This window comes from Acartia tonsa, chromosome 13 (genome assembly GCF_053477335.1).
Source record: "Acartia tonsa isolate MP-2025a chromosome 13, ASM5347733v1, whole genome shotgun sequence".
Taxonomy (NCBI): Eukaryota; Metazoa; Arthropoda; class Copepoda; order Calanoida; family Acartiidae; genus Acartia; species Acartia tonsa.
The window spans coordinates 20,203,292-20,347,470 of record NC_137272.1 but is presented as its reverse complement, the minus strand read 5'-3'; the positions used below and the strand labels follow the sequence as shown (position 1 = coordinate 20,347,470).

Sequence of the window (144,179 nt, the reverse complement as noted above, 5' to 3'; positions counted from 1 at the left end):
TAAAGAATTGGTTTTTCATAATCTTAGATTAAATTTTCATCCAGGTTATATTTTGATATACATTTTCTTGCAGATTTTCTTTTCATTTCATAATATCCAAAACATTTACATATCTAAATAAGTTTTGTAAGGATTTTTTGCAAATCAAATATTTCCATTTTCTTGACTGTAGGGCGTAGGCTTAAATATTAATTTTCTATGCATTTAGCTATTCTGAAAAAGACCGTTTGTCCATTTATATCTCAGCTACTGCCAAAACAACTGTTAGTATCTTAAGATAAGCTTTGTAATTGTCTTTTTTCAGGTTTCAGGCAGGTTTCAGGCTATTAATTATACTCTTACATACCTACAGGTGAATTGTTGAAATTAGAATGAGAAAAAGATAAAAATTAAAGAAATATTTTTGGAAGGGATTATCTCAACCTTTTTAAAAATAGTTTAAAACCATCATACGACACACGTGCGGGAAGCACGTATGTCGTATGGTGGTTTTCATTGGAAGCACAGCCTATTTCATTCTGCTTTGTATTGCAGACATTAGTAAAAAAGTTCACATTAATCAACCATTTCATATTCCAACACATTTCTTTTATGAATATATATAATGCTTATTTTTTAGATATTTTTTTTCGCTTTTCGCACATAATTGTTCTGTTTGACCCTAAAACTTGTTATATTTGAAAATATTGTATAGAGGCATGCCATAATCCCAGTTTTATATTCCTTAAACATCAGTTTTTAAACTTACCATATCTTTTTTGGAAGCACAGCTACTCTAAAACAAACATTTTTCATATGTTCCTTAGTTACCCCGTCACTGAAAGATTGTGAACTAAAATAAAGGAAACTTTTTGGAGGATTTGAAATTTATTGGATTTAATTGCTAAAAAATAAGATAGTCCATCCAAAAATGGAAATAAAGAAATAGTCTTTTTTTCATCCACAAAATATCTGAGGCCGTGATTCAGCAAATTAATTCAATTTGAAATTGCAGAATATTTGGATATATTTGTAGGATAATTTTGACGTAAAACAAGTTTTGTGTTGTAACTAAAGGCATGTGGTTAAGACGGTAGGGGGGGGGGGGGGTTGTGAGGAAATTTTTTTGAAAGAATCCTTGTCCATTATAGGTTTATTTTTCATGTTACAATATAAATCTACTAAAATTGTCTCAATATATGAAATGGGTAATTTGAATTGTCTTTCATATATTCCATGCCATTATAGCTGTTTACTGATTGAGTAGGAGGTTTATTTGAATATTAATATTTTAAAAACTGAGATTTGCCAAGTCAGCACGAGCTTGTAGAAAATGAGGGCCTTCAGATTAACATAACCATACATTTATTTTAAAAAAGATAGATAGATAGAAATAAAACTAAGTAGATGTCTGTCTGTTTGTCCGTCTGAAGCTTAAGATACCGCTATTTTCTTCAAAGACTATAGTTAATGGTCCTGCCATTCTATCAAGCAATACATATAGTAATCCATCTATCAATCTATTAATTAATTATCTATTAATCTATTTTTTATTTGTCAATCCATCTTACAATCCATATATAAATCAGTCTATCAATCCATTATCAATCCATATATCAATCCATCTATCAATCTATATATTAACTCATCTACCAATCGATCTATCAATCCATCTTATCAATCTATATATCAATCCATCTTATCAATCTATATATCAATCCATCTATTAATCCATCTTATCAATCAATCTATCAGTCCATCTATCAATCAATATAAATATATGCATTGATTAGTCAATCTTTACCCATATATTCATTCATCTATCAACCAATCTATTAATCAATCTTTTGATAATTCAATTTTACTCACATATCATTCTATCAACCCATCTATCAATTCATCTATTTTGTAATATTGAATAATTAAAGTTATATTACTTTAAAGTTGAAGTATACTCTATAACCAAAGTTAGAACTTATACAATTTACATTATTACAAAAAGGATCATGAAAAAATCAGAAAATAAAAATCCTAAAACGAATGTTTGCGTCCTATTATATAATAATTAGTTTTTTATAGAAGTTGATAGGAAGATTTAAGGAATTAAACCAATTTTGCAGATATTTGTGCGTAGATTTGTACATTTGAAGCTATTTTACATCTTACATCTGTACATCATTCTGTTTGTAGGTCCATTTCTTTCCATTCGCCCCTCTGTCTGTCAGTAAGTCCGTCTGTACGTCCATCAGTCCAAAATACTAAAACGGAAACTTATTTTTTTCTGTTTCCCCTAATCCCTCTCTGGCTGTGTATAAGTATGAGTATGTAGGAACTATCCATTATTCATCAAAGTTAACCGATAATCATTCAAATATTAACTTTTCAATACTTTGATTGAAGGCATACTTGATACTGTATATCCAAGTGTATATCTATCCATCTATCAAGGACGTCCAAGCTTTTTAGTTTTTTGCAGGGAAATTCTGGAATGTATGCGAACTTTTTTTTACCCACCCGTATAGGTAGTAAGATAGGGGTAGTATTTATCCCATAAAATTTTTTGAGGAGGGGAGGGGTAAACATTTTTTGGTAGTGAATGCAAAAAAATACCCGGTTTTCCTAAAAATAAGACATTAAATCGTGGGGCATTCAAGTTCCTCGTAGCATTACGAACGAACGGACAGACAAATGAAGTTCACTATTGAAATATTAGATTTAAGTATGGGGGCATAAATTAACCACTGCACATAGGGGCAACAAAGGGCAACAATTCACCACCCCCAAATCAAGTTTTAAACATTCTATGAGTATTATCATACCCAATGTACATCAGATTTCAAAGGAATCGTAAAAATACGCTTTTTAAGTAAGCATTCTAATGCGTGGAAGTCAAGAAATGCAAAAATTTTCTGAAAGAAAAAGGCATACTTTTTGTGTTTCACCAACAATTTTAAAAGTATTATAAAATCTCTTAGAATTAATGTAATTAGACAAAATAACTTCTGATGAGTCATGCATTACATATATTTTGACAGTATAAAAGAAAAAAACACAAATTGAAGAAATTAGTCCTAAATAATTCTAGTTGAAGTCAAGATTTTAGTTTTTATTTGTTTGTTTTTTAATCAACATTTAAGAAGACAGTAAGAGGAAACATGTTTTCGCAGGGTGTCGCAGGCTAAAAAAACGATATTTGATTACCCAAAGACATATTTTAATCGCCAGTACTAGTTTCATTTACCCCCCCGCGTCCCTGTAGGGGTTTTTAGCCTGTTTTCTGAACGTGGGTGCACGAAAGCTTGTTAGAAAAGGCGTTTAAATGCGCTTTTAAAGTCAAAACTTAAGATATGATTCAAATAAATAAAAGACACAAAAACATAGACATATTGGGAAATATTTATTCTGACTTAGAATTAAGTTAATAATAAATATTTTCAAGTTCTATTGCACTAAATGATGGGGAGGAGAGGGGGGGGGGGCTAAACCTAAATCTAAACCTCTTTATGTTTGATGTTTTAATGTAACTAAATAATCGTTTCTATAGATTATTACAAATATCAGGGATCTAAAGGGATAAGACAAAGGTCAATAAATTGTTGTACATCCCCAATGATAATACACAAAATTACCCCTTGTGTAGATTAAAGTTAGTAGTTAAAACGTTTGAACACACAACTGTAAAACTTTGGGGACTAGTGTTATAAACAGCCCAATGTCCCCTACCTCACTGCGGAAAGTTAAAGTTATTATGCAAATAACGTGAGGTTCTTATAATCATTCTAAATTGGAATTAGCAAGTAGTCTATCTGTCTGTCTATTGGTAATGCTTTGTTTTTAAATTATGTAGTTACAGGGTATTCATGTTTAAAGTCAGCAGTTTTATTTAGAAAGGGAGGGGACTGTTAATTACACTAGTCCCCAAACTTCAAAGTTTTATAATAACGTTTTTATATTCGTTAGCATAAGAACTTCAGGAAATCTAATTGATTTTTATTGGTTGGTTCATTAAGATGAGTGTCAAAACTTTTTAACCACTAATTGTCACCTACAGACAAATAATTTTGTAATATAATTTATTAAATATGTATTTATTAAATATGTATCAATATTGAGGATGTACATATTAATCGGTTATTGTTTTGTTCCTTAGATCCCTAGGTGTTAATATATAATACAAAGTAGCTTGATGTCTGTTTGTCTGTCCGCCCATCCCTTAAGATCTCGCTAACAACTAAACCGATTGAATTCTACTCTTCAGGGAATATATCTACTGGTCCTGTGGTTGTTTAAAGATCTTTTTCAAAAAAAAAAAATCCCCCTCAATTTTTTCATATTTCTATAATTAGGGTCGGTCCGTCCGTACGTCTGGTACAGTTTGCTCTTTTACTTAACTTAAACAGGCTAGAATTGTCCTATCCATCTCAAACTTTTCATGCTGATTTCTACAACAGTTAGGTACGACTTAGAAAGCACAGCAACTCTATAATCGTTACCAGAAAGTCCGTACATCCATTTATAACAAGCTGATTTTTACTTTTTTGACAATAAATAATGGTTTTGAATGTTAAAAATATCCTATTCATCTGATTTTTTGAATACTGATTCCTATTTCAATAACGTCTATTGTTATAAGCAAAGCATCTCTATAATCAAGTCCTAAAAACGTCAGTATGTCCTTAAACAGTAACATGTATTTAATCAGTTTTAATTACAATTTTGTATAGACATGCATTAATATTCAGTTCTGACACTTCACAAGTGTTAATGTTCGTTTGTCCTTCCATTTCAGAGCTTTGCCTCTTTCATGGATGTTGTCATCTTTGTTTAATTACCTCTTGGGGCAAATCCCCTAGAGGCTAGGGGCGAAGCCGCTAGTATACATATAAACAGTAAACAAGAATCATAATATCATTATAAATATAAATATTAGTTAATAAAAATTTATGTTAATCATGTCCACATTTATAATGGATTTATTAAACATAAAAATAAAGTGAAACTTGTAGCTTGCTAAAATAAGGATCCCCATCCACCACCATTTACACCATCCCCTCCCCTTCTACTGAAATGAATTCCATGACCCCAAATTTGACACTTTGAACACTAAAATCGGACTACAATTAACCTAGTTACACTTTAAAGGGTCCAAAAAAGCTAGTGATAGGGTAGCTGCGCTACTAAAAAATTCTCATATTGCTCTGATAACCAAAACCCCTAATTAGACATTCTAAACATGAAATTCAAGATAGTTGATGGATAGAAAGATGGATAGATAGATGGATAGGTAAATGAATAGATATATGGATAGATAGATGGATAGGTAAATGAATAGATATATGGATAGATAGATGGATAAGTAAATGGATAGACAGATGGATAGATGGATGGATAGATAGAGGGATAGATTGATGGATGGATAAATTGATAGTTGATGGATAAAGAGATGAATAGTTGATGGATAGATAGATGGATCGATATATAGATGGATAGAGAGATGGATAGATAGATGGATAGATAGATGGATAGATAGATGGATAGATAGATGGATAGATAGATGGATAGATAGATGGATAGATAGATGGATAGATAGATGGATATATAATGGATAGATAGATGGATAGATAGATGGATAGACAGATGGATAGATATATGGATAGATAGATGGATAGATAGATGGATAGATAGACGGATAGATAGATGGATAGATAGATGGATAGATAGATGGATAGATAGATGGATAGATAGATGGATAGATAGATGGATAGATAGATGGATAGATAGATGGATAGATAGATGGATAGATAGATGGATAGATAGATGGATAGATAGATGGATAGATAGATGGATAGATAGATGGATAGATAGATGGATAGATAGATGGATAGATAGATGGATAGGTAGATGGATAGATAGATGGATAGATAGATGGATAGATTGATGGATAGATAGATGGATAGGGTAAGGGGGGATGAATTTTAAGGGTACTAAATAATTAAATCCCCTTTTTGGTTGATTTGCCCCAATGTGCACTGTCTAAACAAAAGACTTAGTATAGGTAACAATAATAAATGTCCATGAATTTTTTATGAGATATATAATTAGATTTACAAACAAAGTTTTATGTTATGCTTATATATACTGGCTAAAAACAAACTATAGAAAAAAATATTAAACCATTCCTAAGGTAATTTTTTCTATTTAGAAATAAAAGGCGAGCAATATTCTGGGAACTTAATGAAGCTTCCCTAAAATCGAGAACTCAATTGGTTCTTTGATTAGTGGCATTTAACGGACTAACAAAATGTTTATATTTCAATAAATATAAATAAAAGAATGGTTCATCATAGAAAAACATTATGATTTTCTTGCCATTAGAATGTTATTTTAAATGTTAATTTGCTAAATAATTTCGACTCCAATTTTTCTTATTTTTTATCTACGTTACCTATTTCTATTTATTTATCTTTCTTTCTTTCCCTTTGTATATATGTACATATATAACGATTTTTTAGTTTTTTTTTAACGTATCAATATACGTATCCACCATTCTATGTATCTATAAATTTATCTAACAATCTATATATTTTAATATCCATCCGTTTTTATTTTTAACGCTATATAATTCCTTGAAATTTTGAGGAGAAAGGAAAATTATAGAGTAAATGAGAAAAGTATTTTTATGATTTTTTATTATATCATGTTTGTAATTTTGTATTTCATATTTGTTAAGAATAACATTGGTGATAAAGGGTGGTCAATGTTAGTTACATATTACCAACCTAAGTGAAACCTCCCTCTCCCTTTCCTCCCTCTTACCTTCACTTTTGGAGAGAAGGTCAAAAAATGTAAAGCCATTTTACCTCCCCCCCACCCCCCGGGTATTTTTTCAGTTTAATACTTTAAACTACATCTAAAGGACACATATTTGAAAGAATTTTATTTTTTTACCAGGTAGTATAAAAAATATCAAGACTTGAAATTCATATTTTTCATGCAACATTAATGGCTATCTTGTTTTCACAAAAACAGCATGATGACTATTTTGGTGGTGCCAAATCAATTGTTATTTATTGTATTACAAAATTATGTATGTAAACGCACTTCATGCAACTATCCTTTTAGATTGTTTTTTTTATGATTTTTCTGTTCCTTTTACTCATGAAATTTTTGTCCAAAAATCTTCCCAGCAATATAAATTGGTCAAGGTATTACAGATATACTTTATCTAGGATGTTATTTGGTCTGAAATTACACAATTTTAACTATTTTACACAACTTACATCACTCATAAGAATTATATCATATTATAAACAGTTTTCCGCAGATATAAATTTTTTAGCCCTGGCTGAAAAAAACTGGTTTTAATTTAATGATTGTACATTTTTATATTTGCAGTATGGCTGAGAACCTGTTCTAATCCAATGGATATTAATTGGTTTCAAAGCAAACTGGAAATCATTAAGATATTTATTAGAATACTATTAAGGTATAAACTAAAAACCATCTTTCTAAATAAAATATGACTTTAGCACTCTATACTAAATTTCTCTCTTAGTACTGTGATAAAAAAAAACATTACTACTCTGACGTTATAACAGTAACACTACACACTAGAGTCTTGGGGTTAGCTATAGGAGTATTACAATAGCTGGTCTATAGGCTCCGACCTTATATTGTGCAGAAAAGGAAGGTGTGAGATTTGAGAAAGAATAAGAAGGAAATAGAAATGTGGCAGATATTTGGCTTTTTAAATGCCAAAGACAACATCCATACAAAGCAAAGGAATATTTTATGAAATTATGAAAATTGGAACAAAGAGACAAGTACAAATCATTAATTGGAGAAATTAGTAGCTGATCAATTACTATTGCCCTACAGCAATCAAATATGGAATTATAGAGGAATAAAGGAATACATGTATAACACGTAAAATATATAAGAATATATGCTGAAACTCAGAAAAATTTTCACATATGTACAAAAGTTCAGTTTATTTTTCTTTAAAAGAAGTAGAGTGAATACTATTTCTACAGTTAAATATACTATCTATCAGAGCATTTCTGACATTCCATTGAATAAAAATAATACAAAACTTTTTGGTTATATCACAAAAAATGGTGTCATTATCTTAAATAATATGTGAAGATACATTTTAACAGATATCCCCTCATAACACCATACCAACCCTATTTTAAAAGCCTGGCTTTGAAAATGAAAACTGCATTCTTTATAAGAGGCAGTTTCTGAGATTTTAATTATCAAATCGTAACAGTACAAGTTATAACTAGTCTATAATTAAATTCTCATGTGATATCTGTGTAAAAGAAATGGTATGGAAACCTGTTCTAGAAACTCACATGTTGACCAGAAATAGAATACAACTTTCATGCATTTTTTATCTCACTAGATTCTATCTGACTATCTTTCTTATCTACATCTCATTCTTTCCATCTATTTGTGTATCTATCACTCTCTCTCTTTCTCTCTAGAATAAATAATATAAGAGATAGTTAGATAGATACATTGAATGTAGTATTTGTCATGGCTAGATATATCAATAGTTAGAAAGTTTGATCCTTAGATTAGTTTTGTTTTTTACCTGGATGACCCTGCCAGTTTTGCTGGCATCCTGTGCCCGCCAGGGTGGAGATATTCGAAAATTCCAATTATCTGTTATGTGTCATACATATATTTAAGAAGTCACTCAGTCATGGCCCTCTATGAGATAAAAAAAAACCGGAGGGAAGGGCGTTTAATGACCCCCCCCCCCCCAACTGGGTTAGAAGAATAGATTGTTGGATATAAATATATGGATCGATTAATTAATGGATGGATAGATGAATGGATAGATAAGTCGATAGATCAATAAATGGATAGATAGATAGATAGGTTGATGGATAGATAGAAAGAAAGAAAATGGCTTGGATGATAATAGATTGATGTAGAAAGATAGATAGATAGATAATATCAAAGAAGTGAGAAAAATAATGATTCAAGGTAGAAGAAGAATTAATAATGGTCCATAGAATATAATCAGATTCTTTTAATGCCCCTAAGGTAAAAAAAGAATTAATTACCTACAAAAACAGACAAAAAAATAGGTAAAAACGTGGAGGGGGATTTTTTGGACTGGGGATGTCCTTCCCCCAAGAAAATAGCGTATAAAACATTACAGGACCAGTAGGTATATTCATATCCCCGGAGAGTAGAATCCAATCGATTCAGTGGTTACAGAAATCATAAGATTCAGATCTACGGACAGACAGACACACGTATGATGGACAGACGGACGGACAGACAGAAGGACAGACATAATTCTATTTTGTATTATAGATGATGTATAAAAAGGACTAGATCCTACAGGTTGAAGAATTTAAGTCTTGCCAAAGGGCGGAATCTAATTTTCTGGAATATTAAACATTTTCCAGGGTAATAGGCCATTAAGGATCAAATTAGAATTCATACCTCAAGTAAACTCGATTGAATTTTCTCAAAAACTGCTCCAAATTAGAAAGCTGCAATAAAGGATAGTTGTTGCTCTAAAAAAACGACACTTCATTATAAGTATAAACATAATTATCATTTAAAATCAAATTAGTATCTATATTTATTAGTAGCGAAGCTACTCTATAATTCACTTTGTCCGTCAGTCCGTCAGTCCGTAACGCTATGGGGGAAATGGGATTTACTCAGCTCCTATAAAAGATAGAATGCTGAAATTTTTTGGCAACATTCCCATCATTAAGGAGCACAATTTAGTATTAAACATCGATGGCGGTAGGACCGCTTTTTAGCAGGTTTTAGGCTATTTTTGTATTTTTCACATTTTTCTCCATATCTTCAGTGTTTATGGTGCGATTTTCAAAAATTTTTCAGTTATAGATATCTAAATTAAATTTCCAGTCGTTTCAAGAAAACAACTATGACGGTCAGACTGCCTTTAAGCAGGTTTTAGGCTATTTTTGTATTTTTCCCATTTTTCTCCATATCTTTGGTGATTATGGTCCGATTTTCAAAATTTTTTTAGTTATACATATCAAAATTAAATTTCCCATTGTTATGAGTATCTTTTATGTAATTTACTTTGAACGTCAACATTATACAAATAAAACAGGGTTGTGTGTTTATTTTCTCCAATAAATCAATTAATAAATACACTTCAAAATGATTTTATTTTTTATGCTTTGCTACTTATGGATGTTGTCATCCTTGTTATAGTATGTTTGTCTATTTGTCTATTTGTCTGTTTTTCTGTCTGTATGTCTGTCTGTTTGTCTGTCTGTCTGTCTGTCTTTCTGTCTGTCTGTTTGTCTGTTTGTCTGTTTGTCTGTTTGTCTGTTTGTCTGTTTGTCTGTTTGTCTGTTTGTCTGTTTGTCTGTTTGTCTGTTTGTCTGTTTGTCTGTTTGTCTGTTTGTCTGTTTGTCTGTTTGTCTGTTTGTCTGTTTGTCTGTTTGTCTGTTTGTCTGTCTGTCTGTCTGTTTGTACTGAAGGATCTTGTTGCGCTGAACCTATATGGTTCTCCATTACAGGGTAGCTACTCATAGGTCCCGGAAAGGAGTATAACTATTTTGGAGGGGAGGGTACCACTACCCTACCAAAAGAAATCGCCCCTAGAAAAAAAATAACACCACCCTCCAATTTTTTGGTTATAATTCACTAGATATTAATAGATTTCGAAGCCATACTGGAATCATTTCTCATATTATTGAAGTAGCGAAAGAAGGAAAAGAGTGAGTCAGTTAGTCACTTTTTCAGTAAGTGAGGGAAGAGGATGCTTTTAACGATTCTATGCATGTAATATTAAAAGTTGCCATTATTTTAGATCGCAAATACTAAACACTACCAGAGGATTCAGTGTTGGAACAAATTCCTTACAATCAATTATTTTCAAGTTGTTGGATACAATAAATGTACAATGTATTGATGAACAATTGAACCAATTGTAACTCAGCAAAAAAAAAATCTGATTACATTATTGGTAAGACGTTGTACTAAAACATTATTGTTCGACAGGGCATTATTTTTACTCCATGTATGTAATAATTTTTCACCTTAGTATATTTGAAAACAACTTTGCTTGGAGTTATCAATTGTCGGACGGATCCTTTTAGTCTAATTGATTATCTAGAGTGATAAATCTATTTTAGATACCTTTCTTCTTTTATACAATTAATTTAATATTTCCAGACAAAATACATAATAAATTAAAAGAACATACGTACAATCGTGGAAATTAGAAAAAAAGGCGGAAAATAAAACCTTGTGAATTACCTTGTATGTACGATAAAAAAAAGGTTTCTTTTCTTGCTTTGTAAGGTGCGTGACATAATAGTTAGAACTGGGAGAATGCACAGTTAGAACTTCTCAGACAAGGGTCGTGCAATCAAAGGGTTGGCTGTAGCAAGATTTTGTGCAGAGATAAACCAAAATAACACCTAATGGTGTATCCCGTCATATAGAGGTTATCCAGGTTATGGCAGAGACTGCTGAACTTGATACTATGGCGTCAGATCCAACAACCAAGGATAAATAAGGAGAGCAAGGTTTCATTTTTTGTCCACCAAAGTGTTTAGTAAAGAAGCAAAAAAAGACAATCAACCTTTTAATTGCGCAAACATTATCAAGATAATGATTTTCGCCTGTATTTGCCAAGGCATTTCCTTAATTTTCCTATTTATGTCACATGCCTGACAAAGCAACAGTACAAAGTTAAAGGTCTTTAGTGTGATTCGATGGAGTCCATTTTCGACCCCGACACTTGTTTGCAGAAAAAGTCAATGCCTACAAATAAATAAAAAAAGCCAAAGCCAATAAAAATAAGACAAGAGTAAATAGTTTTAATAATGGCAATTTTGTTAATAAATAGTATGACATTTGTAATAATTTGTCATTTTCATTGGAAGAGTGGAGATACCCTCCCAAAAAATAGTTAAAAACCCTACCTGGACCTTTAAGAAGCCTCGCTGTAAAAGAAAAACCATATCGGTTCAGCGTTCAGCGAGATCCTTCGCTACAGACAAAAAAGCTTACTACTTTATATTATTGGATAGATATTGAAACTGAAGAAATATCCTGATAGAGATAGGTAGGTAGATTGATTTAATTTATGTTTTCAGCTTATAAGTAAATGTAAGAAATATTTTTTTGGGGTAAAGTATAAAATTATAATTTTGTTTCTGCCCACACAGAAATGCCAGATATTCAACTCAACATGTTTTCAAAATGTTTTGTAGCCCCTGAGGGGGCTCTAACCCTGTGGGGCCAATCGCCTAACCATGCGGGGCAATCATCTTACCTAATTTAACCTAACATAACGTAACCTATTAAAAGCTACTTTGAAAATACGACGAAACGCCCCTTAAAAGGCGTTGCCACGAAAGGGACTATACCCAAAACTTTTAATTTATTTAGAAAATAGGATTATTACAAATTGCTCAAGTACAATATGATATATTTTACTGAATTTTTACTTAATTTGAAAATTTAATTGACATACCAATATAAAAAAACTAGCGGGTTCGCCCCTGGCCTCTAGGGGCTTTGTCCAAAGAGGTAGATTCCAATCGTTTCAGCAGTTAATGAGGTCTAAAGCTCCAGAGAGACGGACATACATCACTCTACATACATATGTATCATACATATCTAAAAACAATTTTTTACTTCAATCAAAATTAAACTTCAATACAATTTTAGAAATTTTTTTACAAAATTTATGTTAGGTTAAATAGTTAGGAGAAAAACACTTTTTATTTAATCAAAATATGTGAAGAAAGGGACAGTATTTTGGTTATACTTTTAAAAGCGAAGCTTGTCTATAATTAGGGTCTTTCCGTTCGTCCACAACGCTTAGATGTTTTTGTTAATTTAGAAATGTTAGAATTATCCTATCAATTTCAAATTTTGCACGAGGATCCCTGTAACAGTAAGGTACGATTTTTATGTGTTATAATTATCTTATCAATCTGATTTTTGGAATAAAGATTCATGTTACATCATGGTATAATGTTATAAGCGAAGCATTCTATAATTGAGTCAACAAAATTTAAGTATGTCCTTAAACAATGTCCTGTTTTAAAAATATACTTACAATTTTGTTTCGACTCCTATGTTTTTATTCTGCTTATTCAGTTCTGACACTTTCAAGTATTAATGTTTCTCCTACCGTTCCAGAACTTCGCTTGTATTGATGTTATCATATTTGTATTAATGGATTGATCAGAATATTTGCAGCAAGCCTATGAATGTAAATATAAGATCTTACCCTGTACTCTTCTCTTATATCTAAGAGAAGGGCCTTCGGTTGAATCAAAGCAAAGATCTAGGGATGGGATAATGGATGAGAAATTATCAAATGAAAATAGATTAAAGAGGGTACTTTTTCCCGTATTTTCCGAAAAGTTGTGTGTTAACGTGTCAAATGCGCTTATTAAGTCCTACTGTTCTTAATCAGAAAAATGTTTCTATATTTATTAAATGTCCATAATTAAGAACAGTTTGACTTGATAAGCATATATTTGAATAAAAGCTAACACACAACTTTTTGAAAAATATGCGATTTTTGGACACTTTTAAATTGGACAACCCAATTAAGGTCCAAAACAATTTCTCTCTAAGTTTTAAAGCAATTTACAGAATGAGTTAATAATATACTTTATGTAAAGGGGTGACAATATAAATTACAAGCCTTTTTGTAAATGTTTCTAATTAGCAATTTCTGTGTAGTAAAAGTTGTCGCAAATATAGGTATTAACTGCTACAGTTCTCTTGCTCGCTGATAAAAAGAGAACACATGAAAGGATGTTATAACACTATGAGAATATAAAAACAAGAATGACAATATGTATATGCTGTAAAGCTTTTTAAAAGCTTTAACATTATTCCTTCATTTTTTAACGTCCATGGTTCATTCAATAAATGCCCAATTGCTCAAAGATCTAAATGGATAATACAATGATCAATATATTGATGTACATCTTCAATGATGACATACAAAATTACCCCCTTTTTAGATTAAAATAAGTGGTTGAAAAGTTTGAATACTCAACTTAATAATCAACCAATAAAAATTCACTAAAGTCCCCAAAGTTGTTAAGCCAACGAATAAGAAAACGTTATTTAAAAAAATTTAGGGACAAGTGTAATAAACGACCATTGTCCCCTCTCTCTCTCTGTCATTTGCTGCTTCGTTGTATTAGTTATAAAGTTCAATGGTCAGGGAGGGAATGTATACTGAGCTGGATCTTTTAATCATTTTAGTGGTGAGCCAGATCGGGGTGAGCCGAATTTCAGCCAATCAGAGCGCGGCATTTCATAAAATGCTGTGCTCTCATTGGTGGAAAGTTGGCTCACCCCGATCTGGCTCACCACTAAAATGATTTAAAGATCTAGCTCTGGTCATCAAAATTTTAATAAACTCAATCTCTAATTCGTTGGCCTAAAAGCTTGGGTTCTTTGTGTTAAATCTAGATTTAGTTCTTCAAACCTTTAGTGTCTGAACCTATACTCAGAATTTCACAGAAGATTGATTTTGTTTACCATAATTTGGGATGTACGTGTACTTATCCCTTTAAATCCCTGATCATTGTTCTTATTTCTGTGTCTGTACTAAAGAGGACGATATTTGAATTATCTTAAACAGTGTGTTTTTTTATGAGAACTTTTTTAAAAGCAATTTTACCCCACTTATAGTTATCAGAATTTAATGATTAATGGCGTATTTTCTTCGTTTTTTAATGAAATTAATAGAACACCAAAAAAAATATTTCAGTTTCTATTAAAAAAAAGTACAGTAAAATATAAAATTCAAATCTTAGGTGTCAACATCTAAAAATTGTTTTAGCGCATTTTTCTTATATTTAAATATTCAACCTTTTTGCAAGAATGGCTGCTAAACACTTCAAAGTTGAGATATAGAGCTAAAAATGTATACAGTTACTATTAGGGACATGCACTAGAACATATTAAAGTTTGAAGGTCATATCTCAACCAGGGAGAGAGTACTGGCCCCCCAAAGTCGACTACAGAAAATCCATTTTTTTTGCAAAGGGTAGAAGATTTAGGCATAAGAAAAATGCGCTAAAACAATTTTTAGATGTTGAGACCTAAGTTTAAATTTTAGATTTTACTGTAGTTTTTAAATAAAAACTAAAGTAATTTTTTTGGTGTTCTATTAATTGCATTAAAAAACGAAGAAAATAAGCCATTAATCATTAAATTCTGATAACTATAAGTGTGGTAAAATTGGTTTCAAAAAAGTTCTCATAAAAAAAAAACATACTGTATTAGTAAAAAAAGACAATCCTTTTATATAAAATAGTAAGATTTTTTATTTAAGATCTTGCTAACCACCGAACCAAATAAGTTCTTCATTTAAGACATGCTTCACATATGTAACGGTTTGTTTTTGGACCCACGGACTGTATTCATGGTGATATTCTCTAGAATTAGGGCCCTAAAACTAAAGATTCTAATACAGAAACTTATTAGAGCTTTATCCTTATTAAAGTAACATGATGTCTGTCCCTGTATCCGTGTGTGTTTACTGTGTGTAGCAAACAAATCTTGCTGTTGGTTCAGGGAAGGAATAAGGTATAACCAACAAGCAAAATAAATATAAAAATAATAATTGGGGGGCACATGGATATGTCGTAAATTCTAATATATGTTGCACCCCCCCCCCTCCCCCCAACGACAGATGAAATACACGTATAGGTTTCGTGATTTTTTACAGAATTAATTTCGTTATTGGTAAAAGCTGGGTTCAGAGTAGGTTAATAATTACCGGGGTATGGTACCTTTACCTTTTTTAAAGCTGAAATTTGAAGTGGGGTGTCGACTTAACCCCTCCCCTCCCTCAAGTACCCCAAGAGGCATGCAGCTTGTATGAAAAAAATAAGAATTTCGCCAAAACACCTTTTACGTAGAACAATAAACTATTTAAAAAACAGATGTACATATTATAAATTTTAAAATTTCTTAAACAGTAATTTAAAGTACTGTTTTGTTTTAGTTAAACCTTATTATATTATAATTATACATTGAACTAAATAATAAAAAGGTTGTTTTAGAAAATGAATTTTATAGTAAATGTTTTTGTGATATTCTTTTTAAAATTAGTGAATTCTGGAACAATCTATTCTCATGTATATAGGTAAGTTGGTGTGAATTATCTCCTCTCCCCCCCCCCCCCCCAAGACTTCTTCATCACCCCTTTCCCTTCCAAAAAAAGTCCAAATGTATGTATGAATAATCAACTTTCTCGTATTCATTCGAAACCGATCAATATCCGGTGGATTAGAACCGGTTCTCATCCATACGAAAAAAATTGTCTAGCATTGTATTATATCCAGCGAATATAAAAGTATACAATTATAAGATTAAATCGTTTTTTAGCCCTGAGATGCCGAAAGCACGAACATTATATAAACGCTGAAAGCTGTTTATAATACGATGCGATAAATAACTATCAATAATCTTTAAAATTTTCGCTTTTAGCTTTAATTAAGTTTGAACAACCGCCCTTTCTTTTACTAACAAAAATTATTAGCCTTCATATAGAAAGTATTTACATAAAAAAAAATTTTGCCTAGATGTATCCAAATTATAAAAGCCATGATTTTTTATAACAATGAATATTATAATATGGTCACAAGTGGTCATGTGGTCCTGAACACTCCTCGACTTTTTCTTTGTACAAAAATATCCTTTATCTCAAACTAGCGGCTTCGCCCCTAAAGGCCTCTAGAGGCACTTGAGGAGGGGGAAGTTGAATCCCAAAACCCATTTTTTTTGGAAGGGGGAGAGTAATATTTTTCTACGGGTGATTCCTCTTAAGAGGGTGGTTATACCCCCCCCCACCCAAAAAAAAAATAATAAACCTATACTTATACAAAGCTATCCTGTTAAGGAGAACCCGATCGGTTCAGCGGTTAGCAAGATCCTTCGGTAAAAACAAACAAACAGACAGACAGACAGACATACATCGTTCTACTTTGTATTATGGATATATAAACAGCATTCTCTATAAACTTGTAATACTAGTTCGTTTTTTAGACTACATGATCTGTTCATAGCTGAAGAAAATATAATAAAAACATTTCAAAACATTGAAGAAAATGAGCAAGTTTCAAAATATCTAAAAAGGTAACTTTGACTCTGAAATATATTTGGTTCAAATCTTTGTAAAAGAGACACCATGGACCTGCAGGGATAAGTCAATAGGTGATAAATTTATTAGTTAAGTTTGGACACTACTAGATTAAGGCTTCAAAGTTGCAAACAAATAAAGTAGTGATTAAAAACTTTGGGTACTAATGGCCCATTGTACAGAACTCATAAAAATAAATTCTTAAAAATTTTAAATTTTAGTTGTCAAAGCTGTATTGATGAGGAAGAGTATCATAAAACTAACACAAAGGTAAATTCTTAAGCGAAGCTTTTCTATAATTAGCGTCGGTCCGTCCGTACGTCCATCCGGAACAGTTGTTTTTTTCGTTAATTTAGACATGTTAGAACATGTCAAACGATGCATGATTCCTTTAACAGTTAAAACATGTTGCTTTATTACCATTTTGCAACATTGCTTTATGTGATATAATTATCCCATTCATATGATTTTTGGAATACTGATTCCTATTACAATAAAGTAAATGTTTAATTGTACCTGTTTTGTGTATTTTTTTTATGTTGCTAGTATTTATTTACAATATTATCCTAAGTTATCATCATGCAAAGTTTTAAATCGATAGGAAAATTCTGACCTGTTAAAATTAACGAAAAGATAACTGTCCCGGATGGACGAATGAACACCCTAATTATTGAACAGCTTCGCTTTTAAAAATTATAACGACTGAAATACTGGGTTATTTATCCTAAAAAACATGTTTTATAACTTTTGTAATTTTTATTGATTTTCTTAGTTGAACCATAAAGAAATTGTGATGGAGAAATTGGTTGGCAATCCTATCCATGTTTACTCTATGCTTTTCAGGTTTGGACAGGGAGTTTAAGGGATAAGGCAATGGTTGATAGATTGATGTGCATCCCCAATTAAGATAAACAAAATTATCACTTTTCTAGCTTTTAGATGAAAAGTGTGGCACTTCTAGTTTAAACCCAACTATTGAATGTGTTCGTAAAACTTTGGGTACCAGTATAATATAGTTTTTTGAATAACTTCAATTGAAAATCATTCTTTTTATACATTTATGGAAATTTAAATAAATCATTAGATAAATATTTAGGTTTACGCTAAAGCTTCCCAAGGTTCTAAACACCATAAGCAAAGACGACATTGAAAAGATTAAAATAATTTTAGAAGACACCCAGGTTGTGAATTTTTATTTATTTTTAAAATCGAAGCTTTTCTATAATTAGGGTCGGTCCGTACGTCCGTGACGTTTACCTTTTTTATTTAATTAAGGCACGTTATACTTGTCCTATAGATTTTAAACTTTGTATGGTGATTGCTGTAGTAGTAAGGTACGATTTAGAAAGCGTAACAACTCTATAATCGTTACCAGAATTTGCGTACGCCCATTTTAAACATGTTGATTTTTAACTTTTATAACAAATTTTTTTGTGTTATAATAATCTGATTGATCTTATTTTTTAGTACTGATTCCTAGGGACAACAATGTACTCTGGTAAGCCGAGCGTACTCGGCCCACGGGGTAACGAGTTCGGATTCAACGGGCCCTAGCCTTTAAGTATTCTACCAAACAAACAAGCAGGATTCAATCATACAGAATTATATATTTAAACTGAATAATATTTACAAGTTATGTTTACTATATATATACAACAAAGATATGACAATAGTTAGGTTTGAAGGGGGTGTGGGGCGCTAGGGCTTAGCGCCCGACGGTAGACAGGCTGTGGGGGCAGCGGTGGTAAAAGGGGAGGCAGTGCCTCCCGATTATATAAGTGCCTGATGGACTCGTGATAGTTGCATGTTCAAGTCCCCTCCCCACATTTAGGCAGGCTTAGTTTGACCGCCGGGTGCGGGGTTAACAGCGGTCATGAGATGGATAGTGATATAATAGGATTAGTGCGGTGGGTTTGTTATCATAAGTCACAGCGAAGCAACTCTGTATTCGGCCTGTCCGTATGGGTGTCGTATTACCACAACCTCCCCTTCAAGGGTTGCGTGGCTCCTGAGCCACCAGGCCTTGAACCTGGGGATACGACAGCCGGCTCCTGCGCCGGACAGGCAGTTCCTGGGGCACAGCTCGATGGAGGACAGCTCGGGCTACACAGGCTCCTTGGGACACTCGTTGCTCGGTCTGACTGTGGTTGGTGATCAGCATTGTCAGCTCCTGGTTGGCTTCTAGGCGTGGGTTGGCCACGGCCAGGCCTCGCCGCTGGAAATTTTGCCTCGTCTGCAGGATTAGTTCTGTCGCGGCTGGTAACTGGACACGGAGGCCTAGGCAGATTCTGGTGGTTCCTAAGGGTGGAATGGTGATGGCAAAGGGCGCATAGAATTCCATGGGGGCGCCTGCTTGGTTCAGGTTGCTTGGCCTTCTAGCTCCTACCCGGATGGGGATGGCTGTCATCAGCAGGGGGCACATGGCTTCTTCTTCTTCTTCTGGGGCGGCTTCTTCCATCGCAGTGGCTGGCTCTTCTCCTACAGGTCCGCTGCTGGCTGGCAGGTTCTCCATGTCTGCGTCAGGGTTCCAGATGGCATCTCTGAGTGGCTCTGGAGCGGGCGGCGGCGGCGGTGGTTCGTTGGGTTGCTCCTGCAGGTTTTCCTCCACTGGGTCACGATCTTGGCCGCTAGGCTGTGGGGCGGCTGCGGCTGGCTGGTGCACTGGGAACTCTCCTGGGTTGCTAGCTGCGGGCGCCGCCGCTCCAACTGGCAGCTCGGTGGCATCCTCGTCGCCGTCCACATCCACTTGGATGTCTTCTGGGATCTGGTGGGCAGTCACATCTCCAGTGTATTTGCGCAGTCGGCCTACATGCGCGGTAACTTCTGAGATCCTGGCTACTGGAGAGGCAGGTTTGATGACATAATGGACTTCTGTAGCTTTCCTCACTACTTTCCAGGGGCCAGTCCATCTCTTGGTAATCTTGGCTGCTTTTCCTGGCACCAGGCGAGGGGCCAGGTACCAGACCAAGTCTCCAACCTCATACTTGGCCGTGCCTTCGTAAGCTGCCGCGCTCCTCCTGATGGCTCCCTCCTCCTTCTGCTGGATGGCATCATAAACTGCATAGTAGCGCTGCAACAGAGCTTGGACGTTGGCTGGAACTGAAGCATATTCGGTCTCTGGCAGCCGTAGCACCATGTCCACCGGAAGTTTGGCCTCTCTCCCAAAGAAGGCCAGGAACGGGGTCACACCAGTGGATCTACAGGCCTTGGTGTTGTAGGCAAAGGCGATGGCAGGCAGGTGGGGCTCCCAGTTGTTATCGTCTCTATCTAGGAACAGGCGCATGCCTGTGTTGAGCGTCCTATGAAACCTCTCCACTCGGTTGGACTGCGGATTGTAGGGTGGTGGATGTGTCAGGCCAATCTCGAGCCGGGAGGCCAGTTCCTGGAATACCTGGCCGGTAAATTCCATTCCATTGTCGGAGTGGATCTTCAGGGGGCATCCGAACGTGGCCAGGTGGCGGTGCAACAGGGCTTCAGCCACCGTGAGGGTGCGCTTGTTGGGGATGGCGTAGAGGCTGACAAACCGGCTAAATCCATCTTGGCAGGTGAGGATGTAGCGGTTCCCAGCTGGGGTCTCTGGCAGTGGCCCCACCAGGTCGATGAATAGGACTTGCTGTGGATACCCCTGGCGGGAGGGCACGTGGATCCCCTGCTTCAGCCTCTCCTTGGTAACTTTCTGGACACACTCAGGGCAGGTTTGTACCATCAGGCGGACGTCACGGGCCAGGTTGGGCCACCAGAAGTGCATGGCAACGCGGGCGATAGTTGCGTCCATCCCAAAGTGCCCAGCCATGGGGGTCCCATGGGCTAGAAAGAACGCATCCTGCTGGAGGGCCGAAGGCAGCAGGTATCTTGTCCTCTCTCCTGTCAGAGTCTGGTCAGTGGTGGTGAGGCAGCCATGCTCGTCGAGCCCCAGGGCTGAGAAGCGGCTGGCGTACTGCTGCTCGTCTCGTTCCTTGCCTCGCAGCTCAGCCTTGGTTGGGGCCTTGCCATCAGCCACCCATTGGCGGACACGGAGCAGGAGGGGGTCCTGTGTCTGGGCTTCCAATACTCTAGCTGAATCCAGTCGGGCGGCAGGAGGCCGGCTAGCTGCGGGCTCCCCTAGCTGGGCCAGGTTGTGGATATACTCAGCCTGCTCTGCTAATTCTTCGGCGCTAGCCGTTGGCATGTTGGCATCTTCCCGGCGGCTGAGGGCGTCGGCGTTGGTGTTCTGGGTGCCAGGCCTGTGGCAGACGGTAAAGTCTAAGGCCGCTAGCTCCTCCTGCCAGCGGGCCACCATCCCTGTGGATGTGTTCAGTGATTTCATCTGTAGCAGGGCAGAGGAATCAGTGTTGATCTGGAAGCTGCGGTAGGACAAGATGCCGTGGAATTTTCGGATCCCATAGATAATGGCGGCCATCTCTCCCTTCCAGGACGGGTAGCGCGTCTCAGGGTCGGTTGTCTTGCGCCCCACGGCGGCAATCAGCCTCTCCTTGCCCTCCTGGCACTGACTCAGTATGGCAGAGATGGCGCGGCTGCTGAAATCTGTGGTGAGCTGGAACACTGCTGGTAAATCAAACCTGGGCGGCGCTCGGATGGGGGCCTGTCGGAACTTGTCCTTGAGTTGCAGCAGCTGGGCTTCCATCTCAGGCGTCCAGGTTAGGGCCTTGGCCGTCTTCTGCCGATTCATCTCGTAGGTGAGGTCTGCATACTCTGGGATGAACAGGCGGTAGTATCCAAAGAAGCCCAGCAACGCCAGCAAATCCTTGGGGGTGCTAGGGGCTGGCCAGTCCAAGATGCGGTCAATATAGTCCTCTTGCATGGCTATCCCCTCTCGGCTGAGGGTGTGACCCAGATAATCCACCTTGGACCGGAACAGCTTGGTCTTGGCTGGCTTGAGGCGGATCCCTCCCCTGCGGTGGGCTTCCAAGACCTCTCGGAGCCTGGCCAGGTGGGCCCAGGTATCCTGGTGGAAGGTCAGGACGTCGTCAAGGTATGACTGGAGGTTGGCGGTGCCTAGTGGGTTTAGGACCCCTGCAATAAACCTGGAATAGACAGACGGTGCCGTAGCCAGGCCAAAGGGCATCCTTTTCCATTGATACAAGCCCCTGGGGGTGGTGAAGGCGGTGCAGGGCCGGCTATCTTCAGACACACGGATGGTGTAGTATGCGGCCACCGCGTCTAGAGCACTGTAGACACGGTGCCCGCCAGCTCGTTCCACCAATTGCTGGATCCTAGGCAGGGGGTAGCTGTCCAGCTCCAGACACTTGTTGAGGGCCCTGTAGTCGACGGCCCAGCGGGTGCTCCCGTCCTTCTTCTTGATGGGCACCAGGGGGCTGCTCCAGGCGGAGTCCGACGGCTCTATGACTCCTTCCTGCAGCCAAGTGTCCAGTTGTTTCTCCAGTTCAGCCTCTTGCCGCGGGTTCAGATCCCTAAATCTCTGGCGGATCGGCTGGGTCCCTGGCTTGAGGCGCAGCTGCAATTCAACCACATCTGTGCAGCCGGGGGTAGAATTGGAGAAGACGTCCCTGTACTCTGACAACGTAGTCCAGACCTCCTTCTTGAGCAAGGGGTCCTTGCGTAGGAACTCATTGTCTTCCATCTCCAAGGCCTCCCACAACTCTTGCATGTCTATAGGCTCAGCAGGTTCTTGGACCGAGTGAAGACGCGGGGGAGGCGTATCAGAGACCTCCAGAATGTCAGGTTTGACCAGCTCCCCTGCCACTGGGAGGCCAGCATCCAGCAAGAGGGGCACCTCCCCCTCATTGACCACCAGTACTCTAAACACAGTGGCAGAGCCAGGCCTGTGGGCATACAGGCCCTCTGGAATAACAAGGTCCTCCCCAAACCTCTGTTCTGGGGCAGCTAGTTGAATGGCATCCTTGGTGCGATGGCCTACTAGCTCAACAGGGACTGCCATAACCCCGCGGCCAGGCAGGACCACCCGCTTGGCTGTGCGGAGCTGGGGTGGTTGACCGTCAGTTGGAGTGACAGCGCTCAGCCTATACGTGGCTGGTGAGGGGTCAGCCTTGGCTCCGGGACCCACCGGCCGCGACTTGACGGGCTCGGCTTCTGGAGAGGCTGACGGGTCGGAGCCAGGCTTGGCTCCGGGGGCGTCCGGCCACGATTTGACGGGCTCGGCGCTGGGAGAGGCCAAAATGCTGGGTCCAGCTTTGGCTCCGTGGGCGTCCGGCCGCGACTTGACGGGCACGGCGCCGGGAGAGGCTGGGGCCTGAGAGTTGAGTGTGGCTCCGGGTACATCAGACCGCGACTTGACGGGTCTGGACTCGGGCTTGGCTGGTGGACTGGCTGGAGGTCCCAGGTAGAGGGGGCCAGGTGGACACGGCTGGCCGTTGATAAAAATGTCGGAGGAGAAGATTGGTTCTGGAGGGCTGGCAATCTCAGGAAACGTTGTTGGCAGGCTCTCCCTTGGCACCTTGGGCACTGGGGGCAACCCCATGGCTAGCAGGTTAGCGCCCTTGTGTGCGTTGAGCTCAGCGTCCACCCAGTGTGTGCCTTTCTCAACCACACGCGGCTGCTCAGGCAGGGGGCCTGGCAGAGGCCCCTCATAGCTTAGCTCTCTCTCGGCTGTCTCCCGGTCAATGGGGACGCCACGGAGTGGGATAAACTCCCCACGCGCCCACAAGCAAGGTGGTTGCATGTCGAAACAGAGCCTAGTTCCGAACTCCTTGAGAAAGTACCCTCCTAAGTTCAGAGGGTGGGAGAGATTTCGGACCACAGTCACGTGGTATAGATGGAGTATAAGAGTGTGTGAAACTGCCATATATAACTCTTTTAATTTTCCAATTACCTGGAGGGGCTGGCCTTCCTCATTAGCAGTCAGGATCTGGGTGTTGTCCGGAATCAACATGCGTTGCACGCCCATCGCGTGCATGAGGTGCTCAGAAATTACAGCAGACCCTGGTACACGGTTGCCAGAATCAACCATGGCATCAACCTGTACATGCTGGGCAGGGTCAGGAGTAGGAAACCTCACCCTGATATGGCAGGGGAAGTGGAGGTCCTGCCCTTGAGACAAGGGGGCCTCTCGTTCGGCTGGGGTTGGCAGAAACTTTGGTGGTGGTCGCACCGCAGCTATGGTGGTATCGCTTACCATGGTGGCTTAGACTGTAGCTTCGAATCACTAGAGCTTATTAATTATCACTTGGTCAACAATTTTATATTTATTTTTTATCACTTGGTTGACTTTTTATACACAATGATGTGTTGTTATCACTAGGAGCTCTAGGTGTGATTCTGGAAGCACTGGCAGCAGGGAATGTCCGTCCTGCAAGGTTCAGAGGGGTGACGGCGGTAGGGAATGACCCGTCCTACAGCGCCGCTGGTTCGAATCCCGACAAATGGCGGCAGGGAATGGCCCGTCCTACAGCGCCTCGGGTTCGAATCCTGGGGGGCAGCGGCAGGGAATGTCCCGTCCTGCCGTGCCTGTGGCTCAAAATCTGCTATCCGTCGCAGTGGTAGGGCTTACTTGTGTGCTGAAGCTTCGCAGCCACACATTGCCTTCTTAGGGAGACCAGCACACAGCTGTCTGTCTCGTAGGTTTGGCCTGGGTGTCCTGGGGCTTGTCCCAGCTACACTTGCCAATTTAGACTCAGTTTTGTAGCCGTCTGAGCTAAATTATCCGGTTGCCGTGGCTGCGCACCTAGCGCTACTCCTACACGACACGGAAAAAGCGTCTTAACTGGCGCTTTTAGCAGGCTAAATCTGCTTGCCGTAGGCCAGAGGCCCACATATTGCGTTCAAATTGATGGAAATTCGACCTAAAAAGGCCGTCTCACGGGTCAGTTGGCGGCTGATTGTCCCCTTACTTGCCAAAGGGTCCAATCAGAGGTAGAATAGGCTAGTTTCTGTAAGGCTCGATCTCACAGCTGACACCAAGTTCTGGTAAGCCGAGCGTACTCGGCCCACGGGGTAACGAGTTCGGATTCAACGGGCCCTAGCCTTTAAGTATTCTACCAAACAAACAAGCAGGATTCAATCATACAGAATTATATATTTAAACTGAATAATATTTACAAGTTATGTTTACTATATATATACAACAAAGATATGACAATAGTTAGGTTTGAAGGGGGTGTGGGGCGCTAGGGCTTAGCGCCCGACGGTAGACAGGCTGTGGGGGCAGCGGTGGTAAAAGGGGAGGCAGTGCCTCCCGATTATATAAGTGCCTGATGGACTCGTGATAGTTGCATGTTCAAGTCCCCTCCCCACATTTAGGCAGGCTTAGTTTGACCGCCGGGTGCGGGGTTAACAGCGGTCATGAGATGGATAGTGATATAATAGGATTAGTGCGGTGGGTTTGTTATCATAAGTCACAGCGAAGCAACTCTGTATTCGGCCTGTCCGTATGGGTGTCGTATTACCACAGTACAATGTTATAAGCGAATCATCTCTATAATCAATCCATAAAAATATAAGTATGTCCTTAAACATTATCCTGTATGTAAGTATTTTTCAAAAAATTGACTAACAATTTTGTTTCAAATTCTCTACATTTATTTTCTGATTATTCAGTTTTACAAGTGTTAATTTTCGTTTGTCCTACCATTTCAGAGCTTTGCTTTTATGGATGTTGTCATCCTTGTTTTATTGCAAATAGGCCAAATTAGCTTCATGAAGTTTTTTTGATGGTTTACCTCGATAATTGTAGAAGTAAAATCTGTAATAAACAATGGTCGACAGCTGCGTTTTAGCTAGAGTTTTGCTAGAGTTTAATAAAATTTTTCGACATTTTCTAAAATACTTCAAGGCTAAGGGTTGCTGCGGCAGTGGCTTATTGACGCGCGACTGGCGGATAGCTGTTTCAGTGAAATTTTTAGCCCTGAAATAATCCTTTAAAAATATTCTAGTTACCAGATGAGGGGGACCTTGAGGGTGCAGCTTATTCACTTGCAAGGATAGTTTATTACAATGTGATCAACAAGAAATTTTAAAATCCAACTTTTTTGACACATACAAGAATTATTATTACTAATATAATCCTTAGAAAAGTAACAAGATGTGTGTTTGTCTGACAGTTTGTCTGTCAATCTGTGTTTTTTCTGAGTGTACCAAAGGATCTCACTAACCGCTGAACTAATACGGTTCTTTTCCACAGTGTATCTCCTCATAGGTCCTGGAAAGGTTTATAATTATTTTAGTGGTTGGTGGGTAATACCATCCTCACAAGAAGAATCGTCCATAGAACAAAAAGACCCACGAACGGGGGGTTTGGTTGACTCCCCCACCCCATACCTCAAGTCCCCTAGAGGTCTCCAGGGGCGTAGGTCTAATTGATAAACTATAAACAAATATAGAGTACAGTATGTTTACAGATTAGATCCATTACACTTAGCAAGTGGTAAGTTTTTTTCCCTCCAACATTTTAAAAGTTATTTCTCGCACAGTATTATAAACAGCTTTCCGTGGATATAAAATGTACAATTATAAGATAAAGAAACAACTGGTTTTAATCTTAGTATATTAGTTATTAATTGAATCATATTATAGACAGCATTCTGAGGATAGTAAAAGTAATAGTATTTTATTATCCGTAGAAAGTTATCTAAATTACGATGCAATATATGAGCTATCAGTATGGCTGAGCACCGGTTATAATCCTGCAGATATTAAGCTGTTTTAAAGCCATACTGGAAGACATTTTAAACAGATATTAATTTTGTACACAACCAAATCCTGCAACTAGCGGCTCTAAATTCAAATTTAAATAAGATGGCCTAAATCCATCAAAGGTCTTATTTAAAGCTTTCATGAAGTGAGAAACTTAATTGAATCAATGGTTAGTAAGATCTTAAGAGACAAGCATAAAAAAAACATTCTACTTTCTATAATATCAGAGTGTTTCCCTCTTTTAGGGCTCATCAGTATGGCTCAATAATTCATCAGAGTTGATTTTGATTTGTTTTCTATTAAGGTGTAATCATTGATACATATACGCATGCAAAATTAGATGCTGAACAGCTGTTTGATATTGCTAAAAGACGTGCATCCGGTAATCTTTCTAATAAAACAAGGATGACAACATCAACAAGTAGCGAACGGACAAAGTGAGTACTAAAGCAGACTACCTGTTATCATAACAAAGAAAAGAAAGAGAGATAATATGCACAAAAAAATTTAAATCACGAAACCCCAAAAATCAGGTTTATGTTTTTGAAAGTTGTAAAATGAAAAGCAACTAGAAGCTGATTAAAAGCAGTCAGACTACCATAGATTTCTTATTCCTAATTATGGTGTAGAAGTTTAACCCGTGTATCTTTTGTAAGAGCAGAAAAAATTATGTTGTAAAATGTAAAAGAGGCTAAAAGCTCCTGTGAAGTAGAACTATATTGGTTCAGCGGTGAGCGAGTTTTTTTTTGGACAGACAGGCACACTGACAGGAATCCTGCTATATTCATATAAGGGTAGTAAAATAACTCAAACTTTCTTGGTAAAAATGTTATTGTTGTCAAGTATTAGTTTTTATCATCTATATTAAATAGTAAATAAACTCTAAAACTATTCATAAGTTAATATTTCTGAGAAAACAAATCAAATATAAAATGCATAATTTTAATGTTAATTGAAAATTAAAAATATCATAATTTAATAATTTCACAAAATTAAAAAATTCGCATAATCCACACTATCTTCATATTCTTGACTCTGGTTTCATCTGCCAGTCTTCCCTCCTCTATTCCTCCCAGGTTGGATGTGCTGGTCTCAATGTTGGCTGAATCAGTAGACAATTGGGAGTAACCTATTGGAGTTTCATATGTAGCTTTCATATGATAAGGCCTTTGACAATCACCTTCGCAATCAATTTCAATTGAACTAGCCGAATCATGTAATGGAAACCATTCATCACCAAAGTCATGTGAATGACCCTTATCCTTGTGAGTGTGACCAAGATCTGAGTGTCTGTGGCCTTCATCCCTGTGTATGTGGTCTTGTATGGCATCTTCCTCGAACTCACCAGATTGGCCATCTGCACCACCACGCAGGAACCGACCAGAATTCAGATTTGGAGTATGTTGTCCAGCTAGAGGTCCGATTTCAATCAAAGTTCCATCACATCGTTGCCAACCACTGGGTATTAATTTTTCCGTAAAAAATCCTGCATGCCAGGCAAGGATTGTTCCAACTGGAGATAGGGTTTCTTTTAAACTTGTATTCAGATTTTCTACATCATGGTTCACCTGATAGATTCTAAAATCCTGTTGGATAACCTCCAATTTAAGTTCAAGGATATCTTCAGCATTACGTTGAACATCTTCTTCAATGGAACCCAACTCAGACTTGACTGTATCAGGAGGAGGTTGCTTCACCATGTGCCTCATCTTTTCCATTTCATCTTTTAGCTCGTTGATCTGAGCTTGGAGATGGTCAATAGATTCTTTACAATTTCCATTAACTTCTCCCTGGCTACAAGAAATGAAGAGGAGAACTATTGTTATCCACCCTACTCTCCGCATTTTGTAATAGAAACTAGTTGAAACTATCAATTTTTCGCCATTTTATTAAAGATTTTGCACACAAAAGATAAGACTAGAAAAAGCATTTTACTCTTAAAAATATCGCAATCCTAATTGGAGGGACAATTCTATAATGGAAGTATTAATTTTCAGCCAAATAGACAATTCAAAGCAGCCATTGATTATGGTCCCCACATATGCTAAGCAACGCATCTTCACAAAATTTTTATAAAATGTCATTTTATTTAAAATTCTAGACGCATGTGCCAGTGGCGTGCGAAGCACTTTGTCTTTATGGGTGCGTGGGGGGGGGGGCATTTTGAACATTTTGCAAAATTTATTTTAGATAAAGGCGTTTTAAGGGGGTGGGATTACTTGATTATGGGTCTTTACAACCACCCCCCCCCCCCCCACCCATGGAATTAAAACCTTTTTTATGGGAGGGAGAATGATACAAAAGGATTATTAACCCACCTTAATAAAATTAAGTGGAGTTGAGATAACAACTCTCATTTTGGAAATAATTTGGAAAATCACATTTCCCCCAATAGCATTACGGACTGACAGACATAGTGAATTATAGAATTATAGCTAAAAAGTTATATCACCATCTGTCACTTTTTTTTTAAAGTGATGCCTGTAAGGATTTGCTAGGGCGGTGCCCGAAGCGCACCTAGAAAATTTTACACCCCCTTTAAATTAAAATCATCGGTATTATCCTCTTAGAAATTTTTTTTTCAATATTGTAAATTTGAGTCCCCCCCCCCCCCCCGACAGCGAAGCGCTCGGCCCCCTTGCCTGCCTAGCCGCAGCGCTCGGCTCCCTAGCCTAAAACCTAACCTAACCTAAAATAGTTGTTCGTCGGTAGTCGCGGGGGGGGGGGGGGGGGTACAAAATTGAATAAAATTGTAAAAAAAATTTCTAAGAGGATAATGCCAAATCATCAGACAACAAGAGTGGTGTTATTTTTCAATTCAGGAATATAGAGTGTTGTGGTCTTTAATTAGGGTTTTTAATGAAAAGTGCAAGGAAAAAAATGTCTTTAAGGGAATATACACAAAAAATGTTAAACTTATTCTGAACATTATATGATATACTTATACATTGTTATTCATTTAGACAGACATGCAGTTTTGAGAAAAAGCAGTTTGAAATATACTTGTAAATTCTCGCTTGAAGCGCGCGAATTTTTTTCACGTAAAGTATCATTTGAAAAGGCGCAAAGCGCAAATTGTTTTCAAATATGCAGGGAAAGTGGACTTTGGGTCCCCAAAGTTTCATAAAAACATTTTTTATCTATTGGCACAACAACATTGGGGACTTTAATTAAATTTTGATTAGTTGGTCAATTATGTTGAGTTTCCATACGTTCCATCATCTAATTTTAATCTACATAAGGATTAATTCTGTGTATCGTCATTGGGGATGTACATAAACTAATCGGCCATTGTCTTATCCCTACAGTTCATATGTGTATTTTCTTTTCGGTAAAGTTTATATTTTAAACAAGGATGACAACATCCAAAGCACAAAAAAATCGTGGATGATTATTTTAGATTTATTTTGTTTTGTATGATGACTGTTAGACCGACAGAAGAAGTAAACTAAATACTGGATGCTCAGAACAAAGGAAAACATTATTTTGATACTGTCATCTAAAAAAAGTTAGAAAATCATGCCAAAAACACCAAAGATAAGGGTAAATGTATAAAATGTAAAATTAGGCAAAAACCTGCTGTTTCGGTATGTTTTTCTTGTATTCCCTGGCAAGTTCGAACCCATTAATCCCTGTTTCCTTACACCAAATTTCCTAGAGAATGAGTGTGTTACGCGGCATTCCTAACTATCTCCGCGCGGCGCGTGGCTTGTAAACGGACAAAAGAAACGCGCACTTTTCCTTTGATTAGTCCCACGTGAGGAGCTAAGTGAATAAAAATAATGTATTGCTTTAATATACATGTGCTCTGATGTGTGGAATATCTCAAATAAGCCTTCCTGCTTAGTTTGACATCATATGTGGTAAGAATTTATCTTTAATTCTTGAAATTAAGTGTAAAATGGTATGATTTTATGAAGAAATTTTAAAACATTAATTTTTCAATAAATAGACCATTTAACTGCTAAGTTTTGACATACGAATATTTTCCTTTATATTATTGATCATTTTATTCTAAAATTATCAATTTCTGATGCTATTTAATATGATTCGTGCCAATTTAAAGTTTTTTATAAATTTCATATTTTTCATTAAATTGAAATCACACAACCTCGATGTTACAAAAATAATAACCATTAATTTTATGATATTAATTCTTATATTTTTGTTTTAGACTCACTGTTTTCATGGTAATAAATACACATTTGTAAACTTCACATGTTGGTCATTCGGAGGGCTTGAGATTAAGATTTCGAGAACGGCTAGGATTGCGTTCCGAAACAATGAAAACAAGACAGAACAGATGTTGCTAAGAAGAATCTGTGAAGTTTTGAATGTGTTGGTTGTGATACCTTAACACACATTATTATAGTCGTAATCAGTACAGTTAACTTTAGTGACAATCATGGGTCCTAAAAAGAATAAAGGTGAACAATTGAGTAAGCGGCTGCGTCCAGCCGTTGATGCCCTAACCAGTGAGCTAAATAGAGTGATGAAGTTGGTCAGTGATACTTCAGAACTTAATGTTAGACATCTCACTAAGGAGTCAATCCTTGTCCACGACAAGTTCGAAACGTTCGACAGCATCATGGGCGGTTTTAGCAAGCTTGGTTTGAGAATCCAAGAGCTTGATGAGTTTAGTGACATTTATTCTGATATAGTTACTGTACAAAAAGACTATAGTTCCTTGAAAGATGCTCTTGATGCTATAGAAGAGCTTAGTGACATTCAAAGTGTTGTTGATGTTGTTGGTGATAATTTGCCTAACCATCAGGCTGAACTTTATGATCGATGTTTGAAGATTGTGAAAGTTATTAAAGGGCCATATTTTCCCTTACCTGATGCAATTATAAACACTTTGTCTGCATTGATGAAAAAATTGGCTGAGGTTAAGCTTGAACCTGTGAAGCCACCCACAACGACGGCGGGTGCCTCGACAGCATCGCCATTTGTGTCACCGTTTGGCACACCACAGTTCGCCGCCGGTTCTATGTTCACGCCAGGATATATGAATCGTGTCGACGAACGTCTTCTTCCATCTTTCGACGGCCTGGAAGCATCCTACGTAAGTTTTAAAGACACTTTTAAAAAGCTTACTGTAGGACAAGACCCGTCGTATTTACAGTTATTGTTAAGCAGTGAAAAGGTCTGTAAAAATAAAGAGCTGAGACTCCAGTTAATTCAGATTCAATCGCATGAATCTCAGTGGGCCTACCTTGACGCACGTTTTAAGTCCAAAACACGTCAGATGCTCTGCCTTTTCAACCAATGGGAGAAGAAGTCTAAACCGTCGGACTCCAACCAGATTGTGACAGTCTTAGCAGAGTTTGGTGGTGCAGTTAGCCAGCTGGAGCAGTTGACTAAAGATGATGAAGATGATGAGGTCACCACCAGTCAGTGGTTGACCGTGATACTTCTTGAGATGTTATCCAAGAAGTTGCCACGTGATTTTCAAGATAAGCTCAATTTATCATTGGGCTCGATGGATGTCCCAAACGTCCCAAAGCTGTTAAAGATTATTGAAGAACAGCGTGGCGCCATTTTAATGAGGTGTTCGACTGATATGGACACCCCCTCTAAGAAGAAAGGTAACCCTGCGACAGCCGCTACCGCCGTAGGTAAACCTGGTAAATCTAAGATGAAGCAGTCATGTTTTGTTAATGGCTGTAGTGAGATGCACTTACTTTACAAGTGCCCAAAATTTCATGACCTGTCAGTGTCAGACAGGAAGAGTATTGTGGAGAGTGCTGGATGCTGTTGGATTTGTTTGCAAAAAGGGCATAAATCTGTGGATTGCCCGAAGGCAGATGTAATAGGCGGCTGCAAAGTGGACAATTGTGGTCAGGCCCATAACAACCTTTTGCATGAGAGTGTTGATATGGCTGCCGCCGTCTATGAAGTACATACTTCCCCTGAGGCGAATCTAATGTTAATGTTACAACAATTAGACGTCGTTGACATTAATCGCCAGAAGGTCCCAGTGAACGCCATGTGGGACACTGGTTTAACTACCACAATGGTAACCCAGTCACTTGTTAATAAACTTCAGTTACCTTTTACTGGACGTTCAGCAAGAATTTCTCTAGCTGACGGTGAAGTTAAATGTTTCCCGACGGTCAAGCTATGTTTAGTTGATCGACACAAGAATTATCACATGTTAGAACCTGTGGTAGTGCCTCTCATTGGTCCTGAGGAGGCGATCTGCTCCATAAATCCTGTGGAGGCAGCTGTTTTGTTTGATATGAAACCTGAAGATTTTACTTTGGTTAATGGGCAGGTTGATTTGCTCGTAGGGCACCTGCACCCATCGATGTTTCCCTACTCTGAACGTTCAGTAGGAGAAACCATGCTTTACTCCAGCCTGTTTGGATCTGGATATTTTGCTGTTAGTGCTAATGGTTTAGCAAAGAGTAGGTATGTTGTCTGCTCAGATTTCGAGTTGGAAAGTGAAGCTATAGGGTTTTTAAAACCAGAAAGCTCAGATATTCAGCCGCAGCCGACTGTTGGTGCTGCTTGTGATGCTATTATTGAACCTGTTGGTTCTGCTTGTAACGCTGCTGATGCACCTTTTGGTTCTGCTAGTGCTGCAGCCGTTGACAACCTGGCTACGGCGGGTGTTGCCGTGGTTATTACTGATAATGATGTTAGTTGTGCTGCAGTTATTCCTGATGATATTGGTAACGATACTGTAGTCGTTGATAACTTTGTTACGGCGGGTGTTGAGCCGCTGAATGATTCGGTTCCAGCCGGACAAGAGCCGACGGGAGTTTCGGTTCCGGCTGGACAAGAGCCGATCAGAGTTTTGGTTCCAGCTGGACAAGAGCCGACGGGAGTTTCGGTTCCAGCTGGGCAAGAGCCGATAAGAAATTCGGTCTCGGCCGGACAAGAGCCGACGGGAGTTTCGGTTCCGGCCGGACAAAAGCCAGTAGATGATTCTAAGTTTTATGACAGCCACACTTTTATTACGTGCCCTGGTGGTGTTATGAATCAAGAATCGACTTGGTTGCTGCCAAGCTGGCCGCCCGACGCAGGGTAAGAGGCCTGCCAATGGCGGTTGGAAATATGGCGGGTGTTGCCGCCAGAAAGTCATTGAAAATATTCAAACCACACATATCTAATCTACAACATAAACTATTTATGTGAAAATGATCTTTAAAGAAAAAATATTACAAGTTATATATTAGGCTTGTGAAGGGAACCAAAATGGGTTCTGTAAAGAATAAGTATTCATTATTCAACTGATTTTATTGTTCATACCTAAGCGCAAAAATTCTACAAAACTGTTTAGACTTTTAAAGCAGATTTTAAAAAAGATTTTGTTTCTTTAAGTATGATTTTGAAAAGCAAAAGTTCGTGTATATTAACTACCAAATGATTTTTGCAGAATTTAAAATACCTCGAAAAGTGTATTTTTTATGGTTCACGTTTATTTAAAAAATGTTATTTCTCAGATTCTCATATGAAATAATGCATTAAAGTAAAGAACACAACATGTAATATTATTATGATAATGTTTAAAAATATTCCTCATTATTATTTTAAAAGATTATCGCAAAAAATCAAGATATTTGTTTAAATTTGTAAGCAAATCAAAGATTTTCTTTCAATCCGGAGGCAGAGATTCTTAACAATTCATGTACAAAAGTTTTCTTTCACTCCGGGAGCTGGGATTCCTATTAATCCACGCGTTAAGATTTTTTTCTTCATTCCGAGAGCAGAGATTCTTAGTAATATACGTACCTAGCGATTTCGGATAATTTTAAACCTTGAGAAAATACTTTTAGCAATTATTTTCCTAGGTATGTATATTTTCGTTCATGTTTAAGCATTTATAATAATGAACACGATGTATGATATTATTAAAATATTGATTAATATTTTATCTGAATGTCACAGAATTAATTTAAGATAAACTATGCATATTTTAAATTAACTCTACCTTCATTTTTATCGCATATATTAAAATACTGCTTCAATGTATTTATTTTTGTAAAAAGAAATTAACCATTTCTTAAGATTTGAAGTAACGCAAAATTTGATACAATTTTCGTTTAAACTTTCAAATCGATGCAAGATTTTTTCATTTGAAATGCAAACTTAAGTTTTTTATACGTTTTCGCAAGTTTTTTCAATGATTTAAGTCTTTCCGGGACCAGGGATTTTTTCGCGGAAAATGTCCTAGGTACCTACGCAGATACAAACATTTTTATCCTTGTTGATTGAAATTTGATATGATAAGAAATTAACACAATGAGATTTTTTACATCATATAAATATTTCTTTATGATTTATTATAATCACATAAATAATTTAATATCACATGTATATTAAAATTATTACTATTTACCTTTGAACTGATGTATCTAAAGAAAAAATGCAGATTTTTTCGCCGATGAATTAAGTAGATTCTTTGATATTGATATTCGTAGAATTAAGCTTAATAAGACCGCTCTATGGTGTATCTTAGCTCTGTTTCCTCGGCCAGACATACCACAGAACGGCAAAACTAAAGCATAAGATAATTTGATTTAATTTCGATTACTTTGATTGATGATTTTGAAAAGTTTCTTGAATTATTCATGATTCTTTTAATTTTTGATTTGATTTAAACATCACTAATTATGTTTATTTTCAGTTGATGCAGCCCTGCGCCAGAAATCCTGTCGGAAATTATGCAGTATCAAAAATTGTGATGGAAAGACATAACGTCCGTCAGGATAGCTGGAACATGGCATTATTAATATTTGAAAGATTGGTTAGTTTGTATCTTGAGGGGTTCATTCTAACTGAGGCCCCAAATTGCCTTAATTTTGACTGTATGAATATGTACAAGTTGCTTTCTTCTTAAAACAGAGAGAAATTGCAAATTCAGCATTTAGAGAAGTTCTTTTCTTATATTGAACTTTTGTTTTATTTGGTAATTTTAATTTGCATATTAATTGCATTTTTAATTTTACGCAAAAATTGATTCACGAAGATTTAAAATTATGAAATTTTAATTTTCCGATGTTTGATGATTTTTACAGTCATATTTTATTTAGATTTAAGTATCTATTTTATTAAAACATGTTAGATTTAAGGATCTTACCTATCTTATCTTAAAAATGTTTAGATGTAAGCCCGAGTATTTTTCCGCTGGAAAAATTGCTAATTATTGAGAAGTTTTTTATGAAATTTTACTTTTCTTTTCTAGCAAAAAGATTTAGTAGAAAAAAATGTCATTATTTAATCTTTCTTTCTTTTGATTTAAAAGTTTGAGTTGATTATTTAATTATTGATGCGATTTTTAATATAAAAATCATTTGCCTATTATTATGTAGATACCTAATCAAAGTTTAGGTACTATTGATTATTAATTCATGTATTCGCAATTACATGGTCTGTAATTCTAATTTTAATTGAGATTATGAGGCCATGATATAATGAGATGTGTGAGTGGTAAATGTGCAATTCATGAATGTTGAATGCTTTTCCCATTCCTTATTCCTATCCTTATGTGGTAGTGGACTCGGTTTGAGTTATTGTGGTATTCGCGAGTTACCATAATTAATTTTAGGCCTTATGGCCATAACATTTTAAACTCTTGTGGTTTATGTGTTGTGAGATTGTGATTTCGTGGACACTGTCTGCACGCATATTGCAAAGATGAGGTATTGTGTTCGATTCCCAGTGAATAGACGGGTGTGTTTCGGTATGTTTTTCTTGTATTCCCTGGCAAGTTCGAACCCATTAATCCCTGTTTCCTTACACCAAATTTCCTAGAGAATGAGTGTGTTACGCGGCATTCCTAACTATCTCCGCGCGGCGCGTGGCTTGTAAACGGACAAAAGAAACGCGCACTTTTCCTTTGATTAGTCCCACGTGAGGAGCTAAGTGAATAAAAATAATGTATTGCTTTAATATACATGTGCTCTGATGTGTGGAATATCTCAAATAAGCCTTCCTGCTTAGTTTGACATCATATGTGGTAAGAATTTATCTTTAATTCTTGAAATTAAGTGTAAAATGGTATGATTTTATGAAGAAATTTTAAAACATTAATTTTTCAATAAATAGACCATTTAACTGCTAAGTTTTGACATACGAATATTTTCCTTTATATTATTGATCATTTTATTCTAAAATTATCAATTTCTGATGCTATTTAATATGATTCGTGCCAATTTAAAGTTTTTTATAAATTTCATATTTTTCATTAAATTGAAATCACGCAACCTCGATGTTACAAAAATAATAACCATTAATTTTATGATATTAATTCTTATATTTTTGTTTTAGACTCACTGTTTTCATGGTAATAAATACACATTTGTAAACTTCACATGTTGGTCATTCGGAGGGCTTGAGATTAAGATTTCGAGAACGGCTAGGATTGCGTTCCGAAACACCTGCTAAAAGACAGTCCGACCGCCATATATATTTTAGAGATGATTATGCTCCTTTCTCTACACTAGTTAAAAAAATTATTGGTTATAATTGGCAATTATCAAATATGGTAAGATCAATTGAGTTTGTAATTGGCGTGAAGCGCCAAAAAAATTGGATTTTTCTTGATCTTTTAGAAACATTGAAACAGTTTTGTTTTTTGGAGAGGGGAGAGGGCAAAATGGGGCATTCTATCACCAGGGGGGCGGACAAAAAGGGGCATTTTTCAACATTTAGGTGGGGGGGGGGGGCAGGCGGACATTGGCTAGAAAAGGAGCAGGAATCGTCCTAAATGCCCCCTTCGGTTCTGGAATATCAATAAGATGATATTAAAGCAATACAAATAAAACAGAAAATAAAACATAGAAAGTTGGAAGCACCCCCTCCCCCCCCCCCCCCATTATAGGGTTAAGAATATGTTGCCATGATTATTTTTTTAAAATTTTAAGTTCTAACTGAAATTGTATGATTGTTTGTTTTTAAAGATAAGAAATATAACTATGTATAAACATTAAAACTACAAAAAATTGCATATTAAAATTTTCAAGTTTTTAGTTAATAATAATAATCTATAATTCCCATAATTTTAAGAAAGCTATCTAACTTTATCCTTTTACTTATCATATGTTCAGGGAAGGGTTTTTAGAAATTGTTCGAGAGGGTATCCCCACCCTCCCAATAAAAATTGCCCCCCCACACATAAAAAAAAGACTATTTTTTTTACTTTTTCAGTTTTCTTTATAAAACTAAAATTGAAAATTGGGAGTGGGTCAACTTTCACACTCCCTTAAGATCCTTAGAGGCCTCTAAGGACATAGCCGCTAGTACCTTATATATCGTTTATCTATATTTTTCAATATCTATCTTTTTACCTGCCTACCTATCTTATTCACCTATCATTTACCAACTTAACTATCTGTATAATATCCAGGTGTATTAATATCTCCAGCAAGAAAAGATTGATTTAGTATATTCATCTATTCTTCTAGTATATCAACATATTAACCTATCATGGTGTATTAATATCCCCAGTAAGAAAGGATGGATTCAGTATTCATCTATTCTTCTAGTATATCAACATATAAATCTATCTAGGTGTATTAATATCTCCAGTAAGAAAAGATGGATTCAGTATTTATCTATTCTTCTAGTATATCAACATATAAATCTATCCAGGTGTATTGATATCTCCAGCAAGAAAAGATGGATTCAGTATTTATCTATTCTTCTATTATATCGACATATTAATCTATCTAGGTGTATTAATATCTCCAGTAAGAAAAAATTGATTCAGTATTCATCTATTCTTCTAGTATATCAACATATTAACCTATCAAGGTGTATTGATATATCCAGTAAGAAAAGATGGATTCAGTATTCATCTATTCTTCTAGTATATCAACATATTAATCTATCTAGGTGTATTAATATCTCCAGTTAGAAAGGATGGATTGCCCGATTACAGCGTTGCCATAGAATTTGCTGAAGCTGCTCAAATAATTCTCAAATTTAATGGAAATCGCTACAAGGACAATAAAGAGTTTAACAAACAAATTGTTGATGATTTTATAATAAAGGTTTGTATAATAAGCTTTTTACCAAAAATTAGGTTGAGCATGGAACCCTCCCACTTATTTTTAAACAAAATTCAAAATACAAGAAGGGTAGTTTTTTGTTTGTTCATTTAATACTTTAGGTTAGGATAGGATAGATTGTATAGGATACTGCTTAGCCCCGCAGTGTTAGGCCTTCTAAATAAATTAGACAAAAATACATCCAATATCTTAGTCAATATAGAGTTGGATTCAGTGGTCGAAGGTACTTTTTGGGAATAATACCGAATTAATTGAAAAGTGTGGCTACTTTATAATTGGGTAAATTAACCAATCATAAAATACTAGTGGCTTTGCCCCTAGCCCCTAGAGGCTATGCCCCAAGAGGTAATTAAAAAAATTAAGTACCTCTGGTGCTGCAACCACCTATTTAAAATTAACTGCCTAAAAAAATGTTTTTTTATTTTTAAGAAAATCGACAAAAACCACCACAGGACCAGTTGGCATATTCCCTGAAGAGTAGAATCCAATCTGTTTAGTGGTTACCGAGATCTTAAGGGACGGAAAGACAGACAAACGGACGGACAGACATCAAGCTACTTTGTATTACAGAAGGTGTTAATAAAAATTAAATACTTTTTAAACAAAATAGCTCCTTTTTAACTCAAATTTACTTTCATAATGTTAATATTGCTGCGCTGTTTTATTCTCAGCTTTTCTTAATTTATAGTTTGTCAGTCATCCATGTTAGAATTGTCATATTGATTTCAAACTTGGCGATTCCTGTAAAAGTTAGGTGCAATTTAAGCAGTGTAGCAACTGCAATCACGTTACGAAAAAAGGCCAGTATATTCATTGTACATATAATATAATGATTTGTGTTATCAGTATTTAATTCTTTATTTGTCATTTATATAAGCATTTAAAATATAAGAGTTATGATAACAATATTAGGTCAAAATGTACGTACTTTTCTTAAATAATGTCAAATGAATGTTTTGTTATCTTTTTGTATAAATTTGATTTTATGCTGAATTTGAGTTTTGGAATATTTATTTATCGCATCGTGTTATAAACAGCTTTCTGCCTATAAAAAAAGTACAAGTATAAGATTAAAACCAGATTTTTTAGACACGAGATACCAAAGGCACGGGAATAATAATACGATGCTATACATTTTTCAGTATGGCTTAGAACCAATTTTAATCCACCGGATATTGATAGGTTTCGAATCGATACTGGAAAATTAATTCTTATGGCATTTACACATGATGTCATGAGCTAAGCATCTCTATAATTATGTATCTAATCTTAATAATATCTATATAGATAATCCTGTTTTAATGTGCTAGATATTTATGTTATTCAATGCATTTTTACTATATATTTGTCAAGCTTTTGTTGATGTTGTAATAATTGTTTTAGACCAAAATTGCACATGACAAACACTGGACTGTCCTGCAACCTGCCAGGTCATCTGAAGCATTTTTCTCATACCCTGTCAACAATGAAGCTGATAATACACAGAGAAGAGTGGCAAAGGTTTGTCTAGAATAGTTATTTATCGCAGTTTATTATAGACAGCTTTCCGTGGATAATGAAATAAAAAAAATATAAAATTAAAACCAGTTTTCATAGCATTGGCCGGCCTTCTGACCCTCAATTTTATGATTCTTCTTCTAATATTCGTGGAAAATTTTATGTAATATTATTCAGTATGGCTGAGAATTGGTTCTAATCCATCGGATATTAATCGGTTTCGAAGCAATGGTGGATAACATATTACATAATTTTTAGATAAGTTTGCTAAAAATTTTAACCAGTCAAAATAATTAATTAAGGTGCTTTTACTCATAACTATAAATAGACCGAAGAAACACCTCTTACATTTTCAATGTTGTAAGGAAATAAGTTGTTTTTAGTTTATACGATTGGTTCTGAACCCTTAGAATAATCATATCAAGTAAAAAAGTTAGTATCAAAATAGCCAAAGAAGGTGTATCAACTTTTTTTTTATAGCTAGCCGGTTCTTTTAGTAAGTAGTAGATGTAAAATTTTTCATAGAATTCAGATATGCAATCGGTTTTTTTGTAGACCTCTTATTTTTAAAGTAATTTAATTTTTTTTTAAAAATGATTAAGTCGGTTTTAAGGTACTAAAACGCAACAAAATAAAAGAAGAAAATGGCCAGTAAGAACAAAAATAGTAAGATCTTTAATTTGACACCTTACTTTTAAAATTCTGTTGAGTAATTATTGAAAAAATCTATTTTTTTAACCTCGGTTTAATAAAAACTTTAGACCTAAATATTTTCTCAAACAGACATAAAAAACATGGGTTCATATATACCTTTAGAATCAGAAAAATATTACGAATCCATTGTAAGCAAAATTGAAAAAAAGTAAAAAAATAAAAAAATTAAAAAATGGCCAATTGTATTTTTTGTTCTGGCAACACTATCGTCTTCCCTTTTTTACCCCCTCTTTACCCCCTCTATACCTTCCCATTTTTATACTCAATTCAAAAGTTAAGACAAGTTAAGTAAGTTGCCTGTACAATATAATATGATATTTTCATATAATTCCTTTTATTGTAGTTTATATACTATATTGTAAACTTTTTTTTTCAATTTTGCTTACAATGGATTCGTAATATTTTTCTGATTCTAAAGGTATATATGAACCCATATTTTTTTACTTGTGAAATGATAAAATTGAGTTCAAAGTTTTTATTCTCGTGGGTTTAAAAAAAATCGATTTTTTCAATAATTACCTGACAGAATTGAAAAAGTAAGGTGTCAAATTAAAGATCTTACTATTTTTGTTCATAATGGCCATTTTCTTTCTTTTTTTTGTTGCGTTTTAGTACCTTAAAATCGACTTAATTTTTTTTTTTTTAAACTTAAATTACTTTAAAAATAAGAGGTCTACAAAAAAACCGATTGCATATCTGAATTCTATGAAAAATTTTACATCTACTACTTACTAAAAGGACCGGCTAGCTATAAAAAAAAAGTTGATACAACTTCTTTTAACATGTTTAAATGGACATACTTACTATGTACCCTGCCTTTCATGTAATAATTATTAGTTCCATGCTTTCATTGTACCCAACTGTTACAGAAATCATCATCAAAACGAATATTCGGGAATAGTCCCTTTTGTAACATCGGCGATTCGTTGTATTTTTAGAATGGCTTTTTATAGGTTATTTAGGTAAGGTTAGATTATATTGGGTTAGGTGATTGCCCCACAGGGTTAGGTAATTGGCCCCGCAGGGTTAGAGCCTCCCGCACGGGCTAGAAATAGGAGAAAACCTATTGTGAAAAATTTGAAGGTGCGATGTTACGAAAGGGACTATACCTGAATCAGTGAATATTCTAACATGCCTAAATGAGTTATCAATATATATTGCTGAAAAACAGACATACGGGTCAATCTTAAATGTTAAAAAAACATTAATTTAAAAATTTTAATTAATTTAATTTTAATTCATATTTTAAGGCTTTACACAAGAATGGAGAACGAGACGAAAATGAAGATTTTAATTCTCTGTGTAGGGGAGAGAAAATTAGTGTTGGTGTTGATCATCAGGCAAACTAAATATTTTTGAAATTGTACAGCTATTGATGTAGAATTAGGGCATACTATACTATTAATACGTTGATATAATGTGAGTAAGCAGCTTATAGTGCCTAATAAACGATGACGTCATACAATGCAAATGACCAATGTGATATATTTTCCATAGGTCAATTACAATTATATTAGCCTATCATTGGGCATTTGTATTATATTACGTCATTTTTTATTGGGCACTATACGCTGCTTCTGATGCCTGCATTAACCACTTTTTTTTAAAGTCATATAGTCGAAGAAAATTTATCAAAAAATTTCTTTTAAACATAGCATGTCGATAGTATATTAGCCAAGACCAGCTTCTCCCAAAGTATCTAGGGACTCTCCTGTGAAAAGGGGATTAAAAAATAGCCAAAAACCATCCCTGGAGCAATGTGAAGATTCATATACAGTTAGAACTCAATTGGTTCAATAGCATTCGAGATCTTAAAGAACAAACTAAGACATTACTATTTAAATAGTAGGATTTTAAATATTTTTGCTACTCAATATTTTTGTATATAACTTAATATTTGTACCTTTAAAATCTTTTAATATTTTTTTATAAGGATCAAAAATGTTACCAGAAAATTCTCTTTGATTCGCCCATCGAATCTCCTTTGATTTTAAAACAGGAGGTAAATTTTCTTTTTAATTGAATGCCATAGATAGGTAATGGATTTATTCGTGTTCTTGGGAATTTTAGTAAGACATTCCAGTTAAAATTTAAAGGTAAAGGTTGTGCAATTAAAGGTCCTCGGAAAAATATAAATTTTGTTACAAACAGGTCTCGGCAGCCGTGCGTCAGCCGCGACTAAATCTCAAAATTGAACCCGTTTCTAAGCTGTAAAATTAATTTGTAAATGAGGAATTGCCATATTTGGGTCAGGTTTAGACTTTCAGTTGTAAAAGGTTGATTTCCCTGAGGCTTACACGCGGCTGACGTGCAGCTGCCGAGCTCTGTTATATAGCCTAAGCACAATATGTAATTGTAATAATATTAAAAATAATTTTTGTAGGTATTGTCATCAAATCCCGCAGTTTATGTGTACCACGACGTGTTATCTGCTTTTGATATCAGGAAAAGTTCATAGTCCAAAAACATCAAAGCTAAGAAGTAGGGACAATGTAGAAAAATATGATGGCAAAAGAAACGAGAAAAATGGGCGGAAACGCACCAACTCCCTTGATCGAATAAAGTTAAAGAAATATTAGCCATTTTAACACTTCTAAGTTGATCAATTCCAATTTTGGCCCCTTGGGCCAGCTGGTCCTGGCCAGTAAAATAGGGCTTAAGTTTATGATTTTTATTTTGTTATTCGTGAAAAATTCTCTATAATACGATACGATAATTAACTATTATATACCTAATTACATATATATATTATATACCTAAAATCGAAAGCATACTGGTAAGTTTTTTTTCTTTTTACAAACACCTGTTTATACGTTTATGAGATCTAAGGGGGCAAACAAATAGCTTATACCTCAATTAATTGAGGTAATTGAGTTGAAAAAATGAACATTTTCTAGAAGGATAAAAGAAATATCAGAAGCCAGACTAACAGTTGCGGCTATTCAAGTTAATAAGGAAATATTCAAATAAATATAGTCTTTTTAAAAGCCTGGTGGAAATATCCAATTAATTTGAAACTGCGTATGGTGATTCATGGAACAGTTGAACCATTAAAAAGCGTTTCAAGTATGTACGTCCAAACATGTTGGTATTTTATTTAAACATTTAGAATTTTTTTTTACGTATTCATTCGAAACCAATTAATATAAAGGTGGATAAGAACCGGTTCTCATCCATACGAAAAAACTATGTCTAGCATCCAGTTTTTTATAAATATGAAAAAGTACAATCATAAGATTAAAACCATTTTTTAGCCCGTGCCTTCAGCATCTCGGGTCTAAAAAAACTGGTTATCTTATAATCATTTTACACCCGCGGAAAGCTGTTTATAATACGATGCGAGAAATAACTTAATCTTGATTTGTTGGTTTAAACTAGCAGTGTCCAAATTAAACAACAAATAATTTTGACTTACAGAAATAATAGTTTTGTTTATCATCAATAGGATGTACATCGATTTATCGTCCATTAAGATCCTTGAAATTAATATATTTATTTTGAATAAAAAGGATGGTGTAATCAAAAGTGAAGTTTCATCTTATAGAGTTCAGGTTAAATTTCTTATTATTAAGTTGTTTTTAAGCCAGGGACGTCCAAGCTCTTTTTATGGGGGGATAGTAAAATGACTGGTTTCAATAGTTTAAGGGTAGGGGTAGAGGGTAATCTAATGTGCAACCAAAGATAATTTTTGGGGTTGGGTTAACACCCCTTTACCAATACTTTTATGAATAGAAGTAGTGAGGGAATATACCACAATTTATCCTCCATTGTCTTATCCCTGAGAATCCTTTATTGTAAACTTGAACCATACACCCCAAAAACTGCAATCAAGAACATTAAAACATTTCCAGATCTCTGTAGAATGGAAAAGTCCGATTCTAACCTTGTCTACATGGCTCAACACGTAGCGCATCCGCTCCTCGTCGGGGAGGTGATAGGTTCGAATCTAGGCCCAACACTGCGTCATAACTAAAGACATTAAAATGGTTACTACTGTTACTATGTCAGGTGCGCGACATTAATAGTTAGAATAGGGGGAATGCCTTTGCTCAAAACAGGTGCTACTCATTACCATGCGCAGTTAGTACTTCTCAGACAAAGGTCGCCCAATCAAAGACTTGGTTGTCTGATGGGTGTTACTTAACCTAATACCCTGGGTGTTTGAACAGAAAAGAAGACATTTGGCTTCACTTAGTTATTCTGGGTTGTAGGACCTAACGTTTGAGGACAGCATATCCGCCCATGTGAGATTATTTGTGAAAAAATTGATTGCAAGGTCAATAAGACAACAAGAAAAACTTTTCTGCCACCAAGATATTTCAGGCTACAGGATGGATTAGAGAATACGAAGAAGACTTTCTTTACAGACTGTCTCACAAAATTGAATTGATCACAAATCTCAAGGTAAATTAATTGTTCTTTAGACAAAAAAGACTGTCAAATTTTAAAAAATTCTATGATCACTTTTTAAAACAGTTTCCAGTGAATTCATAAATTGACAGTTGTTTGAGAAGAAGTTGTAAAGAAATAGAGATACTAATCAAAGTAATAAATTTAGGTAAGAAGACCAGATAACAAAGGTCCGTCTGAACCAGTAGAATCAGAAGCGTGGCAGGTATACTACATAATTTTCAGCTATTAGTTAAAGTGACAGGATGTATGCCAATGAAAAGTGTCTGTTTGATTATATTGTTAGATTTATATGAAAGTTGTAACATTTTTATCATAAAAATAACAGGACAAATACATTATGAAAAAAAAAAATATGTAAAATATTTTGTAAATTCATTAATATAAATACGGGTAGTAGTTTAAGTGACATTCAACTAACCACCAAATCTTTAATTGTACGACCATTGTCTGGAAAACCTTACTGTGCATGGCTATAAGTTGCGCCTATTTTGGACCAAGTCAACCCTACTCTTACTATAAATGCTGTGCATCTAACATAGCAGCAGTAAAACTTATTCTTAATATCTTTGGCTGAAAACGATGTTGAGATGAGAGTCAAACCCACGATGAGTGGATTCGCTACATGCTAGGGTCGCGGGAAAAATTGGAACAATAGTTAACGATTGTTTAGGTTGGTGTATATTCAGCAGGAGGACTATACCTGCCTCATTATGATAATCTACAGAATGAATTCATCAATGCTGATGGAGTTCATATAGGCAAGATATCTAACATTGTTCTTCCTTTTTAAGCGAATCTTAACAAACTTTGACAATTATTATAATTTAATAACGCATTCATTTTCAAATCTAAAGGTCTGTATAAAGCTATCCCAAAATTACTCGAACACAGAACACTTATTATCAACCTAAACATTCCAAAAATCATTCTTTAAAAATCAGATGAATATGATGATTATAACATTTAAAAACGTTGTCAATTAAAAATTAAAAATCAACCTGTAAAAATTGGACATTCCTGTTCGTGATTATAAAGTTGCTACGCTATCTCAATTGTAGTTTTACAAGAATTTTTGTATATAGTTTGAAATAATCAATTTACTAAATTGACGACAAAGGCTCCGTCACTTACGGACGGACAGGCCAAAGTTAATTATAGAAAAGCTTTGCTTTAAAAAACAATAAATTATGTGAAAAAAAAACTAATTTTCTCCACGATTGAAAAAGTAAGAATCCTTAGTTCTAATTTTGAAGATCTTTCTTAGGAAATAGAATAGCCACAGCCATGTTTTATTTGAGTGATCCTGTAGGTGGTGCTACAGCTTTTCCTAAGGTGGGTAGATAGATAGATAGATAAATGGATAGATAAATAGATAGATAAATAGATAGATAGATAGATAGGTGAATAGCCGCAGCTATGTTTTATTTGAGTGATCCTGTAGGTGGTGCTACAGCTTTTCCTAAGGTGAGTAGATAGATATATAGATACATAGATAGATAGATAGATAGGTGAATAGCCACAGTCATGTTTTATTTGAGTGATCCTGTAGGTGGGGCTACAGCTTTTCCTAAGGTGGGTTGATAGATAGATAGATATATACATAGAAAAATAAAAAATAGTGAAATACAAAGATACATATATAGATAGATAGATAGATAGATAAACAGATAGATGAATGATAGATAGATAAATGAGTAGATAGATAGATAGATATATGAATAGAAGAATGGATAGATAGATAATTGGATAGATATATGGATCGATAGATAGATAGATAAATATGTAGATATATATATAGATAGATAGATAGATAAATAGATAGATAGATAGATAGATAGATAGATAGATAGATAGATAGATAGATAGATAGACAGATAGATAGATATTTTAAAAATAATTGTTTAGCTTGGGATAGCCGCCACTCCAAAAGCAGGTTCTATGGTGTTCTGGCATAATCTTAAACTATCAGGTAGTCTTTAGTAACTACAATAGTGGAATGTTTTCTGTATGTAATGAAAGATATCGGTAACCGCTAAAAATAACATGGCCACTACGCATGCACCGAGCCTGTCTATTTGCAAAGGGAACAAAATTATGTGTCTATCTATCTATTTATCTATCTATCTAACTACCTATAAATAGGATATATACTACGGAACATGTCCAATGGCAAGTTGGATAAAGCAGGAGTTTATCTATATATCTATTTATCTACTCATACATCTATAAATCTATTTATCCATCTATCTATCTATCTATCTATCCATCTATCTATCCATCTATCTATCCATCTATCTATCCATCTATCTATCCATCTATATATCCATCTATCTATCCATCTATCTATCCATCTATCTATCCATCTATCTATCCATCTATCTATCCATCTATCTATCCATCTATCTATCCATCTATCTATCCATCTATCTATCAATCTATCTATCCATCTATCTATCCATCTATCTATCTATATATCTATCCATCTATCTATCCATCTATCTATCCATCTATCTATCCATTTATCTATCCATCTATCTATCCATCTATCTATCCATCTATCTATCCATTTATCTATCCATCTTTCTATCCATCTTTCTATCCATCTATCTATCCATCTATCCATCTATCTATCCATCTATCTATCCATCCATCTATCTGTCTATCTAGGAACTAGAAAAGACTTGTTATGCCACGGGGCGTATCCAGTGGCAAGGGAGATAATATGCGTGACTATTTATCTATCTATCTATCCATCTATCTATCTATCCATATATCTATCCAGTCATCTATCTATCTGCTAGATCAGAGATGACCTGCTACGTCATGGGGCGTGTCTAATGGCAAGGGGGATAAAATAGGTATTCATCTATCTATCCAGCTATCTATCTATCTAGGAGCTAGACATGACATGCTACGTCATGGGGCGTGTCCAATGGCAAGGGGGATAAAATGGGTATCTATCTATCTATCTTTCTATAAATCTATCTATCTATCTAGGAGCTAGAGATGACCTACTACGTCACGGGGCGTGTCCTGTAGCAAGAGGGATAAAATGGGTATCGAACAAATGGATTAGGAATTATATCATAAACAGTATAAATTCAACCAAACGCCAAAACTAATACTCTTTCCTTTTTAAATGGCCTTTCTGACATTATGGTTTTATTAAATTTCCCGCCCGAATATGAAAGGGAAGAACGAACCAACAGATCTATAGTACAGATATATATATATACAGATAACTACCTTCCCCACTTTTCCAAGGACCTTTTTCGTCTGCTAGCAAATTGTTTTCTGCTACTTGGCTGTGTTAATATTCCCGATACTATTGGTTTATTTTTAAAGACCCAATTGCGAGTCGGCACAAGGTCCTTGTGATTGGGACATAGAGTTATTTAACCCCTTTCCACCTCTAGTATTTTACTCAAATGACGAACCAACTAGTTTAGCCTTTGGGTTTCAATTGGAACAAGCTACTCTACTACATATTTTTATGATATCGAGAATAATGTTATCCATAGAGAGACAGCCCAGATGTTTACTAGAAAGTGTGGTCTTACACCAGATCTTTAATATATTATAGCATACCTACTACTAAAGTTGTATTGACGCAATTATACACATGTTTAAGAACAATTACACATCCATTGAGAAAACAAATTAAAACAAAATTTTAATATCTTTTAAAGTTAATTTCTATTTGATTATGCTTTTAATACTTGACAAACTGAGGAACCTTCATATAATGTTTGAAATGTGAATTCGGGTTTAATTGATGTAATTTATATATATATGTATATATATGTACATTGTACATTATATATCTGTGACTAAATAAATTCATATTTTAACGTTGTATTTTCTTAATTTTGTAAATATACTAGCGCCTTCGTCCCTAGAAGCCTCTAGGGGTAATAAGGGGAATGTTAGGTAGGGGAAGTTGACCATTCAATCTCAATTTTAGTTTTAAAAAGGAAAAGTAAAGATTATGTTTTCGTTGTTTTTTTTATGGGGGGGGGTGCATTTTTATTCTGGGGCGATTTCTCTTTGGAGGGAGAATATAACCTTCCCAAAAATAGTTATAAATCTTCCATGGAGCTATAAGAGGCTTCTCTGTAAAGGAGAACCATATCAGTTTAGCAGCTAGATCTTTCGCTACAGACAAAAAAAAGCATACTACTTTATATATTAGGATAAAAACTTAATGTCTGATATTATTTTTTTAGAATTTGCTTACGAAAACGTAAGTAAAAGGGATATATATACCTATTGATTAATACAAATATGATGGTATATCCAAACTGTTCATTCTTTACATTCCACATAGGGGCAACAAGGGGATTCAATTCACCACCCCCAAATCAAGTTTTAATCATTCTATGAGTATTATCATACCCAATGTACATCAGATTTCAAAGGAATCGTAAAAATACGCTTTTTAAGTAAGCTTTCTAAAGTCTGAAAGTCAAGATATGCAAAAAATTTCTTACAGAAAAAGGCATATATTTTGTGTTTCACCAACAATTTTAAAAGTATTATGAAATCTCTTAGAATTAACGTAATTAGACAAAATAACTTCAGGTGAGTCATGCACTACATGTATTTTGACAATATAAAAGAAAAAAACACAGATTAAAGATATTAGTCCTAAATACTTCTAGTTGAAGTTAAGATTTTAGTTTATTTTTGTTTGTTTTATAATCAACATTTAAGTAGACAGTAAGAGGATATATGTTTTCACTGGTTGCCACCGACTAAAAATACGATATTTGATTACCCAAAGACATATTATAATCGCCTGTACTGGTCTCATTTACCCCCCCGCGCCCCCGTAGGGGTTTTCAGCGCGTTTTCTGAGGTTGGGTGCAGGAAAAGTTTGTTAGGAAAATCTTTTAAATGCGCTTTTAAAGTCAAAATGTGAGATGTAATACATATAAATAAAAGATGCAAAAACATAGTTATGAGAAATATTTATTTGATCAGACTTTGAATTAAAGTTGATAATGAATTTTTTCAAGTTCTATTGCACTAAATGATTGAGAGGGGAGGAAGAGGGGGCTAAACCTAAATCTAAACCTCTTTATATTTGATGTTTTAATGTAACTGAATAATAGTTTCTATGGATTATTACAAATATCAGGGATCTAAAGGGATAAGACAAAGGTCAATGAATTTATGTACATCCCCAATGGTAATACACAAAATTACCCCTTGTGTAGATTAAAGTTAGTAGTTAAAACGTTTGAACACACAACTGTAAAACTTTGGGAACTAGTTTTATAAACAGCCCAATGTCCCCTCTCTCACTGCGGAAAGGTAAAGATAATATTCAAATAACGAAGTGTTCTAATAATCATTCTAAATTGGAATTAGCAAGTAGTCTATCTGTCTGTCTATTGGTAATGCTTTGTTTTTAAATTATGTGGTCTTCATGTTTAGCATCAGCAGTTTTATTTAGAAAGGGAGAGGACATTACACTAGTCCCCAAACTTCAAAGTTTTATAATAACGTTTTTATATTCGTTGGCATAACAACTTTAGGAAATTTGATTGATGTTTTATTGGTTGGTTCATTAAGATGAGTATCAAAACTTTTCAACCACTAATTGTCATCTACAGACAATCAATTTTGTAATATAATTTATTATATTATGTATAAATATTGGGGATGTACATACATTAATCGGTTATTGTTTTGTTCCTTAGATCCCTGGGCGTTAATCTATAATAAAAAGTAGCTTAATGTCTGTTTGTCTGTCCGTCCGTCCCTTAAGATCTCGGTAACCACTAAACCGATTATATTCTACTCTTCAGGGAATATATCTACTGGTCCTGTGGTGGTTTAAAGCTATTTTACAAAAAATAATCCTCTAAATTTTTTCATATTTCTATAATTAGGATCGGTCCGTCCATACGTCTGTTACAGTTAGCTCTTTTAGTTAATTTAAACAGGCTAGAATTGTCCTATCGATTTCAAACTTTTCATGCCGTTTTCTACAACAGTTAGGTACGACTTAGAAAGCACAGCAACTCTATAATCGTTACCAGAAAGTCCATACATCCATTTATATCAAGCTGATTTTTTAATTTTATGACAACAAATAATGGTTTTGAATGTTAGAAATATCCTATTCATCTGATTTTTGAATACTGATTCCTAGTACAATAAGGTATAGTGTTATAAGCAAAGCATTCTATAAAAAGTCCTAAAAACGTCAGTATGTCCTTAAACAGTAACATGTATTTAATCAGTTTTAATTACAATTTGGTATAGACATGCATTAATATTTAGTTCTGACACTTCACAAGTGTTAGTGTTCGTTTGTCAATCATGCTCACATTTATAATGGATTTATTATTAAGTGAAACTTGTAGCTTGCTAAAATAAGAATACCCATCCACCCCTTTACACCATCCTCTCCCCTTCTACTGAAATGAATTAAATGACCCCAAATTTGACATTTTGAATACTTTGATGGATAGATAGATGGATAGGTAGATGAATAGATATATGGATAGATACATGGATGAGTAAATGGACAGACAGATGGATAGACAGATTGGTAGACAGATGGATAGAGGGATGGATAGATGGATGGATAGATAGATGGATAGATAGATGGATGAGTAAATTGATAGACAGATGGATAGACAGATGGATAGACAGATGGATAGACAGATGGATAGACAGATAGATAGACGGATGTATAGATGGATGAATGGAAAGATAAATGGATAGATAAATGGATAGATAGATGAAAAGATAGATGGATGGATAGATGGATAGTTGATGGATAGATAGATAAATAGTTGATGGATAGATAGATGGATCGATAGATGGATAGATAGATGGATAGACAGATGGATAGATGGATAGATAGATAGATGGATAGATAGATAGATGGATAGATAGATAGATGGATAGATAGATGGATAGATAGATGAATAGATGTATGGATAGATACATGGATGAGTAAATGGACAGACAGATGGATAGACAGATTGGTAGACAGATGGATAGAGGGATGGATAGATGGATGGATAGATAGATGGATAGATAGATGGATGAGTAAATTGATAGACAGATGGATAGACAGATGGATAGACAGATAGATAGACGGATGTATAGATGGATGAATGGAGAGATAAATGGATAGATAAATGGATAGATAGATGAATAGATAGATGGATAGTTGATGGATAGATAGATAAATAGTTGATGGATAGATAGATGGATCGATAGATGGATCGATAGATGGATAGATAGATGGATAGATAGATGGATAGATGGATAGATAGATAGATGGATAGATAGATAGATGGATAGATAGATGGATAGATAGATGGATAGATAGATGGATAGATAGATGGATAGATAGATGGATAGATAGATGGATAGATAGATGGATATATAGATGGATAGATAGATGTACAGATAGATGAATAGATAGATGAATAAATAGATGGATAGATAGATGGTAAGATAGATGGATAGATAGATGGATAATTAGATGGATAGATAGATAGATGGATAGATAGATGGATATATATATGAATAGATAGATGGATAGATAGATGGATAAATAGATAGATGGATAGATAGATAGATAGATAAATGGATAGATAGATAGATACATGGTTAGATAGATTGATGGATAAATAGATAGATGGATAGATAGATAGATGGATATATAAATAGATGGATAGATAGACGGATGGATAGATAGACGGATGGATAGATAGATTAATAGATAGATGGATAGGTTAAGGGGGCGCTATTTTTGGGGAGGGGTTAATCTGGTAATTTTCCATCTACCTTCATTAAATGACCTTTATCTCCATGTTTCTTTCAAATGATAGAAAAAAACATAAAAGCAAATTTGTTCGTTGTTAAATTGCCTACAAAAAAGTATAAAATGAAATTTTTGTGGAATGAATTTTAAGGGTACTAAATAATTAAATCCCCTTTTTGATTGATTTGCCCCAATGTGCATTCTTTAAAAATTAGAAAACGTTTAAATTAAGACGACATTTATACACAAAACATGAAAAAAAATCCTCGAAATCAACAAGTGTCCGCTTTTGTTCCAAAAGTCTATGCAATTATGTAGGGAGGCAGGGATAAGAAAACGGAGGATAAATTAATCTTTCTCCAATTAATTTCAAAGGGGAATATACAATATAATACTGTATTTGAAGTTGAATATTTTTTAGGTAAATCAATTTATCCATTATTGTCATATCCCTGTATTCTTGATGTAATATAAGTTGAGTAAAGGGAAAGCCCTAAACCTCCTTTTTTTTCTCTCATTATCTTGTCTCTGATATTAAAAGCTCCCCTGCTCTCTCCCTCTATCTCTCTCTCTATCTCTCTCACTCTCTCTTAATCTCTCTCGCTCTCTCTCTCTCTTGGTTTCTGTTAGCTAAAATATCTCTCTAGTTTCTCTTTCTCTCTCCTCTCTCTTTCTATCTCTCACTCTATCCCTCTCTCTTTCTCTCTCTCTCGCTCTCTCTCTCTCTCTCTCTCTCTCTCTCTCTCTCTCTCTCTCTCTCTCTCTCTCTCTCTCTCTCTCCTTCTTTGGTTTGTGTTAGTCAAAACATATATAAATGTATATAACATATAATATCGATTAATATCCTACATTCATGTTATGTCTGCTAGCAGAGATTGTTTAGAAATATTGTCAGGCTTTCCATATGGTGAAAATTTCAAATCAGTGATATAATTTAGAAATTAGAACATAACATAATAGATTATGTAAAAATCTACATTTTTTTCAGTTTGCATATTTAAATACCTAAAGTGTTTTAACAAAAAATAATTTACATATGTTTTATACAATATGCATAATAATATGAAATTTATTAGTAAATGTGTAAGTAAAGCTTAAAGTAAAGTAATGTCTCTCCGTCCGTCCGTATGAAGCAAAATGTAATGCAAGCCGTTGGAAGAATATATCATCATAGTTCAATGGTCATGTTTTGGTTTTAGGCTTCTAATTTATTTCATTACTAAGATTTTAATATAATTTATTTGAAATATTTTTTTGTTTTGTTTTATTTCACACCATGGGCCTCAAAACACTTAGTGAGGCCTTTTCAGATATCTTTTGTTTAAGACAAAAATACCTTACTACTTAATTTAATACTATTGCCTCTAGGAACAATTGGAGGAGAGGGGGAGAGTCGACACTTCACTTATATTTTAGTTTTAAAAAGGAAAAGTAAAGAAAAACATAGTTTTAAACCTTTACTGTAAAGAAGGCGGGTAGACATCCTTGTTAATTTTATATATACTAGCGGCTGCGCCCCTAGCATCTGGGGGCTCCGTATTTCAAGGGAAAAAAGCATAATACATAAAAAAAATTATATAAAGCCATAACAAGACTTTAATTTTGAAAGTAAAAAACTTTAAAACCAACCCGGGACCATTGCGAAGCTTCCCCAAAATGGAGAGCTCCAATTGGATTAAAACCAATATAATCATTTCTTATTTTTGGTCTTGCAAGTGAGGGACCAAATTTATTGTTATATACAAAAATCTTCCAAAATATTTGTAAAAATGCTTTAAATTTAATTTCATTTTTTTATTTGAGTTTTAAATCAACATTTTCCATTTAAGAGAGAGCAAACATGCTCGAAACAATTTTTAATGCCCGAATAAATATGTAAAATTCGTGGTTAACCTTTTCAATTATTTTCATTTGATTTATCATGATTTTAAAAATACAAAAGATATGCTTTGATGAGATTAGTGAACTTCTTTGGTAGGTTATTCAATAAATCATAAAAATAAGTCATTCAAGTTTAAATTTTTAAATCTATTCATAAACAAGTCAGTAATTTTAGATAACGTAGTGACGCACAGACTGATTTTTTAATAGACCCCAATCATAGAGTAGCCTGAACAAATTTTACTTTTAATCCTTAAATAAATCTTTAATAATTTTCAATATTATAGAACAGATGTTTTATTCAATTTTACTTCACCTTATGAAATATTAATTTAAAAATTTCATGCTGATTGTAAGTGTAAGATCTCTTTAATACCCATTGGTGCTTAACTAAACACTCCCCATTCCGTAACACTATATGATAAATGTTGTTTTCTCGGCTGCTATTGAAGATTTACAGTTGAATTTTTAAGAGAAGATCATATGACATATGAGCATCTGTCTGTACATTGTTTAGTCCGTTTGTGTGTCCGTCATGCTTCAGAATATTTAAATGTTTCGTAGTTTTCTTTTAGTGTTGCATATTCTCTCACTCTCTCTTTCATTTAGACAACTGAACATCTGCTTTATAGCTCACTTTGTCCGCTTGTCCATTCTATGTTTTTTGTGCTCGCATCTTATGGATGTCATCCTTGTTTAAATACATGTGTTTTAATGTTTTTCTCTGAAATACAGGGTTTAAATACTGGACGATATAGTAATCTCCATCCAAGTTCATATTCTATTAGTTAAAGCTTTTTTTCTGTTTTGAAAGATCTCGCTGACCGCTGAACTAATATGGCTCTCCTTTACAGTGAAGCTTCTTATAGGTCTAAGGAAGGTTTTTAACTATTTTGGGCTAGGGTATCTCCATACTCCTATCATAAAATGACCTTTTCACAAAAAAAAATATTTTTTTAAAATTTTTATTTATAAAATTGGGGAGGTGGTGGTCGACTTTTTCCCCTCCCTCCTGAAGTGCCCCTAGGGGATTCTAGGGGCTTAGCCACTAGTGTTTAATAATTTTGGTACTTTTATCCCTTCCCCCTTACAGGGTTTTGTCTTTTATAGCTGATGTCATCTTTTTTACATTCAAAGAGCAGCTTTTCTATATATATATATTTTGCATATATTATTATTTATTAAAATCTTATTAAATTTCGTCATTGGTATTTTAGGCTGAATAAAGGTAAACATGTGTATGTAGATAGAATTTATGATTATATTTCAAAGAAATTCAAGATATAAACTTTTCCAAGTATTGTTTATTTCATCCAACATAAAGCGTGTCGCCATCAAGCGAAGGCATAGTACCTATTTTGCACCATATTTTATATAAAAGTTGGTCTTTTTTATCAATTTCAATGTTAGGTGTATAATTGGCAATACTTTTTTCTCTTTAAAGATTACGTCTTTACCATTGCATTGACATAAATACAGTTTTATTGGCATTTTTAAACCTATGAAATTCAGTTAGACTGTCAAATTTTAAGTGACTATAATTTTTCTAATTGTAAAAGTTCATGGACCTCACAATAAATAACCGTAAACCAAAATAAACATACAGGGTAGTGTACCCTAAAAATCTTTGGGAAGGGGTAATTTTGGATTAAATGTTAAGAACCAATGGTTTTAAACATTAAGAAAATAGAATTCAGGGATAAAGTTTTTATGGGGGAGTGATTTTACCCCTCCCCCCCCCCCACCACCCTCAAGGACGTCCCTTGTAGTGCACAAAATTGTTCTTGTTGTAAAATCAAATATTTAGTTAAAGTCTAACATCTGTATTGTAACTATGTAAAGTGATATATGTACAAAAAAGTTAATACAACGGATATATAATACGTGGATATTATGACAAGATATTTAGGTTGCTAATAATGTGTTTATTTATTGGTCAGTAGTTTTCTCTAGTAGGAGGGTAGGGGATGGTTGGGGAGTATCGTTAAATAAGACAGCTGAAAGTTGCATATTATAGGGTGACAAAAATCTGGTGCAATGTTCAAGTAAATATTATTTGTTAAAACGTTGTTTGCATAACAAAATAAGGATGATAACATCCATAAAAAGCAATGACAATGGCCGATAAATTGACATAGGTCCACAATGAAAATAAAAACAAAATTACCCTTTTTGTACTAAAATTGATAATGGTAAAGTTGAACTGCTAGTTTGAACCAAGCAATCGATATTTGATGATAGTACCCAAAGATTTAAAAGTTTGTATAATCTACATTAAAATTTAGTACTTTTTGATAGAATTAGTTTCTCCCTTTTTGCATGCTGTAATTGGCTTTGATCCTATCCTCTTAGAGTATTTTGCCAAGGCTACATCATAATCTTATTATCCATTAATGCTATATTTGTATATAACGTTTGTAAATAACAAATTAAAGCAAAGCTGAATAACAACGAGCAAATTCTTAATTTTCTAAAGTCTAACAATTCCTGACTTAAGCCAAAACCAAAGTTTTTTAAAAAATCATATCTTTGTACATTTTTATCCTTGTTTTAGATAAAAAAAATGATTATTATAATAAAATGACAATCTAGGATATTTAAATATATGTAGGTAGAAAGTTACGCTAAGAAACGTAAGGTAAGTTTTAATAAGCGTAGTTTTTTTTATAGCTTAGCTACATTAAAACATGATTTATCGGTATGTTCATTTACCTAACCGCTGATGATGATAACTTTTAGTTTAATACTAATTTTAAAATGTATAATTTTTTTATAGTAAATGTATTTTCAGGTTAAGAGGGAACACTAGACACCAGTACTCAAAATAAACACGTTGTCCTATTCGTTGACTTTAAAACTTTGAGTACTTTTATTAAATCTTGAATGAAAAGTTTAAAATAGCGGTGATATATTTAGATGGAGCAGGTATTAGAGACACTGGTAGCTGAAACTATCAACTCAAGCAAGCATGTCTTATCCACTAATATCCCTGATATATTTAGATGGAGCAGGTATTAGAGACACTGGTAGCTGAAACTATCAACTCTAGCAAGCATGTCTTATCCCCTAATATCCCTAATATATTTAGATGGAGCAGGTATTAGAGACACTGGTAGCTGAAACTATCAACTCTAGCAAGCATGTCTTATCCACTAATATCCCTAATATATTTAGATGGAGCAGGTATTAGAGACACTGGTAGCTGAAACTATCAACTCTAGCAAGCATGTCTTATCCACTAATATCCCTAATATATTTAGATGGAGCAGGTATTAGAGACACTGGTAGCTGAAACTGTCAACTCTAGCAAGCACAAACTTATCCATGACACAGCTGCCAGAGCTTTAGGTTTGCAAAATATTTTAGAAAGAGTGTAATTTTTTCGTGTAATTCTGTAAAGTTGGGTGTTAGGTTATAATCAAAAGTCATAGTGATCTTAATTCTTAATTAAAATCAAATAAAAATATATCAAATGGTCCATAATTAAGAACAGTTTGACTCAATAAGATAGCATTTGACTACAACCCAACAAAACTTTATAGATTTAAGCAAAAAGATGACCCTCTTAATTAACTTTTTGGAGAGAGGAATTTACCTTTCCCATATATGTCATCTAAATTAAAAAAAAAAAAGAGAATAGTTGGTGCATTCCCTCAAGTGTCTATCGATCACTGAAACTCCTACGTTATTTTTAATATATTAAGAATGAAAAGAGTGTAGTTTTTTTTTCCTTTGCTTAAACCTAGCAAGGCCACCCTGTGAATAAGACATTTTTATATATGAATCTCTGAAAAAAAGCGCCAAGATAAAATGCAATAAATATTTTTTTTTTGTTCCAAAAAAGATACTTGAATGCCCTTTAGATTTTAAAGTAATACCAAAAAGATATAACCTCATATTTTTTCTGTAGAAACTTTTCTCCATAAGTCAAAGGTGTAAAAATTGTTCGTCGCTTTGCGCTTTGTTTCGATTAACTTTTATAATTTTACAAGAAATATCACTAAAATCTTTCAAGGTTTTCTGAACTCGTATTCTCGAGCTCCTGCCTATGAGTACAGGAAGAAGGTTTTGCCTGTTGTTACTGCCTGCTTGAGTTCTGGTACTAGCAGGTATACATATATATGGATAGATAGATATGTACTCTCCCCCCCCCCCCCCACTTACGCACACAACTCTATATACAGGGTGCGTCACATAAATCGGGACATTTTTTAAACGGCCATAGCGCGAAAACTACTTGACCAATCAGGACGTTTGACCCCACTATAGAAAGCTTAGGTAGTGACTTTTTAGCACAAAAAAATCTTTGGACGAAGATGGACGTGTACACCGAGCTGGACGCGTATATGTTCAACAAGGCAGATTCCAAATGCGCCGGTGGTTAAGTGCGCAAAATCACAAAACGTAGGGTCCGACAGGGAAGGAGTTGGAATCTTGACCCCAAATTTTGTGGGTGTCTTAGGCTCATTGAGACACACATTTTGCCGTGTTTAAATCAATTTTAGCTCAATCCTAGCCGAAATGAGGTCGATTTTTCAAGATTTTGAGCCTTAAGAAATCACAAACAGTAGGGCCCGACAGGGAAGGAGTTGGAAATTGGACCCAAAATTTTATGTGTGTCTTAAGCTCATCGATACATGCATTTTGAGTACTTAAAGTCCACTGTAGCTAAATCCTAGCCCAAATGAGAGCAAAAACATGGATTTTGTCAATTTGGCGGTTACTCGTGATCCTAAGGAAATGTGGCCTCCCAATAGCCCAATTTTAATTCAATGGACTTTTGGGCCTAGGGCTACTTTGAAGCATGCACCAATAGACGTGCCCATACCACAAACACCTCCCTCATTGCCACTATCAAGGAGAACTACGCCAGCTTGGACAGGTACATTTTAACCTGGACCTGCCGGCGGTTGAGGAGGCGGGTAGAGACGGTGATTGAGGCTGGCGGCGATTTTATTGAATAATCTACTAGTCATATACCTAGTTTGCTTCCCAGTTTTTAAAATTCAATAAAATCTTTAAAATTGACGATTTTATGTTCATTTCTTTAAAAATTACAAAATGTCCCGATTTATGTGACGCACCCTGTACATTGAGGGAGGGATATATATATAGAAAAAAAAGGCAGAAAACGCTGAAATGTGTTTCTATTACTAGTGTGTAGATAAAAAGATTATCAGACATACAGACATAAAAAAAAAAACATAAGACAGACAGACTAACTAATCTGAAAGATTAAAATATTTGTGTACTTAAATCAAATCTTTATTGGTTGTGTTCTAGCATTGCAGGGACATTTTAATCGATAATTTTTACCTACAAAAGGGGTAATTTGTTCACTTTCACTGGTGAGTTACGTAAGTTTAATGTTACTCTATAAGATCCCTGTAAAAGTGTTGTCATATTTAATTATTTCAGGCATAATCAGTGTGCCAAACAGGTTCTTGAGAAAATAGGCAGGGATAACCGGTTCTATAGTGTTCTGGTGGAGGATAATGAAGATGAAGAAAACACTTTGGCCCACCAGGTAAAGTCTACACCTTTTTGTGGAGTTGGAAACGTAAACTGGCTTAATCCCGCGATCGGGGCACACACGTACCGTCTTCGCTCATTGTCGGGTAGGTGATAGGTTCGAATCTCGGCTTAATACCGCGTCATAACTAATGACGTTAAAATGAGTCCTACTACTGCTATGTCAGGTACGCGACATTAATAGTTAGAGTAGGGGGAATTCCTTGGCCAAAAAATAACGCAATTCATAACCATGCACAGTTAGGAATTCTCAGTTAAAGGTGGTTCAATCAAAGAGTTTGTTTTCTGATGGGTGTTACTTAACCTAATACCCCGGGTATCTTGACAGAAAAGGAGACATTTGGTGGCTTCCCTACGTTTTGCTGGGTTGTTAGACCTGGCGTTTGAGTGTCCCCGCCCGTATGAGGTAAACTGGCTTTAAATGTGTATAGTTTAATGATGGGTAAGAGATACCTGATGGGGAAAGGGAAACATTCACCTCCCCATAATAATTTTATGGTTAAACTCCAAAAACATTTTAAAGGAAGTAGAGAGGAAACACTTTAAAACATTCTCCTAAGGGTATGGGTGGTAACATTATTAGTAACCATTTAGAGACCTTACATAAACTACCTTTGGCAAAGGGGATTAAAAAATTAAAATTATTTAAGCGATGATTATTTTTTTCTAGGTTGTTTCATCATTAACAAATCTTGGCCAGTTGAGTTCAGATATACAGGTAATCTTGATCCCATTCTTTCCTCCACTTTTTTAACAGATATTAATTCCAGTTTTAATTTTTGTGTTGCCAGCCGTTTGCATCTATCTTTGCCAGATATTTGGTTGAAACAACAACCTTAGAAATTTATTTTGATCCATTTATATTTCAATTATGAAGAAAATAGTTTAATGCATGGTTTGTTAAAAACCATAAAATGTATTTAATTGATAAAAAAATCTCCCTAAGGCAATGAAGAAATGGATATCAATGACTTAAATGTAGCACTATTTTTGTTCCACATAAAAACATTCTGTGGATTATTTTATGTAACACAATTTGGGGGTATAATAAATTCGTTCCATTGTACCATCCCTTAAGATCCCTGCAATATATAGAAGATCCGCTGTCCAATAATTCATTCAAATTATTAGGATAATTTTTTTTATCATAATTGTGTGGTACAACAATTCATTATTTATCAATGTCCTATTCTATTATCCCACCTGGTCATTTAGATGAATGTTGACTTTCGTTTAGGTTGATATTCTGCAGACAATTCTGTACCTGGCTTACCAGCCATTCACAACTTGTATCTTAGCTTTATTATTGCGATTTTGCATACTTTAGCCCCCCCCCCCCCCCTCCCAAAAAAAAGTGCCAATTCTATTTTGCCTGTTAAGTGATGATTTCACAAGGTTTCATAAAATATGCTATTTCGCTAATTTTCGCTTATTTTCACTACATTTTTTCGCATATATAATTCGCCATCTATTCGCCATTTATTTACGAAAATTGGCGACAAATTAGCATTTTTTTCCGTTGGGCACCTGGTCATTCAGAATAATATTGAATTTATTTAGGTTGATATTCTGCAAACAATTCTGTACCTGGCTTACCAGCCATTCTGGAACTCTTCTGGACAAACTCTCTTACAGGTATAGTTATCTGGGATAGGACAATAGCCGATAAATTGACGTTAATCCCCCAATAATGACACAAAAATTCCCCCTTTTGTATATTTAAATTAGCGGTTAAAACGTTTGAACAGTCAACCTAATAAATCAATCAATCAAAATTCAGTAAAAGTGCCCAAAGTTGATAAGCTAACGAATAAAAAACGTTATTATAAAACTTTTAGGACTGTACATTTAAGTTTGATTTAAGTTTTGACATAAATTAGTAATGAACATTTTGTTGAAAATTAAGTTTTGCAAGAAAGAACAATTATGTAAAATAATTTACAGCATTTTTTCCCTCAATATTTATAATGTTTTATAATATTTTTAATGTTTTTTCAATGATTTGAGATTTCAATGTTTACACGCACTAGGAAGTTTTGGCGAGTTAATGTTTTTTTACTGTTTAAAAAAACCTTGAGAGAAAAAAATCGTCGAACTAAAAAACATCCAAAAATGTTCAAGCTAATCTTTCTATTATCCTGTGTAAAAATGCAGAATTGTTTATAAATAAGAAATAGAAGGGAGATCAGTTTAATTTCAGTAGTCCAATTTATTAAACTGTTTTTAACCTATTTTTGAATGGGGGGTCAAAAATATACTAGGACACCTATAGAATCAGACTGCAGAGCCCAAATTTGAATTAAGTCCCCAGTAAACTATTTTTGGGGGATTTAAAAATTAATTTTTAGTGTTGCTGTAATCATTTTGACCGAAGCAAAAGCTTTTTTTTACTTCGGGTAATATTGTGGCTTACAGAACATTTTTATATAATTCACTTTATATTGATACAATAAAAAAAACATTACTCTGTTCAATGGAAATAATTTTTTTTCCAAAACAATTAATTTCATTGAAAAATCTAACATTTACAATAAAACAAATTATTCTGAAATCTAACCAATAAAAACTCTTGTTTTATATAATTCTTTACAATTCAAAAAAAGAGTGTTTTCACAAAGTGACTTATTTCCAATGTAGTTAAATATTTTTATTTAATTAAAATGAAAAGAATGAAAACCGTACACTGAAAGATACATACTTTTTAAAATTATTTTAAAAGATAAGTTTGAATAATCTTATTTTATAACACATTTGTATATGTGACAAAAATAAATTTGTTGTATTGCAAAAACATTTGTTGTCATTTAACCCTTTACAGCCAATTCTTATGTTTTTAAAATAAGTGAGAGAACACAAACATGTTAATGTTAATTCGTTGATATATTATAAAGAATTAACTTTTTAGTGAATTTTTATAGTAAAATCATAAGGCCTAATTTTACTCTATACCAGAATACAATATTTATGAAGCAAAACACTCTAAAAGCTACGAATTTTACCCAAATAAAAAAAAGACCTTTTGCTCGGATCAAAATGATCACGGCAACAGTAAAAATTAATATTTAAATCCCCCCAAAAAAGTTTATTGGGGACTTAATTCAAATTTAGGCTCTGCAGTCTCATTCTACTGGTGTCATAGTATATTTTTTATATACGTTTTAAAAATAGGTTAAAAACAGTTTAATAAGAATTTTTAAAAATAATATTTACATTATTTTTTTAAATTAGCTGCTGACAATATGTGAAGAAGTGTATGCGGACAGCGGCTCAGCAGCTAAATTGGCTGGCAGAAATGTGGCTACGAGCTGCCTGGCAGCTTTCTGCAAGTAAATATTTTTTATTAAACTATCCTATGCAGGGACAAGGGAAGGCTATTCTGGCAAACAATGCTTTAGAGCTGATTTCTTAGATTTCCAGTTTAAACTTGATGATGAGATAAAGCAACTTTTGGCAGAATTTGATAATAAACTCAAGCATTATTTTAACACTTTTTGCTTTGTTTACTAAAAGCCATGCTAAAAGGATAGACAGAGTTTGCCTGCACGTCCAGTTTAAAGATGTATGGGCAGAAATAAAGCTTTTTTACAATATTTAGGTATTTTATCTAAATCATAAACTACTCGTAAATTATATGTTAAAGAGTGAATAAATTTATAAAAATCCTAAAGAGTGAATAGCTGTGATACTTTGAAAAATATTTAAGATTATTTAAAAATTTATCTCATATACATATTTTTATTCAAAAAAGGTTTTTACGACACCTAGCAATAAAATTCTGAACTACATGGCTATGAATTTTCACAATAATACATTTTATAATATTTGTAGTAGTTTAATTTTGACTTTCTTGGCAACTTCTTGTCTCTAATAGCTAAACACGTTGGAGGAAAGTGGCGAATTAGGGAAGTAAAATAAAAAAGCTTTCCTGAAATCATGATTTAATAAGTACTGCAATAATCAAACCTAAAAACTTATAATCTTCTCCGAATATTACAACTTACAAACATTTGAATCATTTAAGATATGGGTAATTTCCCCCAAAGTGCCTTGTAGAGCACAGAGTCCCCCCTTTCCCTACCATTAATGTAAAACAAATTGAAAACGATCAAAAGGGCGGCATATTAGAATTGTCCTATTGTTTTAAAACTTTGCATGTGATTCCTGTAGTAGTTAGATACAATTTAGAGAGCGTAGCAACTCTATAATTGTTACCAGAATGTCCATATGTCCATTTTAAACATTATGTTGATTTTTTTTACTTTTTAATAACAAAATTTTATGTGGTCTAATTATCCTATTTATTTGGTATACTGATTCCTGGGACAACAAAGTACAATATTATAAGCGAAGCAACTCTATAATCAAGTCCTAGAAATGTGAGTATGTCCATAAACATTATCCTGTATTAAGCAGTTTTTAAACAAAGTTTACTAACAATTTTGCTTCGACTCTTATACATTTCACTTCTGATTATTCAGTTCTGACATTCTATAAGTGTTCATGTCCATTTGTCCTATCGTATCAGAGCTTTGCTCTCATAGATGTTGTCATCCTTGTTTGATAAATAATGAAAAATGAATTTAATTTTGAGCTTTAGGCATAAGTTTGATTATTTTCTAATTATTTTCAATTTTTCTTTAAAGATCCAAATTGTTTTGATTGAATTTGTCCTATTTCATTTTTTATAGATTCATAAAGTGAGATATTAATTAGTTATTGAATCATTTTGAAACTTTTGCGTTAACCTACTTCAGGGGGTTAAACAAAGTGCTTGAAAATGTTTAGGATTAAAATTTTTTTGAAATATTTTGTTTTTGATTTTAAACAGTTACAAATATTTTGGATAAGAAAAAAATTTAAAGATTTTAATTTTAAGAAGTTTTTAAAAATATTTTTTTAATCTCCCTAATTCTAAATTCTTTAGAAAGAAATCTTTGTTTTGATTCCACCAGCAGACGGCAATTCTAAAATTCTAAGCTAACGAGGTTTGGTGATAACTTATGATTTATACTCAGATAAATGAACAATAGTACATAATAGAAGTAGTTGCATCTTTCTTTTTGTTATATCAGCTGACAATTACCGTGGTAGGTTTGGTGATTTTCCAAGAATTGTTGAAGAATTATTGAAGAATTGTTGATGAGACGGACTGCCCCTGTATCCTATGACCAATAAAAGGCTTCGCTGTAAAGGAGAGCCATTTCGGTCCAGCGGTACAACGTACACACACAAACACTCTGCTGTATTATTTATTATTTAGTGTTGTATACTATTTCTAAAAGTAATGTTTACAATTGTCCATTATATCAACGCGAATCTCAGGCAAAATAACAATATACCAGCCATGACTACTTTTCAAAGGATCCAAATAGTCGAAATAAATAAGATATAAACAAATTATTAGTAAGGGATTTTTAAGTTTAATTTTTTTTTTAATCTACATTTTATTCTTGTTTAGAAAAAGAGAAAGCGACGAGTTAATACCTGTTTATCAATATGTAGTCAATAGGATTGATACAATAAATAGGTAATCTATCTATCTGGTTTATTTATTCATCCATCTATCTATCTTTCTATTTATTTGTATGTCTATCTATAAGTTACCTGTATATCAATATGTAGTCAATAGGATTGATACTATAAATAGGTAATCTATCTATCTGGTTTATTTATTCATCCATCTATCTATCTTTCTATTTATTTGTATGTCTATCTATAAGAGACCTGTATATCAATATGTAGTCAGTAGGATTGATACAATAGATAGGTAATCTATCTATCTATTTAATTCATTGATCTATCTATCTATCTATAAGTTCTAAAACCTGTCTATTATAGTATTTATACCTATAGTAGGTTATCTTTTTGTTAATCTATCCATTTACCTAACCATCTTTTTACATATCAAACTATCTTAATTTAACCCATTAATGACAATAGGGTCTTAAACGACGCACAAATTCAAACCTATACTATCACTCTATTTTTTTATGCTGTCCTTTTTAAATGTTTGTAAATAACTGAATAGAGCTTCAAGTTTTGTCCTCTACATTGCTTGGCCTCTCACTTCATTCGATGACCAGATGAAATCATATTTTCATGGCAGAAGTGGAAAAAATAGGAAAAAATTTCCACACCAGGCCTAACTTTTTTCTTTTAAAGAATTAAAACATACTTATTTATAATTAATTATAGCATTTGTTATATATTTTTAGTTTCTGCTAAGTTTTCATTGATTTTAGTTAGTTTACATACTTTTTTTTGATAAATTGTTGTGCGTCGTATTCGACGCATTCGGACTAATTGTGGTATTCGGCAACCGTGAGCCATGTCTATGGCACCCCTGATCTGGGGTTCGGTGGAGGGTCAATGGCCCTCCCCCGAGTCCTGGGGAAGGGGTCTAGTGACCCCCTCCCTACGCTTAGAATTAATGATTTGAATCTGTCATGTTTATTATGGTTAACTGTATTCTTAATTCTCCCCCACCCTTTCCAGGGATGGGGGAATCATTATTGCCCAAACTGACCATTGTATATATATTATTTATGCTTTTATGTTATGATTATTTATTCCTATCCATGTAATTATTGTTTGTTGTATATAACTCCAGTATCTCTTAACCCTTCAATAAAGTGACAACTGAAAGTAGATGTTGATCATTATCTAGTGAAAGCTAGAGAAGCGTAGCTTCTCTATAGTAAGGTGTCCACGTCTGTCACACTGCCGTAATCTAATTGAACTCCGGTGTCTGCCATTGATCCTCGGCGGATACCACAACTTTGGTGACAGCTGTGTGAGATTACGGCGAACCACAAGTGTAGAGCAGACGCGCATCTGAGGCTAAGGTACTCCCAGCAGTGAATCTGGCAAAACTGACGCAAGCAACCTGAATTACCCACCCTGGACAGCAAAGTTTAACTCTGCATCCGGCAGTTGTGGAAGCAAAACAGCGAAATCTGACGAATAACCGCGAGCAGCGCTGATATCTAACGGAGAATTGAGCGCCAAAAGGGTTGAAACAGGCCTGCGGACCGGCTGAAACAAGCCAAATACGTGTAGACGGCTGAAAATAGGCCAACTTTACTGCAAGAAATAGCAGGATCCGAACCAGTGGCGCTAGCAGGACGGGACATTCCCTGCCGCCGATAGGCTGAAACATGCCACATAGCTGCAAGCTGCGAGCTAACATACGGGTGTAGTGCACCAGAACAGAGAAAAACTACGTCAACCCCGAGTATCCTGAGAAGCTACAACGCAGCCACCCATCTAGAAGACAGATATTATATCACATTTGCAGGGATTACCACCCTAATGTGATGACCAAACAATAGATTTATGAGCAAAGCTTGGCAAACAAATTGTTGTGTTGTGATAAATCTAAGAATAGAACAGGCTTGGATTACTGTTTATTGTGATAACAGCTAAAAAATAGAACAGAGTTGGTCAACAAATCTGTTATGCAATTGTGATAAGGACAGCAATAAAAGTTAGATGTAATATAATCAAAACAATCTCAAGCCCACAGCACAATAACAAATACACCCCTTATTCCAAGGGAAGGGGAGGGGGCCCCTCTCCATTTGAAGACAAATACAATCAGGGTTATATAACAGATAAGCCTAAGATTAAGAAGCAGAGGCCCCATTACACCAACACACAGTTACCCCCTCCCTCACAGTGGGAACGGCCGGAGTTACCCCCGTCCCCTCACGCGCTTCCCCCTTCCTACCCACACTAGGCTAAGTCCGTCTGTAGTGTGGAGCTAGCGATCGGATATACAGAGCGCCATTCACGGGTAGCGCAACAAAGTGCGGAAAACATCATAAATCCAACGGACGAAGCGGACCAATGAGGGAGCGAGCTGAGGGGTGAGAGCGCGTTTTCCCCGTGTGCGCGGATTTGACGGCGCGAACGCGCGTTACAAGGACAGAAGATTCCACGCACACACACACACACACACACACACACACACACTTTCACACCAGAGCAGAGCTACTCCATAGCATCTAACAGGGGTATTTTTAGCAAATAAAGAATTGCAAGTTTCTTTCCTCCTAGCTCTAGTGTGATAAGGGAAAACCCAATCAGTTCCTGACAGCAGTTCAGACCCTCAACATCTATCTACCTCAACACCTAACTATTGATAAGTACAGCTAAGTTATACCTTTGCAAACTAAAGCTCCCAACCTAGTGATACAAACAGTGTTGGCTGTTAGGCTAGGAAGCCTCAAGTGACAACCCATTCATTGTAGTCCTGTATAACTTTGTGCCCGCCGTTTCACCGTTGACCCAATGGACCAGCATCAAGTCCCAGGAGGTGACCAAGCCCCAGGATGGCTCCAGGATGACCCTCAGCCGGCCCCAGCCGAGTACCGCAAGCTGATGCTGAGCAATCTGCCGGAGTATAGAGGGCCGCCCAAGCAGTCCTGGTCGGCACATATCCGCCGACTGGAAATGTCATGGGCGGCTTACCGCGTGCCACCTCATGATTCCCTCAACCGCCGCAACGCCCTACTACTGTCATTGGTAGGGCAAGCGGCGGAAATGGCGTCCCATCTGTTTGGCGAGGCAGGCCAAGCCTTGACCTACGAGCAGGTCAAGACCGAGTGTGAATTGTTATTTCGTCCTGCTTTTGAGTCCCAAACGCTTAAACAAGCGTTTAGGGACTACAAGCAACACTCGACAGAACCTATACAGGCATACATATCAACAAAGTGCGCCTTGTATAGGGACGCCTACAATCATGAGGATCTTGAATTGTTGGTGGACGAATTAAACCGTGGAATTCGTAACGCCAATGTAAAACGCCTCATGATGAACCATGAAATTGCGAGTGTACCTGAGTACACTCGCAAGGCCATGTTCACCGTGACCATGGTTACTAAGCAGCTGAAGGAGGGTGTGTGCTTAGTCGACTCGACCGACGGGCTGACTGGATCTGCCTGCATCCAGTTGCCCCAATATGACGAGTCGGAGCCAATGGAGATTGGCTCCTTGGCTCCGGGTCTCCACCAGATGGGGAAGGTCGCTCCAGATGACAAGGTTCCAGGCCGCTGCTACCGCTGCCAGGGGAGAGGCCACCGAGCTCGAGACTGTCCAACGCCTGTGGAAGTTAGCCTAGAGGAGAGGCGCACCCAGCCACGCCGTGACCGTTCTGCCAAGTGTGAGCGTTGCCACTATGACGGCCACACGGCGGCCGAGTGTAGAGCTGACTGGGCCCAGGTAGCCAGCCGCAGGCGCACCGCCGACAAAGGTGCCCCTCCAGGGAAGCCCAGCAGAGTGGCCCATATGGAAGGGAGCGCGCCCCCAGCACCACCACCGCAAGCAGCCGCCTCCAGAGCTGCGGACCGAGCCGATGGGATGCCGCAGTTCGGGACTGTCCCAGCTAGGATCAACGTACTGGGCGGCGCGGCTGAGCCCAACCGGGTTGGCCTAGGCTTCAGTCTTAACCATCTGGGGCCAGAGCTGATACAGCCCAACAACATAGCCGAGCCAGAGGTGCTGAGGCCCCAGCCTTTCAGTCTCAATATGATGGAACCTGCCCGACCGAGCCTACCCAGCAAGAGTGGAGGGGCGCTGCCCAGCGTCCCTGAGACGGTGTATGGGGAGGCCCTGGCAGCCGCTGAACGAGAGAGGCAGGAGGTGCTAGCCAGCACCTCTGCATCGATGTATGGGACGCCATCCGGCGTCGCCACCTGGGATGATGGGGGGGTGCTATCCAGCGCCTCCCACCGTGTGCCTGGGGCGACAACCGTCGCCGCCACCGAGATACCTGGATCCTGGAACGAGCCAGCCTCCAACCTGATGTCTGGGGCGACAACCGTCGCCGCCACCGAGAGACCTGAGTCCTGGAACGAGCCAGCGGTCCCAGAGGAAGGGGTGACACCCGTCACCCCCAGCCAGCCAGCGCCACCAGCCTGCAGGGAGAGCCCAGCTACATGCCAGCCAGCGCCACCAGCCTGCAGGGAGAGTCCAGCTACATGCCATCCAGAGCCCTCTACCAGCCAAGGGAACCCAGCGGCTCACCATCAGGATAAGTTGAATTTGTTAAATGTATTGAATCCAAAACCTTGTAAACACCCAGCCTTGCCTGTGCCCCCTGCACTTGAGGCTGGGGAGATTGAAAATTGGGAAAATGAGGGCTTGCCTGTGCCACATGCACCTGAGTTCCTAGGGCAGGGGAGGGCATTGAGTAAGGGCGAGCCTGTGCCACATGCACTTCAGCCCCATGCCACTGGGCATGCCTTGGACCAGGGAAGGGAGCATTTAGGGCTAGGGGAGCCGACACCCAGGCAAGTGCCAGTCGCTTGCCAGTCTGTCATTGGGGAGGGTATCGGGGTGCCTCGGCCGCATACAGATAACGCTCAATGGAAATTTGTGTCTAGCCAGGAGCAGCCCAGCCGTGTCCAGCCCCAAGAAGCAGCCGTGACCAGAGCCGGAGATCCCCAGCCGCGTGCACGAGGAAGATGGTTACCTGGAAGCCTCTCCCATTGGTGGATGGTCCTGTGGGGCCTCCTGCTGGCAGCCGTGTGGCCTACAACCAGCTACGTCCTGGTGGGGTGGGACTGTGCCAACCCCACCCATGTCACGTCTTACAACAAAGAAAAGATGTGTGACACGGAGCCCCTACACCAGGAGGTGCCCCTGGGCCACGACATCCACGTCCTGCAGCAAGTCAAGGTGAGGGAAACCACTGGGTTCAGCTGTCAGCTCACCGTGTCCCAGTGGACATTCAGGTGTGGGGTATGGGGTCACCTCAAGGTGACCTCGGTCCCCACCCTCATGAGGCCAACCAAGATAGACCCAGAAGCGTGCCGAGACCTGGCCAGGAACCGAGTATACACGTTGCCAGGCAAGACCCAGCCACTGACGTTCCAGCTGAACCACCCCCTGTTCTTCACCGTTGATGTAGTGGGCGCCCTCGTCAACAGCCCCGAGGGGGTGGGTTGCGAGGGGGAGGACGTCCACTTTGAGGGCCAGCTCTACCGCAATGAATTAGTGCTCCAGGAGCGGCGGCTGCTGGTCAAGGAGGAGACCTATGTGGTGGAGGATGGACGGGTGGAGTCCCAGTCTGACCACCTGACCCTCGACTGTCCCCATTCTGAGCTGTCCTGTATCACTGGGGAAGCAACCTACGTGTGGGACCACCTGGGAAGAGATTGCCCCTTGAGGCTGATCCGCAGCCTCCAGCCCAGCCTGGTGAGGGATGCATATCTGGTTGACCATCAGGCCCAGTTTTTCATCAACATGACCAGCCCCACCTCAATTGTGAACTGCGACTTCGAGGCCCATGCCACCAACCATCCAGCGCTGTTTGTGGCAGCTGATCCAGCCGCGGCTGCGCTGCCCCGAGTGTCGGCCAGGGATGTTGACGTTCCCCTCCAAGCACAGATCCATGCAGGTTATATTGGATTCACCCTGGAAACACGCATGAGGAGCACTGCAGCAGAAGAAGTAGCGGCCAACTGCTGGAAGCTCCAGCAACTAGATCCGGCCCACCCGGTGCGTGTCCAGGGGAGCACGTTCTCGGTACTGAGGGGAGACATCCTGCTGCAGCTGACCTGCCAAAGGCACAAGTATGTTGTCCGCGAACACAAGGAGTGTTGGGACAAAGTGCCAGTGGAGCCCACCGGTTTTGTAGACGCCGTGACGCGGGTATACAGTGAGCACGCCACCAAGATTCCCTGTTCCTCCACCTACCCCCTGACTGTGCACGCAGAGGAAGGCTGGATAGAGTTGACCCCTGCTCCCAAGAAGAGGCCACCCCCGCTGGATACGCCCAAGCAGTTGTTGACAGACCCCTTAGATGACTTCAGTTCAGGTGGTTTGTATTCACAGGCTGAGTTGAACGACTGGCAACAGCTGCTGGCGTTCCCAGCATACAAGAGTGCCATGCTGACCGGCCTATCCTATGGCTCCTGCGTTCAGCAAGGCAGCTGTTCGGCCACAGGAGACCATGGGATAGTGTCCTACAACATTGACCGACTGGCGGAGGAAGGAGAGGCAGCCCTGGATGTCTGGGCAGGATTTAGACAAGCCATCCACGAGTGGGGAGATGGCGCCGCCATCCTGTGCTTGCTGCTGCTGATCCTCAAACTGCTGGGGGACCTCACCATCATTTCTCTGGCAGCAGCACAAGGAGGAGTCCGGGCAGCCCTGAATGCGATATCACAAGTGTTCCTGTACCACCCAGCCTTGTATAAGAAGGCGATGGCTAGAGCCAGGCTCAACCATGCCAAGTCCCGGGACTTTTCAGTGGACTGGGATGCCATCCCCATCGGCAGGGAAGCAGCCGAGGAAATGGTGTCTATGAAATCAACGGACAGCGGGCATGACCGCCCAGGTAGACCAGGACCGCCCTCTGGCAGACCCCGCGGCCCCTCAGGAGGACAGGCCGCTGCTCAGACACTCAACCTGGCAGCCAGTGCCCCAGCCGCTGCCAACAACGACCCGCAGGTCCCACTGCTGACCGTTCCAGCAACAAATGTGCCACCACCAAACCTGATACCTGCCGGCGCTGACCAACGTATCCAACCCAAGGCAGCCTCTGCCTTCTACCCCACATTGGGAGCCCATCAACCCTAAGAAGATACTCACCACTAGGATTCCATTGAATCATTATCGTTTGTATATATTTTTAGCCCTAAGGAGCGGGCCGAAGGCCTCAACCACTGTCGGAAGTCTGGTAGGGAAACCATCTCCCAGCCTTCCGAGGGGAGAGTTGTGGTATTCGGCAACCGTGAGCCATGTCTATGGCACCCCTGATCTGGGGTTCGGTGGAGGGTCAATGGCCCTCCCCCGAGTCCTGGGGAAGGGGTCTAGTGACCCCCTCCCTACGCTTAGAATTAATGATTTGAATCTGTCATGTTTATTATGGTTAACTGTATTCTTAATTCTCCCCCACCCTTTCCAGGGATGGGGGAATCATTATTGCCCAAACTGACCATTGTATATATATTATTTATGCTTTTATGTTATGATTATTTATTCCTATCCATGTAATTATTGTTTGTTGTATATAACTCCAGTATCTCTTAACCCTTCAATAAAGTGACAACTGAAAGTAGATGTTGATCATTATCTAGTGAAAGCTAGAGAAGCGTAGCTTCTCTATAGTAAGGTGTCCACGTCTGTCACACTGCCGTAATCTAATTGAACTCCGGTGTCTGCCATTGATCCTCGGCGGATACCACATAATCATTTTAGCCATTGCGTCCTTTTTGACCTTATAGGACTAATCATTTTAGGATTTTACTGTATAATCTCCTATAATCTACTAGTTGCTACGCCCCTAACCTCTAGGACGTGTGGGGGATGTCAGGAAAATAGCTTAAAACCATCCCAAGGTATTTATAAAGCTTCCCTGATAAGTAAAACCAATTCAGACCTTCTATTTCTGTAATCTTTGGCTTGAGCCAAAAAACCTTACTACTTTATAGTATGGAATACAATACAAGCAGCGGCTACGCCCCTAGAGGCATCTAGGGCCCCTTAGATTGCAGGGGGAGTCAAATCCCCTCTTTCAATTACAATTTTTTAAAGAAAAAGTTTTTTTTTAATTTTGGTTTTTTTTTATTTTCTAGGGATGATTTCTCTTAAGGGATGGTGGTGGTACCCTCCTTCAAAATAGTTATAAACCTTACCAGGACCTAGTAGAAGCTACCATGTAACGGAGCACCATATAGGTTCAGTGGTTAGCAAGGTTCTTTGGTACACACACACAAAGACATACAATAACATGTTACTTTATTTTAAGGATATAAAAGTAGTAGCGCAAATAATCTACAACTAGGGTCTGTCTGTACGTCCACCTGTCTGTATTTCCATAATTGCATCCAAATAAATAATAGCTACCTTACAACTAGGGAATGTATGTATGTCTGTCTATATATACAAAATTACAGCCAATTAAAGACTGTAAATATGTTTATACTTCCGTAATTTTTATTGCAGCCTAGCTGTTAATATATCCATAAAAATAGCGCAAATACTCTACAATTATGGTCTGTCTGTACATCCGTCCGTCTGTATATATATAATTGCATCCAAATAATTAACAACTACGCTACAACTAAGAAATGTATTGGTTAGGGATCTAAAATAGTAAGTCAATGGCCGATAAATTGATGTACTTACTCAGGGATATTATACCATAAAATCTTTCTGTAGATTACATTTAGTGGTTGAAACATTTGGACACTTAATAAACCAACCAATCAAAATACAAATACAATTCCCCACAGTTGGTAAGACAACAAATAAGAAAAAGTTATTATAAAACTTAAAGGATTAACATGGGCTGGGGGGGGGGGCTGGGTATGTATTGGGTTGTTCAATATAATTGTCGACAAAATCATATTTCTTTGCTAAACATTGTAATAAAGTGAAAGGGTATCTATCTGTGTATCTGCTTAACTGATATGCTTCTTTTTTTACTTTGTAGCTTCTCATAGGTCCTAGGAAGGTTTACAACTATTTTTGGGGAGGTTACCTCCACCCTCCAAAGAGAAATCGCCCCTTGAAAAAGACCCCCCAACACAAGAAAAAATAGAATTAACTTAATGAAATTAATTCTTTTTAAATAAAAAATATTGTTGTTGAATTCAATGACCTCTCCCCATCTCAAGTGCTCCTAAAGGCCTCTAGGGGCGTAGCCACTAGTATTAAATAATTATATTCTGAATTGTTTCATACAGACGAATGGACGTACAGACCGACACTGATTGTAGAGTATCTGTGTTATGTATCCTTTTAATAAAGTAACAGGATATACTTTCTACATGTGTCTGTGTGTTGTGTACCAAGGGATCTCACTAACCACTGAACCGATATGGTTCTCCTTTACATGGTAGCTTCTCATAGAACCTGGTAAGGTTTATAAATATTTTTGGGGAGAGTACCACCACCCTCCAAAGAGAAATCGCCACTTAAAAAATACCCCCAACACAAGAAAAAATAGAATGAACTTATTGAAATTAATTCTTTTTAAATCTAAAATAAAAAATATTGTTGTAGAATTCAATGACCTCTCCCTATCTCAAGTGCCCCTAAAGGCCTCTAGGGGCGTAGCCACTAGTACCAAATAATTATATTCTGAATTGTTTTATACAGACGAATGGACGTACAGACAGACACTGATTGTAGAGTATCTGTGTTATGTATCCTTTTAATAAAGTAACAGGATCTAAAAACATTCTACATACATGTGTCTGTGTGTACTAAGGGATCTCACTAACCACTGAACCGATATGGTTCTCCTTTACATTTTAGCTTCTCATAGGACCTGGTAAGGTTTATAACTATTTTGGGGGAGAGTACCACAACCCCTCTAGGAGAAATCACCCCTAGAAAATAATAAACCCCTCTCATTATTTTTTAAAATTTTTTCTTTAAAAACTGTAATTGAAAGAGGGGGTTTGACTCCCCCCAAACCCAAGGGTCCCTGGATGCCTCTAGGGGCGAAGCCGCTGCTAGTATAGTGTTCCATACTATAAAGTAGTAAGGTTTTTGTCTGAAGCTAAAGATTATAGAAATTTCGGGTCTGAATTGGTTTTACTTATCAGGAAAGCTTTATAAATATCTTGGGATGGTTTTATGCTATTTTTCTGACATTCCCCACCCACCCTAGAGGTTAGGGGCGAAGCAACTAATAGATTATACAGTAAAAGCCTAAGATGATTAGTCCGATATGGTACAGAATAGACGCATGGGAAAAATGATTAGTCCGAATGCGTCGGAAACGACGCAAAAAAAAAACTTCTTTGGTATGCCACAAATCAAAAAATCTAAAAATACAAATGTCTTACAATCCCTTAAGGAAGCTGTGTTTAAAATTTCAAGTGATTCTGACGACAGGGGGGAAGTTCGGCACTAATGGGTTAAGATTAATAATACCTATTCACCAATATAAAAACTGACAGATTGCTACAATAAATGGTTAATTTAACTATCTACATATTTATATATTTAATATATCCATCAATATATGTTTCAATTAATCTATCTTCTTATATTTGTCTCTTTAACTGCATATCTATCCATATTTTTCTCTATATAAATATATATACGAAATATATTTACATTTTCCTTATGCTATTCGTAGCATTGATAAAATAGATATTCTATCTTTATATTATTCTCATTCTATATACTTAATCTTTCATCCAACCATACATTTATCTATCTATCTTTTCAATTATCTATCTATCTTTTATCTATAATGTTTAGAGATACAGAAAGTAGAAGAAAAAAGAGAGATATTCAGATATTTGAGTTTTTTATTGACTGCTTGGAAAGTCTTCTTAATTCTACGGGTAGGCTTTTTAAAATAGTAAGGCTATTAATATTTATTTCACTTTGTCCGTCCGTTCCTAACATAAATGTTATTTCCTCATCTGATATTTAAGGTAGACAATTTAAGGTTGGGTTCTAGCCCTTTCCACAACCCTTGAAACATACTCCGCGTCTTATGATTGCGGCGTAAAGCGTCCATTCGCCCATCAGACAACCAACCCTTTGATTTCACGACCTTGAGAAGTGTGCAGTGTGCATGGTAGTAAGTTGCTCCTGTTTAGGTCCTAGGCATTCCCCATTTTCTAACTATTTATTTTGCGCATCTGACAAAGCAGCGGTAGGAACAATTTTTAACGTCTTTAGTTATGACGCAGTGTCGCCTTCCCGACAACGAGCGGTTGCGCTACGTGTTACGCCACAGTCGCGGGTTGAGTGTTTCTTTCCTTCCCTCTCCCTTTTTCAAATGTTTAGAGTAAAATTTTTACACGATTGGCTACTATTGGATTTAATCGAATTTGTATATAATTAAATTATTGCAGCGCTACTATGGACATAATTTTGTTGATTTAGATACAAATGCCACAAAGAGTGAACATTTTTCAACATTTATTTGGAGGATTTTATGTCCTGCTGTTATAAGGTAAATATCAATTTAAGTAGAAAAGCTACTTTATATTTAAGGTAAAGCGAATGTCTCTTTTTCTAAAGATATGGATACCAAAATAATTGTATTCTTAAGCCTTTTTGAAAAAAATATTGAGGTGATTTTAGAGGGCAATATAATTTCTATATGTTTACGGTGTGTATGTCATTACACGAAAGGACAGTTGTCATTTTTTTATTTCAAAAAGGCATCAGTTTTTGTGAAAACTATTCTTGTTACATTTAATTTTAACAATTTCAACAAAAATATTTGATGAAATTAATTTTAATAAACTTATTTTTTTTTAGAACTTTGATTAGAGGTTCAGGGCATCAGCTAGCCACTGCAGCTATTAATCTTATGGGTATGATAGATAGATGGAAAGATGGATAGATATACTGATAGATAGATATTTTGTAGAACATTAGTTAAAGGTTTTTTTATCAGTTACGTATCAATCTGAAAGATAAATGTTATGTAGATAAACCCAAAAATGATTTTACCTTCAGATTATATAAACCAATCTACCATTACTTAAATTATATCCTTTAGGTTTAGTGTTTAATCTTAATTGAGTAGTACAAATAAACAAAGTTCCACATTATAATTACCCTAAGACATTTAATACAAAGCCCATATTATCCAATTGGGACGTCATAAATTTCGGGAAAGGGAAAGGAGAACCCCATTTTTTTATATCTCCTTTGAAGAGATTTTCTTATCCCTTTCCCTTCTTCTGTCCCGAAATTTATGACGTCACAACAGGACAATATTGGTTTGTCAAATTTAGACCGTATTTTTTTAGGATTTTTATTATCAATTGTTGCAGGTAGTGATATTAACCAGCGACCTGTTCTGGCAGCTATTATGGACAGACTCCTAGTACAGGTATAATTTGAAATATGATTTACTTGGCTGCTATAGAAGATAGACATCTAAAATTTTCAGTGAAGATTCCTATGACCTTTTTTTATTTGTATTGTTTTTCCCTCTTTTTTTGCATATTCTCTTTTTTTTTTTTTTAACTCTATAACTCATGGTTTTTGTGCTTTGCTACTTATGGCTGTTGTCTTCCTTATTATTTGTTTGATTATATTATTTAATCTATGTAGGTTGCTGTAGAGAAAAGACTGTCAGGCCTGAAGGCCATAAACAAGATGTTGTCATCTGACAATGGCATTTGTAAGCTGGCCCTGCAGACAACCAACACTAGTAGTGGTGGTACTGCTTCTACTGTTATGAATGATATGACACTGTTTATTATGTAAGTAATAAACATTCGGCATTAGAGTAAATGATAGCGTGCCTGCTTGCCAGAATGAATAAGGGTTAAATAACTGTATTTCCCCTTCGCAATGACCTTAAAAAATATGATGATAATAAAAAGGTCATTGAAAAAGGGAAGTGGAGTAAGTTATCTGTCTATAATATATAAATGTGTTGGGGAGGTGTCGGGTTTGAGTCTTAACATCAACGCGTCATTCTAGACTTTAAAATGGTACTTACTTCTGGTATTAGTGAGAGAAAAGTGAATGCCTTGGCTCGTAAACGGGTTTAACTCATTACAATGCACAGTTAGGACTTATAGTATTGAATTCCATTTATTTATAAAATGTTTTTCTTGAAATTAAAGATCTCCGCAAAAAAAAACAAGTAATTAAATATGTAAAGGAAGTAATTATTGACCCTGTATGAACCAGGGATATTAAAGGATGTGACAATGGACGAAAATACAAAAAAAATACTGCTTTAGATTGAAATTTTCTTAGAGAAAAGCCTGGACTTTAAGGTTTCGTTATCATGAAAATAAATGGAGACTATTTTAAAATATTGGTTGGGTTGTAATATTTAAAGATTTTGCTTATCGTAATTTATCATCCATTGTCTTATCCCTTAATATCACAGGGAAAAATATGTAGCGAATTTTTAGCCCAAAAATCATACATATCTACATAAGGTATTACTCATTAATTTATGAATTTGTTACCTTTTAATAATGCAATTGTTTAGGCTTTTTGAAGTTCTTGATGAATGTACTGATATTAGTGATATTGAGGTTGTACATGAGAGTCTTGATATTATTGACAAGGTAATGAATACAGATTCTATAATACTGATATTAGTGATATTGAGGTTGTACATGAGAGTCTTGATATTATTGACAAGGTAATAATTACAGAATACAATTAGTTATTCAACCTATTTTTATATCTTTGCCATAAAAATAGCAAAGCAAATTGATATTTATCTTAATATTCATTAATGTAAAAGTTTTACCTTTTGAAAAAGAACGTCTAAAACTTTTTAAACTATTTTTTTACATGTATTAAAAATAGTATTATATTGATCTATCTTTTTTTCTATCTATCGATAAATCAATCGATCGATCTATCTATCAATCTTTCTTTCGATTTATGTTTCTAATTATCCGCCAATCATCTAAAAATTTAGGTATTAAGAAAACTGTTAGATCTTACAGAAGGCACAGCCCAACTTGACCCCACCCTTTCAAGCTGGTTAACCAGCCAGTTTGGATCCATCCTGGCAGAATCAGACTACTCTGGACCCTGCAGCTATGCCGCCAGCGACAGTTTACCTGAAGAATTTAGGAATAGATTTATTTGTTCTTTATAGTGCCTATTAAAAGGTGAATAAATTTTAAAAACTTATAGCTGAAGTTTCCCTAATGACGTCATAATAGAATAGTCCATTACTAATTTATTGTTAAACTTTATTAAAACAAACAAATAAATTTAAACATTTTTAACAGGAAAATATCTATAGCATCCATAAGAACAGAACCAGACGGGGCTTCAATAGGTAATCGCTCAAATAAATCATTTAACTTATCTCTCTATCTTAATATCTAATTATTTATCTATCTATCTAGATTCTTTAAGTGTAGAGATTACTAGAGATTACTGAGAAGACTCTTATGATTCTTCTGACTGTTCTAATGATACTGACTATCTATCTATCTAACTATCTATCTATACATCCTACTATCTATCTATATAGACTCCTCAAGTGTAGAGGTTACTGCTGAAGACTCTTATGATTCATCTGAGTGTTCTAATGATACTGATGAGCCTGGAGAAAAGGAGTTGTACCTCCAGCCTTTCACTTATCCACAGGTAGAAATATATATAAATTGATAGATATTTTGATAGAATGATGGATCGATAGACAGTTAAATTAAACTGTAAATTGTATAGATATAAAATCAGAAGGGGTAATTATCAAAGACACAGAAAGATAATAGTAGATAGATATACAAATCAATAGATTTTCAATTATTAGGTGTATGTAGCTCATTTAAAATTTAAAAAAATCATTGAAAATGGGCCTACCCTAATTTACATATATTTAAATAGGTGATAAATTATAGATGGATACATAGATTTAAAGATGGAATGATATAGATGGATAGATATTTACAGATTTAAGTTAGAATGCTAGATATTGATCTAACGAGCCAAAAAAGTCATTTTAATTGTTAAATTTAGACTGAAAAAGTAGAACAAAATGAAAGTATCACCCTACGAAGTCCAAACACAAATAGCAGGTTAAAAATATTCCTATTCTTTTTTTGTGGTATCTTATTTTTGTAGAAAATTATACCTTAATTGGTATCAATTTTCACAGAATTTCCAAAAGAGGAAATTATCTAATATGATACTGGATTTCATATAATTTTGCATTTAATGAAAAAGATGAAGGCATCCCTATATCTTGGTCAGAGAAATCATTACTAGAATTATTCGTATCCCTCTATCTTAGATGGAAGACTACGAAAAGCAGTTATAAAAATTCTTCCGTTAAAATTTCAGAAGCCAATCCTATAAAGAACTGTAAATAAAATGTATTTCTCTATAATTATCAAATCTTCTCATTGGGGTTACAGACAGACTAAATGATATTTAGATCTAAAAATTTTATAAAGTTACTTAAAATATGTTTAGAAGCGAATTTTTTGTGTCATTAATGTATTTTAGTGAAGACGACGTAGAGTTTCAAGAAATCGAGGAAGAAAATGCAAATCTTTTCTACAAGGTATTTTAATAAATATGTATTTTAGTCAGTTTGACTTTAACAACGCTTTTAACTATATTACAAGAAATATCTATAATACAAAGTAGAACGATGTCTGTCTGTCCGTCTGTCTGTCCGTCTGAAGCTTAAGATCTCAGTAACCACTGAACCGATTGGGCTCTACTCTTCAGGGAATATACCTACTGGTCCTGTGATGGTTTTAAGCTATTTTCTTGGGGGGTGGGACACCCCCAACCCCCCCCAAAAAAATGAAAAATCCCCCCCCCAAAAAAAAAATTTTTTTTTACTTTTTCTTTTTAAATCTAAAATACGAAAAATTAGGTTGATCAAACCTCTTGGGGCAAAGCCCCTAGAGGCTAGGGGCGAAGCCGCTATTTCATATATATTGAGATATGAAGCCGAGTAAGGATTTTGTCCCTTAAGATCTCACTAACTAAATGAGTTCACCATTGTAGGGAAGCTTCACATCTAGATAAGCCAGAGCATCATCCGCTTGTAATGGGATGCGATAATCATCACACCAAAGGATATTAGGTTAAGTAACATCCAATAGACCACCAACCCTTTGATTGCACGACTTTTGTCTTAGAAGTCCTAACTGTGCATGGTAATGATTTGCACCTGTTCTGGGCCAAGGCATTCCTTCTACTAATAAACTCGCGCACCTGACACAGTAGCATTTGGAACAATTTTTTCCGTTTTTATTTATGACGCTGTGTTAAGCCAAGATCTGAACCTATCACCTCCTCGACGACGAGCGGATGTGCTCCGTGTTGAGCCACGGTCACGGGTTCAATAAAGAGTCATATTTAATATTGGGAAATAACATAAGAAATAGAATAAAACATGCTTATAAAAAAAAACTATAAAGTAATACTGTTTAGGTTTTCAAGAACAGAGTAGCTAGATTAAATCAAATAAGGTAAAACTTTTTTTTATCTCCAAAAAGCAAATAATTTTGAGTAAGAAAAATGTTTGTTTTACTTCTTATCTTATGATTTTAATGTTACATTTTAGGTCTGCGGCTGAGTTGGATATTAAAATTCAAGAATTTGCTTCACAATTTTGTCAGGTATTAAATTAATAAACCTTCCACGAAAAGCACATTGTAATAGGGCAGCCTTTTGTGAGATCTATTGGTTAGGTAGACGAACTAGTAAAGTATATTTACAGAATATTCAGAGAGACACGGCACATTGGGTTGGTAATGATAACATTCTCTTATTCTCTTATTGAATTTTGTTTGATTGGTTCCTTAAGTCCAGTGTCCAAACGTGGGGATGTACATCAATTTATCGGCCATTGTCCTATCAAATATAAATGACCCAATAAACTAAGTAAGTTGTCTGTGTTTTGAATGTTCATTAAGATCCTAAAACTGCAAATTCAGGAAAGGGATTTCTAAATTTATTATGTGAAAGTCAAACTGAGACCGAAATGGTGAGGCCAGATCAAATCTTGCTTAACAAACTTGTTTTAAAACAACACATTAATTGTTTAATTTTTTAGGATTTTTCATCGCATTCCCCTCGGTCTAAAGATAAATTTGAGGGAACTATTTTGAATGGTGATGGTGTCTACCTAACATCTTATTATTGTATCCAGCTAGCAATAAGGTAATTTTAAATAGAAATAGGGTCTCCCTAACAACCTATTATTGTATCCAGCAAGCAATTAGGTAATTTTAAGGTCTACCTAACAGCCTATTATTGTATCCAGCAAGCAATTAGGTAATTTTAAGGTCTACCTAACATCATATTTTTGCATCCAGCTAGGAATATGGTAATTTTAAATAGAGATAGGGTCTAACTAACAGCCTATTAATGTATCCAGCTAGCAATAAGGTAATTTTAGATTAAAGTCGTATTTAAGTAATAATCAAAATATATTTTGAGTTTTGGCCAAAGTGAACACGCACTAAAATGTATATTAGGAAATGGCATAATGTCCTAAGTTATAGAAAATTTTATAATTTTTAAATATTTTATGGTGTGGCTATAGTTAAAGTAGTAAGCTTTTTTCTGAAACCTGGATTTCTGTAACTATTTAACTGATGAAATTGAAAGTCTACCTTTTATGCAAATTTCACATAGGTCCTATTTTGTTAAAAAGCTTTAGGATTGTTATAGGCTTCTAGATGCAAGGGGTGCCTCAACTATTTTATTAATAAATGTTCTAAAATAATAATTTTGAAAAATCTTTGAGAATATTTTTGTTTTAGATTGAGACGAAAAGGATATTTTGATCAAAATCCCGAAGAAAGGTAATACATAATTTCTATAGCGTAACTACTATACTATATGAGGTACACCGACAAACGTCCTAATACGACAAACGTCCTAATGCGACAAACGTCCTACGCGACAAACGTCCTAAGCGACAAACGTCCTACCGCGACAAACGTCCTACTGCGACATCTCTTTAGTAAAACGTCCTAAAAATTTTCAAAAATTATGAAATAAAAAAAATCTTCCAAATTTAAGGACAAAATCCTCTAATTGTAAGAATACTTATCAATATAAAATTCAAAATGGCGATAATTAACACAGGAAAATAATCATTAACTGAAATTTATTTTTTGAATAACTTTAACCATAGGCTAAATTTTAAAAATCTGTCCGACAGTTTTCCCAAAGTCTGTGTTGGCTATCAAATGGTATGGTTTCGAACCCGATACATCCTTGCATTACAAAATTCGACCTTTAAATTTTTAGGACGTTTTACTTAAGAGATGTCGCAGTAGGACGTTTGTCGCTTAGGACGTTTGTCGCGTAGGACGTTTGTCGTAGTAGGACGTTTGTCGCGGTAGGACGTTTGTCGGTGTACCCTATATGATAAGTATGAACGTTCGGTTAACCTTCTTATATGAAATAGATAATATCTGAGTATTTTGTCATTTTGGAGTAATATTTTAGTTATTTCCAATTTAAAATTGTCTGTTTTTGTCATTTAGCCTGAGGCAATTGCCTTATTGCGAAAACTAGTAGGTGATATATTTCACGTTTTGAAACACTAATTTTGATTACGGAGACTAAATAAGCCAAAATGTAAACTATTTTACAAATAACCTCTAAAATAGAGCTTTAAAAAAAATAGGTTTTTTTAATCTTCTTGCTTTGTACCTTTGGGTATTCTATTAATACTTGTCAAATTGTAAAATATGTAAAGTACAAAATCTGACCCTCAAATAATTTCTTATCCTTTGTTTAGATGCTGTTCTGTAATACTTTCTGAGTTTAGTAAGAAGATTCTAGAGTCTGGATGTTTAGTTTATATCTCCGCTTCTTGGATTCAGAAGGTATTTGTTTGCGTTATCCTCTTAGAAAATTTTTTTTCAATTTTTTTCAATTTTGTACCCCCCCCCCCCCCCCCCCTCCCGACTACCGACGAACAACTATTTTAGGTTAGGTTTTAGGCTACGGAGCCGAGCGCTGCGGCTAGGCAGGCAAGGGGGCCGAGCGCTGCGGCTAGGCAGGCAAGGGGGCCGAGCGCTGCGGCTAGGCAGGCAAGAGGGCCAAGCGCTGCGGCCAGAGTTCATAGTTCGCTGTCGGGGGGGAGGGTGGGTACTTAAATTTTCAATATTGAAAAAAAAATTCTAAGAGGATAATACCAAGTATCGTTACTACCCTATAACGAGGGTATACTTGAACTATATTCTATATCAATTTGGTGGCTATAATAAATAAATCCTAAAACTACTTTAACAAAACCGCCTATAACGTAAAAATTAAAGACGTAAAAATTTTGCTAGCTAAGATTTTTTTTTACAATATAAAGTCACTTGTGATTTTAATTATTAATTTTTTAAGGTTTATGAGAATCTGTTACAAGAGGATTTATTTCAAGGACTAAAGCCGAGCTCCCCTATAATTAATATGGCTTTAGGTAATTATATATATTAACTTGCAAAATGTGTTTTATAAAGCTTTGTCTCCTTAATCTGTAAGTATGTAAATCTAATAATTTTCAAGTTAGATATAGTTTTCTATATTTTGTATATACATAGTTCCTCCAAACGAATTTAGAAAACTACCCACCAAATCTTCGAAACTATAAAATTTATGTGGAAAAACTACTATACATACCATAAATACTGAGAAAAAAATCGAATATTAATTTTAAAAGTTTTCATTGCATATTTTAGTTTATGTTTGGTAGAATAGCTTAACATGGGACACACCTGACATAAATATCTATTTTAGATCTAGAAAATACAGAAAGCACGGATGAAAACAGCCAACTTTTGTCAGAATTTAGAAGAGTAGCTAAGGACAAGTCCAGACTTAATTTACAGGTTAAGATTAAACACATTTTTAGGTCAAATATTTTGGATGTATATCATATCCTAATATAAAATTAACAGGAAGTATATCTGGCTGTTCTTTAGAAACTTGCCAATATGGTTCTACTTTAAATTGAGGTTTCTTATGGTTCTATATAAGGTTTATAACTATTTTGAGGAATGGTACCACCACTATCTCAAGAGAAGCCCCTGAAAAGTAAAGTTTATAATTGCCCAACTCTCATTTCCCTCAAATGCCACTTTAGGCCTCTAGGGGCAAGGGCATTGCCTCTAGAAAGAAATATATCAATTGAACTTAAAACTAAAAACTGATTAATATCGATTTAATTTGTTAAAATTAGTATGAATTGAGTGGATAAATAATTATTTTTAGAACTGCCTTGGAGAAAAGTTACTGGCACGAAGAATCCTTACTGCTGTGTGGGACTATACCATTGCTGTCTGTAGTAAACCTAATATTATTAACTATTCATCTAGAGGTATTATAATTCTTACTCTTGTGTGTATGTATGTGTGTGTGTGTGTGTGGGACTATACCATAGCTGTCTGTAGTAAACCTAATATTATTAACTATTCATCTAGAGGTATTATAATTCTTACTCTTGTGTGTATGTGTGTGTGGGACTATACCATAGCTGTCTGTAGTAAACCTAATATTATTAACTATTCATCTAGAGGTATTATAATTCTTACTCTTGTGTGTATGTATGTGTGTGTGTGTGTGTGGGACTATACCATAGCTGTCTGTAGTAAACCTAATATTATTAACTATTCATCTAGAGGTATTATAATTCTTACTCTTGTGTGTATGTATGTGTGTGTGTGTGTGTGGGACTATACCATAGCTGTCTGTAGTAAACCTAATATTATTAACTATTCATCTAGAGGTATTATAATTCTTACTCTTGTGTGTGTGTGTGTGTGTATGTATGTGTGTGTGTGTGTGTGTATGTATGTGTGTGTGTGTGTGTGGGACTATACCATAGCTGTCTGTAGTAAACCTAATATTATTAACTATTCATCTAGAGGTATTATAATTCTTACTCTTGTGTGTGTGTGTGTGTGGGACTATACCATAGCTGTCTGTAGTAAACCTAATATTATTAACTATTCATCTAGAGGTATTATAATTCTTACTCTTGTGTGTGTGTGTGTGTGTATGTATGTGTGTGTGTGTGTGGGACTATACCATAGCTGTCTGTAGTAAACCTAATATTATTAACTATTCATCTAGAGGTATTATAATTCTTACTCTTGTGTGTGTGTGTGTGTGTATGTATGTGTGTGTGTGTGTGTGGGACTATACCATAGCTGTCTGTAGTAAACCTAATATTATTAACTATTCATCTAGAGGTATTATAATTCTTACTCTTGTGTGTGTGTGTGTGTGGGACTATACCATTGCTGTCTGTAGTAAACCTAATATTATTAACTATTCATATAAGGTATTATAATTCTTACTCTTGTGTGTGTGTATGTGTGTGTGTGTGTGGGACTATACCATAGCTGTCTGTAGTAAACCTAATATTATTAACTATTCATTTAGAGGTATTATAATTCTTACTCTTGTGTGTGTGTATTTGTGTGTGTATGTGTGTGTGTGTGTGTGGGACTATACCATAGCTGTCTGTAGTAAACCTAATACTATTAACTATTCATCTAGAGGTATTATAATTCTTACTCTTGTGTGTGTGTGTGTGTGGGACTATACCATAGCTGTCTGTAGTAAACCTAATATCATTAACTATTCATCTAGAGGTATTATAATTGTAATTATCCATCTATGAATCTGTCATTATGTATCAATCTATCTAACAATTTATCCAATATCTTTCTATTTATCAATTTTTCTATCCAAATAACTTTCACACTATAAGGCACCGGAACTCTTCTTAACCTAACATAATTTTATAGGTTTGAATCCTAATCTTGGTATGTTGGTCGGTAAGAAGAAAAACAAAATAGTGAAAGATTGTTTGAAGAGTGCTGAAACTTTAAATCTTTCTATTCTTAGCCATTTAGGTAAGAAAGCATTGTTTAACTTTAAAAAAAAAATTCTATAATTAAGGTCTATATGTCCTGTCCCTCCGTCCGTACGTTACTAGTTAGCTCTACCGGTAATTTATGCATTAAGATGTGCCCTGTCGATTTCAAACTTTAGAAGATGATTCCTGTAACATTTAGATACGATCTAGAAAGCCTAGCAACACTATAATAATTACCAGAAAGTCTGTACGTTCATTTAAAACATACATGCAATTTTTTTGTATGATATGATTATCATAATAATCTGAGTTCTAGGACAATGGGATACATTAGTTTCAGCAAAGCATCTCTTTAATAAAGTATGGTTTTACCTTTAAATTTATATCCTGCCATTTGAGTTTTTACACTCTATATTTGTTTATGTTCGTTTGTCTACCGTTCGATTTCTAAGCTTTGATTTTATGGATGTTGCCACCCTTGTTGTATTTAATACTTTTTTTTGTATCTTAAACTAAAATAAGCTTAATAGTCATTTAAGCAACAATTTTTCTTAAATTATAAAAATTTATAAATGTCACATAAATATAGATTTAAAAGGTTAATAATGCATTAAGTAGAAAAAAATGTCGGGGGTATAAGAGTTTATTGGATATAGAATACGTAGATAACATGGAGAATTTTTTCCCTTAATTTAGACTGCTAATTTAGTTCTCAGATATTTGTCAATACGTTCCTACATTGACAGGGGAGGGAAGGGGATGAAGTAAAGTCATAAGTGGGTGATTGGGGTTAGGTCATATCAGCCAACTACGAGAATTATTTTATGAGGGTACGGAAGAATCTATCACAAGAAAAGGTTAAGATTTAAGTTTTAAAGAAATATATTTGTCAGGTTAAAAATCCTTTTTAAAAATCAAAGTATGACCATCGTTCAACTGTTTTAGTGATTTTATCGAACAAAGTTGAGTTGTACCATTTATCTGGATCTTGTCTGAGACTTATTTGTGAAATATCCTGTTTTGCCCCTACTGCTAAAAAGGTAATGTTTTATTTGTTATACATGTTAAACGCAAGAAGTAAATCCGCATTATAAATTCTATGAGAAATTGTTTTTTAAAATTTAATATACCCTAGATATATCCAATCGGAGATGTACAGGAATAAGGTATATCTAAGTGAAATAAATCAAAAATAATATTTGGGGGGGCAGATGGAAAGGTCGTCAATTATACTATGTGTTGCCTCCCAACGAAAGCTGAAAATAAAAAACACTTATAGGTTTCGTGATTTTTCACAAATTATTTCGTTATTGGTATATGCAGGTAGATTAAGGATGGAAGATTATCTTAACTTTTAATTCTAGATTAAAATAAGATCTAAAAAGTTGGAGTCTTTGGAGATAGTTTTGAATCATGGAGTTCAGCTTGCTTCTCACTCACAGGTTAGAATATCTATCCACATTTACTTAGGTGTGCCTGTATATCTATAATTGGTAAACCTATATTTACCCATTGCATTATAGTTATTGAATCATAAGTTGGTAGAAGTGGTATGTAGGTTGGTTGCCAACACCCACCCTTAAATTGATATTGGGATGGCCCACCCCTTCAAAAAATAAACCACCCAGAAAAAAAAACTTTGTGCTCGCTTTTGTTGGATTGTTACTTTTGAAATTTTTATGTTTTATCTTTCACTTAAAAAACTTGATAATGATGATTATAGAATTTCTGGAAACAAAAAAGTGCATAATTATAATTCTTTATCTGTATCAGAAAAGCATTTTGTCTAATGGCTATAATTGGGCATTTGCAAAATAATTAGACACATTTCGGCTTTCTGTAGATTGAAAAGGATGGATTTTGTGATATTAAAATATATACGTCATATGAAATCTCTAATATTTGTAAGATGGGAACATTTTTTGTCTACTATTTTTAAATAATACTATTAAAATTATTTTGTTATAATTTTAGGACTGTTGGAAGCATATAATGCATGTGTGTCAGTTCATCACCATCCTAGAACAGCATACCTTTAGGTTCCAGGTAAATTTTACGGCCAAATGGCTGATTAAAAGTCCTAAAATGGCACAATAAGCCTAAACATATTCTGCAATAGATCGTCAAGATTCAATGATGCACTGGGTGTGCGCAATGCTCACAAACACGTTTAAAATTCTGTTTTTACGCGCATTTTCTCTAGTCTAAAAGTTATTAAAAGGATTCTTAAATTAAACAACATACACTTTAAATAGCCGCCCCTTTTTTCACTTCCATGAATGTCTGGGCTTTAAAAATTTTATTTTATATTCAAATTGTATCTAATTTTTAAAAACTTTTCATGAATTATTTAATTTTAGCCAGAAACATTGAAAGGCGCTGAAAAGAAGGCTTATGAAAATCAAAGGTTTGTGCATTTATTATTTTCTTTAATTATTAATTTATTCTGATTGTTTACTAATGTAAGGAATTTCAATGTTAAAACAAAATACAATTTTTTTCTCTTTTGAATAGCAGCAGATACGATTGATTTTGGTCGGATTAATGCCTATACTTAACTTGTTAGGAAATCAAAATATGTATCGATGATTCATTCATTTTTTTATTTCCTAATCGCAGACAATTGTCTATACTTCTATTTTATACTTAAATATTAATAAATTCAATGACAAAATATCCTGTGTCAGTAAATACATAATTATTTATTTTCAAATATTTTAGAAAGTACCCATTCGCAACAGAGATAACCCATTCAAATAGCATAGCAGAGTTACTCCAGAATGAAGGAGTTACTGAAAATAATTCCACAATTAGGTAATATTATTTCTTACGGGGATTCAGGGACAGGGCAATAGGAAAAAAATATTTTACACACAATTGTAATAGACAAAATTAATGTAGACTTTTGTTGATTAATGTCAAACGAATCCATAAAGTATAGAGGGGGGGGCGGGCGGGGGGTGTATTTTTATCCATTGTTTGTAGGAAAGCCTATATGAAAGAATCGCTAGTCTGCCTTTGTTTAACAGAGTAGATTTAGATTATTAATATTTATTAAATATTTCTTACAACTAACAGCTAAAATGACATGACATAACGTAGGTATATCTATTTTAAACAGTTGAACGTATTTTTGTTGATTTCGACATCTAAATTTTTTCAGATTTTTTTCATTTTTAGTGGTCCCCTGTTAAAGAAATGTATACAGTACTTCACTCAAAAGGTTGAAAAGTAAGTTAGATAATTTTATACTTTTATATAATATTACAAAGTAACATGATGTCTGTATGTCTGTACCAAAGGATCTTGCTAACCTCTGAACCAATAGGGTTCTAATTTACAATGTAGCTTATCATAGTTTATCTTCCTTTTTTAAATAAAATTATTATTGAAAGTGTGGGGGTCTAATCACCCTCAAGTGCCTCTAGAGGCCTCAAGGGGCACATCCGATGGTATATTATATTGTAACAGGATGTCTGTCTGGCATTATTTTTTCTTTAGTTACAACTTACAAACACTCTATTTTAAGCTTAACTAGCAACTTACTTTATCCAATCCTTACAAATTGAATCATCAAGACAACGGTCGTGCGACCAAAGGTTAGTACATCTGTAATGCTACTAATGATGTTTAGGTTATACCAAAGTGCCAGTCAAGAGTTGAGTCTAGCAGCCCTGCAGGGCTTTCTACAAGAACTGGTTTTCCAAAGCAGAAAACAGCTCATAATGTTCCAAAATAAACCTAACCAAACTTATCCTGAGGTAAAGAGGAAAAAACAGACCTTAAAATGGACGAACAAATATTAGCAAAACCACAGACAAACAAACAGATGGACACAATTAACAGATAGACAGACAAGAAGAAAGACAGACTATTGAAGATAAAGATGGACAGACCGTCAAACAACCAGACAAAGAAACATAAAGACAAACAGACAGACAAAGAAACATATAGACAAACAAACAGGAAAACATATAGACTTACAGACAGACAAAGAAACAGACAGAAAAACAAACCTGAAAACATATAGACAAACAGACAGACAAACAAACAGACAGACAAACAAACAGACAGACAAACAAACAGACAGACAAACAAACAGACAGACAAACAAACAGACAGACAAACAAACAGGAAAACATATAGACAAACAGACAGACAAACAAACAGACAGACAAACAGACAGAAAAACATATAGACAAACAGACAGACAAAGAAACATATAAGACAAACAAACAGGAAAACATATAGATAAACAGACAGACAAACAAACAGATAGACAAACAAACAGGAAAACATATAGACAAACAGACAGAGAAATAAACGGAGAAAAAATATACATACAGACAGACAAACAGCCATTCGTAATTTATACAGAAACATCATTTTCATTTATTTATTTTTGTAGATTTTGTTGTTATCAGTCTTGGCGGAATCAACCATTCAGGTTTTATTTTATTTCTAAAGGTTTTCTCTAACTAGGGCTAACTGGGAGAAGGGGACTCCTGTAAGTCCTTTACTATCTCAGTTTTATTATATTTTTAAATGTTAATAACTAAGTTTTGCATTTAAAATTTTACTCTTCTTTTTAAATAAAATCAGATTTTTTTGTTGTTCTATTAATTGTTTTTAAAAAAACGGAGAAAATAAGCCATTAATCATTAAATTCTGATTACTACAAGTGGGGTAAAATTGCTTTCAAAAAAGTTCTCATAAAAAACACACTGTATTTATATTTTTCCAGATTTCTGATTTTCTATGAACAGGGTATTTTATGGGGGTTCGAGAAAATACTTTTGATTCAGGAACGCCTGCTATTTCGAAAACTATAAGAGATTATAAGACTTACTAAATGTTTTTTTAGATATTCAAATCAGCACGTCCACTGATACACAACATGATTTGTTGGTCAACTGTGGGCCAACATTTTATAGAGGTAAACTTTCATTTTATTTATTACTAGCGGCTACGCCTCTTGGCCCATTTGAGGTTATTGTGCGAGGGGATAACCCTACACTTTCCTATTCATTCTTTGAAAGATTTTTCTTTAAATTGAAAGGGAAAGTATTTTTATAAATATTTCTTTGGACATGTAAGAAGCTTCACTATAAGGTAAAACTATATTGGTCCTGCGATTTGCGAGATCTAAAGCTACAGCTACAATTTTTTTGATGCCATAACGTTGACTTAAAGTAACTTTACAGAATGTTTCAAAAATTACCCATGTGACAACATAAAAATGAGGGAGATGAGTGATGAAGTGGGAAAAAAACCTAAAAAAGAGAATTATAATACTTCATTTTTATAACGTCACATGGCTGATTTTTGAGACACTTTGTAAAGTTATCAACTTAAATATTAAATTCCGCTAAATAAATTATAAGGAAGATAGCATGTTAACTGTTATGAATGGCAAATTTAAGACGACGTAGAAATCTTAGAAACAAGGAATTAGAAATCTTCACTAAAAATTTATATTTTAGGCTGGTGGAAACAAGAACCCAGTGGTTTCCAAGCTGGCCATCCAGGTATCTTGTTTTTTATCCTATTTACTAAAGTAGCTGGTTGTGTGTGTATGTGTTATTTTTCCACCTACTATTAGGGGTAGATGACTGAGATTTATTTTAATGATTCTAAAACTTATCATATCTTTCATCAGATTTTTATCAAATTTTTACATATTTTGGCTAGAAGTAATTAAATCTGGGAGGAAGAGGACATTAGGCTCAAAAATTATTCGGGTACCCAATGTTTTATAACACATTTTTCATTCTTTAACTTACTTTGGGTACTTAATCTTGATTTGTTGGTAAAAACTAGCAGTATCTCAAACTTTGCAGCTAATAATTTAATCACAGATAGATCTAACGCCATATTTGCTTTTTTAATAAATTTCAAAAAACTGTTTTTTATATAAAGACTAGACACTTAATGTACTTTTGTCCGTCTGATTTATTAAGTTTAAAAATATAGACGGATCCTTATTTTTGTGGTAATCACCATCCAAGTTTATGTATCCCTATCCCTGTTCACATTCCTATACTTCTCTGGCTGAGTCAGACCTCCACTTGTAACCGCCACTATACTCCATCCTGCTGTGTTGAGGGCTAGTTGATTGTTGCAGGCCAAAGAGTGAATACACTTCCTCCCGTCTGCATTCGGTTAGATACAAGCCTATATGTCTAGGCTGGCGGTATCTATATTTCCCACGTGTTCAAGTACGTCGTTTCTTACCTAACTAAGAAACAGGACGTCCAAGCCTTTAATTGATATCATATTAAATACATCCTATAATAATAATCCCATTAATCTGCCTATTTCTAACCAGTTTTAATTGTTTAATAAATGTGTATTTTTTTAGAAATACTTTGTTAGATTATTGATTATTAAATTGTATCGGAGCTACTCTATACTCGTATTCCAGTCTGTCTGTACATCCCCTCATACGTCATTTTGGCGCAGTCTTGTCTACCACTCATTTTTTGAGGGGGGAAGGTTTAGATAATTAGCGTACAGACAAAATTAAATTGTAAAGTAGCTTCGATTGCAAAGTGAAATTAATATTTTCCTGATAACTAAGTTTATTCACGGAAACGGTTTACAGTAACAATTTGTTACAGAATATTTATAATAATTATTTCGTGGCAAACTGCCAAATAAAGATAAAAAGGAACCCGCCTTTTATTTTCACACTAGTATTTAATTTCACACATTTCCATATTTTCTCCTTAAAACAGGAAGAAAGGGATATTCCCAAGTTCTTAAAAAGTTTCGTGGTAGACAAATCAGTGTTAACGAACACTACACTCCAGCACCATGACCAATAAGAAAGGTGATAATGATAAAACCAAACCGCCGCCCCCGCCGGCTCCGGCCGTCTCTGGTACCTCGCAGCAGCAGCAGCAGCAGCAGGCTGACCCGCTTTCCCCTGAAAAAATCAAAGAACTCATATCGGAAGCGTTAAATGATAAGTTAAACGAATATTCGTCACATTATAGAGATTTAATAAAACAAGAATCCGAGATTATGCAGCTCGAAATAGAAACAAAATGGGCAGGGTTTAAGGACACGGAATCACATCGCAGATTATTAGCCGACACCGACATTTTAGATCTAAAACGCAGAGTATCAAAACTCCCAGCGGACGGAAATCTTGGCCCATTGTTTGCGGAAAAAACGTTAAACGAGAGTCTTAACATGACTCATTTTAACACCATAGGTGATGATTCAATTAATGCCACTTTTTATGACCGGATATCGGTCCAGCAAAAGATAAACGTGGTTGAATGGGTCGCCAAGGATAGGATGACAGCCCCAGGTTGTATGGCCTATTCAATTGTAGGCTTTATAGGTCCGGCGGACAATGACAATTGGATGAATGTAAGAGAAACTTCTCTAACGGAATATGAAAAAACCCTATTAGAAAGGATTCCCTTTATCCCTGATAGGATTAAGTCGTTAGAACCCCTCCGTAGACCTACAAGGTCTGCACCCAATGTAGCAACAAGACCCTCTACCAGAAATACGCCAAACACAGGCACAGCCGCAACGGCAACAACTAGCGCCGCCAACGATGACTTTATTAAAGAATGCTTTATTAAGGGACAAAAATGGGATTCCGATTTTGCGAGGGATGCCCCTAGGTGGGACGGTAGGGCCGACTTTGATAATTTCTTTTCTAATATGTGGAGGGTTGCCAAGACATACAGAATCTGTGACCCAATTCTTTTTAAGGATATTTTATACCAGCGAATTTATGACTCTAGAGGGGAACGATTAGGAGACTTAATTACGCCTGAAAGAAATCAGGCCTTATCTGCTTTAAGTTATTACCTGATGATTAGGAGGCTGGTCACTCCTTTCTCGGATCCAGAAGTAGCCTCTCAGTACTTCTACAACCTAAAACAGGAGACTAATCAACCCCTTGACATTTTGAAAACAAACTTAGGGTGTTCAAACTCATGAATCCTGGCCTCATACCTAAAAAGAAGTGGAAAGAATTCTATCTTAACGTTAGCAAAAATCTGCTGTATACCAACCTTGCCATGGACATGGCCAATTATGTTGAGAGTATGCAATTTTTGGACGATTACAACGCTTACTTAAATAAACTTATTAATCTCGGACAAAGATACGTTAACTGGGATGGGTCTGGCCATATTAGCAAGGAAAACCTTTCGGCTTGCTATTCTCAAGCCATGGAAATGTTCCTACCTAAAAATTCTGCGGAAACGAAAAAACAACCCATAATCAGCATTATCGAAGATAATATCCCCACTAACACGGCAATGTATAAGGAAAACTTAACCGAAGAACCTGACGAGGTTCCCTCTTGGGTAGATCATGAGGATGATCCTATTGCTTGGGATCAAATCGAGGGCGTTATAGGAGCCTTTAATGGGAGGAGTAAAAATATTAAATGCTGGCATTGTAATATCCCTGGCCATGTAGTGCAGAATTGCAACAAAAAGAAAGCTGGGGAGCCCCCAAATCCTGAGTCCCGCTTTGGTAAAACACGGAGTAAATTCACGCCTAGAAAAGCTCCAAGTAATAGTAATAAAATACCTGAGCAGTATGCGCGTAAAACTATCAACCAAATGGATCAGGAAGCCAGCGAAGAATCTGAAATAGATAAATATGTACAAGCGATTGTTAAAAATCACGTCCACTAGATGTAAAAGTGGATTTATGCGATATTAATTGTCCCTATCCCAGAAAATAAAAATTTGCTGAATGAGTTTCATATTTTGATATGAAAGATAAACAAAATATCCCATGCCAAGCTAAGCTTGCAAATTCCTTAATATCAAATATCCCTTGCCAAGCAATGCTTTGGCGCGAAAAAATAAAACAAATTATTGTTATTAAGTCTGACTAAGCAACACAAAATAAACCCCTCCCCCTCCTTTCCCTGTCCAAATGTAGCTGATACAGGAAATTGGGGGAAATAGGGAAGTAACCTGAGGAGCATTTCACATGCACTTAATATTTCCATTTTTTTAAAATCTAATAGTCTTTATCAAGAAGCTAATAAGTGAATACCTATTTTCTATTTAGTAGTATTTATTTTTATTATCGCATGACCTATCTAAAATGTAAATATCGTATATTTTGAATGTATATATATTAGAATCTAAAACATTCTAGTTCAATTTTTAACCACTAGGGGAACTTAAGCGAATTATCTGTATATAAACAATGATTCTTGAATTGAACCCTCAGTATCAATTTTATCTGAGAGTTGCTCACTCTTAGCCTCTGATTTTTGTAGCTGAAATATTTCAGCAATTATGTATAATAACTTATCCATATGGATAAATATTATTGCATTTTGTACAGTGACAATAATAGAACTATATTTAATTTATTATGTATCCGAAAGATGTCGCCTAGAATGCTACCGCGGTCCGTATAAGTAAATGATAAGATTAAGAAGGGGGGGGTCTATGGAAAATCTGTATAAATACAAGCAAATTTCCAAATCTAATTCAGTTGTCCTTCAGTTCTTTGTTGTTATCATTTACTCATTTTTGAGCTGCAATCAAGCAGCATTTAAAAATTAAAATCCTTAATCACTTAAGATGTGATTAATAAAATCTTAAAACATTTTGATTAAATTATTTTCCGCTAGGATTACTAGCAGAATGAAATAAAGTTAGTTCTATTAGCTTCCGCTAGGATTACCAGTGGAATAAAAAGTCTATATAAAAGTGAATGCACATTATTAATCGAGGCCAGTTACTATCAAAGCAGTTACTACAAACCACATCCTATTTTTTTAAGCTGATTTCAGCATTAATTATACTCTAGTAAATATATAAACTTGTTCTACCCCATAGGTGGAAAAATTAAGTATAAATACTAACAATATCAGAATAATAAACCAGTCATCATTGACCCTCTTTATTATATTAACCATATCTAATAATTTTTGAGCTATAATTTAGCGCTAACCTTAAATTATTTGTATCGCGAATCAGATACTGACTAATGACACTATATTTTGTATAAATACAGATATAAGTCAAAAAATAAGTCAGTCTGTTTTTAATGTCTTGTTAGTTGCAAGCTGAACACTTATTTTTAAGCTACTTTGTAGCCCTTCAATCTTTTAAAACTTTTTAGTTCAGTTTTATTCCGATAGGTTTCTATCATATATCCAAGTATATAAATAAGGACCCGTATAAAAGTTAAGTAGTTTCTTTAGAACTATCAACATTCTCATGCTTATTGAGAAATTTCTGAAGCTGAAAAGCGCTTGATAAAAAAACTTAATGAAACCCAGAAAGCTATACAAAATTATTTTAACAATTAACCATATTGTTAAAACATTTCATTATTTAAAAAATTTCGACAGACAACTATACCTGGAACACAGGAAGTCTCTGTGTGAGGATTACCATCGTCTAACCGCTGAGGTGGGGATCTTGGAAAATATGCATCTTAGGCTTCGACTAAAAATATAATTTATTTTATAATGCCTATCTGTGCAAAACTAAAAGTTCTTAATCCCGTGGGGGGGGAATTCCTGCAACACGCTTTAGTGGATACAGGAAACAACTTTAGGTCCCTTATTTCCAAAGAAATCTTAGATGATAACAAAATCACATTCACCCCCGCCAATCTTAGCGCTCTGTCTGTAGATTTAAAACCAGTAAATATCATAGGACATGTAAGTTTAAAATTCAGCTTTGATGGGTCAGATAAAATATTCGAAGAAACGTTTTACATCCCTGAAACGACGTCTAAAATTATAAATCTAGGATATGAATTTCTCAAAGTTAATCGAATTAATTTATTACTAGATAAGTTCTCCTTTGAGCTCCCCACTGGCGAGCAAATCCCCATAGAAAATTCAACAATTAATATAGTTGAAGAAAGTAAAAACATACCCTTAATTCCTACAAATAATGTTCATACGGAACAAAACTCCCTTATCCCGGGAATAAATTGGAGTAACCAGGGGGGTACTGGGACATTAAAACAAAATAAAACATGTGTAAAATTAGCAAAGAAAACAACATTCTTGCCGGGGGGGAATACAACGGTGATAACAATCCCTATTCATCAGAAAAATAGGAAGCTGTATATATCCCCAAATAATTCTAAAATGACAAGCCATAACGGCTTAATGCTTATGGAGGGTATTTATAATGTAAATGAGAAGGGAGAATGTTGGGTAAATTTTGTTAATTTAGCAGGAAAAAATATTACCTTATTGGATAACGTTAAAGTTGGATATTGCTTTGAATTCGAACCAGATTCCCCAAATTCCTGCAATAAAAGTATTAATCAAATAAATGAATTATCAGGAACTACACTTCTTAAAAGAATTAAATTCATTAAAGAAAAATTAGACTTAGAAAATAGTGATCTTATCAAAAATAACCCAGGGATGAAGGAAAAGGTAGTAAAATTATGCCTTGATCATTTTGATATATTTTCGGCTGACGATGCCGATATCGGTAACTGCGATCTCTTACAGTATAAAATAGACTTGATCCCCGGGGCTAAACCTATTAAGGCTAGAAACATTCAGTTAAACCCATTATACGAAGCCAAATTAAAAGAACAAATTGAAAATTGGCTAAGGGGGGGCGTCATTGAGGAGGGCTACAGCGAGTGGTCCTCCCCAATCTTTGCGGTAAAGAAAAAACCGACGGCTGGGGGGGAAGGCAAGCTTAGGTTCGTTATCGATTTTCGTGCGCTTAATAGTGTAACACGAAAAATTAATTGGCCCCTTCCCCTGATTTCTAGTAATTTAGAAAAATTAGGCACTGGCAATGTATTTACCACCCTCGACTTGACTAGCGCATCCCATGCGCTAGCCATTTCGAAGGAAAGTAAACACTTGACAGCGTTCACAGCCCTTAACAGGCAGTATCTTTTCAAGAAACTGCCGTTTGGACTGTGTAACGCGCCAAGTGTTTTCTGCCACTTGATGGACAAAGTCCTAACCCTTATCCCTGGCTTATATGAATTTATAATATCTTACCTTGATGATCTTATTATATTCTCAAAGAATGTTGAGGAACATCTGAAACATCTCAGAAAACTCTTCGGAGTCCTAAAAATAGCAAAACTTAAGTTAAATCTAGCCAAATGTAAATTCTTCACATCCGAATGTACATATTTAGGTCATATAGTCAGTTCCCAAGGACTTAAAATGAACCCCGAATATTTAGAACAAATTAAAAATTGGAGCAGGCCCAGGACAGGCAAGGAACTCCAGCGTTTCCTGGGCTTCTCCAATTATTATAGGGCCTATTTCCCAGCCTATGCAAAAAATTCTTGTACCCTAGACGAACACAGAAACGATAAAGTTATCGAATGGACCAATTCCCTATCAAAAGATTGGGAAAATTTCATAAATATGTTCTCAAATTCTATAAGTAAAGGCTATCCCCAGTGGGATAATCCTAACCCCTTTATAGTAGACGTAGATTTCTCTACGAGTTATTTCGCTGGAATTCTCAGCCAAAACCAGGGGGGGGAAGAAAGAATTATTGGAATATGTTCCAAAAAATGTAACGGGGCAGAGAAAAATTATCCAAGTTATAAAGGCGAATTAGCATGTCTAGTATTTGTTCTTAAAACCTTTCTTCATTATTTAAGATTCAGAAACTTTATTGTGCGTACAGATTCGATTTCCTTAGTTCATTACAAAAAATGGCAAAAAGGAACAATAAATGGTGTAACTTTGAGATGGATTTTCTTCATCCAAAGTTTTGACTTTACAGTAATTCATCGAAAGGGTAGGGACCATTGCAATGCCGACAATCTATCTAGAGGGCAATTTTTATGCAAAGAACATAAGGAAACCGATTGTGAAAAATGTACTAGCTCATTTACCTTGGATCCTTATGAACAGGATTGCCCATACCAAGACCAGATTTTTGAGTTACATTCGGCTTCGGAAGTCGGTGTGAACAATGTTTGGCAATCTGAAACACAAAAAGATCAAGTATTATCTGAAATTCGTAGGTGGATATTCGAAAAAAAGAAGTTGTCGAGTTTTGAAAAAGCTGAACTAACCGGCCGGAAAGAGGTCCTTTTTAAATTAATAGAACATTTATACGTTATGGAAGGACTCCTAATATTTAGACAACCTCTTAGCAATGGAACATTCATTGAAAGACCCGTCGTACCCATTGGATTATATAATAAAGTTTTTGAATTGGCACATAATAATAGTATAGGTCACAAGGGGGTTAACGAAACAACACGCAAGATAAATGAAAGATTCTTCCTTATAGGAATTAATAAGTTTGTCGAATCACGCATCAAGAATTGTATTACCTGCCTAAGAAAAATAGGGCAGGTACCTAAACACAAGCAACCTATCACCCATTCAGCCATTAGTCACGAGATTTTTGGCCAGGTGTCAGTAGACCTTATCGGTCCTTTAACCCCTAACTATTTTCAAGGACAACATGTCCGTTACATATTTATACTGGTTGACCTATTCTCTAGGTACATTATCGCTCACCCCATCAAGGACGCCACCGTGGAAAGCACGGTGAAGGTCATCCTTGAACAGGTGGTACCCATCTACGGCTTATTTCGGTCATTGAGGAGTGACAGGGGAACAAATTTTACTGGGGAAGTTTTCAAAAAAGTTATGGATGAACTAGGTATCGAAACTAAACTTATTCCCCCAAGAAACCCTAATAGTAACCCATGTGAAAGGCATAATCAAAGCATTTATGCAGGTCTAAGATCCGATGACCGATTCGAAAGTAAAGACTGGGCAAGAAAATTAGCTTTGACCACTTTTGTAATTAACTCTAGTACGTCTAGAAGAACGGGGTATACGCCATATTACCTTATGTTCGGCAGGCAACCAACTCTCAATCTCGATTTCTTTTCTCCAATCTTGCAGAAAAGACAGGACATTGACTGCAGGTCTTACTTAAACTACCTAAAAAATTTGGAAGAAATTATTGCACAGGTTTCCAAAAAATCTAAGATCTATTTAGAGTTTCAAAATAAATCTAGGAAGGCTTCATCTCCCCTTTTCGTTAACGACGTGGTCTTTGCATTTTTTAACCTAGTCAAGATAGGGGTCAGTAAAAAATTGCAATCTTTCTATGGGGGTCCTTTTATTGTAACAAAAAAATTCTCAGAGGCCCTTTTTGAACTCAGCCCCTTTGGATCAAATCCAATAAAAACTAACCAAGTTGTTAGTAGAGATAAAATACGGAAAATAGATTCTAAAATAGAATTATTGGGGGAAACACTTTCCTTTAACGTCTTTCCTATTGAGGAAATCGTCCCGTCTGAGGAAATAACCTTAACAATAGATAATACCGGGCAAACCGAAATAAACGATAATAAAGGTATGGAAAATGACGATTTTACCTACCTAGATAACGATGGTGACGATTTTATAGAAGGAAACCCTGAATCTAGTCAGGATTTACCCCAGGGGGAGGTGGATTGTGATGGGGGAGGGGATATAATGGAAAAAAACTCACCATTTGAGTCACAGCCCAAAGACCAAGAACCCCCTAGCGCAGATCGGTCATCCGGTCCTCAAATCCACGTCGAAAATAGTTTCTTGGAAGAAACCGTCCCGTCCGAGGCTTCTTTCTTCGCACAAAGACCCAAACAATCCAGCCCTGAAAAGGTTATTAACGTTAACAAACAAAGCATAGTACCCAAGTATATATTAGAAGAAGAAAGAAAAACGAGGTCACAAGGGGGGGATAACCGCATACATGTCCAAATCGGACTGCATAACCCAATTAAAAGGAAGAAATAAAATGTATATAAAATGTATAATTATATAAAACCAAGGTGGCAAATGTATATAGCTTAATCTACGTATGTATAATAACGAAAATAAACAAAAAAAATATATGTTAAAACTAACTAATTAACATATTTCAGAGAAAAACGAGAAGCATAAAAATAAAATGCAGCATCATTTGGCAAAGGCACCAGGAGCTCGAGGTAAATTTATTTTGGGATTCTTGGGGCTTTTTATTATTTTGGCAAAATCAAATGCGTCCGAAATAATACAAATAGATGCGACTCAATGTGTAGCAAACGAAAATCCGCGTTTGAAAATCTCTGAATGCGCTGCGTTTCTTAATATTACTAATATTGAACAAAAACAATTTCACCTGCTGCAAAAGGTTGAAAGAAAAATTATACCTGGAATTCGTTGCCACCTCCGAACCAGTACTCATTACTGGTATTGTGGCAGATATAGCCACATACACCTCGCTGCTCCAGCACTCGTGGAGATACCGAACCTCGTAACTTATGAAGACTGTTACACCATGTCCAAAACTAAAATATTTAACTTTGAAGGGAAATCAGTCTCAGTGTATGAACACCAGATGTCATACACGCGTTTCCTGGTAAACGGGACACTTACTTACCCCAACGACCTCCTTAACGGCATCGACCCCGCCTGCGAGGGAAACGGCGTAAACATTAACGGCATTTTTATCACTGGGACATTTGAGGAAAAACAAATAGGGGTCCAGGCTGAGCCTGTTGAATTATTACAAACAAAAGCGGGCTGTTACCTGGGCAGTCACTGGGTGGGAAACAATTGTTTAGATCACAATCTGAGAATAGGCTATGATAGAATTATCTCAGATGATAAAACTGATAGCGCACAAAAATTCACTTCTCCTTGGCGAACGGTAGACATCTTTAATATTTCATTGTTTACATTTGAAGGAGAACAGGGTGCCCAAAAATATCTAGTGATGGATCCCCAAATTACTCTAGCACTAGAACTTAAAGATAAAAAACATTTTGAAAGTCTAATTCCCGAATTATTTTATTACAAAACTAATATTGATAACTTAATGGTATGGTTTACAAATTCTATAAAACCATATTTCCCACTCTTAAACGCTAAAGAAAAAGATGACATGTTACCACTAGAGATTTTCTATTCCTACCAACAATATAACAAATTAATTGTCCCCGAAACTCGCTGTTTACAGAACCATTTTCTGTCTAAAAGCAGTATTCAGACTCATCGTAAAAAACTAGTTAGGGCGCTCGGTGAGCTGGATTTAGTAATACAGTGCGATAGTCTTAAAATCAATGTTTCTTTGGGAGAAAATTTACCCTGTTTTGTGGATCATTTTTCGGTTTCAATCAATAATAAGACTATGGGAATATCACCATTCTCACGCAGATTGGTTAACACCACCCATTTGACCCCGACTAAATGTTCCGAAAATCCAATTTTCTTACATTTGTACCAAGGAAAATTCCTTGGTAATCAAGGGCAGGGTATGCAAATACTAAATGTAAACCAATATCTTATGGATAAACCGATTAGCCTATTTCTATATCATTCTTGGCAAAGCCTAGAAAAAACTAATTTCTCAGAAAGTGCCGAGGAATTATACCTCAGCCAACTTGCCGCAGACTCCAATAATTTTGAAGTAAAAATAACTGACTCCTGGTTTTGTTCAAACGTATCATAAGGTGGTTGATTTTCTATCCAGTACTTGGTATCATATAGTGCTTGTAGTAGCAGCCATCCTTACAGGAATAGGGTCGTTATTATGCGTCGCTTTTATCATTTACATATTAGCCTGCACCAAAATTCACGCGTACAAAGAAGGAGGTACGAGTGAAACACACGAATTGCGGGATTTTACAAATAATGGGGAAAACTAATCCCCTCAAAAACGGACGACCTGTATCAAACATATATACCTATAAGATTGTCTGTCGTCCCTAAAGGTCGTCTTTGTAAAAATATTTCCTTATTCGGTATAAGGAATTAATGACCCTTAATTTTAAGTTTATTATTTTTGTTTTAGGATATCCCAGGCGGAATTTTTCAAGGGGTTTTCACCACTCCCATGGGGCCGGTCACTCTTCATACCGTCGAGAATATGAAGAGGCACCCTTTTACAATGAAGAGGACTATTATTATGACAGCAATCATGGCTATCCCCAGGGCGGCCCTGAGGAAGCCTACTATGAACCTGATGAAAACAGGTATCAGCCGCGTGTAAAACCGCCGCGCAACCCTGAAAACCTCAGTGAACTGCAATGTGTCTCAAGATCGATCCACGTTTACCGCACCGCGAGAAAAGATGTTCCAAAGGAACTCCTTGACTTGCAAGAAAAATTGCGGCAGGCTAAAAACTTAGAAGCCAACGAATATTCCGATAAAGCCAGGCCTAGAACCAGGCCTCTAATGGAACAAAATAGGGGAGGGGAACCGCAAAAAAATCGGGTGGAATCGCCACCAAAACGTAGTGCCTCACCTGAATTGGAGGTAGTCGCCGTAAAATCTGCCCCAAAAGCGGTAGAAAAACGTCCGCCAACACCAACAGGCAGCGGCGGCCCAGTAGCCAAAAAGGCTAAGGTGGAAATTCAACCGCCTCCATTACCCCCTAAAAAGAAAGAGACATTAGCAGAAAGCAAAAGTGAGCCTAAGGCTTTTTGGGTGACCGCTGAGGAATGGAAAAAAGTCCTATCCTCCACTGTAAAAGAAGCAATGGAGGAAGCTCTTCTCCCCTTCCAGAGAAGTCTGGAAACTAAAATTGCTAGCAATGCTTCATTTGTTGAGAAAGCATATATACAACATGGCAAGCGCCTTATTGAAATTTCCGCAGAATTACTGCGGAACCGCAAAACTTTGCGCGACAAAATTCGCACCGTCTCTGAGGACTTGACCGTTGAGTTAAAATCACGAATGACCACGGTTATTGAGGCCACTAGTCGACTGTTGGACCAAAACTCTGACAGGGTAATTAAATATATTAATACTCGTTGTAATGTAATGAATGTACCTGGGCAGAATGTGGCGACCATAGAGGCATCTCTTCCCGCTGGGGACGCACCCCGGCCAGATGATGATGGAGTTGAGCTGATCTCTCATTATGGCGGTTCTGAGTGCTCTGATGAGTACAGGCCCACCGATAGAGAAGGCAATCCAGAGGTCCTGGATCCTGCAGAGGAAAACAGTGACACAGAGCTCGATGCTCAAATCAGTGAGCTCTTTCCATCTGGAATTGATTTGCCTGTTAATCCGCAGGCTGGCGCTGCCTCTGAAGATCCAGTAGCCACGGCTCCCTGTGAGGGCATGTTGGCCCTCCAGAATGCTGTTGCTCCAGAGCCTCCAGCAGCTCCAGAAGATCCTACTCCCGCTGAACCCAATCCTGTTGATATCGTAGAGAGGGCTATGGCCGCAATCGAAGAACCTGCGAGTACCACATCAACCCGCAGAAGCCGGCGTGCAGGTCAACTGTGAGGGAATATTTCATATTCCCTCAGAGGGGGCAAGTGTGGTAATCACCATCCAAGTTTATGTATCCCTATCCCTGTTCACATTCCTATACTTCTCTGGCTGAGTCAGACCTCCACTTGTAACCGCCACTATACTCCATCCTGCTGTGTTGAGGGCTAGTTGATTGTTGCAGGCCAAAGAGTGAATACACTTCCTCCCGTCTGCATTCGGTTAGATACAAGCCTATATGTCTAGGCTGGCGGTATCTATATTTCCCACGTGTTCAAGTACGTCGTTTCTTACCTAACTAAGAAACAGGACGTCCAAGCCTTTAATTGATATCATATTAAATACATCCTATAATAATAATCCCATTAATCTGCCTATTTCTAACCAGTTTTAATTGTTTAATAAATGTGTATTTTTTTAGAAATACTTTGTTAGATTATTGATTATTAAATTGTATCGGAGCTACTCTATACTCGTATTCCAGTCTGTCTGTACATCCCCTCATACGTCATTTTTTTAGAGTATCCATACGAGTATAAGTTGCCTGCTACAGCATTATTCAGAAATATCATATTTCCATTTCAACGAATCTTTGTTCAAGCCATACCAGATTCTTATCATGCTGGAACTTTGTAATCAGGATACACAGGTACAGATAGATAGATAGATAGATAGATAGATAGATAGATAGATAGTTAGATAGATAGATAGATAGATAGATAGATAGATAGATAGATAGATAGATAGATAGATAGATAGATAGATAGATAGATAGATAGATAGATAGATAGATAGATAGATAGATAGATAGATAGATAGATAGATAGATAGATAGATAGATAGATAGATAGATAGATAGATAGATAGATAGATAGATAGATAGATAGATAGATAGATAGATAGATAGATAGATAGATAGATAGATAGATAGATAGATAGATAGATAGATAGATAGATAGATAGATAGATAGATAGATAGATAGATAGATAGATAGATAGATAGATAGATAGATAGATAGATAGATAGATAGATAGATAGATAGATAGATAGATAGAAGATAGATAGATAGATAGATAGATAGATAAATAGATAGATAGATAGATAGATAGATAGATAGATAGATAGATAGTTAGATAGATAAATAGATAAATAGATAAATAGATAGATAGATATATAGACAGACAGACAGACAGACATACAGACAGAAAAATGAATAGACAAGACAGACAAATTGACAGACAGACAGTCAATCTTTTATTATCTATTTTCAGGACCAAATTCTTGCCAGCATTCATCATTTTGTCGAGGGGAATCCTGGAGAAATACGGTCTGGATGGAAACCACTATTCCAAGCTCTGAGGTAAAATTATACATGGAGAATTTGGTAGTTAGATAGATAGATAGAAGGTAGACATTAAGTAAAATTGATATATAGTATCAAAGAGTGTTTGGCAATGGTTAAAAGTAAAACATTTTCATAAAGTTATTTAGATATCACGTTAGAAAATCTAAATGTTATCCATTTAGTGGGATAAAAAGTACCATCATCAAACAATTTCTAGTAAAAAATCAAAAACATTTATTAAATAGCAAAAGAAATCTTTTGAAACTTAATAATTCATAGATTTATTGGCTTGATTCTTAAATATAATTACAATTGTGTATCTTTATTTTAGGTCGTTCAAATTCTGGAATCCTGAACAATCGTTGACAAAGACAGGTTTAAATTATATTGATAATTTTGGTGTAAATAATCGATTCCAGCAATATTTGACTATTAACTGAACCAGAAGGCTTAGTTTAGCACGCAGGCTTGTTCTATATAGCCTCTCTCAGTATGTTTGTCTCTTTGTATGTTTGTTAGTGTGTTTGTAATAGAAAATTTTGTTCTTTGACGTTGAAGTTCTTAAACATTTCAAAAAGTTTTGTTAATTTTACATTACTCCTTATTTCATTTTTTAGACGATTTCCACATAGCCGGTATTATGGACATTTTTGAGGCTTTTCTATCCATCGACCATCCAGTAGTTTTTGCACATGCCGCTCTAAACAGCATTATGTGCCTTATCAAATATATTAAGGTAAACTATCTATTTATCTAGCTATCTTTATATAATTTTTAGACACTGTGATATCAATTTATAAACATAGATAAATTAAAACGGATTTATCATCCCAAGCTTTTAGGTGTGTTATGATCATCTATATATTCATTTATGTTTGTATCTATTTACTTCTCTTGCTTCCTATTTATATCCATTTTTTTTTCTCTATCTGATTTTTTTCAGGGAAGTATGGAACAAAAAGAAATCGAAGAATTGGTTGATTTCAGGTGAATAATTTTAAGTTAGAAGCCTATAATTATCATATTATTTATTATTGTATAATAAATTGGTAACAATAAAGTGTATACATCGAGTTCCAATGGGGTAGGGGTAAAATATTTCTAGGTTGATTTTATCTCAACCCCTACATCCGGATATCCATAAACCCATTAACCAACAATTACCCCCTTTTACATATAAAACTCTCAAAAAAATTATTGCGCTTTAACACCAAAAATGTGGGTTTTCACTTCAAAAAAAAATTGAGTTGATAATTTTTGCACCATTTTAGATATTGGTTTTAAAAGATTAAGAGTAAGGAGTAATGTTTTTTTTTCAGAGAGATGTTTCATTCAACTTCTGGGATAAGTGAGTCTGCTTTAGGTAAGGTTTTAATTGAAACAAGGATGTCAAAATCTGTAAAAGCGTAGCTCTATAATAATATACGGAGATTTTCTTATTATAGAATAGAATTATAGAAAAAAATAATTTTTTGATACTATAACTGAAATAAATCAAATGTGCTTTAAAATCAGTGGTTGATAAGTTTTTATACTGTTATTTTGCACCACTCAATCAAGATTCAATAGAAACATCCCAAGGTTATTAAGTCAACAAATGAGAGGACCAAATTGTATATATTCTCCAATGGCATCTTCTACTTTCTTCAATGCCTTTTATAACTGGGTATGAATACAGGGATATAAAGGGATAAGACAAAGGCCGATAAATTGATGTAAAACACCAATGAAGACACAAAATTGCCCTTTCTGTAGATTACAATTAGTGGTTGAAACGTTTGGACACTCAACTTAATAAAATACCCAATAAAAATTCAGTAAAAGTCCCCAAAGTTTTTGAGCCAACGAATAGGAAAACGTTATTATAAAACTTTGGGGACTAGTAAAAGAAATAGCCTGATGTCCCCTACCTCCCTGGTATGAATATGATTATATGTTGTTGTATCAACTGCTTTAAATTAAAGCTGTTCTCTGATATACTGTATGGATAATTACATATATTTACTAGCAGCTTCGGCCTTAACCTACAGGATCTTTAATGGACGTACGTAGAACCGGTTCCCAGCCATATCGAAAAATTATGTATAGCATCGTATTAGCATCAAGTTTTCTACGAATATAAAAGTATACTATCATAAGATTAAAACCAGTTTTTTAAATCTTGTAATTGTACATTTCTATACCCGCAGAAACCTGTTTATAATACGATTTAAAAAAATATCTATTAATTTCCAGGATATGTGATACGGTGTCATTCAATTCTGGCGAAAATGTACCTGATGCCTGTTTGTCCAATTTTCTGGGGGGCTGAGAAGTAAGTTTTTATCTATCTATCTAATTTGTAAATTTATTTTAAACTTTAGTTTTACATTGACATCTGAAGAGTGTAAAAATGCACGAAATAATTTGTAAAATTCATATTTTGTTTGTGAGTTAACCTATTATCTAATTTGTTATCTATCTTTCTATTATCTATCTAACTATCTATCTAAATTGTTACTAGTTTTATCTATCTTTCTATGTGCCTATTTATATAAATTTATTACAATTGCAATGTATTTACAAAAAAAAGTCGTGCTATCAACGGAATGGTTGTCTGTGACATAATGGACTATTTATCGTATTATCACCGATCTCAATAGTAAAGTTAGCTATTGACACTGTTAACGAAGTATCTAATCCATTTTTTATTAATTCAGACATAATATATTTGTAATTATATCTATTTGTCGTAAATAATTATTAATTTCAGAATCAAAACTGGATCTCAGCCTGTAACTGTTCAAACAGAAATTCCTGATATGGAGGTAGAAACTTATATATGGTGCATTATTTGCAAAGATATATAGACATCCAGGGACTCTGAAACTTTTTTTCTGCTCTCTAGGATCCTAGAACCACCCAGCAGACCAAAATATAGAGTATACATTATCGAAATCAGAGAGGTAGTGCAGAAAGGTGGTCCACTTGTCAAACAATGCACCATATACAATATGTCAATGAAAGATTTATCTATTTACCAATCTAACTTATATCTATCTATTCAGCTTCAATCAATCTATTATTATAATATTTAAGCTATATCCTATTAAACCTTCTTTTGTAATTTTCTAATTATGTATCCATCTATATATTTCATTGTCCATTAATCTATCTCACTCTCTCTTGAAGGTTGTTAGCTGATACACTACTATAGTTTCTTTTGTTATTTTCTAATTATCTTTCCATCTATCTATCTATTTAATTTCCATTTTTAAGGTTGTAAGCTTTGACCCTGAGACTGATACACTGCTGGAGTTTCCACTTTCATTTTCCACCTGGAACCTTGACACCCAGAATGATTCCATACTTCAGGGGTAATTTTTTACACATACATAACTAGCCCTAGAGGTGAGTGGGGAAGTCGACTCTGCCCATTTTCAATTTTAGGGTTTTTTTAAGTAAGAAAAATATTTTTTTGGTGGGGGTCATTTTTTTCAAGAGACGATTTATCGTTGGAGGGTGTTAGTACCCTCCCCCAAAATAGTTATAAACTTTTCCTTGGCCTATGAAAAGTTACATTATAAAGAATTAGCGAGATCATCCAGTACAGCCAGATAGACACACACACAAGGACATCAATTTATGTAAGGATTCAGTAGATGATAACTAACAAGTGTTACAAAGCCCAATCTTTACCACTTTTGCAACATTTTTGATTCCTGTGGCGTCATATTCTCCATCTCTTTTTAAGGGGTTTTCTTTCCCACTTCTGTTTTCATCTTCCTCATTTTATGACGTCACAGGAATTAAAAGTGTTGTAAATGTGGTACAGATTTGGCTTTGTCACAAGTGTATTTCAGGCTTGCTGATAAATAATCTATGACTTATGGTAATATGTATAATTATTACAGTACATAATCACATACACACATAAGCTTCGAAGATACCCTCTTTATTCAGCTATGGACATAATTGTCTTTATCAAAATCAAATTTTAGATATCATTATGCAATTTTTTTTATTTTTTTTATTTAATATTCTAGAAGTGGATTATTGAAAGTTTGGTTCATAATGCTGGATGGTCTGGTATCTGCTGTATCTTCTTGTCCTGTTGCCAGGTATACTTCAATAGATATTAAAAGATAAATGGGAAGATAGAAAAATAGAAAGATTTACATAAAATAGAGAGATATATTTATTGATAGACTGATTGTTAGATTAATCGATGGGTTTATCAGTAGATTGATTGATAGAATCAGTGATAGATTTATTGATAGATTTATTGATATATTGATTGATAGATTTAATGATATATTGATTGATACATTAGTTGATTGATATACTAAAAAATTTATTGATAGATTGTCATTGATTGAATGACTGAAAGATAAATAGATAGATTGTAATATATTGATTGATAAATAGATTTATTGATAGATTTATTGATTCCTTAGTTGATTGATATATTGATGGATTGATATATAGATAGATTGATTGATTGAAAAATTGATTGATAGACTGATTGGTAGGCTGAATGAAAGATTTATTGATGGATTGATGAATTGATTGATAGACTGAATGATGAATGAATTAATAAATTGTTATGGTAATTCATGAATTGATTGATCTGATTTTTTATTCCTTAATTGATTAATATATTGATGAATTGATGTATAGATAGAATATAGGTATATTGATTGATATACTGATTGATGGATTGATTAGTGTTTCTCTTTTTAGTGAGGTTGAAACAATCAATACTTTATTTACTATCCTACAATCTATGCAAGGTCCAGAGTATAGGAGGTAAAGCTTTTTGTAGCGCAGCTACTTTATATTAAGGTTATTTTTTCATTAAATTAGTTGGTAGCCAGCTGTTTTTCATTGCAATAATCAAAATTGTACAATAACTTCATTGGGACTTTCAAGGATGCAGGAATTCCATAAATAAAACAGTTGTTTGTTTTGAAGTTTTGCTATGACATCTGCTGTTCTTAATGACAAGCAATAATCTTTTTAATGCCGCTGCTCTACTACTATTTGCTTTAGTTTTGGATTATTCTGTTTGAACCATCTACTACTACCTTCCATTCAAAACTGGGTTAGAAATTGTCAAACTAATTTCTTAGGTGAGTAACAGTATGTATCTATCTACATATTTACCATCATTGCCCATCTTCAGTTTTTCTAATAAATATTGAAATTATCTGTTCATTATATCTATCAATCTTTCTTTTTTTCTTATTGTCAACAGTCAGTGTTTCTTGATTATCTGCCTATTGATATTTCCTTCAAAATTTATTAAATCTGTCTATCGTTCTCTTTATCTATTACCTATCTATCCAGTTAAATTATCTAACCATCTATAAATATATCCAACTATATATTTTTCTATCTGTAAAGGATGGCAGAAATCCAGTATTGGAGTGAAACAAACCCTGGGTCTAACTACAGATGTAGTTATAGAGTGGCTACAGATTGCCAGAAATGAACAGAGAAACAGTGTCAAGTAAGAATTTAGTTTTGCATATGATTTTTATTAGTTGCTGTAATGATTTTCAGTCAGACTTTGAGGTTTATCCATGCAAAAAGTAGTAAGATATCTTTGTATTTTTTGTATTAGCTAAAATTACTAAATTATATAATCAAAACTATTTTGTTCAGAAATGGAGTAAACCTATTGCTGAGCCAGTTAATCATTGTGCTATCAGAGTGTACTCTTGTAACCTCCGAGACTGTTGCAACTTTCAGTGCTGCTTGTTTTACACATCTTATTACAGCTCAGGTAAAGTCAACAGTTTCCTCTTGAATTTTTAACTAAAAATAGGACTGTCCTTTGATTTATTTGGAGATTGTTGAAACTTTTAGCGCTGCTTGTTTTACACATCTTATTACAGCTCAGGTAAAGTGAAATGTCAGAGTGTACTCTTAAAGTTTCAATTCAATTCAATTCAAATAGGAATGTCCTTTTGTTTCTTCAGAGACTGTTGCAACTTCAGTGTTGCTTTTTTTACACATCTTATTACAGCCCAGGTAAAGTTAAATGTCGGAGTGTACTTTTGAAGTTTCAATTAAAAATGGGAGTGTCTTTTTGTTTCTTTGGAGACTGTCACAACTTTTAGTGCTGCTTGTTTTACACATCTTATTGCAGCTCAGGTAAAGTTCAATTTTGAAGTGTACTCTTGAAGTTTAATTAGGAATGGCCTTTTGTTTCCTCGGAGACTAGTGTCCTAACCAACAATTTTACTTGGAGTTGTATATCAATGTATCATCCATTGTCTTGTCCTTTAAGTTCATTTACTTTTAGGGCTCTGAATTGAAGTCAGAAGAGTGGGATAGAATAATACTTGGATTAGCTCGGGCTTCTCAGGTAGTTTAAATAGTTTTTATTATTAATAATTGTAATCCTCATATAAAAGTGACAGGATGTCTTTCTATGATTAGCGAAGGAATTTTAAGCATTACGAATTATTTTGCTTAATTAGCTATATAGGATATTAAATCTATTTCTATATTTAGATGACCCTATTCCCGCTACATCAACTTATGACATGTTTCCAACGTGGCTCACACAGGTACAGTAGTCTGAAAAAATACAGTATATACAAACTGTACAAAATCAGAACCTAAATTTACCTGTCTTGATAGAAATAATTTAAAATTATTTTTGCTATAATGCTTTCAAAATATCTAGACTTATGAATCATTACTCATGCGATATATGCAGTATTTGAATGTGTTGAGTAGACTGTTATCAGGTGTATGATATTCCAGTAACTTATGCTAAAAATAATTGTTCTTGTAAGTTAACTTCTTTTTCTAAAAAATTTGTTAATAAATATGTTGAAATAGAGCAGTTGTCATTCTAAAAATGATCATGGTTTTGATTTACTTGTAGATTTTATGGAGATATTGGATCAGTAAAAATAGCTGCAAGGCGTGATTCTACAATCAGAGAATTTAACAGGTTTATTTTAGAAGAAATGTTTGATATAGTTGTTTATCGCATCGTATTATAGATAGCTTAGAACCGGTTCTAATCCGTTTGATATCGGTTGGTTTCGAAGCCATACTGGAAAATTACTTTGATCAAATCACACCTACCTTTTTGAAAAGAAAAATTCTATCGAAAGTTTGTAAGAAAAAGTTTGTTTTTATTTTAAAAATTTGGTGTTACATGTTTTGTTGATTGATTGGACATTGGTTGCATGCGTGTATCTTTACCGAATTATAGATCTCATTAACCACTGAACCGATATGGTTCTGCTTTACATTATAGGTTCTCATAGGACCTGGGAAGGTTATAACTATTTTGGGTTGGGTACCCCCCTTTCTAAGAAACATCGGCCATAGAAAAAAATTGCCCATTCTCCCCTTCCCATTCATTGCTTTAAAAACTGAAATAAAACTGGGGAAAGAGGGTGGTAAAAAAGGATGGTTGCTGTTTTTTTAGAGGCCTCTAGGGGCGTAACCGCTAATAGTATATATTCTATGTGTATTATTTGTTAGGATCACTCAGTTATGTCATCAAGTGTTACTAGTAGAAGATCAACGTGGGGAGGAGCCTGAAAGGAAACAGGGAAACCCAGAGGAGGAAGACAGGTAGGATCTTTACTTACCAACCAACAGACAGACTATTAGACGTTTGTTTTAAAAAAAAAATAATTTAAAGAAACCAAATGGTTAATGTTTTACACTTTTTAAAAAGAAATATAAATAATAAAAATAGATAAAAAGAGGTATACTAAATAAGATATTTTGACAATTTGAATTTATCAACACTTGAAACTTTGCATTTTACAAATGACACATGTCATCACATAAGCATTAACCTCAGAATTTTATAACAACGTAATGATATTCGTTGGCTTATAAACTTTGGGTACTTCTACTATTAAAGCTTGATTGCTTAGTTCCAAAGTAATTTCCTAAATATTCAGCCAATACTTTAAATCTATAGGAAGGGTAATTTTGTTTATTATCAATGAGAATATATTTAATTCATTGTTTATTGTCTTATCCCTTAAGATCTCTAAATTTGAAAGTTTTTCAAGATTTCTTTATTCTTATTAATTATTTCAGGTCATATCTATTTATCCTGAATCCTTCGGAAGACGCCTCAAAGGTAAAATACATGTTATTAGTAGCGAAGCTTCACTATAGTTTTCCAATGAAGGTAAATCAGTCAAATGGTCATGTTTTTTGTTCCTCACACAATATAAAAGTTTAGGTTTAAAATTCTTTAAATATTATCAAGATTGTGCTTTTAATTCTTTATAAATATTCATTGAAATGGTGGTGTGAGAAAGAAAGGGTTGTATATCTTTTTCTTTATCTTTGTTTATAGATCTGTTAAAAATTATAACCTTCATTATAATAGGATGAAAGTAAGATAGTGAGAGTTGGAGTGAGGAATCTTATAACTGGGCTTACAGCTCATGCTTGTATTTCTAGAATATTCTTCACTATAGCAGGTAGGTAGATAGATATATAGATAGATAGATAGATAGATAGATAGATAGATAGATAGATAGATAGATAGATAGATAGATAGATAGATAGATAGATAGATAGATAGATAGATAGATAGATATATAGATAGATAGATAGATAGATATATATATAGATAGATAGATAGATAGATAGATAGATAGATAGATAGATAGATAGATAGATAGATAGATAGATAGATAGATAGATAGATAGATAGATAGATAGATAGATAGGACACATAAGCAAACAGAAAGAAAAATATTCAAAATAAATGTATTAATAATAGAAACGTATGTCTATTGGTTGATTGAAAGATGGACACATAGACAATTATTAAAGATATATATTCATAATAAATACATCTTTTATAGAAACGTATATCGACAATATGAGTAGTCAGTCAGTGCGAACCATCCTACATGTTCTCAAACAATCCAGCGATGCTGCTCATGAGTTTGATTCCAGGCAAGTTCCTTTACTATGTCCCAGCTTTTTTCCTTATCGTCCTAGGATTCGTCATTTTCAATATCAATCTAATGGGACAATTCTATCGTATACCTAAATAACAAAAACTATCAACACCTCTGAAAAATTAATCTTCGAACTTTATGTTCATGATTATTGTGCTCAATTTTATAGGAATTGCCATACAAGATCAAAATAAAGATGCAGGCTATAGTGCCTGAAGTCTTACAATACAAATGTCCAATGAAAGTCCAGTATACATTTTACCATTGGTAAATTCAAATATATACTGGCCTATCATTGGTCATTTGTATTTTATGGCGTCATTTTTTGTTAGGCACTATAAAGTGTTTCAAAAAAATTTAATTAGATAAGCCTTGACTTTGATAACTTTTACTTTTAGGCCGGGTTTGAAATACTTGTTAAGCAAAGTAGCGCAGTTACCCTCTGCTGCTAATCTATACACACAACTACACTCTGCTGTGTCCACTAGGTGAGTAGTGACGTACAGACTTTACTTGTTAAGCAAAGTAGCACAGCTTCCGTCTGCAGCTAATCTATACACACAACTACACTCTGCTGTGTCTAATAGGTAAGTAGTGACGTACAGACTTTACTTGTTGAGCAAAGTAGCGCAGCTTCCGTCTGCAGCTAATCTATACACACAACTACACTCTGCTGTGTCTAATAGGTAAGTAGTGACGTACAGACTTTACTTGTTGAGCAAAGTAGCGCAGCTTCCGTCTGCAGCTAATCTATACACACAACTACACTCAGCTGTGTCCACAAGGTGAGTAGTGACGTACAGACTATACTTGTTAAGCAAAGTAGCGCAGCTACCTTCTGCTGCTAATCTATACACACAACTACACTCTGCTGTGTCCACAAGGTGAGTAGTGACGTACAGACTATACTTGTTAAGCAAAGTAGCGCAGCTACCTTCTGCTGCTAATCTATACACACAACTACACTCTGCTGTGTTTACTAGGTAAGTAGTGACGTACAGACTATACTTGTTGAGCAAAGTAGCGCAGCTACCCTCTGCTGCTTATTTATACACACAACTACACTCAGCTGTATCTACTAGGTGGGTAGTGACGTACATACTATACTTGTTGAGCAAAGTAGCTTAGCTACCCTCTGCTGCTTATTTATACACACAACTACACTCTGCTGTGTCCACTAGGTGAGTAGTGACGTACAGACTATACTTGTTAAGCAAAGTAGCGCAGCTACCCACTGCTGCTAATCTATACACACAACTACACTCAGCTGTGACCACTAGGTGAGTATTGACGTACAGACTATACTTGTTAAACAAAGTAGCGCAGCTACCCTCTGCTGCTAATCTATACAAACAACTACACTCTGCTGTGTCTAATAGGTAAGTATTGACGTACGGACTATACTTGTTAAGCAAAGTAGCGCAGCTACCTTCTGCTGCTAATCTATAAACACAACTACACTCAGCTGTATCCACTAGGTGAGTAGTGACGTACGGACTATACTTGTTAAGCAAAGTAGCGCAGCTACCTTCTGCTGCTAATCTATACACACAACTACACTCAGCTGTATCCACTAGGTGAGTAGTGACGTACGGACTATACTTGTTAAGCAAAGTAGCGCAGCTATCCTCTGCTGCTAATCTATACACACAACTACACTCAGCTGTGTTTACTAGGTAAGTAGTGACGTACAGAATATACTTGTTGAGCAAAGTAGCGCAGCTACCCTCTGCTGCTAATCTATACACACAACTACACTCTGCTGTGTCTACTAGGTGAGTAGTGACGTACAGACTATACTTGTTAAACAAAGTAGCGCAGCTACCATGTGCTGCTATTCCACACACTATATCTAACAATTATCTGTACGTCCATTTGTGACATTTTTTGTTCGTCTGTATGCATGGATAAAGGGATAGGACAATAGAAGATAGAAGGATTCTACCTTTTGCGGTTTTATATTAGGGAGGTGGGGGGGGGGGAGAAGAAAAAGAGAAATATATGTAGATAATTTTAATTGACATGGTTTACTCCCTCCCAGCATATTTATAAAAATAGTTCAATTGACATCATAAATAAATTTCTTAAAATAACAACAATCGATAAATAATATTGTTTTTGAATATTCATTCAATATTTTTTATAGTTTTTGTCGCGTGAATTTTATTTAAAAAAGAATTTATGTAAGAAAGAATAGCATAATTAAATATAAGGATACAATGGGCTGTTTATTCCACTGGTCCCCATGGTTTTTAATAAAGATTCCTTATTCGTTGGCCTTACAACTTTGGAGAATTTTAAAGATCTTTGACTGGTTGACTCATTAATTTGAGTGTCCTAACGTTTCAGCCAATAATTGTAACTTACAGAGGAGGGAATTTTGCGTATGATCATTGGGGATGTTTATCAATTTATCGTCCATTGTCTTATCTCTTTACATCCCTGATTAAATCGTATATTATATAGTTCCGTCTTATTTATCCCTTTTATATCTCTGCACTAACCTGTGATTTTATAAAAAAAAAAAAATAACGGGTACGCCCCTAGAGCCCAAAAGGCCTGGAGTTGAAGGGGGTGAGTCAATCCCATTTACTTTCAATTTTAGTTTAAAAAGAAAACTATTTGATGGAGGTAATTATTTCTAGGGCGATTTCTTTTGAGAGGGTGATGGTAAACTCCCCTAAAATAGCTATATACTATCCTAGGACCTATTAGAAGATAAACTTTAAGGGAGAACCATAATAGTGGTTAGCAAGATTCTTTAGTACATACAAACACACAGAAAGACATCTTGTCACTTTTATATAAGGATTACAGTTAAAATTACAGAAAATCTGCGAAACTAAAATATATATTGTTTAGGTTGTATTTATCATTGATGTACAGTAAGATAACAAAGAAAGAAGAAAAATTAACAAGTAAAGAGTCAAAACAAAAGGTAAATATTAAGAGGAAAATATGATGATGGCTGGGGGCTTTGTGCCGCTTCGGGTACAAGTCATCTCCACGTCACCTTTGAACATACAATACATATGCCAGAATTCTAGCTTTATTTCAAATGAGCAAATATTTTTTCTTGACGTATAGAGTAGCTTCGAGTCTATATTATTTTTAGAAAAAAATTAAATACATTTTTGTATTGTTTGGGTAACAAAAGAAAATATTTTTTTTATACTTTTTGTAACAAAAAAAATAAACAAGAACTACAACATCCATAAGTAGCGAAGGTAAACTTAATGTAAATAACTATGGAGAAAATCTTAATGAAACTCGGTGGAACTCTGTAGAATGTGAAAAATTCAGCCGTCTATCTTGAATAGTAGTCGAGAAAATCACGAAAACTTGAAAATCTAACCATCAAGCTAAGTACAATGAAAATTTCAGCCGTCTATCTTAGAGAAAATCACGTCTCCCAAAATCCGTTTTTGATGGACAGATGGACATTTCGAATTATAGAGTTGCTTCTCTACTAAAAACGTTATTCATATCAAATAAAGTTTAAGAGAAATAAACTATTTTGCCACAAGATTAATATTCTCTTATGCTACTAGCCTACTCCCATATGTGATTTAATAATACAAATTATAAAGAGAGAACCAATGTATAAGTATTTTTACACATTTCTACTGACCTAAAAGTTGCAGGCAAAACAGTTATTTCTACATTTTTTAGGGACGAATTTTACACTGAACTGTAAATTATAATAGTTATAAAATCCCTTACGTTAGCTTAAATGAGTTAAAAATACAAATAGTCTAAAACCATCCCAAGATATTAATTTTAAAAAAAGATTGTCCCTTTTGAAGTGAAAGTATAGAAAAACAACCTAAATCCATAACATATTTTATGTGAAGCTTACCTTAAATAGAATATACAATCGGTTTAATGAAATAAGGTAGATAGTATAACAAAATAAAATCCATATACTGAATATACTTTTAGTATTTTAGATTACAAACAGAACCACTAATCATCACCTATAATGCTCTAATAACATTATAGCTGCGCTACTTATGGACATAATACATGATTTTCTTTTAATTTAAGTTATAAAATTCACGTGTTTTTCGTTAATTACTTCAAATATTAAATTATAATTTACGTCTTTTTACACAAAGAACGCTTTTCTTCGAAAAAAAAACTTTTTCAATAGGTAGTATACTTTTTAAAAGCGAAGCTTTTCTATAATTAGGGTCGGTCCGTACGTCCGTCCGTCCGTCCGTCCGTCCGTCCGTACGTCCGTCCGTCCGTACGTCCGTCCGAGATAGATAGCTTTTATTCGTTAATTTAGGCATGTTAGAATTGTCCTATCGATTTCAAACTTTGCATGATGATTCCTGTAGTAGTTGGGTACGATTCAGAAAGCGTAGCAACTCTATAATCATTACCAGAATGTCCGTACGTCCATTTTAAACATGTTGATTTTTAACTTTTTTGACAACAAATTTTTGTATGTTAAAATTATCCGATTCTTCTGATTTTTGGTATATTGATTCCTGGGACAACAAAGAACAACATTATAAGCGAAGCAACTCTATAATCAAGTCCAAAAATGTAAGTATGTCCATAAACATTATCCTGTTTTTAAGCAGTTTTTCAACAAATTTACCTACAATTTTGATTCGACATTTATACATTTATGTTCCGATTTTTCAGTTCAGATACTATACAAGTGTTAATGTCCGTTTGTCCTACCGTTTCAGTGCTTCGCTTTTATGGATGTTGTCATCCTTGTTTATATCAAAAGAAAAAAAAATAATATATTAATATTAAAATTTTTTAATGCTTCAGATTTATAGATTAATAATATCTATTTATCTATCTTTTATATTTTTAGTTGGTGCGCGTCCTTTTTATGAATATATCTATCTAACTATCTATCTATCTTATCATCTATTCATCTATCTATATAGCCATCCATATATCCACCCATATATCCATCCATCAATTTATCCATCTTTTCATCCACCTATTCATCTTTCCATCCACATATTTATCTTTCCATCGATCCATCCATCTATCCATCAATCTATCCATCAATCTATCAGTCTATACATGTATCTATCTTTCTATCCACATTTCCATCTATCAATCTTTATATCCCTCTATCTATCTATTTATATATCCATCTATGTATCCATCCAGCAATCCATCTATATCTATCCACATTTCCATATATCAATATATATCCATCTATTTATCCATTTATATACCCATCTATCTATCCATTTATATACCCATCTATCTATCCATTTATATATCCATCTATCTATCCATCTATTAATTTATCTATCCATTCATCTGTCTATCTATTAAGGTTGAAGTTATGAAGAATCATCTAAAAGAGCTATTGGTAGAAATAGTCTCAAGATGGTCAGAATTTCTTTCTTTTTTTTATCCATCTATCTATTCATCTGTATATCCATGTATCTATCTACCTATCCATCTATTTATTATCTATCTATTAAGGTTGAAGTTATGAAGAACCATCTGAAAGAGCTATTGGTAGAAATAGTTTCCAGATGGTCAGAATTCTCTTCCATTTCAAAGTGAGTACAAAATCTTTCGTTAATAGCCAAATTTTGTTTACAGCCTGGGAAAATGAGATCATTTCTTTTTCTCGCATTCATTCGAATCCGGTGGATAGGAACCGGTTCTCATCCATACGAAAAAACTATGTCTAGCATCGTATTATATCCAGCTTTCTACGAATATAGAAATGTACAATCATAAGATTAAAACCAGTTTTTTTTAGCCGGTGCCTTCGGTCGGCACCTCGGGGCTAAAAAAACTAGTTTTAATCTCATAATTTTACTTTCTATATCCGCGGAAAGCCGTTTATACTACGATGAAAGAAATAACTATTAATGCATTCTTACATATCTTTATCATTTTAATTATGTTAGAATTGTAATTAAATAATACCACTCTCGACTCAAATATCACATTTTTCTTTATTTTCAATTGATTTCAAATAATCTATAGTGCAATATCTATCATGGAAAGAAAACAAAGTTGCCGGTTTCATCGTATTTTCACAGTAGCTATTTAGGTTATTTTAGGTTAGGTTAGGTAAAGTAAATGTTAATTTTTGCCCCGCAGAGTTAGAAAATATGCCCTGCGGGGCTAGAGCCACCCGCAGGGGCTAGAAGTAGGAGAAAGGCTACTGTGAAAAAAACGACGAAACCGGAAACTTCGTTTTCTTTCCATGATCCGAATTTTTTTTTTATGTTGTTATTGCTGTGCTATTTATCGACATATAATTATCAGGGATCTAATAAGACAATGGCCGATAAATTGATGTGCATCCTTAATGTTAAAAAACAAAATTAACCCTTCTGTAGATTGCAATATGTGGTGTTCAAACGTTTGAACACTCAACTTAATAACCCAAGCAGTCAAAATCCATTAAAAGTCCCTGAAGTTGTTAAGCCAGCGAATAAGAAAATGTTATTATAAAACTTTGGGGATTAGTGTAATAAACAGCCCATTGTCCCCTCTCTCTGTGTATAATTATACTTACACACATTCTTGTTATTTTTTAGTTTCTTACCAGATGAAACAATGGTTGGGGCTTGTAATCAAGATCTTGTCGAGCAAATCAAAGAGTAAGTATTTATTTTTCCATATATAAATCTATCTGTCAGTCCGTCACAAATTTTTGTATGTTACAATTATATTATTCATCTGATTTTTGTCATACTGATTCCTATTACTACAAGGTACAATGTTATAAGCGAAACATATTCATAATCAAGTCCTAAAAATGTAAGTATGTCCTTAAACAGTATTCTGTATTTAAGAAGTTTTGCAACAAATTCACTTACAATTTTGTTAAGACTTGTTCATTAGTATTATGCTTATTAGGTTCTGACACTCTACAAGTGTTGAATGTTCGTTTGCCCTAAAGTTTCAGAGCTTCCCTTTTATGGATGTTGTCATCCTTGTATGTTTAATCTATTGTCTGAATATCAATTGAATCAATCAGTAATGGAAACTTATTGGATTGTTCTCCCCTCACTTTAAACTTTTACTCAAAAGGATTATTGGGTAAAAGAATTCAAATACCCAGAATGAAAAGTATATATTTGCCTTTATATATATATATACCTACACATTTGTTCTCCTATATCTCAATCTATCTATTTATATATCTAGGAAAAAGCTACGAAGATCAAGTGTAACATCTAACGATGTAATAGCCAGCATGGAAAAGTATATTCAGTCAAAAGAAAAAGAGGAATCGACAAATTTAAGTAATGATGTTGATAAAGAAGGTAACGATAAATATTCTGAAAATTTCTAAAATTGAATTGGATGTATTAAAGGAGGGAGGTAACATTGGACTTATACAGGTACCCAACGTTTATTGTTTTCTAAAAAAACTTTGGAGACATTTATCCAAAATTTGGAACAAACTATTAGTTCATCCACTTAAAATTAATGTTCAGAAAGGGTTGTTTGTATATCTTAATTAGATAAGGTATCTTTGTCGTTTTCTTATTCGTTGGCTCAACAACTTTGTCGACTTTTTTGAATTTTTATTGGATGGTTCATTAAGTCGAGTGTCTAAACGTTTTAACCACCAAAAGTAATATTCAAAAGGGGTAATTTTGTGTATAATGATTTGGATCTACATCAATCTATCGGCCATTGTCTTATCCCTTTAGATTCCTGAATAATTTCTGGGAGGGGACATTGATTGTTTTTTACACTCATCCCCAAAGTTTTATAACAATGTTTTATTATTCGTTGGGTCAACAACTTTGAGGACCTTTATTGAATTTTTATTGGTTATTTTATTAAATGGAGTGTTTGAACGTTTTAACCACTAATATAAATCGCCATTAGTTTTTTGTATCATGATGGGGGATATACATATATTTATCGGCCATTGTCTTATCCCTTTAGATCCCTAGAATAATAGAGTCCTAAATTTTTAGATGAAACAGAATTAGAATCAAGCAACGAAACACTAGAAAATCTAGAAGATACAGAAAAAGAGACAACAAATGAAACAGCTGAAACTAATTCTAGCGAAAAATCCGCAAACGATGATTGTGAAAAATCTTCAAATGATAAAGAATTAAAAGGTATGTAATATATTATTATTAAGGAAAAGGGCAATTGATCATAAATTAATCTTCCCATCTCTATTTCTGCTTTTCTTAGCTTCTAAGTATTCTAATGAAACAACTTTTTGACTTTTAGTATTAATAAAGACTTTCACGTAATGGCAGATTGACAAAAGGACATTCTTATGCCAAAAAAAGCTGCTTTTATAAAACAATTTAATTTGAATTTAATTATGATAATATAGAGAGTTTAAATTATGAATCCCATAAATGAACCAAAATGTATATATAGTAGATCTTTTCATGAAAATACCCATTCTCGAATTTCATTCTTCTGCTAACCTAAAAAGTTACTTTAGGGGCCTAGAAATACATGTACAAAATTTCCGCTCTTTATCTCTACTGGCGACCTAGCGCCAGGCATGTAAAATATTAACAGATAACGGTAGCACGGCGGTTTTAATAATATCTCAGTAATGTGCAGGTTTTAAGCTCTTCTGCATATTTCAATTTAAACACATAAGGCCAAAGATATTATATCCAAAAAATCTTTTGTCAAAGTCTACTCTACACCTAGCGCCAGTCAGTTTTCTAAAATCATGCATTTTATACCTGTGAAAAATGAAATCGCCAGCGCTAGGTGTAGAGTAGACTTTGACAAAAGATTTTTGGGATATCATATCTTAGGCCTTATGTGTTTAAGTTGAAATATGCAGAACACCTAAATTTACCTTCCAAGCCATTCTCTAAGCATTTTAAATTTTTTTATGAAATAACGGGATTTCAAAACTGCCTTTTGAAAAGGCCTAAAAAATATCTTTTTTTGTTCCTTTTTTCACTGTTTATAGTTACAACTTATTAAGATATTATTCTCAGTTAAAAAAAAATTGGCGCTTCCAGCACCAAAACCGGCAAAAACAGGCAGTTAAACTTCTGTACCCCTACTTAACCCCCTAACAGACCCCCCCTCTAGCTCGGCTCCTGTTACAGATAGAGACGTAAAACTTTTTTCTGGTGGTTCATATAATTAGAGAAAATTACTTTTTCTAGTCATAGCAGTCAGACCGCTCCTTTTCCGCTTTTTTTCGGCCAGCCTATAAATATTAAAACTGCTGTAGAGCAGCCAATTTTAAAGATAAGAAAACCAAATTTTATGATGAACTATTATTTTTTATAACAAAAAAATACTTTTTCTGACCATCGTCGAAAAACGAAAAATAACGGAAACCGCCAATTTTGGCATTAAAACGGTGGTTGGCGGCGCTAAATAATATTTTTATCTGTTTATAGTTACAACTTATTAAGATATTATTCTCAGTTAAAAAAATTGGCGCTTCAAGCACTAAAACCGGCAAAAACAGGCAGTTAAACTTCTGTACCCCTACTTAACCCCCTAACAGACCCCCCCCCCCCCTCTATCTCGGCTCCTGTTACAGATAGAGACGTAAAACTTATTTTTGCTGGTTCATGTGTATTTTTAGAGAAAATTACTTTTTCTAGTCATAGAAGTCAGACCGCTCCTTATCCGCTTTTTAGCGGCCAGCCGCTAAATATTTAAACAGCTGTAGAGCGGCCAATTATAAGGCTAAGAAAACCAAATTTTATGACGAACTATTATTTTTTATAACAAAAAAATACCTTTTCTGACCATTGCCGAAAAACAAAAAATAATGGAAACCACCAATTTTGGCATTAAAACGGTGGTTGGCGGCGCTAAATAATATTTTTATCTTAGTTTTCTTATCTTTAAAATTGGCTGCTCTACAGCAGTTTTAATATTTAGTGGCTGGCTGAAAAAAAGCGGAAAAGGAGTGGTCTGACTGCTATGACTAGAAAAAGTAATTTTCTCTAATTATATGAACCACCAGAAAAAAGTTTTACGTCTCTATCTATAACAGGAGCCGAGATAGAGGGGGGGTCTGTTAGGGGGTTAATTAGGGGTACAGAAGTTTAACTGTCTGTTTTTGTCGGTTTTGGTGCTGGAAGCGCCAATTTTTTTTTAACTGAGAATAATATCTTAATAAGTTGTAACTATAAACAGTGAAAAAAGGAACAAAAAAAGATATTTTTTAGGCCTTTTCAAAAGGCAGTTTTGAAATCCCGTTATTTCATAAAAAAATTTAAAATGCTTAGAGAATGGCTTGGAAGGTGAATTTAGGTGTTCTGCATATTTCAACTTAAACACATAAGGCCTAAGATATGATATCCCAAAAATCTTTTGTCAAAGTCTACTCTACACCTAGCGCTGGCGATTTCATTTTTCACAGGTATAAAATGCATGATTTTAGAAAACTGACTGGCGCTAGGTGTAGAGTAGACTTTGACAAAAGATTTTTTGGATATAATATCTTTGGCCTTATGTGTTTAAATTGAAATATGCAGAAGAGCTTAAAACCTGCACATTACTGAGATATTATTAAAACCGCCGTGCTGCCGTTATCTGTTGATATTTTACATGCCTGGCGCTAGGTCGCCAGTAGAGATAGAGAGCTGAAATTTTGTACATGTATTTCTAGCCCCCTAAAGTAACTTTTTAGGTTAGCAGAAGAATGAAATTCGAGAAAGGGTATTTTCATGAAAAGATCTAATATATAGTGAAGTAACAATCCGATCCTATTATTGGTTAGTAAGTGTACACTTTTTGGTGGGTAAGCAGTTAAAGCTTTTCTTGGAGATTTTATATAATCCAAATATTTTGTATATGGGAATACATTTAGATAAATTATATTGTCCGATTTTAATAAAACTATTTTGACTATTATTTAGAAAAAGATGGTTCTAACAACGAATCTGAAGTAAATGAAAAGAATCCTGAAGATGAAAAAATGCAGCCCTTCCAGTTTTCTGATTTTGCGGACCAGCCTAATCGTCCAGATTCTCCGAATATGAGCAGAGGTGAGTTGGGTTAGGTTAAAATTTAAAAAGCCCTGTATGGGTTTATGATTGATTTGGTTAGATATATTTAAACAAAAGTGAATCGTTTGTTCGTAGTGGAAAGCTTAAATCGAAAATCTAGACATGCTAGAATTGTCATATCTATTTCAAACCTTACATGCAGAATCTGTTGCTTATACTGTTTTTCTTCATCTAAAATACTATAGTTTTGTTTTATAGGCATTACCCAGGAAGGGTGGGGACATTGGACTATAAATTATAATAGTATTCAAAGTTTTATAATTATTATTGGATTCCTTTAATCTGTTTTTAAAGGCTTATAACACAGGGAGGGTTGGGAGTGGGACATTGGACCCATACATTATACAGGTACCCAAAGTTTTAAAATTGTTTTTGGTTTGTTCAAACTAGCAGCATCCTATAATTTTATTACAAGTGTGTATGAAATTATGGTCTTGTCTTATCCCTTAATATCCCTGGACATTGCCTGTTTTGCTATGGTTTTATCAGAGATCAAAAGTGATGCCCGATAAATTAATTTAGATTGCCAACGATGATACAAAAAATTACCCCTTCTCTAGATTACAATTAGTGGTTGAAACATTTAATCACTCAACCAAATGAACCAGCCAATCATATGACTTTGGGGACTGTGTTGAAATAAAAGCCCAATGTCCTCTCCCTCCCTGGGTTTTAGAAATCAATTTTGTGTAATTCTATGAAGTTAATGAAAATTATGTTTAGGCTCAACCCCAGGAGATCAGGTGGCTAGCAAGGCAAACTCGAATGCCTCCACTCCTACCAAGAACCAGGCACAGGATTATGGCACCTGAACAAAATATATTTTGCCCCGAATTTTCTGCCAGCCAAAAATGACAGCGTTTTCCATAAATTAAGTTTATTATTATGCTTTCTTGGCAATTTTGTATGGTCTCTTAAAAGTCAGAAAACATGTGAATCTTTAGAGAGATGAAAGGGTTGTGTATCTTTATCTTCACTGGTCGCCGGAAGGGAAAAGCAGTTTTTTGAAACAGGCTCTCTGAGATTATTACAGATTCTGATATATACATATATAGACTAATAAAAAATGCAAAAAACGAAATCAAAAGCGTTCCTTCTTGGGAGAAAATCCGGGAAAAAGATTTTAGCTATTTTTAACCTAAAATTCACATTGGCAAGCCTGTAAAAAAATATACAGACATTTTAAACATGTCATTGCTCAGCACCTAGAAGTGGTAGAAAAATGCTACACATACCATTGGAAAGCTCATAACCTCTAGTTTTCATATTGGTTTATAACGTTTTTGTACTATCATTAGTTTTTGAGCTATCCTCTGAAGTATACACACGTTTAAAAAATGCAGTTTTTTCTTGAGAATTTTAAGTTTGATACTTGTTACACAAACCTTTTTCAAATTATATTACTTAGCACCTAGTTATAATTATTATTAGTTATATAATTATTTTATATAGGTAAAATTGTATATTTTGGGTACTTTCACTTTTAGCTTAGTTAAAAATTGTCTTTGAAATGTGTATAGTTTGTAGTAAGAACCAAGGAGGGAGGGGGAGTTTATACACTTATAGGAAATGAAATTCGGTATAAAGTTTTGCCCTGGATGTTTTTTGGCTTGTTGTTATAGTTATTAACCTTTTTGTAAAATCTCTTATATGAATAAATCTACCAGTAAAACTTAAAAAATTGAGTTTTGGCACTTTTCTTCTAGGGGCTAGTGGGTTAAAACAGTCCCCAAAAAACTAAAATCTAAGGTCTGAACTTATTTTTTGAGATATCAAGATGATTTTTTAATTTAAAATTTATTCTCATAATTGAGATAAGTAGCAACTAAAGATTTAATTTTGACACTTTCCTTCTTAAAACCTTTTTTTACATAATTAGGCTAAGTAGTCACTAAAGATTTCATTTTGTCACTTTCCTTCTTGGGGTTAGTGGGATATAACACCCCATAAAAAAACTAAAATTTAAGTCTTGAGCGTATTTTTAGAGATATCAAGCTGATTTTTTTAATTTAAAATTTATTCTCATAATTGAGATAAGTAGCAACTAAAGATTTCATTTTGGCACTTTCCTTCTTGGGCTAGTGGGGTAAAACAACCCCTTAAACATTAAAATTATATCTCAGTATCATATTTTGCCCTGGCTGTTTGGACTTGTTGTTATAGTTATCAAATGATTCTTTTTAAATATTTTCTTATATGATTGGATCTACCTTTTAACCCTTAACGGTCGGGGGGGGGGGGGCGTTGAACGCCCCCCCATCCGGTTTTTTCTATCTCATTTTCTGTGTGTGAAAGATAAAGAGCCCAAACTGCTTACTTTTTAAGAATGGGTATGACACATAACTGAGAGTTGTAATTTTTTAAATATCTCCATCCTGGCGGGCACAGGATGCCAGCAAACCTGGCAGGGTCATCCAGGTAAAGAGCAAAACTATTTTTTTGACTAAAACAAAGCATTTTATCATACCAAATTACTAAAAAATCCTCTAGTAGTACATCCTTATATGAAATACAGGTGTTCAAGTCACTTTCAGGTTCCAGGTATGATCCTGCAGGTCCTGATCCTCCAGGTCTCCAGAAATCTTTAAAAGGCTCCTGTGGCCGCAATTTTTGATCTAGGGACTTCAAATTTTAAACTTAAGCTTTTCTGACATGTCTACATAACGTATTAAAATTTCATGAAGATCCGCCGCCGTTTTCCCGCCGACCGCCGACTGCGGTGGCTGGCAGCTGCCAAGTACAGCTGCGGCCGCTGAAATTTATATTTTGATATTTCTAATGTAAAATTTACATAAAGATAAACATTTTCTGGAAAAAAAACTTTCTTCTAGCTTCAAAAATAAGAAAAATACAGCCGTTTGAAATTTTTATGTAAAAAAAGACCTAAAAACAAAGGTTGTTAAATAAAAGGGTGAAGGAAGCGAAAATTGACCTAGACCTTTAAAAGGTCGGAAATTCATTATCAAACAGGGGACTTGCACAAAAAAATTTAGCCCTCTAGCTCTAATAGGAACTGAGATAATAAGGGGGGGCGTTGAACGCCCCCCCCCCCCCCCCCGACCGATTAAGGTGCGGATAGGGGCCCGACTGTAAAGGGTTAAGCTTTAAAAATTGAATTTTGGCACTTTTCTTTAGGGGCTTTTGGGGTAAAAAAGCCCCTAAAAAATTAAAATTGTAAGTAATGAGATTATTTTTAAAGATATCAAGCTAATTTTTTAATGTAAATATTTTTCACATAATTGAACTAATTTCATTCTGGCACTTTTCTTCTAGAGTCTAGTGGGGTAAAACACCCCCTAAAATACAAATATTATGAGTTCTGAGCTTATTTTCAAAGATATCATGTTGAATTTTAATTAAAACTTATTTCACATAATAAAAAAAATACTTTAGTCCTTGAAAGAGAGTGCCTAATTGAAATCTATAGTGATTTGAAAAAAAAAAATATTCATTAACAAAATCAGCCCAATATTTTTTAAAAATAAGCCCAGAACTTAAAGTTTTATTAGTTTTGGGGGCAGTTTTACCCCACTAGTCCATAGAAGGAAAGTGCCAAACTTAAGTTTTACTGGTAGATTTAATCATATAAGAGATTTTACAATGATCAGGTTTATAACTATAACAACAAGCCCAAACATCCAGAGCAAAATCTTATACTGAATTTCATTGCCTATAAGTGTATAAACACTCCTTCTCGCCTTGGATCTTATAAGTTTACAATTGGGTTTCACCCCACTATCCCCTAGAAAAAAAGTGTTAAAAATAAAAATCATAGTTGCTACTTATGCTATTATGTGAAAAAGTTTACATTAAAAATCAGCTTGTTATCTCTAAAAATAAGCTCAAGCCTTAAATTTTAGTATTTTGGGGGGTGTTATACCCCACTAACCCCAAGAAGGAAAGTGACAAAATAAAATCTTTAGTGGCTACTTAGTTCAGTTATGCAAAGAAAAATTTACATTAAAAAAAAATGGCTTGTTATCTCTATAAATAAGCTCAGACCTTAGATTTTAGTGTTTTGGGGGCTGTTTAAACCCACTTGCCCCGAGAAGAAAAGTGCCAAAATTCAATTTTTAAAGTTTTACTGGTAGATTTATTCATATAAGAGATTAAAAACATCCTTGGTTCTTACTACAAACTATACACATTTCAAAGACAATTTTAATTAAGCTAAAATTGAAAGTACCCAAAATATACAATTTTACCTATATAAAATATTTATATAACTAATAATAATTATAACTCCTAGATGCTAAGTAATATAATTTGAAAAAGGTTTGTGTAACAAGTATCAAACTTAAATTTTAAGAAAAAACTGCATTTTTAAAACTTGTGTATACTTTAGAGAATAGCTCAAAAACTAATAATAGTACAAAAACGTTATATACCAATATGAAAACTAGAGGTTATAAGCTTTCCAATGGTATGCGTAGCATTTTTCTACCACTTCTAGATGCTGAGCAATGACATGTTTAAAATGTCTGTATATTTTTTGCAGGCTTGCCAATGTGAATTTTTGGTTAAAAATAGCTAAAATCTTTTTCCCGGATTTTCTCCCAAGAAGGAACGCTTTTGATTTCGTTTTTTGCATTTTTCATTTGTCTATATATGTATATATTAGAATCTGTAATAATCTCAGAGAGCCTGTTTCAAAAAACTGCTTTTTCCTTCCGGCGACTAGTGTCTTGCTCTTTCCTGAACTTCTCAAACCCCTCTTTGGCTAGTGGCAAATCAAATAGTTAGCTATAAAAAAGTAGAATTTTTTTCTTCAATTGTCATATTCCTGATTTTTGCATAGAATAAAGATATCAATGAAGAAATAGCTGACAAAGAAAATGAAAAAGATGGGATTGATAATATCGTAAGGTATGTACAGGAATCGAAAGGGATAAGATAATGGCCAATAAATTGATGTATATTAGGGTGGGTCGATTTTGGACATTTTTTTTCTGAGGCCAAAGCGGGGATCTGCACTCAATTTATATAGATATAATACACCTCTGGATGATTTAAAATTTATCCTAAGTCTTAAAACCGCTGACGACCAGACATTCAATTGTATAGCTATTTGTAAATGGGAGTCAAAAATTTATTGAATCAGAACTATGGCTTCATGGTGCTCCCTGGAAATGCCTTGAGGAGCTGAGTCAGGAACTTTTGTCCGTTTCAAAAAATCTCGTTCCTAGCCTGAGAAATTCTAAAAAACCTCTACAAATTGGACAATTCTCAATAAACCTTAAAAAATTTAGTTTTTTTAGTGATTTCTAAGGCTAGGAACGAGATATTTTGAAACGGATAAAAGTTCCTGATTCAGCTCCTCAAGGCCTTTCCAGGGAGCACCATGAAGCCATAGTTCTGATTCAAAAAAAATTTTGAATGTCGTCTTTGCATACTAATAAGTAATGAATTATATTTTTAAGTGGTCGTGTTCTAAAACTCAATTTTTTAAAATTCTTTTTCGGTCAGAAATGTTTTTAAGTTAATTTTATCTGTTGCATATCCCCGCTTTGTCTAATTCCGATATGAACCCACCCTAATGTATATCCTCATATACATATAAAACAAATAATTACCCCTTCTGTAGATTAAAATTAGTGGTTCAAACGCTTGAACACAGAACTTAATAAACAAACCAATCAAAATTCGCTTAATTCCGCAAAGTTCCTTAGCCTGTCAATAAGAACACGTCATTATAAAACTTTGGGGACCAGTGTAATAAATAGCTAATTGTTCCCTCTCTCTGGGTATATTGCTTCTTATTCAGAGAGGAATAGGTATATGTAAATTATACTGGTACCATTTGTTTTATAAACACATTATCCTATTCGTTGGCTCAAAGCTTTTGATACTTTATGGCTTAAAGGAAGGGAGTAAGGTTACCAAAAGTTTTATAAACACATCATTATTAACGGTTTAAAATTATCCGTCACAAACTTTTCAACGTATAAAGGCATTCTTTCCATATCTATGTGACCCTAAGATATCTAAAAATATAAAAACAAAAATTTCAATAATTTTATGGAGGTTGTACTTTGCCTATAAATTAAGATACAGTTTGTTTTTTTTCAATATGAAGACGTATCAAATTAGTTTTGTTTTAATTTAGTTGTGAGCTAGCTAAGTATAAGCTACAGAAGAAAAGTATTGTAAGTGCAAGAAGAAAAAATCCCTTCGACGCTTCTACAACAACAGAAAAATCAAAAAGGTATTTCTATTTTAAGTAGCGCAGCTACTAAATAGTTTGTGATTGTTCGTCTGTACGTCAGTCATAGTAATGAATCTTGAATTAAAGTTAGTAAACAGGATTTAAATTTTTGTTATTGGGTTTTGTGAAAGTCTTTTCATTAGGTAAGGGAAAAGAGGTGAACAAGCTTGGTTTTCTGCTCTTGGCAGGTTTTCAGCTGTTTTTTTTTTTATTGTAATTCCTCTCTTATTTATGAGAGAAAGCAATCTTAAACAATTGCTAATAATAAAATACAAGAATGACAATAATCAGAAAAGAGAACTACAAAATAATAAATGATGGGTCTTTTTTGGGCATACTTAAAGTTGGCTGTCTATGAAAATGTCTGAAATCACAAAATAAACACAGCTTTTCAAAATTATGACATGACTCAAAATGACTCCAGTAAGGAGGGTTGGACAGCCAGACGGACATTCAGATCAAATTCTAAATGTAGAGAAGCTTCGCTTTGAATAATAAATAATTTACTTTAAGTGTTGAAAATTTGGACCCAGAATTAGAAAAGGAGAAAACAGAATTGTTAAAACTAGATGCTCTACATAGAGGTAAATGTGCAATCGTTTAGAAGCGCAGCTTATCTATTACAAGAATAAGTCCGTCCCTTTGTCTGTTCAAGTACGGAATTTTTACAATTTTATTTTTTCAATATTGCTTTATTGCTAACAAGTGGCTTCCCATGGCATCTAGGGACTATATATATAGCCTAAAACCATTACAAGATTTTAATTCTAAAATAAAATAGCCTGAAACCTTCATATATATATATATATAGCTTTTGTAAAGGGAAGAAATTAACATCAAGGGAAATTTAGCCTAAAACCATCACAAGACTTAAATTCTAAAATAAAATAGCCTAAAACCATACCTGCTCTTACATTTAGCTTTCTAAATTAGAAAACTAGAATGATGCAGTTGTTAGTGAGATCTTAACGGATAAATAATAAAATCATTTAACATTTCAAATTCGTGTGTAATGTATTTAGAGGGAAAAACTAAGTTTATTTGGTAAGTGTAATGTCAAATTAAATTCTAAAAGTTTAGAACATGGATCATTTTATAAAGAATGGGGAACCAAAATTCCCACTACCCCTTTTTATTATTTTTTTTTCATTTCCCAAAATTACTATTTTGAGACATGTTCCTCGCTAGATCTATTATGATAAGCATAAAAAGGTTTTTTTTGTGTTCCACTTTTAGTTGCTGTGAAATTGCCAAAGTTTGGCTAGGTTCATTAAATTTGTCTACCACATTCAAAGTTTTGAGCAAGGGCAAAATAAAAGTCATTTTTGTAGCAGCAAAAATCAGGGTGTAAAAAGGGAAATTTAATTGAATTTTATTGGATGGTTCATTAATTTTATTGTCCAAACGTTTCAACCACTGATTTTAATCTAAAGAAGGGGTAATTTTATTTATCATCATTAGGTATGTACATAAATTTTTTAGCCATTGTATTTTCCCTTTAGATTCTTAAGAAAACTTCTCTTTAAATCAAACTTGCCATCAAAATTTTAAATAAAATATTAGACTATCAAAGATTGAAATTACTCAAAAACTACTAAATTATATATTTGCTTATCACAATATCTACTTTTTATATATTTTATATCTTTATATTTTGTTATCAAAATAATAATTTATTCTATTTTAGATAACTGTTTGAATTCCCTGTTATTGTCTGTGTTAAATGAACTCAATGAATTAGACGAAGATGATATGAAGGTAATAAATAGAAATATTATGAATTTCTGAAAAATGAATTATTCTCGCAAACTCTACCTAATTCTAATAAACTCTTCCTTACTACCACAAATTCTTCCTAATTCTAAAAAATTCTTACTTATTTTCACAAATTTATTCTTATTCTCAAAAATTCTTCTAATTTTTACAAATCATTATAATTCTAACAAACTCTTCCTTATTACAACAAATCTTTCCTTATTCTCATAAATTCTTTATATTCTTACAAATTCTTCTTTATTCCCACATATTCTTCCTTAATCTCACATATTTTTCCTAATTTTAACAAACTCTTCCTTATTCTCACAAATTCTTCCGTAATACAATAAATCCTCCAAATCCTAACAAATTCTTCCTTACTCTCACAAATTCTTCCTTATTTTCACAAATTCTTCCTTATTCCATATATTCCTCCTTATTCTAACACATTCTTATATATTCTCACAAAATTCTTTATCTCACATATTCTTCCTTTTTCTAACAAATTCTTCCTTTTTATTACTTTTTATTTTACTAAACTTATTATTCTCTCAAAATTTAAACTTGTAATCAACTTTTAAATTAAAGATTTATTTTAGGTTGTATGTGATTTTGTTTATATTGGTCTGTCTCCACTGCAATCAATGTTGACCCATGAGAGTTTGAATGCTGTCCAGGAATAGAATTATAGCTCATGCTTAGCACTGTCTTATTCATATCTGTCTATTACAGATTGCAAAACCAAAATGGATGCTTATTGTTTATTTTCATAGATGTTATAAATTGAATAAATGACTGATGGTTAATTAAATCTAAAGAGAAAGAAAACAATAGCTGTATGTAAAAATATTATTAGAGTAAAAGGAGATTAAAAATGTTATGTCTCCCAGATTGCAAGAGTTTTTTTTATAATTCTATGATTGTACAGGCAGTACTTGGACCAGATAGTGTTAATCACCTGTTAGAGATAACCATGCAGTACAATATATTGAAACAAAACCTGTTTTGAACTAAAATGGCTTGCAGTTTTTGAGCTATTTCTATGTGGAGTTAATCAGCTAATGGTAATTGGTTATATACAGTCCAATTCTTAAACAAAACCCTTCTTAAACTAACATTGTTTGCCACTTTTAAGTTACGCTTAATAGGGTAATTAATTATATGATATAACATCAATTTTTAAATTCTTCTACCTTGTTGTTTTCCATATAAATTTTAAAGAATTAATCTTTCATTATGTATGTGCTAAAAATGGATATTTTTATGTGGTTCTAGCTGATGTTATTTTTAATCATAAGTACCTTTTGTAAACTGATATTATGTTAAACTTAAGAGATACAGGTATAAGATAATAATAAAATTATGTAAATCTATTATTTAGTAACTTGTAATCATTTAGGAGAACGATATCTGCATTTCTTATCTTTATCCCCTCCTCCCTGCTTTTTATTTCTTTTTAATGATTCAAATATTATGAAATAAAACATTCTAAAGGTTGTATTTTTGTGAAATTAAATGTTTGTTATACTTATTTGTTTTAAATTTAAAAAAATATATGTTTACGCATTAGTGTTGTTGATTTTTATGATAGCTATTCCATAATTAGTTTTGTCCTATAGATTGCATGCATCAATAAATAGAACGCCAAGAAAACTATTTTGCCGCACTTCTAAGTCGGACCCTTTTGAGCTAACAAAAATGGTTTTCAATTTTTTCATGCGATAAATAACTATACCAGTATGACAACGAAACCGATTGATATCCGTTGGATTAGAACTAATTCTCTGCAATACTAAAAAATCATTTATAGCATCGTATAAAAGACAATTTTCCAAGAATATTAAGATAAAAATAAAATAAATATAAACCAGTTTTGTTAGCCAGAGCCCTCGGCCCCATGGGGGCTAACAAAACTGAAAATATTGGAAGAATGGACAAGAACAGAACACATACAAACTCACAGCTTTCTTAATTAAATTAATCAAACATCATTCTGAATTTATTTCAAATTTATATTAATTACACGAAAATGATTGTATATTGTATATTGAAATGAAAAGGAGAATTTATAAATTCTGTTAATTACTGTTAGTTAAAGACTTTTTAAAGTGTTGCATAAGAATGTTTAAAAACTCCCACTAACTTCTTCATTTTGTGTTTTTGAAAAACAACTAAAAAGTCAGGAGCTGGATCTTTAAATCATTTCAATGGTGCGCCAAATCGGGGATTGATACATATATTCTATTATTAAGAAAAGGGGTGTGTTACTCTGAGGGAGGGGACATTAGACTGTTATACTGATATTCACAGTAAACTCAGAATAAAATCGGTCTCATATTAATTGGCTTAATAACTGAATGGTTGTTGATAGCAAGCACCAGTGTCCAAAAGTTTCTAAAAATAATTTTCATCCACAGAAGGGTTCAGTTTGTTTTTCATAATTGGTAGATTCCTTTCAACAATATACATCAGTCAGTGATATAGAACAAAGGCAGGCAAAGGGGACTGGACTGAACATCTTTAAATATTAATGGCTTTCCCCCTAGAATCTAGGACTCTCTATATGCATTATTTAAATGTAATTCAATAGTTAGCAATATCTTTAGTGCAAACTAAAAAAAGGATTGAAAGCCCCAAAAATGGACGTTGAAATGAAAAAAATGAAAGAATGTTGTATTTGAACAAAACTCAAATAGCCAGCCACTCCTAATTTTATCTTAATAACTAGATATAGTTGTTTTGATTTATGATTTACATAATTTCAGCGCACATAGGCATTTAATTCAGTAATAGTTATAGTTAACAGTTATTAAAAGGATTAAAAGTGTGTGTTTATGTGTCTGTAAGTGTGTACCTGTCTGGATAGAATGGTTATTATAAAACGTGATAGTTAATTTAAGCTTTTTGCATTAATTAAAAAATATTTAGTTGACATATACAAAGTTTTAAATTTGATAGTTAATTTAAACTTGTGTCTACACGAGGGAAGTGTAGTCCCACATAATCTTTGTAGATTTAGAATAATTTCAGAGATCCTAGCGAATGGACGGACATACATACATTCTACTTCTTTTGGAAAAGTATTTGGAAATTTTTTATGCATTTTTACAGTTTTGAAAAATGATAATTAAATTGATAATTTTGTTTGTCAGCATATTTCCTATATTTGGTATTCCTAATTGTAAAATGTACACTGATGATTCGTTTCCTGCAAGTATTCCAGTACCAAGGTAAATAAAAATAAGAAGCCTCTTTTAGTGCATATAAAAAAGGGGAATAAATTTTTAAAAACTTTTCGCCAAAGGATCCCAAAGAGTAATCCATTATTCTTATATGACGTCATTAGGGCTAAAAGTTAAAGCCATTGGGACGTCACTTTGGCCAAAAGTTTTTAATTGATCCCCTTCTTTATAGCCACTATAAAAAGCTTTGTGAAGGCAAAACTTTCTAGGTTTTTTTTGGCTAGGATCTTGAGTTTTAAACTCTATTTAACACTGCCAATGCAATGTAAGAAAATTATAATTAAGTGAATGTGAAAATGGAGAAGATTTCTGTGAGGACAAAACTAATTATCCAGACTCTGAACTAGTAAGAAAACTTATCAGGTTATGTTATATTTTGTTTTAAATGCTATATAAGTTGCTTAAATTTAATCAGGGATATCAAGTATAATATTTTGATACATTTTAAAATTATGGAAAACATTAATTGTGATACTCAAATTACACTTTAAAAATTTCATTGTTCTGCTAACCTAGAAAGTTACTTTAGGGGGCTAGAAATACATGTAACAAATACAAAACCTGCACATTCTAAGAAATTGTTTAAACAGGCTAGTCAAAGTATTTTTTTGGGTTAGCAGAAGACTGAAATTTAAAAAAGTGTAATTTTAGTATGACGCCTAATAAACATAATGGGTGTCCCACAGAGTTGTTAGCGTGCCACGCTATGGTTGGGAAAATCCAAGTTCAAGTCGGTTCATGGTCCCTTTCCTTCCTGGATTTCAAAAATAAAAGATTTTGAAACAATTTGCTGTTAAATTTGTTAAATTTTAGGGCAAAATATTCAGATTCAGAACTAAGTTTGCTCTTCATAAAAGAACGTTCAGATCCAATAGATACCACAATATCAACTACTACATCCACTACTACAACAACTACTACTACAACCACAACTACTACTACAACAACTACCACAACTACAACTACTACCACAACAACCACAACTACAACAACTGCCACAACCACCACAACATCTATAGCATGTAATGGCATTTTTTTTATCCCATCATATATATTCATTTATCTAAACTTTAATATGATAGTAAATCTTTGTTTATTGATTTATGCATAACATGTCATAATCTCTTTATCCAATTATTTTAGTTAAGTGTGAAGATGAATGGATTCAAAATCCAGTAACAGGTTAAACAGTATTAAAGCAGATAAATATAAACATAATAGTAACATTTCTTTTTACAATTAGGATTGTTGGAATTAGGAAACCAGATATAAGGCTATTTCTGATCGCAAATATTATCTTAATTTTTAAGGTTCTTGCTACAAAATTTTAAATGAACAAATGGATTGGAGTGATGCAAAATTAACCTGTGCAACATTTGGAAATAACTCTGATCTTGCTGCCATACGTTCATGTCAGGAATATTTTTTTGTGAAAGGTTAGTTGTTTCATATCTTTAAAGTTTTATTTTACAACAAAATGGATAATCTATTATTTTTGTTTAGATCTACTCATTAAAAATGACAAGTATCAAAGATATTGGTTGGGAGGTAATGATATTGAAAATGAAGGCATGTGGGTTTGGACAGACAATTCTGCAAGTAAGCTTTATAATTTATACTATAGAATATTGTTTCAAGTATTTTTCACTTATTTTTCAACACTTCAAACTTATAACACAAATTAAGCAAAATAAAATGTCCAATCTATTAGAAAGTTAAAGAATAGTATTTTAAACTATTTGTTCATTTTGACATGTGATTTATTTTAGTTACATTTACTGGTTGGCACATTGGTGAACCAAATAATTTTCAGAAGAATGGTGGCGAAGACTGCTTGTTGGTAACTTTAATTTTCTGTTAATTAGTGATCAGTAAACAATTTAGAGCACTAATAACAGTTTCTATAATAAGCTACTTAATCCAAATAAATTAGCTTATTTAAATAAGAAATGAGAAATCAGTTGAACAGGAAACTATCTTCAAAATTTAATTAATTTGATTAAGTATTATCTGGTGTTTAAAACAAAAAAGGGTATGATTTACTTTTCTAAGGTGACATTATCTTTACCTACAAAAAGTAGATATATCAAAAAATAATTACCAGATATTTGTATTTGTATTTGTACTAAAAAATCTAATTTTATTAAACCTGAACAAATTATTGTCATCAGTGGGGATGGAAGAAAAACCAACTGAAAGTAAAATGGAATGATGTAACTTGTTCAAAGAAAAACTCTGCAGTATGTAAGATTACAGGTAGTCTAAATTGAATCAATGCCCTATCCCCTGTATATGACAGTCTTGTAAACGACAATAGACATTAATGCAGACTAATATTTTCCATCCTGCAACAGTGTAGGGTTAGGTTATGTTGAATATTAAAATAACCTCAATTATTTTTCAGGTAAAGACTTTATGCCTGAAGATTACTTCTATGGCCCGATTGAATGTGAAGAAAGGTATCAATGCTACTAAATGTCTTTTATAATGGTTTCTTTTGATTAATCAGGTTTTTTTGTTGCTCACAAAATCTCAAAATTATCCAAAACAAAAATATAAATATCTATTTTAGAAAACATGCTTTTTAGTGCTTTATTTCTTTAAAATCCATCTTAGATAAACACATTTTAAGTAAGTATGGAAATCCTCAGGCTGCTGTTGAGTTTAGGAAGCATGGACTTCCTTCTTTAGATTTTCCTCTTATTGAATCAATATCTGCTCAACAACCTCAACCTGATTTTTATTTCCAGGTATGATAAAGCAGGTGCAGATCCTAAAAAGCATAAATCACCTTATTTAGCTGCAAAGTAAAAAAATAAACTGTCTAGGAATCTTCTGCAAATTTGTGAATTTTAGCCTAATTTTTCACTGAAAATTCCCAGCAATATTGAAATTGTTTTTACTAGGAAGCTGCTTTGTGTACAGGCTTTGAAAAAATTTTATTTCCAACACAGGCAAAAAATTTTAAGGGAGAATGGAGGTAAGAATACTTCTTTTATTTTAGTCATGGTAGTCTAGGATATATTGGGTTCTGGGTAGGCCCTGCAATTAAGGGAAAACAGGTATAAGCGCCGGAGGATTAGGACTTTCTGTCAGAATATTGAATAAGGAAAAAATACCCCACCAACCCATTAATTCAATTCATTTAAAAATAAAATGGTTAAAAATATAATTCCTTTTCAAAACATTAAGGTGGGTTGTGAATACTGAAGATGAAAACTCTTTAGAAAATACTTACCTTCAAGCAGTTAAGGTAAACAAAGTTGTTGTCCTAAAATCATTTAAGTTTTTTTTAAATAACTAAATTAATTGCATGTTTTGTCAAAAAATATCCTGCATGAATTGAAAAAAATTATTCAGAAATTCAATGATAGTTATAAATGATTATAATCTATAGGTTGTAAACTGTGATTATGGGTCTTGTAATGTAGGTAAGAATGCAATGAATTAGCTTGATATTAATTTATCGTTTTCAAACAGGTGTTTTGTTAATGGGAAAAAAAGAATAGCTCAATTAATTTCCCTTTTCAGAAATTAAACATCAATATCTTTTTAATGGTTACATTCTCAAGATAAATAAAAAAACTTAAAAAAAACTGTGAATTTATAGTTCTTAACAACTTCTTTTGTTGAAAAATTCTGGTTCTTTTGATGTGTAGACATAGACTACAGTGTAAACTATTTGGAAGCTAGCTTAAATTATAGTTATTAGTCTACAAACTGTGTAATTTGGTCCTGGTTCATCAATTTTTATTATATCTAAAATCATAAAAAAAAACTAGTGTTAAAAACTCCCCAAGCCGATGGAAATGATACAATGATGAATTTTTTTTGTCATCTTTCCTAACAAAATTATTATATTTTGACTTATATGTAATATAGATTAATGTTTTTATTGATTAACACACTGTATATTTATGTAGATTCATGCTTTGAAAGTTTTTGCGAGCAAAAGTACAGTGTAATAAAACTAATTGCTCTTTCAACTTCTAGTGAACCTTATACTGATCTTTTTAGGTAAACAAGTTTTTTATCGTATCTTGATTTATTATGCTTATTTTAACATATATTGAAAATTTATTCATGAAACAAACATTAAACCACAGTTGTTATTTTTCCAAAATGCTAGTGAAATTCTAAAATGGTTTTTTAAATTATTAAATTATAGATATGCATCCCATTGTGAGTGTTACAGGGTTAATGAAATCCACATATAGGTACTTTATTATAGAATAGCGGACTTACCCCTAAAAGCCTGTAGGGGTACTGAATGTAAGGAGGAGGGGGGGGATAAGACAACCACCTTTACTTTTAATTTAATAAAAAAGAAATTTGAGGGGAGAGTGTAATTATTTCTAGGGGTATCAGTTCAGCAGTTAGCAAGATCTTTTAAAACACAGATAGACAGACAGGCATAGATCCTGTTACTTGTCCATAAGGATTTATACCAAAATACAAGATATTCCTATTGGTTTTTTTGACAGATAAGGTCTATCAATGACTCTATGCTATATTGTTTTAATGGCTTTATGCTCTTTCACTACTTTACCTATTCTAGGTGCTATGAGCCCTGCGGCTTTCAATTTACTGGAATAAAATGAGAGACAAGATTATCTTATTGGACTGGAAAAACAAACTGCTTCTTTCACTGTACCCAATTTAAAATTTAACCAAATGTTTAATGTTATTATGTGTGCAACTTTACTTTTGTAAAATTATTCATCAAAAAATTTATTTTATATTTTTTAATATTTTTACATTTATGACTTTCTTGTACTTATTTGCTGAACCAGACTAACAAAACTGGTGTTAATTTCATGATTTTTATTTGATTATTTGTGGAAAATTAGCTTTAATACTATAATAGCATTGGACTGTTCTCTCTCTCCCCCCAATTCTCTCACTCTGATACTCTTTCTCTCTCTCACTCTGATATAATTAAATCCTTATGTACTGTACAATTAATTTCCAGAGATAAGGATTTGGGAGCAATTTACATTAAATTTTCTATATTTTATATTTCAAAATATGGGTATAGTCCTTTTCACGACATCCCTCCATAAGGAGCGATTATTTTAATTGATTGCCTCTTATGACATGGGGCGATGTAATGGCTCCTTGAAAGGGGCGATTTAATAGCCCCTTATAACAAGAGGCGATGTTATGACTCCTTGAATGGAACGATTTAATAGCCCCTTGCCCTAAGAGGCGATTAAATGATCCTTTATCGCTCCTTTATCGCCCCTTCTAAAGAGGAGATGATATGTCCTCTTATCCCAAGGGTCTATTTAATTAAATATCGCCTTTTCATGGCCCCTTCACTATTAAATATATCTTAGTCCCTTGATGGCCCCTATATCGCTCCTACATTGCCCCTTCATCGCTCCTCCATCGCTCCTTCTCCAAATTTATATTACATTGTACTTTGATGGCCCCTACATCGCCCCTCCATCACTCCTACATCGCCCCTTCATCGCTCCTTCTCCAAATTTATATTACATTGTACTTTGATGGCCCCTACATCGCTCCTACATCGCCCTTACATCGCTCCTCCATCGCTCCTTCTCCAAATTTATATTACATTGTACTTTGATGGCCCATACATC

General features: G+C 34.7%; 6 protein-coding genes across 6 annotated transcripts; all 6 read left to right on the top strand.

Annotated features, from left to right (window-relative positions):
- The first annotated feature begins 15,928 nt into the window (after positions 1 to 15,928).
- On the top strand, positions 15,929 to 42,334 carry LOC145335199 (uncharacterized). The gene is made up of 12 exons (XM_080180932.1): positions 15,929 to 16,129; positions 17,032 to 17,121; positions 17,347 to 17,395; positions 17,898 to 17,968; positions 18,222 to 18,306; positions 25,975 to 26,037; positions 26,238 to 26,248; positions 26,422 to 26,465; positions 27,039 to 27,116; positions 38,579 to 38,736; positions 40,138 to 40,254; positions 42,216 to 42,334. The coding sequence occupies exons 1-12, from the start codon at positions 16,050 to 16,052 to the stop codon at positions 42,312 to 42,314; spliced, it is 945 nt and encodes a 314-aa protein (XP_080037058.1). The 5' UTR covers positions 15,929 to 16,049; the 3' UTR covers positions 42,315 to 42,334.
- A 2,077-nt stretch (positions 42,335 to 44,411) lies between these two features.
- LOC145335198 (prolyl 4-hydroxylase subunit alpha-2-like) lies at positions 44,412 to 48,500 on the top strand. The gene is made up of 7 exons (XM_080180931.1): positions 44,412 to 44,516; positions 45,289 to 45,369; positions 45,524 to 45,580; positions 46,049 to 46,136; positions 46,643 to 46,710; positions 47,284 to 47,347; positions 48,376 to 48,500. The coding sequence occupies exons 1-7, from the start codon at positions 44,412 to 44,414 to the stop codon at positions 48,498 to 48,500; spliced, it is 588 nt and encodes a 195-aa protein (XP_080037057.1).
- A 9,487-nt stretch (positions 48,501 to 57,987) lies between these two features.
- On the top strand, positions 57,988 to 80,153 carry LOC145335197 (brefeldin A-inhibited guanine nucleotide-exchange protein 3-like). The gene is made up of 14 exons (XM_080180930.1): positions 57,988 to 58,399; positions 59,067 to 59,160; positions 60,470 to 60,578; positions 61,254 to 61,301; positions 62,144 to 62,218; positions 63,812 to 63,909; positions 66,042 to 66,110; positions 76,811 to 76,896; positions 77,447 to 77,516; positions 77,828 to 77,883; positions 78,349 to 78,407; positions 78,632 to 78,783; positions 79,530 to 79,608; positions 79,971 to 80,153. The coding sequence occupies exons 1-14, from the start codon at positions 58,312 to 58,314 to the stop codon at positions 80,151 to 80,153; spliced, it is 1,266 nt and encodes a 421-aa protein (XP_080037056.1). The 5' UTR covers positions 57,988 to 58,311.
- Positions 80,154 to 80,205: 52 nt separating this feature from the next.
- LOC145335196 (brefeldin A-inhibited guanine nucleotide-exchange protein 3-like) lies at positions 80,206 to 123,686 on the top strand. Its single transcript, XM_080180928.1, has 50 exons — positions 80,206 to 80,210; positions 80,290 to 80,339; positions 80,538 to 80,653; positions 81,026 to 81,084; positions 81,515 to 81,572; positions 82,457 to 82,494; positions 82,590 to 82,644; positions 83,082 to 83,188; positions 83,794 to 83,835; positions 84,783 to 84,870; positions 85,382 to 85,457; positions 85,775 to 85,866; positions 86,249 to 86,354; positions 87,790 to 87,897; positions 88,806 to 88,900; positions 89,225 to 89,302; positions 89,835 to 89,906; positions 90,221 to 90,267; positions 90,582 to 90,674; positions 91,041 to 91,091; positions 91,495 to 91,621; positions 92,269 to 92,307; positions 92,725 to 92,796; positions 93,344 to 93,388; positions 106,610 to 106,738; positions 107,362 to 107,450; positions 107,767 to 107,810; positions 108,053 to 108,171; positions 108,379 to 108,422; positions 108,755 to 108,798; positions 109,671 to 109,749; positions 110,188 to 110,242; positions 110,694 to 110,791; positions 111,461 to 111,535; positions 112,158 to 112,223; positions 112,467 to 112,546; positions 112,821 to 112,926; positions 113,082 to 113,202; positions 113,725 to 113,787; positions 113,937 to 113,992; positions 114,316 to 114,384; positions 114,927 to 115,019; positions 115,500 to 115,542; positions 115,798 to 115,891; positions 116,282 to 116,375; positions 116,779 to 116,868; positions 119,243 to 119,318; positions 121,850 to 121,929; positions 122,926 to 122,988; positions 123,539 to 123,686. The coding sequence occupies exons 1-50, from the start codon at positions 80,206 to 80,208 to the stop codon at positions 123,684 to 123,686; spliced, it is 3,837 nt and encodes a 1,278-aa protein (XP_080037054.1).
- A 632-nt stretch (positions 123,687 to 124,318) lies between these two features.
- On the top strand, positions 124,319 to 136,014 carry LOC145335195 (uncharacterized). Its single transcript, XM_080180927.1, has 8 exons — positions 124,319 to 124,473; positions 127,222 to 127,350; positions 128,095 to 128,162; positions 132,170 to 132,237; positions 133,478 to 133,576; positions 134,090 to 134,160; positions 135,264 to 135,334; positions 135,931 to 136,014. The coding sequence occupies exons 2-8, from the start codon at positions 127,281 to 127,283 to the stop codon at positions 136,012 to 136,014; spliced, it is 531 nt and encodes a 176-aa protein (XP_080037053.1). The 5' UTR covers positions 124,319 to 124,473; positions 127,222 to 127,280.
- A 2,364-nt stretch (positions 136,015 to 138,378) lies between these two features.
- LOC145335504 (uncharacterized) lies at positions 138,379 to 143,436 on the top strand. The gene is made up of 16 exons (XM_080181285.1): positions 138,379 to 138,561; positions 138,859 to 138,936; positions 139,387 to 139,595; positions 139,717 to 139,755; positions 139,884 to 140,009; positions 140,077 to 140,172; positions 140,343 to 140,413; positions 140,745 to 140,829; positions 140,978 to 141,032; positions 141,206 to 141,323; positions 141,480 to 141,553; positions 141,766 to 141,826; positions 141,971 to 142,004; positions 142,497 to 142,590; positions 142,742 to 142,790; positions 143,132 to 143,436. Exons 1-15 carry the CDS (start codon positions 138,452 to 138,454, stop codon positions 142,788 to 142,790), a joined length of 1,299 nt encoding a protein of 432 aa, XP_080037411.1. The 5' UTR covers positions 138,379 to 138,451; the 3' UTR covers positions 143,132 to 143,436.
- The last annotated feature ends 743 nt before the right edge of the window (positions 143,437 to 144,179 follow it).

Coding starts and splice junctions, on each gene's coding strand:
- LOC145335196 (XM_080180928.1), top strand. Junction 110,243..110,693: donor CAGAAATTCCTGATATGGAG/GTAGAAACTTAT, acceptor TCCATTTTTAAG/GTTGTAAGCTTTGACCCTGA. Junction 115,020..115,499: donor AACCCAGAGGAGGAAGACAG/GTAGGATCTTTA, acceptor TAATTATTTCAG/GTCATATCTATTTATCCTGA.
- LOC145335199 (XM_080180932.1), top strand. CDS start 16,050: ATGAATTTTATAGTAAATGTTTTTGTGATATTCTTTTTAAAATTAGTG. Junction 27,117..38,578: donor TGCTAAAAGACGTGCATCCG/GTAATCTTTCTA, acceptor TAATCTATCTAG/GTGTATTAATATCTCCAGTT. Junction 40,255..42,215: donor CACAGAGAAGAGTGGCAAAG/GTTTGTCTAGAA, acceptor TCATATTTTAAG/GCTTTACACAAGAATGGAGA.
- LOC145335195 (XM_080180927.1), top strand. CDS start 127,281: ATGCAGCCCTTCCAGTTTTCTGATTTTGCGGACCAGCCTAATCGTCCA. Junction 127,351..128,094: donor TTCTCCGAATATGAGCAGAG/GTGAGTTGGGTT, acceptor AATTATGTTTAG/GCTCAACCCCAGGAGATCAG. Junction 134,161..135,263: donor ACTAGATGCTCTACATAGAG/GTAAATGTGCAA, acceptor ATTCTATTTTAG/ATAACTGTTTGAATTCCCTG.
- LOC145335504 (XM_080181285.1), top strand. CDS start 138,452: ATGATAATTAAATTGATAATTTTGTTTGTCAGCATATTTCCTATATTT. Junction 139,756..139,883: donor GATTCAAAATCCAGTAACAG/GTTAAACAGTAT, acceptor TTAATTTTTAAG/GTTCTTGCTACAAAATTTTA. Junction 142,591..142,741: donor CCTTATACTGATCTTTTTAG/GTAAACAAGTTT, acceptor ATTAAATTATAG/ATATGCATCCCATTGTGAGT.
- LOC145335197 (XM_080180930.1), top strand. CDS start 58,312: ATGGAGCAGGTATTAGAGACACTGGTAGCTGAAACTGTCAACTCTAGC. Junction 60,579..61,253: donor AAAACACTTTGGCCCACCAG/GTAAAGTCTACA, acceptor ATTTTTTTCTAG/GTTGTTTCATCATTAACAAA. Junction 66,111..76,810: donor AGGATTGATACAATAAATAG/GTAATCTATCTA, acceptor TATAATGTTTAG/AGATACAGAAAGTAGAAGAA.
- LOC145335198 (XM_080180931.1), top strand. CDS start 44,412: ATGTACATCGATTTATCGTCCATTAAGATCCTTGAAATTAATATATTT. Junction 44,517..45,288: donor TTTCATCTTATAGAGTTCAG/GTTAAATTTCTT, acceptor AAGATATTTCAG/GCTACAGGATGGATTAGAGA. Junction 46,711..47,283: donor GTGCTACAGCTTTTCCTAAG/GTGGGTAGATAG, acceptor ATAATTGTTTAG/CTTGGGATAGCCGCCACTCC.